This window comes from Pinus tabuliformis, chromosome J, assembly GCF_031772625.1.
Source record: "Pinus tabuliformis cultivar Carrire ecotype Pingquan chromosome J, CPIR1, whole genome shotgun sequence".
Lineage (NCBI taxonomy): Eukaryota > Viridiplantae > Streptophyta > Pinopsida > Pinales > Pinaceae > Pinus > Pinus tabuliformis.
The window spans coordinates 1,016,697,633-1,016,841,811 of NC_142295.1; the positions used below are offsets into that span (position 1 = coordinate 1,016,697,633).

At 38.1% G+C, this 144,179-nt stretch overlaps 1 protein-coding gene across 2 annotated transcripts; it reads right to left on the reverse strand.

Annotated features, from left to right (window-relative positions):
• Window positions 1-30,350: 30,350 nt before the first annotated feature.
• On the reverse strand, window positions 30,351-88,128 carry LOC149230312 (polyadenylate-binding protein RBP47B'-like). 2 transcript variants are annotated; one of them, XM_089378942.1, is made up of 8 exons: window positions 87,697-88,128; window positions 35,243-35,723; window positions 33,612-33,685; window positions 33,414-33,544; window positions 31,493-31,589; window positions 31,255-31,419; window positions 30,865-30,971; window positions 30,351-30,705 (listed from the first exon to the last, which is right to left on the reverse strand). In XM_089378942.1, the coding sequence occupies exons 1-8, from the start codon at window positions 87,859-87,861 to the stop codon at window positions 30,621-30,623; spliced, it is 1,305 nt and encodes a 434-aa protein (XP_089235068.1). In that variant the 5' UTR covers window positions 87,862-88,128; the 3' UTR covers window positions 30,351-30,620. The 2 variants fall into 2 exon arrangements, with proteins under 2 accessions (XP_089235068.1, XP_089235069.1); XM_089378943.1 differs by lacking the exons at window positions 31,493-31,589; window positions 33,414-33,544 and having other exon boundaries at window positions 87,697-88,127.
• Window positions 88,129-144,179: the final 56,051 nt, after the last annotated feature.

A 144,179-nucleotide genomic window follows, 5' to 3' on the forward strand; every position in this document is an offset into this window, starting at 1 on the left:
AGACATAACGGAGGATTGGGTAAGCATCTGGCATCCGATACTCTTTGAGGATGAGGTAGGGAATCCAAGATAATAGTCATGGAATGATATTCTTTGAGGACTAGCTATCTAAGATAATAATAGTCGAAGGAAGGTCATACTCTATGAAGACCCAGGTGGGGTATGTACCTTCAAAGACAATGATGATGGTGTCTATAAATCATTGGTCTTGCCAACATTGTGTTTTGATCTTGTGGAGATATAGAATGGTTAGTCAAGGCCTTTCTATATGAAAATGTTGGTTTATATGATGCTAAATAGATGGGTTACCAATTTGATTCTTCTTATGAGATATATTTTAGATTGAGAATCACTACAACAAAACCCTGTGATTAGCATCCATTTTTTCTTCCTTTTTTGCATCTAGAGCCCATTTTTGGTGCTATTTGTGTCCATTTATCAAATATGGTGCAAAAATTGATGCAAAGTTTGCACCGAGTTTTTCACCAAGTCTTACACCAAGTTTAGCACCAAGTATTGTAATAGGTTTTGCATCAGGTTTTACACTAGGTTTTACGCCAGGTTTTATGCCAAGTTTTATGCCATCCTTTGCACCATGTTTTGCATCAAGTTTGGCACCTAATTTTGTTTCACCAACTTTTGTATCATTTATTGCATCCACTTTTTGCGCCTACACTTGCATCAACTTTTTCATGATCTCTTGCATCCTCTTTTGCATCATTTTTTAAATCATTTTTTGCATCCATTTTTACATCATTTTTTGCATCCCCTTTGCGTCAAGATTTGCATAAGGTTTTGTGTCTCATATTGCATCGAATTTTATTGCATCATATTTTTCATCCATTGTTGCACCCATGTTTACGTCCACTTTTGCATCCCTTTTTGCATCTTATTTTTCATCTTCATTTGCTTCTTTTTTTGCATTTATCATTACATCCACTTTTATTGTGACACTACTTGTACCATGTTTTGTACTTACTGTTGTACCAACGCTTGCTTCCAAATTTGCATCCATCTTCGCATCAACTTTTGCATTAAAATATTGCATCTATTTTTGCATCCACTTTTGTGTTGGGTTTTGCATCTCATTTTGTATCTTCTTTTGCATCTACTTCCATTGCATCCATATTTTTCATCCAATTTTGTTTCTGTTGTTGCACCCATGTTTGCATCCACTTTTGCATCCCTTATTGCATCTTGTCTTGCATCCAAGTTTGCATCTTTTTTTGTGTTTTTTATTACATCCACTTTTGTTATGCCATATCTTGTGCCTATCATTGAAACCCACATTTTCTTCCAATTTTGCATCCACATTTGCGTCCTCTTTTATGTCCAAGTTTGCACCAAATAATTTTTATGTTTTTTGCATTTCATTTTGCATCTACTTTTACATCCACTTCTGATGCATCCAATTTTGAATTTAATTTTGTGTCCACTATTGCACCCATGTTTGTTCCATGTTTACATCCATTTTTTAATCCAATTTTCCCTCCTTTTTTCATCCAAGTTTGTGTCTTTTTTTTTTGTTCATTGTTGTATCCACATTTATTTCACAACAGTTCATGCTAAGTTTTATGCCTACTATTACACCCATGTTTTCTTCCACTTTTTCATCCATGTTTGCATCCTATTTTGTGTCCAATTTTGCATCAACTATTGCATCTACTTTTCCATCCACTTTTGTGTCAATTTTTCTGTCTTGTTTTGCATCTACTTATGTTGTGTCCACTCTTCATCCAATTTTATGTCTATTGTTGCCCCCATTTATTTTTTTACTTTTGCATCCATTTTCCAACAGTCATATATTTTTTGCATTGATGATATTTCTTATGACATTAACAATTATGAACAACTGATGACAATGTCAATAATTATGACGATGATGATAATGAAGATGATGATGATGACATGAATTTTGATTAATATTATGTTAATCAAAATGATAATAAAGATGATGGGGGTTATAATGACAATGATGATGGCGATGCTAATGACCTTGGACAATCTTCCCAATTTTTAAATGTTGTCATGGTCATAATCATAATCATTATCTTTAGAGTCATCTTCCAAGTCATCATCATTTGATCATCATTATCATTATTTTCATCTTGGTCATCATCAACAACAATAATGGCATGAATGATGATTATGATGTTCATGATAAAGTTGACAACAATGATGATAGAAATTACATTAATTATGATGATGGGGATGATGAAAATTATAATGACGATGATAATGGTAGTGATGATGATGATCATCGATCATCTCTAAAAAATAAAGTTGTCATTTATCTTGCATATATCATGTGTCCTAACAACCCTTTTTGAGCACTTGTAATATTTTTTGGGTTGATGATATTTCTTACGACACCTATAATTATGAACAATTGACGACAATTTCCATAATCATGATGATGATGACGACATGAATGGTGATTATGATGATAATGAAATGATGAGATTGATGGTGGTGATGATGATGATGATAATGAAGATAATGACACTCCCTCTAAACTAGGGAGATACTTATAATGAGACAAAAAAGTACTCTCAAGTTGAAATATTCATATAAGAAGGGATCTGGATTGATAAGAATCAACGATGATTTACATCATCGCAACCAACATTGTCAAAATAGAAAGGCCTTTACTAACAAGTTATATATCTCCATTAGATCATAGCACAATGTTGGGAGGCATAAATTTGGACACCACTGCCTCTTTAGGCACTTACCGCACTAGGATGTTCATCAAGCATGTCCTCGCATGATCATTTCCTAATCCACTGTCGTAATATTTGACACCAGGAAATGACGATCCTCATGACTATTCTTATCTTGGATTAATGTACTTGACTTATGGCGGTTAGTCCTAGTCAAAGCACAAATTCTCAATGAATATTGGTCCCACATGTTTATCTAATCCACCATTCTCCCTACTATGTCTTTAGTAGGCTTACAACTATTAGTCTTGGCCATAGTACATGACAAATGGATAATATGGTGTCAATGCTCACTCCCTCTCAACTAGGGAGGAGACATCCACAAGCATAAGCAGGAGACATCCACAAGCATAAGCGTTTCTCAAGAATACCCATCATTTTCATAGGGAATAACATCATTAATTTGTTTTCATCGCATGACGCCTTTATGATTAAGCATTCATAGATTTGTGGCAAAATATTTCCCCTTTTGTAATTTGTGATGAAAGAAAATCAAAAAGTGAAAGCCAAAATCATTAAAGATACAATATAATGATTTATCTAAGTCTAAACTCTAAGGTTAAAGTGAAAATTTATGTAAATATTATATCTATGAGTTGTTCAAAACTTATGAAAACCTTATTCCCTAAGTCCTATATATAAGAAAAATCAAAAGAAAGAAAAATAAGGCCCAATGAATGGTAACTCATGTGTTCACACCCTCTTTGGAAAACATATGAATATATACACTCCTAGTCACACTTGATCACATGTTTGTGATGGTTAAATCATGAAGTCCTCTTTCCCCTTTCATTTTCACTTCATCATTTAAGAACCTAATTGAGGATCTAGGGAATTTTTCTTGCCTAAGGGTTTCATGTCTACTCTTGGTTTACTTATTTCACACTATGGTAAATCATGTGATGGAGTGAAATACTTAAGTTTGTGGAGATATTAGAATAGTGTATTAAGTTAGTCACCACACACACATGTATTACATGTCATTGATCCACATGTGTTGGTTGGAGACTCATTGCTTGAAAACTTTAATGGATACTACTTTAGGGCCTTGATGGTATATCTTACAAAATCTCTTAGTAACATTGTGATTCATTATTTCTATTCCTCGAGACACTTGATAATATTGAAGTCACTCCCAATAATCCACGAAGATGGGGAGTATAAATTACTTGTGCTGGAAATAGAATTGAGAAATAGAGGTTTTCCATTTGCGATATTGGAGTCACAGACATTGGATACATGGTAGTAGTCTTCAATGTCAATTAACTAAAATTATATTGTCATAATGCAAAAAGAGGTAAACATATTGGTAATCTTGATGTCCTGATCATTCCAAATAATAGTCGTTCCACCCAAGTATATCTAATTATCAATCACTACTACTTGGAAATTCCTCCCCCATTTTCTAATTATATGAGGTAGAACCTCACAATATTTTTATTTCTTATATCAACATTATTGATGGGTGCTTTGCAAACCATTTTTCTTTTAGGAGTATTTGTTTTCCTTTACTATTGAGGTCCCTCATGTTCTGTGAGACTATTTTCATGGAGAATTTACACAGAAAGGAAGTATAGTGTGACTAAAAAAAACATGTTCCAAGATTTAAGTTATTGGACAATGCCACTTCATGACTCCTATATTTCCTTAACCTGGGACTGAATGGTGAACTTGATAACCTTAAGGGAAATTAACCAATGAAAATCTCAAAAAGAGGTGACTTTTGACTTTATCACATACAAGTTAATATACTAAAAAAATATCCATAAAAATTTCATCAATCAATGAATCTTTAAAAAAAATATCCAAAACAATTTCATCAAGCAATGAAGCATTACATTATAAATTACAATCTATAAACCTTTTGGGAACTTTTTGCTAAACCATGTTCAAAACCAACATATTTAATATTAATATTTAACAATAATATGGAAAATAACACATTCTCATAAATTAAATAACATGTTATCAATCCTAAGAAATGTCACTAACATAAAACTAAAAAGCATGCAACTAATGGGAGTGACCACTCAAGGCCACCATAAGACAATTAATCTATTAAGACAAGGATTAATGGGGAAAGAAATCTACAAAGGACAAAGGCAAACCTATTTTAACTTTATTGTTTTATTAGGTGCAAGTTGAACATCTCAAGATATAATGAAGAGAAGAATTAATTTTATTGCATTAAGAAAACCTAAGCACATTCTATAACTTAGCAAGGAAGAGATGTATGATACCCATCTCAGCGACACAACGCATGGCATTAAGTTACTTTTTTATATATAATTTAAACTTATATTATAGAATCACAAATTTTGCATGAATGGATGTTTAAAATCCATTTTTATAAAAAAAAAATATAATTTTTGTTATTAAAAAAAAAAAAAGCCACCAGAAACTAAATATATTTTTTTAGAAAATAAAAAAATACTAAACTGAATATATATTAAAAAAAACTAAAATTAAGAATATATATATATATATATATATATATATATATATATATATATATATATATATTTTAAATTTAAAATATTTTTTAGATTTTTTTAAACACTTCCCTCCATTCTAAGAAGCAAAAATAATAATAGAAATAAGGACGGACCAAAAATATTCCTTTCCTTGGTAAGTGTTTCCCACCATTCATTCCACTCACTCAAGTTATTTCATAAAACAGAGATAAGTGTTATTTCACACTCTTTTCACAAAGCCTATTGAGCTTCTCTTATGATATATCTATTCCTTGATGGAGTCCTTGATATATTGATCAAGTTTTGATTCCTTGGAGATTAGTTAGAGCAAAGAAAACATGAGTACTCTTAATTCCAAGTTCAATGCCTCTAATGGTGGACAGAAGGCAAGGGAGGGGTTGCTATCGTGGTCATAACTCCAAGTTCATTGTCTCTGATGGTGGACGAGGCAAGGGAGGGGGCTGCAGTCATGGTCGTGGTCGTGGAGTTTTCTCTTTTACATTATATTTAGGGAGTTCAAAGCAATTTGAATGGAATCATTGTCATCACTAGGTATAATGGATTAAGTGTGATAATGGATAAAATGAAGTAATTATTTGTGAGCATTTGTTCTTGAACAAACATTAGGATCCATCTTATTATAGAGAAAAGTACATGCATTAAAAACAACTCAATATTTCATGTGACATTCATATTTTATGCGACTTATTTTTCATTAAAAACAATTTACTTTTTCATGTGACATTATTTTTTTGTTAAAATTTCTTCTATTTCTAATCTGAATTACAATTGTAATTTCAAATAAAGATTCCAGTAAATATTAATTTACCAATTTTGCATGGAAATCATAAGAAACATTCACAATATAATATGAAGAACAAATGGGTACCTACTTCATATGGATTAAAAAATGCTTCTACTACTTAATGTGAATTACAAGTGTAATCTTAGTTGGATCTCCAATATATCTTAAGCCATATTTTCATTTTATTTTTATTACTATTAAATGTTATTATGTCCTAACTCATTTTATTATTAGCATTGTAATAAAAATATGCATTTTGCTATAGAATTAGTACTAACATGTAATATTGATTTTTTTCCAGAAAGTTATAGGTAATGACCACGAAGATGATGCTATAGACTATGTTTAAATTACATCATATATCAGAGATGATGATGATGAGGATGGCGATGGCATTGGTGATGATTATGTGGATGATATTATCAGGATGGTCAGGATGATGATCATGGAAATGATCATGAGGATGAGCTTGACTATGATTTTTGTGGTGCTAGCTAGTCATGCGTTATTTTTTATATTTAGTTGGATGTCTTAATATGGTAATCATACATTTGAATTTTAGTTTATTTGAATAATGATGATGATACTATCGATACTATCTTTTTACCTTATGAATATGTTGAAAATTGTTTACAATTTTTTTTATGAAGAATTATTGTGTATGATGAGATTCCTATTTTTTTATGGATGTTGTGAATTTACATTAGCATAATGATATCTATGAAACATTTTCATTTGGTAATCTTACATTGAATTTTAGTTGATTTGATTAAATATGATGATGATATTATCATTTTTATCTTGTTATTTTATGTATATATTGAAAATTATCAACATTATTTTGATGGAGAATTATTATGTATGATGATATTACTATCTTTTGATGGGTGTTGTGAATTTACCTTAGAATAATGGTGTTCATGAAATATTTTGATATGATAATCACACATTTGAATCTTAGTTGATTTGATTAAAGATGATGAGGATATTATTAGTATTATCTTGTTACTTTATATATGTGTTGAAACATGTCAATGTTTTTTTATGGGGAATGATTATGTATGATGATAAGACTATTTTTGGATGTAATGTTGTGAATTTACCTTGGAATAATGATATCTGCGATAAATGTTGGTTTAGTAGTAATATATGTATATTGAAAATTGTCAATGATTTTTTGATGGAGAATTGTTTTATATGAGGATATTGCTATATTTTTTTATGAACGTTGTCAATTACTCTTAAATTTATTTACAAATACTAAGTTATGAATTTGAATTGTGATATATTCTTAAATGTGTTATACATGAAAATACCTCCTGATCATCTTGGAGGAGAATACTATGATGTTGGTTGAAATACCCCTTTCTCCTAAACTATATAAGCCTATAATACAAGTTATGTACCATGAGAACCACGGTATCCTAGTCTATAACAAGTTGTCCCTTTCATCTAACTTTTGTTACCATTAGAGGAATTTTCAACTCAAAAAATAACCACGTAAGAAAAAAATAAGAAACTAATAAAATAATGCCATGTAGATAATTTTTTAATATATCATTTTTATTATTCTTTTACCAAAATTACCCAAATAAATGTCACATTTATCAAAATAATTGTATATGTATTTTATATTTAAATTAATATATTAGCACAAGATTTAATAAAATTTAAATTGAAAAAAGCAAATTTAAATTAAAAAGAAAAATTTAAATTAAAAAAGCAAATTCAAAATTTAAAGGAAGTTTAAATTTAAATTTAAATTACCTAGAAAAACGTCACTTTTATCAAAAATAACCGTCTACATGTACTTTATATTGAAATTAATTTATTAACACAAGATTTAGGAAAATTTAAATTTAAAAGGAAAATTTAAAATATAAATTTAAGTTAAGTTTAAATTTAAGTTACCCAAATGAATGCACTTTTATCAAAATAACCATATATTTATATTTTATATTTAAATTAATTTATCAATACAAGATTTAATAAAATAAATTAAGAAAGTAAATTTAAAATTTAAATTAAATTTAGGATTTAGGATTTTATATTTAAATTTATTTATTTAACCCGCCATGATTTACCCTTCATTAAAAATATTCTCGATATTTAACTTTTATAGATTATGATATTAATTATATTTTTTATATTTAATATAGTTTTGGGTCACCTAGGCACCATTCACAGTTAAATTAGGTAAGTTATATTATTAAAAAAAAATTCCACTGCCTAGTCACACATGTATGTCTTTTAAATTTTAAAGGATTTTGATTGGCTTACACATTATGACATGGAAATTCAATGTTAACATTTTAAAATGAAAATTCCTCTAATGCGAGGAAAAAAGCTCGAGTTAACTAGAATTTGACATTCTTGTTCACTTTCGGAAACTCATATGGTGGAATGTGATCTTTTTATCCTCATCTTTAGATTTTTTCTAAAAAATAAAAGCAAAAGCATACAAAAGTGGGAAAGAGCCATAAAGCATGGGGAAGCTTTTTCCTAAGCACAAAAGCATCTAAAAAGTGGAAAATGCCATCTTTATATGAGGAAACATTATTCACCCAAAAGCTTTTGCCAAAATTGAACTAATGAGGAATTTGGGAAATCTTCATAGCCTTCACTTTCCTATATATTGGAGGCTTGGCCATTGAGGAAATGATGGGAATTTGTGTATTTTCATGCTGCTAAGATCTATCTTGAGAGGGAGAGTTTTGGAGCTAGGAGTTGGGGGAGGTGTTGTTGCAACTGCATCTGATGGTTGTAACTTTCCTCCAACTCCTTTATTAATATAGATTATTTGTTCTTCCTTCCATATTCTACTATTCATTTTTTACTTATCCTATTTAACTAATGAATGTATGGGATTTTGGTTTATATTTATTTATTCAGTAATATTTATATGTTTATTATAGTTTCAATTATCAAGATATTATGTTGTGAAGTTTTCTTTGTTTTCTCTCTTGTGTGTAGGACCGAGATTTGGAGCTATCTAGGAGCGCTTCCTAGCTACACTAAAAACACCAACAAGACCTGCATGCAAGGACTCACATGAATTCATTCTTGTTTTCTTAATCTATACTCTACATCTTGATCTACTAAGAATCTTGAGCCTTAGAACAAGCATTATCTTAATCAGTCTATCTTAGGTTTCTGGGATAAATTGAGAGGGTTTTATGTTCATCTAACTGTGCATTAAATCCTACAGCAAAATGATATTTAGAAACTGTAATATATTTCACTATGTAATAAATTTAGTAAAATGGAAGTAAAAGTAAAACTCTAAACAAGAAGCCAAAAGTGGATGTAACCATCGATGAAAAATTGGGAGTAAAATTGGATGTTAAACTAGCCATCAAAACAAGATGCAAACAATGAGACAAAAAGGGTTTTAAAGTAGAATTAAAAAGTGGTGCAAAAATAGACACAAAGAAGGGAACAAAATAGGGCATACAAAAAGATACCAAATTGGGCACAAACAAGGATGCAAAAATGGACACCAAAATGAAGATGAAAAGAATGGTGTAAAATTAGGATGCAAAATTGGGTGCAAAAAGGATGTAAGAAAAGACACAAAACAAGAAGAAAAATGGGACTAAAAAAGGGTGAAACTAAGGATGCCAAAAATTCTGCATAACTAGATGAAAATTCAAACTAAAATCTAGGTGCAGAATGAAATGCAAATGTTGACACAAAATGTGGCAGAAAAAAAGGATGCAAATTTGGATGCCAAAAAGGATGCAAAATTAGACACCAAAAAGGTTGAAAAATTGGACATAAAAAATGGTGCGAAAATGGGCATAAAAATGGCTCAAATTTGGATGCAAAATGAGGTGCAACAAATGATTCAAAAGTTGGTGCAAAAACAAATGCAAAAGTAGACGAAAAAAATGGCTCAAAATTGAACGTAATTTTAGACACAAAATTGGATTCAAAGGTGGATGCAACGCACGGTCCAACATAGGGTGAAAATTTAGATGCTCCAAAGGATGCAAAATTGGATGCAAGAAATGTTGTTAAAAATGATGCTAAATTGAATGCAACAAATTATGCAAAATTAAGTGCAAAATAGGATGCAAAAAAGAGAGACAAATGAAACGAAAAAGTGGATGAAAAAAATGGTTCAAAAATGGATGAAAATTTTGGCACTAAATCAGATTCAACATATGGTGCAAAATTAGATGCAAAAATGGTGTAAAAAAAGGCAGAAAAATTGGTGCAAAAATAGATGTAAAAATAAGTACAAAATTAGAAGCAAAAAATGGCATAAGACTAGATGCAAAAACTGACACAAACTCGATGCAAAAAAAGGCACTAAATCAGATGCAAAAGATGGTGTAAAACTCGATGCAAATATCGACACAAAAATAGAAGAAAAGAATGGTACAAAACAGGAAGCAGAATATGATGCAAAAAATGGCACAAAACTAGAAGCAAAACCTATTGTAAAGCCAAATGCAAATCTTGGTGCAAAATACGATGCAAAATTTGGCGTAAAAAAAGATGCAAAAGTTGGCGCAAAAAAGGACGCTTTAAAAATTGTACAATAGAGCCAGATTTAGCGCCAGGCTGCTCATCCCAATGGAGAGAAAAATACACTAAAATCTGGTGCTAATCTAGCGTAAATTTCTTGTTTTGTTGTAGTGAATGTCCATGTACCATTTATGAATGCCTCCCTAGTTAAGAGGGAATGTTGAAAAATGTGTAACTAGGTTCGGTCTTCATATATATGAAATGTAATTTTGATTCTTGTATATTGTAAAATGAAAGAAAAATATTATTATTATTATTATTATTGGATCATGGGTTTCATGCTCAAGGTATTTTATTTTATAGGTCAAGCACCCATTGAGTGCTTCTAGGGTTTGTTCTAGGTCAAGAAGTCAAAAGAGTCATTTTCATAAGTTTAAGACCCCATCGGGAACATTGTAACTTGCAAAGAAAATTATTTTTGTCATTAAAAATGTAAAAATACCCTTCAAGACCAAGTCGCCCTAGCAGTTGGGCAATCGGCCTATTTTGAGGATCCACGTCCACCTTGAAGAGCCTATATAAAGGAGGGAACTTGACCTCCTTGAGACACATTCATAACTCACTCATTCAAGCAAAGGATAAGAGCTAAAGGCAAGCGAATAAGTAAGAGGACGACGAAAGATTGTTTTTGGGCTAATTCTCTCTCACACGTGCAAAGAAGAGAACCTAGGGTTTGCAGCTCAAGGTCAAAATTCTCTATTTGCTAAAACATGATCAAATATGTTGGAAGAAGTGTTTATTAGGTCTCCTACTAGCCCTAGACAAGGAAGCAAGGCAAGCGAAGTAGTTGGGAGGACTTGGAAGGATAATTTCACTCACCCATGTGGATGCAGTTGTAGTTGTAGGGGGGCCAAAAATTTCAGACCTGCAGTAGAAACCAAAATTCTGAAGTTGGGGGTCGAAGTTGTGTTGTTGGAAGAGATTTGACTAGTTTTGACTTAAACAAGGGAATCATATCATTCAGAAAGTTTGGACTTGATCTTGTAGGGTATTGGTCTTGGTCTAGAAGTCTTGGAATTCGTTAATTGAAAGAAGAGAAGAGATTTTGCGGGTTTTCCTCTCAAGTGGAGAAGTTTTGGCCCTGGATTACAGCCTACATTATGGTTTCCTGTGTATTTTTTTCTTCTTGTGTTGGTAGTTGTTTAATGATATCCGAACATAATAATAAGTGAATAAGATAATAAGTAAGAAAAGGTAAAAAGACATCACAAGAAGTTATCGTAAAAATATAAATCATCTTAACCATTTCATTTTAGATTTCTCAATAGCCTCATCCCCATAATGTGATTAGATGCTCTATTGTCCACTAGCCATAAACTATTGTCCTCATACTAGTAGTATGATTCCCTAAAATATAGGTGAAAAGAGAAAACTCTTTCTCAAATTTTGCCACAAACTCATCACTCCCAATTGATGTTGTTGTAACCACCAGATTCTTTTTCTTCCTCTTGTATGGACACTAGCTCAAGTAGTGACCAGTCTTGTGACATGCAAATCATTTCACTTTTCTCATGTCCTTCAAAAAAGCAAATCCTCCACTTCCCTTTACTTCAAATTTTCCCTTTGCAGTAAGAGCAACATTATGTTCATCATCCCCGCCATCATGTTGGCCTACATTTTTGGAACGTCTCCTTGTCTCTTCCTGTATGAAATCATCCCACAATATATAACAATAGGGAAAATTCTCCTGCGCAACAATCCCACCAACAAAGACATCCCATTTTAAAGGAAAAATCACTCAAGGTTGATCTAATCAACTCTTCATTATCAATAGTTTCCCCCACTACTTCTGAATCATCTATAATTTGAGTGATCTTAGTTAGGTATAATGCAACTGTGTCAGTTTCAGACACCTTGATATTTCTCACTTTCTCTTTTAACACCATCTTTCTGTTTTGATTTGTACTCTAGTATAGCTTGTTTAAGGATGCCCACATCTCAAAGGCTTTCTTCTTCCCTATCACATTAGGTCTAATATAGTCTAGGATTATTCTCTTGGCTTTCACATTCCTTTTATTAAACTCAACCAACTGAGAAGGATCTATAGGAATAGTGACAACCTTCTCTACAATATCCACAACTCATGTTCAACAATCCACTCTTTTCATGGGCTAAAGTTTCCTGCCACATCCAATCTATCATCATAATGCAACCCAGTATCCATCGCTAACCCAACTAACCAACAATCATTTTTCCTTCACTTTTTCCTAACACAACCCCTTGCACTCCCTATAATATGTTCTTAGCAGACCTCTTGACCCCTATGACATTCACCAACTACTCACGGCTAAAAGCTTGTTCAAGCCTTCTCACCTACGTGAAGAGTTGGTTAAGCTCGTTGCTCCACGAATTTCGGTGGCATTTCCATAAACCTACTACATCTTGTGCATAATGTCCTAATAGTTATTCTATCGAACTTCCCAACCATGGTTCGTGGTACTACAACGCAACTCTACAACTTGGCTCCTTACAACTCAATCTATGCAATTTATAAATTTTTTTAATTTAATTCACTAAGCAAGCTCCCAATATATCAGTTGCATGGAATCCTATCAATCGTGCATCCCTATTGGATGCCCCAACTCATGCCTATCACTTGCGTCTCTGCCTTTCAATGGCTAGACCCTTGTCGGCTGATAGCTAGCCTCCTCAATAGTTATCTAACCTCTGGAACCACCCTTGCTGCCATTTGTGTGCTTAGGATTATGGTTTTCTACTAGCAACAAATCCAACCACTCACCATGCACAATTACCCTTGACTGTCACACTACTCACCTATTGTGCTAGTAAACACTCCCTTGTGGATTGTTGTGCAATCTATCAACTTCCTAGCATCATCACGATCTGCATAGCATTCTGCAATTGATATGTTGATCCTAGTTAACTACACCCATTTGCATGACTTTTTAGTTCCTTTGTGACTGTGAGTTGGGATTCAATGAATATTGTAGGTATGTTCTTTGTAACTGACCAACGCTTGAGTGTGCTTGTTGCCTCTTGCGGTGGTTGTTTCTGCTACCCCTACACCCGATCTCCTCTATGATTTCTTATATCCTTTGTAACCCACACGTCCTGGCAGTTGTTAGCTACTCCGACAACTGGTGAGCTCAGATATGTCGGACACCCACGCTTTTCCTTTTTATTTATTTGTTTATTTTTAACTTTTGTGCCTACTAAGAACAATTTCAGCCCCAAAAATAATAATAATAATAATTCTCCACTTTAAAAAAATATATATGGTTCGTATGATCTAGCCAAACTTAGCTCTGATAATCTAGTACAAATGTGGAACCTGTGATTCCAAGATCAATTCAGAGTTGAAATTATGATACCATGTAAGAATTTACCCGAACCCAACACGCAATATTTTATTCCAAACAATTAATTACCAAACAAATACGCAGCTAAGTTCCTAACACATAAAATTTAGTGGAAGGAAATTACTATCAGAATCACATAATCATAAATATATTTTTTCCCAACAAATCAATTCTTCATTAATAAAAACTTGGAACTTACTTGGGCTCTCATCCTAGGATAATGGCCCAACTTAGAAATTACATATTACAATATGTCGTATCTGATCCAACAGATCTTTTGTACCTTGTAGCTCTGTATCTCCAGCCCCTCTGGACTCAGACCTGAAACATGCTCACTAAGATGTTGCTCTCAACCTTTTGCTATTGTTATGTGTCTTCTCCTCACCTTAGCCTTGCTTTTATAACTTTACATTGAGTCAAAACCCTAATCCTAACCCTAACCCGAATCTCAAAGTGATTGACGACTGAGATTAGATCTTACCTCACTTGAGATCAACGGTTAACATTAAAACTTATTCACTAAAGTAAATAATTTAATTTCCATAAGTTTTATTTTGGCTCAATAAGCCAATATATTTATATGTGTTTTTCCTAAGTTAAATGTAGGCTAAGTTACATCAGCAACTTGGTCAACCTAGAACAAGTGTTCTAAAGCAATGCGAGTGACTTTTGCATGCTTAGACATAAGACTTGTGTAGAAGTACATGTATGAGCTACAAACTTCAATAGGAGGCTACATAGCTTTATAACATTAGTGGATTGATTCATACACATAATACCATCCAAGGATATTCACAACTATACAATTACATAGGAAATCAACTATTTTTGTTTTAATGCGTATTTAATTTCAAGTTCTCTAATACAACCGGCAGGCACATTCTTCAACCAATAGAAAGAACCTTCTCTCTTAGTTGTGGCTTTACTTACTTATTTTCTTGTTTTTACAATTATTTATTCTTTGCCTCTTAAATTGTTCATCACCACTAAAGTCATTGAATCTCCTACATTGTGATCTTCATTTGTAAAAGTTGTAACTACTACTATGTGCATACTCATTGCGATATATGCATCAACCTCTTAACATCTCAAAAATATTCTATTGAATATAATTTTGAGGCCTTATAACTTTTAATTCCATTACAACTCAACTATTTTCTCAAAACCAACCATGTATCCATCCAATGGGTGCCTTCCACACGTCAACTCCACTACCATAGTTTAGCGTTTCTTCTAAGGAGAATCATCATTTCGTCAAAGATGCCACTACATCAAACTCCCCAAGGTAATAAGAAAAATTTCATGTTGACAGTGCCTGTTTTATTTCTTTCTTTCTTTCCATTATCTTCCACTACAACTGCGACTCCTCATCGTCTTCTAGTGTTGTGTCTTCATCTCTTGCTATACTTGCAATCATAAAACGACACACATATGAAACCTTGCAATTTCCATTTGCAACTTGACCATCTTATATATGGAAATACACCCTACAGATCTTTCAGATGTGCATATACTACATATTACTCTAGGATCCACTCAAGTCACAAATCATATTCCTATCAAAAAATATGGTTACCACCATCACCATGTCACCGTCTTCTTACTGAGCCATCGCCAATCTCTACCTCTACCATATCATCACTCAACCCCTACCACTGAGTAATTTCTCAGCAATTTTTTCAAGTATTCACTTCATCGAACTCTACCATATCATCACTCAACCCTTTCCACTGAGTTATTTCTCAGCAATTTTGTCAAGTATTCACTTCATCGAAATAAATTAAGCCATACATTTTCTCTTCAACAATTTTCATCTTCAGTTTCTTCAACTTTACTTTTAATTGGCAATTGTTTCACATGTAGATTTCTTCATCTCACTGGAAAATTTATAATGTGATTTCATGTCAACATCTTCATTAGTGACTATCCTTTCAACAACATTTATTCTTCTTCGCTTTCATCTAGAGAAAAAATTTAGGAGCTAATATTTGTAGATGGGCTAATTTTCCATGCTTGTTCCAAACAAAAGGTTCTCGCTAATTTTTTTCTCCAAAAATTGATTAACCTAATTTTATAGGATAAAAATGTTGAACATTGGCAGCTTCGATTGGAATTTTCACTAGCAAAATAGTGGAGAAAAATAAAGAATGAAAAATTATATTTATATTTATATTTTGCCTCCAAAAATTGCTCAAGTTTGCCTCCCTTTTTGTTCAGGTTGGTTGGGGCTACTTAAAGGCACCTGTTTAACCCCTTGTGAAGATTATTTATATGTGAGGTATTTCTCCTCAATTGGGAAATTTGTATCACACATGTTTTGTCTACTCCATCAGGTTCTATGGAAGGAGAGGGGGACGAAAAATCGAGGAAGAAAAGAGGCTTGACATCTGTGAGGTCATTCTTTGGTTATCTATTATCTTTAATATTTTTTTTATCTAGATGTGTTGATGGAAATTCAGCGCTCTCTCTCTCTCTCTCTCTCTCTCTCTCTCATAAGGAAGAATTTTCTAGGAATTCCCCCTTGTGGGTTTTGCCCTAGCCTCAAGCCTAATTTATGTGTCTCTTGTCTCATATTTTCATTGTTATCTTTACTACTCTTCTAATGTGTTAATGGTTAAATTTTCTTCTGTATAATTGCTTTATGATATTGGATAATGTATATAATGCTAATTAATCATTGGTAGTTATTTGTTGATGAAAATGTATATAGTTTTTTGTATGCTAGAAATCAACATGGTATCATAGCTAGGTCAAAGAGAAATTAATATTTGTGCATACAAACTGAGTTATATAGTACCAAGTACCCTTGAACAGAGGCATGAATTTTTTACCCCTTTGTCACTCATAAGGCTAAAGTTTCTGTATTTATCCAAGATTGGAAAATTCTAACTTGTTTCTGTGAAGATCCAAAACAACATCATGGTTAATCATCTTTTGCTCAAGAGATCAAAGTTTTGAATTCGAAGTCTCTCTCCTTGTGACAATTTTTTTTGTGTGGCTACCTCAGAGGTCAACTAGTCTAAAATTATATTCTTGGTGGCTTGACCGAAGATATGTGATCTATGTGGAGGTTTGTAATTAAGTCTTGTAGCTTTCTATTATGGTTCAAATTCCAAGTTTAGTACTGCAAATACTTCACCCCTTAATTGAAGTTATGTGGAAGGAGGTCTGAAATCATTCTAAGGTAGTTCTTGTTGCTTGAGTAATCTCTAGGTTGAGACCTAGAAGAGACTAGGCCAAGGCTTAGTAAAGTAGCTCATTACTTCTGGTGGATATTCTTCAAGGAATACTAATTCGAGAAGATCCACTTTATCCTCTTGTTGGTTAAAGGGATTTCTAGCTCAATTCCTAGACAAGGAAGTTTGTAACTTCTATTGTATTTCTTGATGCAAGTTTGAGACCTGTGGTAAGGTCGAAGTCTAAGAATTGTCTCAAACTTGTTACTTATTAGAGCTATTATCTTGCAATAGGATCGATCTACACTTGTATAGTCGAATCAGTCATGCGAAGGGTTAATAAGGATAATACAAGGGTATAACGAGTATTCATTACATCTCTCTCCAAGTTTGTTCTAGTCCAAATTGGAAGCCAACATTCTATGACTATGGTGAATTTCAATTTAAAGGGATCTAAGTCATCTTTAAAGATACGGTTGATTCACTTCCAAGTCTGTATGGATGATTAGTATTAAAAATCCTAAATGATCATGTCCTAACGAGTACTGGTCACTGTAAAGATAATTAGAGGCCTCTCCATCTGAAATAATCTAAGCCTCATTTCTTTGTAACAAGCCCAAAGAACAAATCTCAAATTCCAAGAGATCTCTAAGATTCTGAGAAAATAAGTTTGAGTTTCTGAGGGAATGAGTCTGAGACTCTGTAACTGTAACAAGTCATAACGGATATATAGTCTAAATTGAAGCACAATCCTATCTCCTATGTAATATATTCCAAGCTTCCTCTGTAATGTAAGGTCCAAGTTTCTTTTGTCATATCTCTATGGAAGAAAAAGGAAATTCTATTCGAAGCATGCCACAAAACTTTGAGAAGCTTCAAGCCCAAAACTATACAAGTATCCAAAAATTCATCACTGAAATATGTGTCCAGTGAAGTTCAAGTTCCATGGTTGAAGTCCTACCTACTGAAGAAGGTTTGCAACATCACTGAGATCTGAGTGTGTTCTGAGTAACAGCATAGTCTATATATATCTTTTATACAAGGACAAATATTGTAATGTAGGTCGACTAGTCTTGTGATCAAGTCTCTCCATATATCCAAACTCATGGGGACAAAATATTAAGGTGTTTTAAGGCTTAATTTTCTCTATGTAGCAATAAAAAAAATTGCATTGAATTCGGGTTACATTATTATTGTCAAGCCTCTTTTCTTCCTCTTTATACAGAGATAATGAGGTATAACGAGGTATGGTCACTTACTACAGAGGTATATAAGTCACTTATTACATTAAGAACCTAATATATATAAAGCAAGCTTGTCACCTTGAATCACTAGTTGTGTATATGCTTCATGATCAAGGGCTTGATTTCTAAGTTTTGGGTTTATCACTCTAGGGAATATGACTCCTGCTTAATCTTAGAATGGCAGTGAGCATGTTTGTCATATTCTTGATGAGAGAAGTAAGTTGAAGCCCAAGGTTGTTAAAACCTTTTGTGTTGGTTGCAATGAGGAATCAAAAAAATCTCCAATAATCCATCTACTAATGATATGATTATTTAGTGGGATGTATCTTCAAAGAGAAGTCCTTTTCCCTAGTTTACCTCATCTCATCTCTTCTAATTTTGTTGATGTTTTCCCTGATGATTTGTATTAAGTCTCTTAATGACACAGTTGTTAACAAGTCCTCTCAAGTTGTTCCTAGTGCATTTGTAATAAAAATTGAGGTTTTTTTCATTGTAAGGCCTAATGTTGGTGATGCTTTATAAGCTTGTAATATTTGAGGATTGTTAGGGTATTTTTTCAAACCTTAGCCCGGATACGCTAATTTGCTAAGCCCTAACGAGATGATTATGGTATGTTGGTAGTAAATGTGTAATTTCTTGGTTAATCTAATACTTGTACAAAAGTATTTGTTGATGTGTAGGTCATTGCCCTGAGAAAAATAAGAAGTGCTATATGGTAGACCAAGAATCTTGATGACGACTAAAGGTGGTATGAAAGTTGAGGGTATTTATTTGTTTTTCCCTTGAGATTTTCTTAATCTAAACTATTGATAAGCAAGAGAGACTCTTGGTTTTTTTATTGTTGACAGGCCTTGATGACCGAGCAAAGTTGCACTTGATTTCATTCACCAAGTATAATGGATGCCTACTAGGGTTAAGAATTGATGCCTTGTATAATTGTTGGTGCTAATGTATGAAGAAAAAATGTTGCAGATGATAGTGTTACTACCAGGTTTGGTGAATGTACTAACATATTGTTGATTGTTCCAGCTAACTAAGGATAGAATATTATAGATGCTAAAACTTTATCAAGTTGAAAGACATGTATGCAGCCAAAACTTATGGACAAACGCTAAGATTAATTACTTCCGCTAACAGAAGAAACCCTAGCTCCTTGATGATGATGTGGACAAGGTTGATGATATGGACTACTTGATGATGATAATTCCTTGATGATGTGGACTTCTCAATAATGATGATATGGACAAGATTAACTCCTTGATGAGTTGAATGAGATCGGTTTAACCTAAGAAGACTAAGGTCAAAAGGGAGTTTACACATTCTCAAGAGATGATTATTTTCTTGATTGTTTCTATTATTATTTCATTGAGTCTCTTGACTTTGTATATCTTGCTTGGTTGTATTTGTTATTCCATGGCCTCCTAGAGAGGATTGTAGACACATAATGAACACTGCCATGGTATGGCAATCTTTGGAATAAATGGAAGAACTTTGTGTTGGAAATAATACTGAGAGGGGGGGTGAATCAGTATTATCTAATTCTTTTAATAAATCTTCCTTATTTGTTCTTTGAATTAGTTTTGCATGTCAGTACCATAAAATAATGAGCATGAACAAAGAAAACAGATAGTCACACCAAAGAACACAAGATGTAAGGTGGAAACCCAATGTGGGTGAAAACCACCTGCTGCAATATGTCTCTATCTTCTTTCAAATTAGAAACTCCTTTTACAATGGTTTTGTACTGGTGCAGTCCTTTACCAGTACGCAGGCTGCAACCTGCAGAGAGCTACAACTCTCTCTCGTTTTCCAGTCTCTCTTGGAAGGGAGCTACAACCCCCTACTTCTTTTCTTACAAGGACCACTTTTCATAAATTTTCAAACTGGATCCATAAGCATCAAATGATCATCAAGTATAAGAGAATCACCCAGTCAACTGTAGTAACCAGATCAACAATAATAGAACCAAACCCAGAACTCAGCAATGATAAACAGAGATTTTAAGAGAAGTAAGCAGCTTCACCCATGTACTGCCTGCTTACAGTAAGCACCCTGCTCAACTGCTCGCCTGCTTACGTATGCACCCTGCTCAACTGTTCGCCTGCTTACGTACGCAGCCTGCTCAACTGCTCGCCTGCTTACATACGCACTGTATCCATTGAACTGCCTGCGGACCTCCGCACCTGCAACCCTTCTGTGCCTGCGTACCGGCGCACCTGAAACGCTTCGTTCCTGCGTATGTACGCACTTTTCTTTCACTGTACCTGCGTACCTTCGGGCATAGATGATTTCAAGACTTCAGAAATAACCCAGACAGTCAGATCTACAGATCTGAACATGCGCCGAAGAGATCTCAATCCATCAGTAGATTCGCCTTATTTAGATCTAGACATTACTCCCAAGAGATCATAATATTTCAGATCTAGCCCACATAAGATATTCAACACAAAACATGCTCAAGCCAAATGATCTCCTTTGCTTTATATAGGAAAGCTCTTCCTTAAATCATGGATCAATACCACGGGCCGACACCATAATAACACAAAACCGTCGGCTAAATACCAAAGGTTAAACATAAGAAACCCCATGTGTGCTTTTCTCTGCCTTGAAATGTGTGCACTGGGGGTACGCACCTCCTGAACGGGATAACTGCGGGTATGTACGCACTTTATGTAACACCGTCATGCGTGTACGCACCTTATGTAAGGTGTACCTGCGTACCCCTTATTTTCTTCAATATTTGATAGATGATCATCAATCTCTGCTGCTGTGATCTATCACCTGAATGGGTTGCCATCAAGGACAACACTTTAGCCATAATGCCAACAATCTCCCCCTTTGGACTTGATGGCAACCTCAAAACTTCAGCTTCATTCTCCCCCTTTGACATCAAGGGCAAAGGGTTATGCTCCCCTAAGAACATGCTCCCCCTGAATATGAACCAGATCTGCAACGAAGAACCATAATCCACCATGAAAGAGATAGAGACATATTGCAGCTACTTCCAAGATCTCCTTTTGCACATCCTCCATAATGCCAACAATGCATTATATGCTCCCCTTGAACCTGTACCATCAATCAGAAGAGGTTCAACAATAAGATGATGCATCAACAACCCCCAGCTTTTGCCTGAGGTATTCAAAAGTGTCCCTGGGCAATGGTTTGGTGAGAATATCAGCGACTTGTTCCTTAGAAGGAACATACTCCAACTTGACCTTCTGTTCAAGCACTTGTTCCCGGAGAAAATGGTACTTGATTGGTATGTGCTTGGTTTTTGAATGCATAACAGGATTCTTTGAGATGCTGATTGCACTTGTGTTATCACATAAGATGGGGATTGGTGGTGTACAAGTGATTTGAAAATCCTGCAAAGTCTGCATCATCCAAAGGAGTTGGGTGCAACAAGATGCAGCAGCAACATATTCCGCTTCAGTTGTAGACAAGGCAATTGAACTCTGTTTCTTGCTGAACCAAGATACCAGTCTGGAACCCATAAAGAACGCACCACCACTTGTGCTTTTCCTGTCATCCACGCTTCCGGCCCAATCTGCATCTGTGTAAGCATGAAGTGTAAGATCTGTATCTCTAGGATACCATAAGCCATAATTTTGAGTCCCTTGAAGATATTTGAAAATTCTCTTCACTGCCTGAAGATGAGTCTCCTTCGGATTTGCCTGAAATCTTCCAACTATTCCAACTGCATGCATGATGTCCGGTCGGGTACCTGTCAAATAAAGTAAACTTCCAATCATAGATCTGTAGGTTGGTTGATGTACTGCTGCAGATTCATCATTTGCACTGAGGCTACATCCTGTGACCATGGGTGTACATACTGGTTTTGCATCTTCCATACCATATTTCTTCAAAATCTGTTTGAGATACTTGGTTTGAGATAAAAAGATTCCTCCTTCTTTTTGTTGGATTTGCAAACCAAGGAAATATGTCAGTTCTCCTAGCAAGGACATTTCAAATTCTTTCTGCATGACCAAGGCAAAGCTTTGACTCAGCTTCTTCATTGCTCCCAAAAATAATGTCATCTACATACACAACAAGTATTAGCAATTTGTCATTTTCAACTTTTATATAAAGATTGCTATCTGTTGATCCTTTTGAAAAACCTTGTTGATGAAGATATTTGTCCAAACGGTAGTACCAAGCCCTTGGAGCTTGTTTGAGACCATAGAGAGCCTTTTTCAATCTGCATACAAGATTTGGATCATTTCCAAGAATGAACCCATCTGGCTGTTCAATGTATACTTCTTCTTCCAAGTCTCCATTCAGAAAGGTTGATTTCACGTCCATTTGAAATACTTTGAAGTTTTGAAAACTTGAGAGAGCAAGGAACATTCGGATGGCCTCAAGTCTTGCAACAGGAGCAAAGGTTTCTTCAAAGTCTATTCCTTCTTGCTGCGCATACCCTTTACAAACAAGTCTGGCTTTGTTTCTAATTACTTCTCCATTTTCATTCAATTTATTTTTGAAGACCCATTTTGTTCCGATAACATTCTTATCCTTTGGTCTAGGAACCAGCTCCCAAGTGTTGTTCTTTTCGATCTGTTCAAGTTCTTCATCCATTGCTTTCACCCAACATTCATCTTTGCATGCCTCTTTCACATTTTGTGGTTCAGTAGAGGAGAGTAATGCCAAATAGCTTGAAGCTTCTGCAACTGTTCTTCTTGTTTGTATCCCTGCTTCTTTCTGCCCCATAATCTGAGATTCTGGATGATTCTTCTGAACATATCTGGATGGAGTCTTTTCTTCTATTCTTGTTTGCTCCTCTGGTTCTTCTTGAGGTTCTTCTTCTTCATCATTCTGTCGTTGGGGGTAGCCTTCATCTTCTTCGATGTCTTCATGATGTACTTGCCTAGGAATGTATCCCTTCTCATCAACCACTACATCAATGCTGTCAACAATTCTGCCAAGTCTTTTATTGTAGCATTTGTATGCTTTGCTATGTGGAGAGTAACCAAGAAGAATGCCTTCATCTGCTCTAGGTTCAAGTTTGCCAAGCTGCTCATCAGTATTCTTGATATAGCATTTGCTCCCAAAGATTTTGAAGTGCTTTACCGAAGGAGTCCTACCACTCCAGAGCTCATGAGGAGTTTGAGTGATGTTCACCCGGACATTTGTTTTGTTGAGAATAACAACCGCAGCATGTGCAGCTTCACCCCAGAAAGTTGCGGGAGTTCCTGACTCATCAAGCATAGCACGAGCCATTTGTTGGACTGTTCTGTTCATTCTTTTCACAACTCCATTTTGCTGAGGGGTTCTTGCTGTAGAGAATTCTCTTCTTATCCCATGTTCTTCACAGAAATCGAAAAATTCATTTGAAGTAAATTCCCCACCTCTGTCGGATCTGAGGCACTTAATTTTGTGACCTGATTCATTTTCAACCAAGGCTTTGAAGGATTTGAATTTTTCGAATGCTTCATCTTTGTGCTTCATAAGTCCTAACCAGACAAACCTGGAGAAATCGTCAATGAATAATATCAAGTATTCTTCTCCTCGAGGTGTTCTTTTCCTGAAAGGACCGCATGTATTTGTATGTACTAGCTCAAGAGGCATGCTAGCTGAACCTTCTTTCTCTGGAAAGTTAGTTCTGGTTTGTTTTCCAAACTGACATGATTTGCATATGGTGTTGTCAGGAATTTTGATATCTGGAAGATCGCGAACTGCCTGATATTTGCATGCTTTCCTTATTTGTGAAAAGCTTAGATGTCCCAACCTCCGATGCCATAACCAGTGCTCATCATCCTTGCTCAGATAGCATTGTTGTTGTCCTTCTTCAAATATGTACATATTATTTGGAGTTCTTTTGCCTTTGATCATTGTTTTACCTGTATCAAGATCACGAACAAGACATCCATTTGATCTGAATATAACCTCGGTTCTTTGATCACACATCTGGCTGACACTTAGAAGATTATGCTTCAATCCATCAACATATAAAACATTTCCAGCCTTGACCTTTTCTTTTAACTAAGCAATGCCTTTTCCTTTTATAGTTGTAGGAGTATCATTTCCAAAAGAGACTTTCTTTCCTTTTTCTAGAGCAGAATATGACTCAAGTTTTTCTTTATCACCTGTTATATGCTTCGAACATCCACTGTCAATGTACCATAGATTTTCCTGTCCCTCTGCATAAAATGCTATCCCACATCTTTCTGTTTGTGGTTCCTTTATTCTCCATGTTTTGGTGCTTGAGGCTTGTTCCTTTTTCTGCTGAAACCTGCTCCTGCATTCAGAGTCTTCATGACCAAAGTTATTGCAAATAGAACATTCAACTTCATTTTCAAGAACCGAAAAGTTGTTATAGGTCCTTTTTGTAATCCCGGTCATACTTCTTTGTTTTTGAGCTTCCCTAGTCATGATTGTTTTATATGCAACACATTGAGCTGCTTTGTGACCAAAGTTATGGCAAGAAAAGCATTGTCCATTGAAGAAACTTCTGCGGTTATCGAATCTACCAGCCAATTGATTGTAATTTCTATTGTCATCTATTCTTGAACCAAATTGAGAAGATTTTACCTGTGGCTGGTTGTAGCTTTTGTTCACCCTTAAGATGGATTGCCCCTGATAGTTTCTGTTTGTAATTCGTCCCTGCTTTACCTGATGATCTTCATTGTGCTTTTGCTCATTTCTTCTTGCTGCATCAAGATAACTTTTTGAGGTGGATGCTTGAGAAGTTTCTCCATTACAGCCCAGCCCTGTCTTGTTTAGTGGAGACCGCTGCACATTGATAATCTCATCCAAAGTTTCAGATCCTTTGACAAACTTGAGATTAATAGCTTTTGTTTTCTCAATCTCTTTTCTAAGACCAACAATTTCACCTTCTAATTTTTCAAGATGTTTTTCCTTTTCATCAATTTGAAATTGTAGAGTATCAATGATCATGTTCTTTTCTTCTATACATCTCTTGAGTCTAGTAATTTCATCATAAAGGTTATCCACATCTATAGCATCCATATAATCATCATCTTCAAATGCCATTAACAACTTATATTCATTACCTTGTTCATCTTCATCACTGTTTGATAGACCATCACTATCTTCATGAGTGTAGTAGCTTTTCTTATTTGCGTTCTGTTTCTTGTTCCATCTAGCAGGTTCCTTTCCTTTATCCTTATAAGAACATTTTGCAGCATAATGACCTACTCTTCCACAAGCAAAGCATTTAAAAGGTAACTTACCTCTGAACCTTCCAGAACCCCTTTGAAGATTTCTGACAAAATTTGATTCTTCTTCCTCTTCTTCTGGGACGTGGCTTGCTTCATAATAATCTCCTTTGCCTAATGCCTTGAAAGCAGCTTCTCTTATGTCTGATGGACCTCCCTTTCTCATTTCATAAGCAGTTAGAATTCCATGTAGCTGAGACATAGTAAGAATTCGTAGATTTTCATTTTCTTCTATTGCAGATACTTTAGATTCAAACTTGGGGGACAATGATCTTAGAACCTTTTCAACCACAATAGCCTCTTTTATTTCTTCACCCAAATTTTTCATACAATTAACAACCTCATCTACCCGAAGAAAATAGTTAGCCACGCTTTCATCATTATACATTTTGAGAGTCTCATACTGAATTCTGAGAGTTTGAAGTTTAGCACGTTTACCTGTTCATCTCCTTCATAGCTCGTGACAATTTTGTCCCATATCTCTTTTGCGGATTTATAGTGCATTACCTTCATGAATTCTGATTGAGATATACATCCTAATAGAGTACTGACTGCTTTCGCATTTGTTTCATACTTCTTTTTCTCAGCTGCATCTGTAGGAGTAGCTGAAGGAAAAGCGTAGCCTGTCTCTACGATGTCCCAAACTTCTGTACCAAGAGATTGAAGATAGGCAGTAACTCTTACCTTCCAATAATTGAAGTTTGTCCCATCAAAAACTGGTGGCCTGATTGATGCTTCTCTCTCGTAGTTGCTCATGATGAACGATCTACCTTCAAGCGATCAAGCTTCTCTGAAGGACCTGCTCTGATACCAATTGTTGGAAATAATACTGAGAGAGGGGGTGAATCAGTATTATCTAATTCTTTTAATAAATCTTCCTTATTTGTTCTTTGAATTAGTTTTGCATGTCAGTACCATAAAATAATGAGCATGAACAAAGAAAACAGATAGTCACACCAAAGAACACAAGATGTAAGGTGGAAACTCAATGTGGGTGAAAACCACCTGCTGCAATATGTCTCTATCTTCTTTCAAATTAGAAACTCCTTTTACAATGGTTTTGCACTGGTGCAGTCCTTTACCAGTATGCAGGCTGCAACCTGCAGAGAGCTACAACTCTCTCTCGTTTTCCAGTCTCTCCTGGAAGGGAGCTACAACCCCCTACTTCTTTTCTTACAAGGACCACTTTTCATAAATTTTCAAACTGGATCCATAAGCATCAAATGATCATCAAGTATAAGAGAATCACCCAGTCAACTGTAGTAACCAGATCAACAATAATAGAACCAAACCCAGAACACAGCAATGATAAACAGAGATTTTAAGAGAAGTAAGCAGCTTCACCCATGTACTGCCTGCTTACAGTAAGCACCCTGCTCAACTGCTCGCCTGCTTACGTACGCACCCTGCTCAACTGTTCGCCTGCTTACGTACGCACCCTGCTCAACTGCTCGCCTGCTTACATACGCACTGTATCCATTGAACTGCCTGCGGACCTCCGCACCTGCAACCCTTCTGTGCCTGCGTACCGGCGCACCTGAAACGCTTCGTTCCTGCGTATGTACGCACTTTTCTTTCACTGTACCTTCGGGCATAGATGATTTCAAGACTTCAGAAATAACCCAGACAGTCAGATCTACAGATCTGAACATGCGCCGAAGAGATCTCAATCCATCAGTAGATTCGCCTTATTTAGATCTAGACATTACTCCCAAGAGATCATAATATTTCAGATCTAGCCCACATAAGATATTCAACACAAAACATGCTCAAGCCAAATGATCTCCTTTGCTTTATATAGGAAAGCTATTCCTTAAATCATGGATCAATACCACGAGCCGACACCATAATAACACAAAACCGTTGGCTAAATACCAAAGGTTAAACATAAGAAACCCCACGTGTGCTTTTCTCTGCCTTGAAATGTGTGCACTGGGGGTACGCACCTCCTGAACGGGATAACTGCGGGTATGTACGCACTTTATGTAACACCGTCCTGCGTGTACGCACCTTATGTAAGGTGTACCTGCGTACCCCTTATTTTCTTCAATATTTGATAGCTGATCATCAATCTCTGCTGTTGTGATCTATCACCTGAATGGGTTGCCATCAAGGACAACACTTTAACCATAATGCCAACACTTTGTGACAAGAAGACTCGTGATTGGGTGAGCTTTGGACTTAGAGGGAGCAGAGAAAATCACCCTGATTGAAGCATCTTCTTATCTATGAAGAAACAAAGTTTGTTGCGACTTCCAAGACAAAGATGGCGAGAAATTTTAAAGAGTGATGATGATCTAAAGCTGTTGATGATATGTTTTTGACAAGAGTTGAGGACCTTTATGCCTAGTGTAAGAGGGAATTGAATGATGAATCATGAAAGTATGATCATCCTTGTTGAAGATTTTGGCATGATTTGAAGAAGTTGGAGTTATTAATTTGTTGACTTGAGAAATGGAACAACACTTATGTGTTGTGCTAACCCCAATGGCATGGATATTCCTATTGCATAGTTGATTTATGAAGCAATTGAAGTTGTTTGTTGGCTTGTGTGATTTGGTACTGAAATCAATTATGGACTGAGGTATGTCTCTGGTGATGATATGACACTACATGGGTATACAAACGCAAATTGGACTGGGAGTGTTATAGGCAAAAAGAGCACATCAATGTGTTGCTTTAGCTTGGGATCTGCTATGATTTTCTAGGTGAGTAAGAAGCAAAGATCTTTTGTTCTCAGTGCAACCGAGGCAAGCTATATTGTAGCTAGTATGACTAGTTGTGAGGCAATGTGGTTGTGAAAGCTCCTTGCAGAGTGAATTAATCATGTGCCAGATATGATCATGATATGCTGAGACAATCAAAGCGAAATAAGGCTTTCAAAGAATCCAGTTTTTCATGACAGGTTGAAGCACATCAAGATCAAGTACCACTACATCAAAGATATGGTACAAAAGGAGCATTAAGGCTCCAACACATTGACAAATGAGTAGGTTGCAGGCATTATCACCAAGCCTTTGCCCAAAGCAAAGTTCTTTTTCTTTAGAGACCAGTTTGGAGTGCAGGAGAATGTATCCCTCTTTGAGAGGGAACACTGCTAATTGAGAACACTAAGTGTATGCTCCTCCCCCAGTCTTTCGACTAGCCATGGACTTGGTGGTGGGCGGGGGGGGATGAGCAGTGAGGGTTTTAGGTGCGAGGGTACTCCTTGGAGCCTTGGACTTGGCCAAGTACATACCCCAACACGCATCCTACTCGCAAGTAACCTTTCATTATTAAGCAAGGGTCATATTGAGACTATTAAACTTGTCAGGATTGTCACCCATCTAGCAAGTGGGTGAGGAGACTTGGGTGTGTGTGACCTTTACCAAGGTCGAACATCTCTGTCATGGATTTGGTTTTGGTCAATTGATCTCCCCTAAGTGTTGGATGCAAGTGTTCTACCACTTGATCACTTAGGATCAAATTGGGTAAGGATCAATTAGTGGACATAAGATGGGTGTGATCATTACCAAGGTCATATATGACAGACATGGACTTGGTTGTGGTAAATCGATCTCCCATGAAATGAGATTTATGGTACAGCCAGAAATTCCTCCCTAAGGTAAGGATCAATTAGTGGACATAAGGTGGGTGTGATCATTACCAAGGTCATATATGACTGCCATGGACTTGGTTGTGGTAAATCGATCTCCCATGAAATGAGATTTATGGTACAGCCAGAAATTCCTCCCTAACTAAGAGGGAATGTTTAAGATTGACCACTTTGGTCAGAATTTTCACTAGCAAAATGATGGATAAAAATAAAGAATGAAAAATTATATTTATATTTATACTTTTCCTCTGGATAAAAATAAAGAATGAAAAATTATATTTATATTTATACTTTTCCTCTAAAAATTGCTTAAGTCAGCCTCCCTTTTTTTTAAGATGGTTGCACCCCTAAGAGACACCTATTTAACCCATGTGAAGATTTTTGACCCATATAAAGATTATTTATATGTGAGGTATGTCTTCTCAATTGGAGGAGCCAAAGGATCAGATATTAAGACCATATAAATATATCACTATGTCCATTTAACCAATCAATGAAACTTGGAAGCAACCTTTTTTATTTTATAAAATAAACTTTGAAATTTATTAATGAACATAACTATCTTGTCTTAAAGTTTTAATCAATTAAAACTTATGTTAAAAATAGGTAAAAACTGTGGTATCTGCTTTATTTCTTTTTTTTAATGTTAGAAGTGGGTAAAAACTGTGGTCAAATATTTGCTTATAACTTCTTTTTATTATTTAAGTTTTTTATTAATTGAAGTTTAAGGTAAATTGTAAAAACTGTAGTCAGTATTTGTTTTAAATTTTATTATTTTGTTGATAGGTCTGCTTCTAAGTTGCAACGGTTCCCAACCAACATTTAATATAAAATGGGGTATTATAATAACCCAACTTGCAAAGACATATTACAAACAACCAAATTTAATGTATATTTAAATTACTTCTCGTCCACAATTTATTTATTTTTTTATTTGTTTCTGATAGGTCTGTTTCTAAGTTACAACGGTTCTTAAAACAGGGTAGTGTACCAACACAACTTCCAAACCATTAATAGAAACTCCCAAATTTAATGTAAATCTAAATTTTAAAACTTATAAAGACAAGCATAGTGTCATGTACATGTGGCTCAAGTGCTTGAAGATAGAAGCTTCAAGCATCACTACCTAAATTTAATATAGTATAAACTAATCTCAGAATTCTTATTTGAAATGCAATTCAAATTTATTAGACTAACATTAACTGCCATAACCTTCCGTTCTTGTTTTAATGAATTATATAATAATAATATTATTGATTATACATCAAAAATGGACCACATAGAAGAAACCTATACCCAAGAAGCTAGTTAAAACATTTTTTTCTGGTTGTTCTCGTAGTCATCTTCTCAAAGACAGCAGATTCCCAACATGGTTTGTGATACAAATATGCAGCTAATAAATTTTCCAAGAAAGAAGTGAATTTACATGACCAAAAAGATAATGCTAAACATTGAATGGCACACACCAATAGCAGCCAGCCATCAACTTTTCCATTTTTACTCCCTCGTAAACCTAATGAATGTTAAGGATCACCTCAATAACCAGTAATACAAATATGTATTGTCTACACCAATTCATCTCGACAGATCAGAGGTCTTCAACCACAAGTTTCGCCCAACCAATGAAGGCTCATGGAGAGCAATATACGCTGCATTCAATCTGCAACCACATAAAGCAGTGAGATTTGAAAACCTCTTATATTAAAAATAAGAACAATCTCCACTCCCATTCAGGGCATAAATAATACAGTTACAAGCCACTAGTTAACGTGCCAAAACCTGTGAATAATAGGTAAATTATGCAGCATTAGGAACTCACTTCTCAACATCAGGAGGAGCCAAAGGATCAAATATGTCCTCTTCCTTGTGCTCCGAAGCCTGAATAGTGTTTGTCGTGCCAGCCGCAGATAATTCCTGAACCTCAGTCTACCAATGATCATTAACAGAGATTTCATAAGTATCTAAAGTACAGTAATTATCCAAGGTGTAAAGATAAAAGCATTCACTACAGAAAACTAGAGGTATTGTAAGGTATTGTTAAAGGCCATCAACGCCAGGAAATATATACTTTTAATATCATCAACAGCATACTACACAACAAATAGCATGCTAAGTTATGCTTCAAAGAACATTTCTGGAGAATCCTACAAAATGTACAAAAAAGTAAAAGAAACTAGCTCTTGAATTTGGAAGCAACAACCATGCTTACCTGCTGCTGATAATTCCCAGAGGCAGGGTATGCCCCATAACCATACATCGATGGATCTTGCGGTGCAGCATAACCATAAGCTTCGTACCCCTGTCCATAACCATAGTAAGCTCCTGTCCACTGATTTGGATCTGCTTGAGGCTGACCCCAGGCTGCAGGCTGGTCCTGCAAAATGAAATGAGCATCAGTTTTAGTAAATATATGAATCACACTAGAAACCTATTCTGCTGACCTGTACCTGCTTAGTTGCAGGACTTCGACCCCAGGAAAGACGAACAGTTTGCTGACCAATGACAGTACCATGTATCCTTTGCAAAGCTTCCTCAGCACAGGCCCTACATAAAAATATCTAATTTCTTAGTGCATTTTACCACAAAGGCACTACTAGTTTGGCAATCAATTATGCATGCCCTGACCATAAGAAGCCTTTTATTGCAACTGGTTTCTGTATAAATCATGGGATACACTATCTATAATTAGTAGTGTTACACGACGACGTGTTCCTGAGGGTGGGGTTCATGCTCCCCACATACCCCATGCTCCCAGGACGTGGGTACTCCCTTCCCCTTTATAGTGGACAAGAAAATGCAATAGGCCTTCCCCTTTATAGTGGACAAGGAAATGCAATAGGAAACGTCCTCCTCAAAAAATCAGATGCTCTCCAGTCTCACACTTCTTTTTTACCAAAGTCCGCTGTTTTGAAACCCAACCACCACCCTCTCTCCCCCACCAGTTGGGTAATTACTGTGAATATTAAATTCTTAAAATAAAAGTTGATATTCTCCTTTATCTTTCCTTTCTAACTTTTTACTTAATTTTTTAACACAACCACTAATTGTTCCAGTATGTCTGAGAAGGCTTCCAACCTCATCAAACTTCATATAGATGCTCTCGAGTCTCACACTTCTTTTTTATCAAAGTCCACTGTTTTGAAACCCAACCACCACCCTCTCTCCCCCACCAGTTGGGTAATTACTGTTAATATTAAATTCTTAAAATAAAAGTTGATATTCTCCTTTATCTTTCCTTTCTAACTTTTTACTTAATTTTTTAACACAACCATTAATTGTTCCAGTATGTCTGAGAAGGCTTGCAACCTCATCAAACTTCAAATAGAGAAAGGAGAATTTCATATCTTATTCAGAATTCCAGTATGTCTGAGAAGGCTTGCAACCTCATCAAACTTCATATAGAGAAAGGAGAATTTCATATCTTATTCAGAATTCAGCAGACTTAACAGTTTTCAGGCTTTCAGGACAGGCAGGATTGCAGAGCTCCCATTGGATTCTATCATGGGGTATGGGTTTGGCATTTAATCAAGCATACCAAGTCCTCTATGTACCCCAATGTTGGTGGTGTTAATTGTTGAACTCACTTGCCATGATTTTAGCAAAAATGTACCCTTCACTGAAGCCAAAATCACTGATTAGGGATGTTAAGCTTTTTCGGTTGGATTAGGCAGTTTCATCAAAATTGGATGGTATTGAGTTTGACTGCTGTCCCTGGAGGATTGAGGTAGAGACAAAGGCTAGATGAGAAGGTCATGGGTGACACTAATGACAAAAGTCCCAATAAAAGTGAAGGTTCTGATAATTGTAGAATGATGTGTTTTGGGCTATAGAAACCATTTAAAGCCTTGATGTTTATGTTTTTTATTTTAGATATGTATCACGATTCACACTCGTGACATTTTGCTATATTCAAGCTTATTACTTGCATCCTATATACATGAGCGATCTTTGCATATTTGGTGTCTAATGGTTCAGATTTACATTGATACATGCATGCATATTACAAAATTTTGCATATTTTATGTACTTTTTAGTAGACCGGTCACCAACAGGTTCCAGTTCCATACTGGTCAAAGCTCAACTGGTTCCGATTCTGATAGCTTTTATTACATGTAATGATAAATGTTATTGCCGCATTGTTATGCATAGAATTTCAATGAACTCTATCTCAGTTTCGATATTTTAATATATATTTCTTAAAATTTTGGGACTTATGTCAGAGACCCCAATAACCCCTATGATGTTCTCTAGAATTTAAGAAGTGCTTCCACATGTTCCCTGGATGCGCTTCTCTGCTCCCGCATCCCCACTTCCCGGAAACTTGGTGGACCATTGATAATTAGACTTCTTAAAGTGCATCATTCATACCTGTTACTAAACTGCACAAATCCACATCCCTTATTAAGAGGTATTTTGACATAAACAAGCTCCCCAAACTGCCCAAAGATTTGCCTTAGATCTTCCTCTGGGACAGTCGGATCCAAACCACCAACAAATATCTGCAAAAGACAAATATTATGAACGTGCATGAAAGAAAACTCAGAGAGTCTAGAGGCAGTTACTTACTGTTGTATTGTTTATATCATCTGATTGAAACACTTGGGCAGGTGGCACACTGTAGGTTGGTGTTTGATAGGCCACTGCATAAGAACATAAATTAATGTGCATCACTTTACTAACACAATCACAGAATAATAAGATGACATTACACAAACAGTTCAAAAAGAAAACCATTTAAATTAATATTACCATCCAAAACATTTAATAGTTAAAACCAGCAACTGCGTATCATGTTGAACGCTAGCTTGTGTCAGCAAACTACAAACCTTGACAAAATAAATGTTCACAAATAAAAGCCAGCACAATATGGATCCAATTTGCATATAAGTTAGCAACCGTTCCAATTCCACCCAACTACAAAAGACAGATATTTAATCACTAATGCTCATAACTGTGGGCAAGACAGGAGGGGCCAGAAAAACATTAACTGAGCTTTTAAAAAGGGGATTTCAACAATAGCCTCTGGATGGTACTGTTATTGTTCGAAGCACCCCCATCATTTTTCTGTTTAAGAAAGAGGATGTCAGTTGTGCACAAAAATCTGTTCCTAAAACTATTAACTACAAACCCAGACGAGCCAGGAAATTTTAATAATAATATAGAGTATAGACAAAATTCACTATGGTGAAAATCTTAAGCTGATATACAAAGTGATGAAACAAAACATGATTCTTACAGCACCAATTCCAGGGAAATCTCAGGCATGTCTTGGTCACCCAAATGTTGAGTGCAGCCTACCCATCATGAAATGTATACCCTTCTATCTCCAACATCTAATAGGACAAATTTTAGAAAAGTAATGAAATCAGCTAGATATCACCATGCAATCGACTTCCAACAGACAACAAAGTAAGCATTCTTTGTTAACAGAACAGCAAAAACTATTCAATAGATTCTTAAGGGGAGAAACAGATAGCTGAAGAAGATGTAAAATGAAACCACAGTAAGTCTGTTCCAAAGTGCATTCATATATTAGAAATGCAAAATCAAGGAGAGCACTGCAGAGTTGAACACAAACAGATCACTGACCTAAATGAGGTCACCCACTACTTAGATATTTTTTGTGCTGAGTTCAGTTCCAGGCCCTATGTGAACAAAGCCTCTTGGCATCCTGCTTTAAGAAAATATCAATTTTAAAATATTGAAATATGTTTTCATGCTAATGGAACTTTCCACTTTTATATAGGAAATTAAACAACAGCATTAATTGAAGTGGTTTTGTAGATCAACTGAAACAACCATGGTACTTTTCTCCAAATAGCTACTTCAGCTGAAGCATATGAAATTTAAATACCAGAAAAGCACTGATGGTCATGTTCCAAAGCACCTCAGACAGAATACTAGATGATTTATTACCTGGTCATGCCCAGGAAGCTCACTGAGAATGATTTGGACAAGGGAATGAGAAAGCAATCAATGCTAAACATAGTGCAAGCTACAAAACAACCATATAAATGGAGCAAGTAGAGACAGACAATTAGGATACAGTAATATTTGGAAAAAGAAAACAAGATCCACAAGCATAGTCAATAAGGTTACCAAAACCATCATATCCCAGTTTCATCATTAAGGCATCTGACATTCAACAGTTCAAACTGTACCATAGCACATGCATTCCATTAAGATTCACAGCATACCTTTAGGTGTGTATTGCTGTTGAACACCCACGGACTTCTTGGGAGTAGCTGCACTAATACGCATAGGCCTCGTAGAACAATAAACACCATTCATTTCAGTCATGGCACGGTTTCTCTCATTCTCATCAGCAAACTTAACAAATCCATAACCTTTTGAACGGCCAGTGGATGGATCTGTTACAACTTTTGCACCTCTCACAGATATGTATCGAGATCGAAACGTCTCTTGTAACAGATAATCCGTGACATCTGGAGCCAAATCTCCTACAAATATAGAATGCTCTGGTCCTGTTAGAATGCGTCTTTCTCCTAAACCAAAAGAGGCCCAATTTAATCTAAAAAGTTGCTCTGTGCCAGGCATCTGTGTGCCATTGTATGTTTGAAGAATCCTCTCAGCTGCCGCATGGGAAACAAACTCCACAAAACCATAACCTTCTGGATAGCCAGTCACCTTGTTCCGAATAACCTTTATGGACACAACCTACAGCATCGAAATAATGCCATTAAAAAACAGTGCTCAAAGAAAGATGCACAAAATATGTGACCACCAATAGTCCATGATCCCAAATTCAAACATTACACAAAGACTAACTAGAGCAATGGACAATGAGCTTTATAGAAAACAAATCAAATTACAAATGCATTGGCCACAAGTATAACATTAGAATTTTGTCTTGAGCAACAAACTAGAAGATACACATTTATTCAGAGACTTTAATACCCTCTGAAGACCTAATGGGCGCTATGTAACCAGATTTTTCCACCCGATCCCTCTAAATATCCCCAGACACATCAGATCCAGATCCTCCTTAGAAGCACAATGAAAGATCCATGAACCCATATCTGGACAGGATAAAAAAATAGATCTCTATGGGGTCTATACAAGATTCATTCACATTTCAGGATACATTTGGTATGGATGCCATGCCATGTCTTCTAAAAAAGAAGCCTTGATTTCTGTGCTTGTGTGTGTATTTTAACAGATACAATGTTCAGCTGTACCATATCCAGATTTTTCTAAAATGTTGGCCCATCAATATCCATATCCATGTTATAATTTGTATACTATTAAATCAGGATGCAATTGCTTTTTCCAATATGACAATAGTTCAAAAGGCAAGACTGATTCAAAAGGAAAGTAAGTGGGGTTTCTCCGACCTTTCTGTAAAAACTATATAGCAAATACTAGTATCAGCGATAACTTTTAAAATAATACAACCTTATAAATTCAGCAGTTTAACAGTACTTCCTCCTAGGCTCCTATTACGTTGATTATACAAGTTATATTATCTCAAGATTGTATTGGCAATAACTATTAAAATAATACAAACTTATAAATTCAGCAGTTTAACAGCACATCCTCCTAGGCTCCTATTAGGGTGATTATACAGGTTATATTATCTCAAGATTGTTCGCTCATTTTCACCTATTGTTTCTTTTCTTTTTAAGATATTTGAATGCAGGAGACTTGAATTCGTCCCATTCATCATCCAAAGAATTGTTCAGTTATATCTTTCATTTTCTCTCATGACATTTTGGATCATGTTTACCAGAAACATGACGTTGAGGCATTTCTGCCTCACAATTCTGCTTTCTTAATATTTAACCTCCTCTCCGAGAAACAACCACCTCTGTTCCTGGCAAAACCTCGCCGTTTCATCAAAAACAGTTTGCTTGTTTCCCAAGAAAGACAAGCCACCTCCAGAGAAACGGCTTTGCATTTTTCCAAAAGATGCAGGCTGGTAAAAAAAATTGCAAAATATTTCAATGAAGTAAAAAATATTGAGAAAAAATATAATTAAAAAAATAAATTTCATCCTGTATCACCAATCTCTACTTTCTGGTAACATAAATTTCCAAATTTATTCATCTGGCAATTTCACTTAAGGTTGTAGAAGTTCATTCCAATAATGAGATTGTTTGCCCATCCCATTAATCCGTACAATTTGAATAATTCAAGCCGTAGAAGACAAGAAACATCATCTCCTAGACCATCCAACCTACAAGATTCACAGCAACAAATATACATATTTTTGCAGCTATAATTCCCTCCAAGGATATTTCATAGTTGAGTTGTTTAACCATAGAAACAAAAGCTTAAAAGCACAGCATGTTTCCAACAGTTGCTTTGTGAAAGAAACACTTAGGTCAGGGGCTGCACAGCATAACACAGACATCCAAAAAATTTAGGTGCGACATCTAGGGATATGCTTTCCACCAAATTTGCTCTAGAGTTTTGCTGAAATTTGGGTAGCATCAGGAGATGTTGAGAAACCAAGTGTAGAATAGATTAGGCTTGATTTCGCTTCTTGATAATTACTTCTGAATTTTATCTTGTTTTCTTACTACTTGTTATGTTCTCTTCATCAAGCAATTATACAAATGTTCAAAACATAAAGATCACAAAGAGACAAGAGACACCAGAAATTAGGCTCCAAGCTAGGGAAAAACCCCAAAGGGGGAAAATCCAACAATCATTCTCTTATAGAATCAGATCAAAATGAGATATCCAAGACCAAGACCAAGACCAGAACTGTCACCAAAAATTCCAAGTCCAGCGTTCCTCCAAGTCACCTCCAAAGTCAAAGTAAACATATAGGTCAAACTGGTCAACTTTCTGAAATTTCGGCACCTGAAATTCTGGGCCTGCAAGAGCACATAATATTCTGCCTGTACAGAATTCTGTCCACATCAAAAATTTCAGTCAACAAAAGACTCTCTATCCTTTGCCTTCTACTCATTCTCCTTCATATCATTCAGATGTACTTATTGTGTGATTGGATGATCTCTCAAATGAATATAGCTGTCCAGGAGGGTCGAATAGTTGGCTCTTGGAGGGGATTTGGGCCGACTTGCTCATTTTGTGGACTTTTGACTCAAACAAAAATTCAAATTCTTTTTCTTTCAAATGTCCAAATGAGACATGACTCAAATACAATTTATTTTGACTCTTTTTGATTCTTTGAACATGAAGAACATGCTTTGACCAAAATAAAATAATACTAATAATGAATATGATAAATATATAAATGATAAAATTATATTACATTATGAAGACCGACACTTAATAAAATTATATTACATTATGAAGACCGACACTAGTTACAATTTCAACATAAGGTACTCTCACATGCCTTTCGTGGTGTATGTGAGAAAAAAACACATATAGAAGTGATTGTGTAAGTGTATGAGCTAAGTGATCGGGCTTTGTACCTATAGACCCATGGTATTGCACACTTCAAGGAAAAGTATAAATTAGACGCCAATGGAAAGGCTTGTGATCAATCATGGAGAGGAGAGTAATGGATGTTTCTTATTCTTTTCTTTAACATGGGGAACTAGCAACCTCCCCACATATATGCAACAACCCACAAACCACTACATATATCAGAAACCCATAGTTCAGCCTCGGACTGAGATGTCCAAAGATCACTGGAAACTAGAGTCGAGATCCCAAAGTCCAACGGGACACGTATCCTTCCAGCCTTACTATGACAGGCCATGGTGTCCCCCGTGGGATTTGAAATCGGGTGGAGGGGATAACATCCCAGTAAGACAACCACCCCATGGGTCGTCGTCCCATGAGGAAACAAAGGATGTTTCTTATTAATAATGGATGTTTCTTCTTGATTGAGGTTTTGATTTACTGAGGAAATCGTAGACCTGCAAATGAGCAGTAGTTGTTGAGAAATCTAGGGCCTTCAAAGTTACAAGATTTCTCTGCTTGATAATTGCTTGTAATATGTTTTTACTTCTTAACTTATAGTCTTCTCATTGTTAGCTTATTAATGTGTTCCTCTCATCAAAACAATTACCAATATGCACAATAAAAGACAAGTGACACAGTATGTAGGCTTGTTAGGGCCAAAACCTCTCACCTCTTGAGAGGAAAACCCGATCAAAATTCTTCTTCTAGATCTTCAATTGATAAGTACCAAGACCATGACACAGACCCTTGACTCTAGTATCCTCCCAAGAACCTTGTCACTAACCTTGATGCTCTGCCTCTTCCCTTCCTCGCCTTTCTTCTTTATCTCGAATTGCTCCCCTTGGCTCCTTCTAGAGAAACTCGGTCTCTATCCTTCACACTGCTTCTTCTTGACTTCCTCTAGAGAATCTCGATCTCTAGGTCTTCACTGGTCTCCTCTAGAGAAACTCGATCTCTAAATTTCTATCTTGGCTTCCCAGAAGAATCCTTCTCCTTTGCTTGCCCAAAAGAAACTTCGCTGCCCCAGAAGAAACCTATCTTCGCACTGCCCAGAGGAAAACCTTCCTTCGCACTGCCCAGAATAAACTTCCTTCGCACTGCCCAGAAGAAATCTCTTTCTCTATTTTCACACTCTTCTTTGTATCCTCTTTTCTTCGCACTTCTCTTGGCCCTCCTTTGCACTTTTGTTTTCCCTTTTCCTTCGTTCTTCTGTTTGTAGAGTTACTTGCTTATAATGGAGGACGAGTGTGTGTATATATACACCTCTCCACATGTCCTTTAGGCCGACATGACTGTTGGAGGTAGGCCGACTTCTTCTAGAGAGTTCCTTCATCGTTGTAGGCCAACTTGAAGAGGATTGATGACAAGTTCTTGGAGGACACTTTGCATAGACAAGATTGACCTTTTACAAAGTGTAACATGACTTCATTACATGAAAATTAACATTTTATGACTAGATGACAAATAAATCCTAAAGACTCCCAATGGGAGTCTTGACTCAAAAACAAAATCCCTTGCGCATGAAACCCATGAAGCAAGTCAATAAAATAATTGTTTTTCTTATTTACATCTCATTACATAAAATCATACTTACATGTCATTATGAAGACCGAACCTAGTTACACTTTTCAACAATAGGACACTCTTGAAGAATGTAAGCAAATTGGTTCATGGGGCAAATCCATTAGGACAAATTTTGAAGGAGGTTGTTACATTGTTCTAAAGGCAAGGAAGCAAAGGCCACAAGCAAGAAAGGAGCAGTTCAAGGCATTATAGGCAGTTTGTGCCCTAGGAAGGGCCAAACCTATGGGAGTATACCATCCAAAGGTTGAAGGACAACATTAAAGGTAGAGGAAGCTAGCCACTAGTTTAAGGGAAAAAACCATAGTCAAGGGAAGAAGGAACTATGCTGTAAGAAGGGCCAATTAACTGATAAGGTAACCACACAGGGCTCGAGACCTACAAACAGGGCAGGGTGTGTCTCTTTGGTAGCTGGCAAGAAGCCTGCAACTTAGAGGAAGCAAATCGTAACTAAAAGGTAAGGGCCAAGGTCTAGTTAGGGCATGTGAAATCATCCACAAGCAGGGAAAAGGAGGGTCGGATCCTATGGAAGGTCATAACCAATGGCTAGGAAAAGGTTGTGTTACCCACCATTTTGTGGGTGATATCCCTAGGAGAAAAAAAATTCTCTAAGATGATCCTCAACCGGCAGCCCCTTGAAGCCACCAACTAGCTCGTTGTGCCACTTCTCCGCCACATGAGCCAACCATGTGGTCCCTCACCCATCTGTCATGATCGTATGTTTGAAGGTGGTCCTCCCGAACCTAAAAGTATGGATTGTCATTTGGTAATTGAATATCGTAGTTTGTTTATCATGGACACTTCTAGGCATGGATTAATGGGGGATTCGGCGGAAAAAAATGGGCTAGGTTTGTGCTCTTGTCCCCTAGCCCCCTTTTGGATATTAACCTTGGATTCTAGTCCCATGGGATCTCTTTTCCTAACCATTTGACTTTAAGGATGGTATTTCATGGGAAACTCTTATTTTAGTTGTGCGGTCCCGATACGGCGCTCTCTTATCTGCGTATATTACCCCCTTTCCATTCATTATTACTCCATTTATCATTTCTCCCACCTAGGTCCACATTCCTCCACTGGGTCCACATAGGGCTAGCTCTCCCCTTCCCCTTGCCCACACCTTGGGTCAGGCCTAGAATGATGCCCCGGAGGTTGATGCAGCTGAAAAATAAAGAAAAAGCATAATTGGTCACATTCAATACGAAAATGTACCACAAAATGCAAAATATGGTCGGGACAAATGCATTTAGCACGTGGGAAAAAGCCAGTACATGAGCTCTACCCTATCATCATGGCCATCACCCTAGTTCTTAGAAGTCCTATGAGCCTCCTTCATCATATAGGAACCCATGATTGTCCCAAGCTTTGGTGGACAATGAACTACCCTACCTTAAAAGGGGGTATCCAATGATATATCTCACACATCATGCTCTTACCCCTTGAGCCCCGAGCAGTTAATTAAAGAAAAATCATAAAAAAACAAAAAGCATATAAAAAAGAGTGTAAAAATCAAGGTCGGGGCATATCATGTATCACAATTGTTCCCTCCTATACATTATATACCCAAGTGAGGGCTTCCCTTCTACTAGCTACCCTTGTACCCCAGTGTGTGGCCTAGAGTTGCCCCTTCTCATCCCCTACTCCATTCGCCTCTTTATCACATGCCACCACCTTTTAAAGGATGTACCTTGGACATATTATCCTCTTTAAAAGTAGAAACTACCTAATGGGATAATTGGTTAACCCCGTTTTGGAGTTTGGAAACAATAACACATGTCAAATCCCATTATGGAAGGGCAGGCCATTATGAAGTCCTCATTTGTGGTCCATGGTTTATAAGCTCTTTTACTCGATTTCCTTGATGACTTGTTGTACGAGAAGGCTAGGGGATGCATTGGATCTTATGTCGGATTGCAGATGGTCTCCATCTTGGATTTGATCTCCCTACACGAAGTCCTAACCCTCCAGAGGGCTACATTAGCACATGTAGGGTGTGTGTTGAGAGCTATGGTTCTCCACAGCATTAGACAACACTCCATGGATCCCCAGAGATGTTCAAAGACTGCTCGAGATTCACCTATTTGACAAGGAAGATGCACCTGATTCACCTTTGCCCAGCCAGCCCCACAGATGTACCATGCACTTGGCAGCTGACACAGGACTTGTAGGATGATGTGGCATCACCTACACCATCATCTGAGCCCTTACAGATGGTCTACAGGCATCTTCAACTTAATTGGAGACCCATGAAATCACTTGTGTGCCCTCACAGCCGGAGCACCGCAAGGTTATTATGTAGAGAACAGGAGGCCAACCCCTTGTCCATTACTTCTGGAAGTCCAACTCATCATTTTGGCACTTATGGACTTCATCAAGCCTCTTAGAGAGCCCAACGACATGCATTATTGATCATTCGACCTCTTGGGAGGCTTATTATTTTATTTGTGAGCTAGATTGATGGGCTTGTCAGTCGTCACTAATAGATAGTTATTTGCACATTAGTTTAGTTGATGGGCTAATGTAAGCTCAAATTAGGTAATTCGAACTCATAAGCGTATAAATAGGAGAGACATGAATTCATTTGGATGATCACTTTGGATTGGATCATTCTTCTCTTTAGAGAATTTTGCACTTTTTCTTATTATTTTATTTGTGAGCTAGATTGGTGGGCTTGTCACCAATAGATAGTTATTTGCACATTAGTTCAGTTGATGGGCTAATGTAGGCTCAAATTAGGTAATTCGAACTCCTGATGAGTGTATAAATAGAAGAAACATGAATTCATTTGGATGATCACTTTGGATTGGATCATTCTTCTCTTTAGAGAATTTTGCACTTTTTCTGGGATGATGAATTGGAGCATAGATGAATTTTGATGTTTGGATTGGAGTATTTTATCTTGAGCTTCTTTATTGTCAAAATGTTGATGGTTGGATATGTTCTATTACATGTAAGTACACACATTTAATGCTATTCTTGTTTTACTTTTGTGATATGCATTAAAAGTGGTATTTCCACTATACTAGGGCTAATTGTTGCATTACATAATTGCGAAATTGTGGAATTATTGTTTCTATATAGCATCTCTCAATGTATGGGCCATGTATGTTGAATGAAATCCCCTAGGGATGATTTTATCAATGAATTTATCTTGAAAAGCCATATCTTTTAGCTAAGCAAAATATAAAAGCTTTGAGGTCTCTTCTCCTTGCCCCAAAGGCCAAGCGAAGTAGTCCTTAAGGCCTCCTTGACTGAAATACGAGTTCCTTTCTCATCATTCTCCTAGACTCCATTCTCACCAAGGGATTAGGCACTAATCCACCAATAGGTGATCACTCTGTTGTCGCACAAAATGTCTAAGCACCGCAACAACGACTTAAATCAGAGGTTGTCACCCTAATCCCCAATCTCTCTGTTTAAGTTGTCCCCCAACAACAAATTAAGAGGGGTAGACCCTATGGAAATGGATGGAAAAAAGACTAGTTGGGAACCAACCAATACGAGAGACACAGTTAAGCGACCAAATACTCGTTTTAGATTAAAGCAAGATTTTACAGGATTAGATTAGATTTAGATGATCGATAATAGTGCCTTATGGAGTCAACTATCTTGCTGAGTAAATTTAGAACAAGTATTGGATGGATAACTGTTAGGATGAATTACTAACCTATGTGACATGCAGTTCCTAAAACTTAAGTGAAATGCAAAAATCTTGGTTGATTTTATTTAAATGCCTATTCTAAGTATGTCATTTAATCTTTGTATGTATTGACCCTAAACTTTATAGTGAATGGCAGAGAAAAGTCAAGGTGAAGCACACAAGGGTGTGATTAACGATCCCTCTCCTTGAAATCTAACGTACCCAGTGCCTCTGGCGCTACAGAAGATGTGGCTCTAATCACTGCAAAGTCACCGTTTTAGACACTAAAAAGACTAGGCTTCTCAATAAAAGACACAAAGTTGTTTCTATCTTTCTTTCAATCAGGCTTATGTTTGGAGGTCGATTATCAATATGCAAAACTATCTTAAGATGTCACTACAAAGTGGAATTAGAAGATGAGTTAAGATCGTTTAAGGTTTAAGTACTTAGTATTAATTAACCTTTATGGCAAGAGTACTTAATAAATAAAGAGACAATCTTACACGAGACAACGTGCCAATTTTTCAAATGCCAAAGATACAAGCTCAAGTAAATAATCACAAAATGTATCTCTTAAAGAAAGATCACTAATATGCCAAAAATCCACAATAACCATAAACTAATAATGATATTAATGGCAAGAGAAAGAACTAGAGCATTTACCCACGGTGTTATTCAAATCTATAATCCAATGACAATAAGATCATCAATGTTCTTTTTTAGACAATTAGGATGCCTTGACTCGGACAATAATAAACTTTTTCTCAAAAGATTTGTTGAATAACAATATTGAACATTCACTTTCCACATGAATTAAAGGCGCTTATTTTTTAGCGATATCAGTTAAATTTTCAGACATAATAAGGGCAGCAAAAAAATTTATTTATGACACATAGATTAGCCCTTTAAACTCTTATGACAGTCACCTCTAGAATTATGTTTCAACGCCTAAGTTTCAGAAATTTAATATTAAGGACAACAGTAGATCAAATTTATTTTCAGCGCTTTAAACTTCAGAAATGCATTTAGGACAACAAGCTTATATGTGTGTAATCCTAATTCAGAACTCAGAAAATATCAAGCATTTAAACTTAAAACCCAATGTCAATAACCAGTAAAACTGGTTGAAGAATGCAAAAAATCACCCAAAAGAACCTAATTTTCAGAGATTTGCATTTAAAACAGCAGTGAGTTCTTTAGGGACAACAATGAACCAAATTAGTGCAAGTATGTAAAACAGTCCCAAAATATTCAATTTGATATGTGCAATCCAAATTTAGAATTTAGAAAATAAGTGTTTAAACTTGACGCTACTAACCATGCCAAACCTTGCTGCAAAAAATATTCACTTTCAGAATGAAGTAACAGTACTATTTTTCAGAAATAATGTTTATGACAACAGCTTATTATTTTGGGACAGTAAGCCTTAGATGCCAAACTAATGAAAAATATGTCAAACAGTTCCCAATCAATTGTTTCTCAGAAAATATTGAATTTAGATGCAAATTTTTGTTATGATTAAACTTAGAAAGCAAGGAGACAGTGATTCAAATTGTAGTTTTTTTACTCAATGATTATCTTTGTCAATGTGCTTAATGTCACTACTTAAATTAATTAGCTTAATGTATTGGACAGTGAAAGAAATAGAGGTTAGAAAATGAAACCTGAGGCCCTAGGCCTTGAAGCTTTTTATCCAAAATTCTACCCATGGTTCTCTTCAACTTCAATTCAGATCTGAATAGCAAAACCCTCATCCAAACTCAGAATTTTTCTTTTTGCAATTTTGTATCTCAGAAACTTATGAAACCCCAAATCTGAAATTTCATTGAATGATCCTTGAATTATTTGGCCCTGCAATCAAAAATGAAACTAGATCTTGCCCTCCAGTGTCTAGATCTAACTTAAAAGCCAAAACTTTCCTCAAATACTCTCAGATCTGGAGCCTTTAATGAAAGATCTTATCGTTTCTTCCCTACAAACAAAAGTTTGAGGCTAGAACTCGCCCTCCAAGGTCTAAATCTAGCTCAGATCATTGTCATAAGAGTTTAAAGGGCTAATCTATCTGTTGTCATAAATCTTTTTTTTTGTTACCCTTATTATCTCTGAAAGCTTAACTGATATCACTGAAAAATAAGCGTCTTTAATTCATGTGGAAAGTGAATGTTTAGTATTGTTTATTCAACAAATCTTTTGAGTAAGAACGTTTATTATTGTCTGAGTTAAGGCATCCTAATTGTCTAAAAAAGAACATTGATGATCTTATTGTCATTGGATAATAGATTTGAATAACACTGTGGGTAAATGCTCTAGTTCTTTCTCTTGCCATTAATATCATTATTAGTTTATGGTTATTGTGGATTTTTGGCATATCAGTGATCTTTCTTTAAGAGATACATTTTGTGATTATTTACTTGAGCAATTGTATCTTTGGCATCTTTTGTATCCTATTGGCATTTGGAAAATTGGCACTTTGTCTCATGTAAGATTGTCTCTTCATTTATTAAGTACTCTTGCCATAAAGGTTAATTAATACTAAGTACTTAAACCTTAAACAATCTTAACTCAAAACTACTCACTCATCTTCTAATTCCACCTTACATTCGCATCCTAAGATAGTTTTGCATATTAATAATCGACCTCGAAGCATAAGCTTGGTTGAAAAAAATATTGGAACACCTTTGTGTCTTCTCTTGAGAAGTCTAGTCTTTTTAGTGTCTAAAACAGTGACCTTGCAGTCGTCAGAGCCACAACACCTTTGTGTCTTCTCTTGAGAAGTCTAGTCTTTTTAGTGTCTAAAACAGTGACCTTGCAGTCGTCAGAGCCACAACTTCTACAGCACCGGAGGCACTGTTACATTAGATTTCGTTAATCACACCCTCGTGTGTTTCGCCTTGGCATCTTTTGTATCCTATTGGCATTTGGAAAATTGGCACTTTGTCTCATGTAAAATTGTCTCTTCATTTATTAAATAATCTTGCCATAAAGGTTAATGAATTCTAAGTACTTAAACCTTAAACGATCTTAACTCAAGACTACTCACTCATCTTCTAATTCCACCTTACATTCGCATCCTAAGATAGTTTTGCATATTAATAATCGACCTCGAAGCATAACCTTGGTTGAAAAAAAGATTGGAACACCTTTGTGTCTTCTCTTGAGAAGTCTAGTCTTTGTAGTGTCTAAAACTGTGACCTTGCAGTCATCAGAGCCATAGCCTTTGCAGTGCCGGAGGCACCAATAAATTAGATTTCAAGGAGAGGGATCGTTAATCACACCCTCGTGTGCTTCACCTTGACTTCGCTCTATCATTTGCTATAAAGTTTAGGCTCAATACAAACAAAAGATCGAAGGATATACTTAGAATAGGCATTTAAATAAAATCAACGAAGATTTTTGCATTTCACTTAAGTTTTAGAAACTGCATGTCATACGGGCTAGTAATTCATCCTAGCAACAATCATCCATCCAGTACTTGTCCTAAATTACTCAACAAGATAGTTGACTCCATAAGGCATTGGTATCAATCATCTAAATCTAATCTAATCCTTTAAAATCTTGCTTAATCTAAAACAAGTATTTGGTCGCTTAACTGTGTCTTCCAAATTGGTTGGTTCCCAACTAGTTTTTCTTCCATCCATTTCCGTAGGGTCTTCCCCCCTTAGTCTGTTGTTGGGAGACAACTTGAACGGAGAGATTGGGAATCACGATGACAGCCCCCGATCTGAGTCGTTGTCACGGTGCCTAGACATTTTGTGCAACAACATTTTTTGGCACCATTGTCGAAGACCCATTTATTGGACCTTGGCTTTACGACATTCATCTTTCCTCTTCATCTTTCATCTTTCTATCTTTCATTTTAGCAGGCAACACCAACATTTTTTGGCGTCGTTGCCAGGGATAGAATTTTTCTGTCCTTGGTCCTCACAACATTTTTCTAATCATCTAATATTTTCCGCCATTCATTAGCCCATCAAGCGCACAACATTTTCTGGCGCCATTTCATCTCTTCATCTTTTCATCGCCTTATCTTTTTCCTCTCACTAATCATTTCATCTTCTCTATCTACACCTTTAACACCTGGACATTTAGATTGGTTTCCTGTTTGGGTGACGACTCCACTTATTTATCCATTATTCATCAAACAAGAAACCCTCCCTGATATCCATTTGCTTCTCCCTGACTAACCTTTCGGTTTTTGCCTTTTGGATCTTGGAGCTAGATTCATGTTCAAGTGGCGACTCCACTTCTTACATTTCTTACAAAAATTTATGTTAAAAGCTCGCTTCTTGTGGATTTTTCGATTTTTCTTGAGCAAGGATATCTCTCTCTAATATTTGTTTGGCCCCTCCTTTTCCCTTTAAGCAAGTCATCATGGAAGACTTGTTTGCTCCTTGTGATTTTACTAACTTTCAGGGAGCTCCACGCAAATTCCCGCCTCTAGTTGGCGAAGCCATCGATGAGGTGCCCCCCTTTTCGAGGTAACAAAACCATTATTATCGAGACTCACATCCAGAATGTCAATCTTTGCATAAGCGAGTGTCGCCCATATACCAACCATGAAGATGTGAAGATGCAGCTTTTCATTCTCACCTTAGATGATGATTCTTTGGATTGGTTCATTAAGTTTCCCAATAACACTTTTGACTCTTTTCAATCAATCATTGATGCCTTTGAAAATAAATATGGAGATAAGGAAAAGGTCAAAGCGAAAGTTGAAGTAACAGAAACTAAAGAAGCTGAAAATGATCTTATCAAGCAGTTAACTCAAATAGTTGAGGATATGCAACTGAATCAAGCGCAAAAACTTGTGAGTTTGGAGGTTAACCAGGCTAAACTCATCAGGAACATGGAACTTAATCAAGCAAAATTAATAGCCAATCATGAGAAAGAATTATAGAAGCTAGATTAACAGTTGATCATGCCAAGGAAATGGGTTCTATACAAAACAAGTTGTTGGCTATAGAAGAAAAACATGTTGAGGAAATGACAATCATGGAATTTAATCAGTACAATTAGGTAGCCACCATGCAAAATCATTTGATCACCATGGAAGCAAATTATGAGAGAGAAATGAGTGTTATTCAAGTAAATCATAACACAATGATAAAGGGCATGGAAGCTAATGAAATATCTTTTCAGAACAAATTGTTGGCCATGGAGGAAAAACAAGTACAATTAATAGAAGCTATGGAATCAAATCATGCAATACCATAGAGGATAAGTATTCAAATCAAATCATTGTTTTTCAGAATAAGTTGGACAAAATGGAAAGATCACATACATAGAAATTCCAACCCAATTCAAATAATAAAGAGCCATCAACAAATCGTAAACCTCCCAGTCTGCCAAAGCAATTCCCATCTCATCGCAAGGAGGTCACTTTTCCCATTAAGGACAAACTGATTATGGTCACAAAAGAAGACCAAGCTTATGTGTCACCATTGACACAGTATATTCAAAATAAGATTGGGCATACTTCAGATTCTTCAAATCTTTCGTCCCAACATCTTCAAGATCAAAACAAGAAATCTCTAGTGGTCTCATTGTTGACATCATAGCCCACCCAGAAGAAAAACAAAAAGTTGAAAAGAAAAAAGAAGCGGTTTGATGCATCTGATGGTTGCAAGCAACTCGATCTTCAAATAAGACAAAGTCCTACAATATGCATGATCGAGCATGGCACATCCAAAAACCAACCCACCAATTTGCCAAAGAGCAAGCAAATGCTCAAGAAAGATTTCATTAAACACATCTGATGCCATGGGGCATCCTTTGTATTGTATTTCTAACCCTCCACCTTGTCATTTCAGCGTTTCATTTTTGTCTTTAGTTTAGATTTATATTTCGTACTAGAGCTTCTATTTCATGGGTTTGTGTGTTGCTTGGGTGGAGATTCTGGATTCTCACATTCTTTCGGTGAAGCGACGTGTCCCCAAGTAGAGCCAAACGTTGACCACTCCGTGCCAACTACCCTATAGTAGTGTACATTTTCGCAAGAAGATTCCATCATGATCGAGCAATGAGATCATCCAGATTTCATCATCATCAGTCATCATTTTGCAGAATTTGTAAACCCATTTTACATGTTTATAATATAAATGATCCTAGTAAGATCGTCTATATATGTAATAACCTAGATAAGCCTACATTTTTTATGACGATTTCTATCCTAAGTGGTTTTTCGTCCCACCAATTCATGTGTGTTTCTAAACACAGATGGTTGGCGAAGTTTTTCCCTCCAACCTCACCCCAAAGCTAGGGTGGATTTTATCGTCGAGACCTTGGGGAAGTCCGAGTGTTTTAGTCGAGTCTTTTGTAAAGTGATTTGGGAATAATTTTAGCTAATTGGCTAAATTATTTTATTATAAATCACTGAGTCTACTAGATCATATTTGAGTTGCAGAATTGGGTAAATCATTGAGAGTCTATAACGAATGGGTGTTCCCGCTTCGTATTAAATTGCAATATCTTGATGTAAAAAATATTTTAGTGCATGGTCCTTCACATTTAAACACCATGGCTAAATTATTTGAGGGTTGAAAAGATTATTAACCTTTCATGTGTCAATTAATTAAATTTTCTAGCAAAAATAAATCATAAACAACCAAGAAGAAGATAAAAAAAAAAACAAAAACAAAAACAAACAAACTTAAGCCAGAAATTTAATTAATTAGAATCAAATTTAAGTTAATTAATTAAATTTTCTAAAAAAAAAATTAAAATCCCAAATTGAATATTTAATTAATTTTGTGTCCTAAGAAAAATTAATTCTCCAAATTAAAAAAATCGTTGGTCCTAGAGAAATTAAATTTTGGAGGTCCCAGCCAAGGGAATATTGACAATTTCAAGAGATTTTGGACCCTTGGGCCTTGGTAGTTAAGTGAAAGTCAATTTTTTAAAATAATCAACTCAAAATAATTAATTCGAGTTGATTAAAATTCAATTAAATGAAAATTTCGAATTTCCTCAAAAATAAAATAATTTCGACGAAGGAGATTAAAAGATAATTAAATATTTTTCAATTGTTGAGATTACTTTGACAGGAATCAAGCCATCTAGCTGTTGACAATTTCAAGAAATTTTGGACCCTTGGGCCTTGGTAGTTAAGTGAAAGTCAATTTTTTGAAAAAATCAACTCAAAATAATTAATTCGAGTTGATTAAAATTCAATTAAATGAAAATTTCGAATTTTGCTCAAAAATAAAATAATTTCGACAAAAGAGATTAAAAGATAATTAAATATTTTTCAATTGTTGAGATTACTTTGACGGGGATCAAGCCATCTAGCCGTTGGAGAATTAATCTATAAATTAGAGGTCATTAGAATCATCCAATCTTTTAGATCGTGTACTAGTTCTCAAAGTTCTCTTGTAATATTTATGGTATAATATAACGCAAAAGATTTTGGGGTTTTCATTGATGGTAGTGTTCCTCTTCTGCGTCTTATGGTAATATTGTTTTTATGTTCTGCTGAATATTATTTATAAATTGCCGATTTATAGCTTTCGTGGAGTAATCTATTGCACAGGTATCTTGCTTAGTTTATTGGATCTAAGGTAGCGATTTTTATTTGATTGAATTAGCAGGTATTTCTAATTCTTGAAGATTATATTGTTATTTTATATCTCTATCGATCTGACAATTTGATCTAGTGTTTGCAGAAATCATTCGTACTTAAAAATTTGGACAATTGGGGAAGTCCCCGATTGGACCAGCTGACTCCCAAAGCATGGAATCCGCTTGATTGAAACCCCAAGATTTATCTAACGAAGCTTCTCCTACGGGTTTTTCAGAGCTAATACCTCTTTTAAAATTATCTCTTAAAAATTGTGATAAATAGCCAGATCTGGCTAGAAAGAGCATTATATCTACAGATCTAGGAGCGGAGTTGGACTCATACTTCTCGGATCTAATAGATCTGTAAAATTATTTGTATAGATCTGTAATTTACTTGTGTAGATCTGAAGATTTGTAACATAATTTTGAATTTTAACACTCGGGTTTTTGGGATTTTCTCTATTTTTGTATATACTGGGTCTTGGGTTTTTCATTTTTCGCTTGTGCAGGTATAGATCTAAAAATTTATCTAAGGAGATCTTCATATCTAAACCAGATCTAGACCCTGGAGGGCACGATCTGAGCTCAAAATTTGTTTGCAGAGAAAAACGATAAAGATCATTCGGCAAAGATTCAGATCTGGACTTCATAGAATAAATTATGAAGATCTATTTAAAACTTCAAAGGCAAGACCCTAAGGTCAAAGTATAAAAAAAAAAAATTTAGGGCCAGAGAACCCCAAGCCCTCTCGACCCAGCTTCCTTCTCTGCATTTTCCTATCCTTCCCCTGCTGGCCGTGAGCATTATCCCTCTCGGCAGGCCCTTCTTCCTCTCCTTGCCTGCGGCCCAACTCTTTCCTTGTTGTGGCCTACCTATCCTCCTACCCACAAGCCCCTCCTTCAGCCCAGCTCTTTCCTTGTTGCGTCCTGCCTTATTTTTCTTTGCCTAAACCTCCTCTCCTAACCCCTCAACATTGCCTTTTCCCTTCCCTGCTGCCTGTAGCAGCTTCTTTGGCCTTAACGCAGCCACTGTTTGCTGCCTCTTGCTGCCTGTAGCAGCCGTTGAGGTTTTACACAAGCCTTTTCTGCCATCTTTCCCTTGAAAGCAAGCCTAAAGGGCTCCTCTCATTTAAACGCAGACCTTGGAGGAAATCAGAATTCTTTGACAGGGGTTTGCTTCAAAATCTGAAATGGGTGACTCAATTTGCTGATCCAGAATTTTCTTCAATCCCTAGGGCTTCCTGGTGCATATTTTCTAACCTTTGCCTTCATATTTCAGTCAAATAAAATTTACACAGCAGTGGCATTAAATTCATATTTCACTGAAGAATTCTTAAGCACACTTGAGCATTTAGTTAATTAATTTCATCACAAATTTTAAGTGACTATCACAAGAGTTTTCAGAGGGCTGATATATCTGATTGCAGTAGGCATTCCCTTTGCTGTCATAAGTTTACTTGTTGCACTTATATTTACTGAACCTAACTACTGCCATAAATTTAATTTCTGAAAATTTAGGTAATTTTGGTTCATTGGTGAAAGAGAATTGTTTGCATCAGCAATAAGTTTGAAGGTAATTTTTGGTTTGAGGATTTGAGAAGTCTGCTCTCTTTTACGGTGGCTAATCACACTTGAAACTAATGATAATAAGAGCTTTAAACACTCTAAAAAATATCACATAATAATCACTAGGACACTTAAAGTGTTTGGGTTCTTGTATCATGCGTTCTTGACCTTAATTCAGGGTGACTGGTTTGACTGTTAGAAGAATAATCCCTTTATTACAGAGGTCTGATCTGAAATTGCTATGATAAATCTAACTAGAACAGTGGCATCTCATAAGGTTTGATGTATTTTCTCTATCTCTGAAGGTTGCTGACAGCTTTCTTGCGCATCATAGTGACATCTCTGAAATTTGGTACAGCGCTCCTAATTGGCTCATTTCCTTTGTGTCTGGTGATTGATCTTGAGGTATTGAGGACTGATATTGCATCGACAGTAGTTGCAGCATCTTGAGCTTTTGTTGAGAGCAATACCTTGAGGTCTGGTGAAATTCTTCTATCACTAAGGTCAATCTTTTTCTGATGCACTGTTGACATTCGATAGCTAGAGGTAGTTGTTGCTCTCATCAATTCTCCTCCACATTAGCTATTAACATTTGATTGTTGTCTTGTCAGAGGTTGCATTGCATTAGCTCTTGTCACATCGCATCATTTGAAATATCTATCATTATGCCTAAGTTTATCTGGATTACAACAGATATAATATAAGCAAAAGACGAACTCTAATAAAACACATCTGGGCAATTAAATCATCATTGCTATCACTGTTACTTCACTAATCGTAAACTTGTGTTTAAAGAGAATGTAGCAAACATACTTTGAAAATTGGCACTTTAGATAATTGCAGATTTGAATCATTCTTTCTTTGGGAGTATTCCCTAAGTGCTCCAAATTTCTATTTGTTGTGGACCGATTAATTCATATTTTCATGAAGTAAATTGATGTGTTCACTTTAAGGTTATTGATTGAAGCTTGAACTTCATTGAAAGTATTTCCTAATTAAACCTTCTAATCATAAGCAATCTTATCTTGATCATCTTGCTCCTCTTAGTTTAGGGTTATATCCCATCCTTACTAACTCTTCATTGCAGCACTTGTTTATCCAGTAGCTTGGTGCACTAATTCTTGTTGTGCAAGTATTTCCTAATTTCAAGGCATTGGTCTCTCACTAAAATCTCATTATGATCTAATTGTTTGTGCCTGTGCTAGTCTTACTTGCCATGTAATTTCGATCAAGTTATTGGGATATTTATTTGTATCTCCTAAACTTGTTGATCCTCAACAAGTTCTTCATCATTTTCCTTTGGGACTACCCCCTTTAGCCTGCTTTAGGAGATCACTAGAACAGAGTGGGCAGGGATCAAAGTGACAGCCCCTGCCTTGAGCATTGTGGCCCTTGGTGTACACTCAAAGAACATTTTTCTCCACCTTTCCCTTTCTCTTCTAGGTTTAGCCAAGTTGGGTCACCTAGGGCATCACTTTCCTGACAAAACAGCAATAGAAAAAGTTCGATCTCCAAGCCTCTACTACGCTAGTGTGTCCTCAAAGGCCTCCTCCAAATTTGAAGTCATTCCAATAGTGGAGTTGTGAGATATCCCAAGCCCTAGCTCTAAGATCAAACTTTGCCCTAGTATTCCCTAAGCTAGCACCTCATAGGATCAATTTGACACCTTTAAGTGGAAATTCTTGCTTTGATCCTTTCTTCTTCCTTGTCTAGGTTAAGAGCATCAATAGTTGCTAGATTCTTTCCCATTGACCTAGGTTGGGTCCACTTGGTCCCATGTGGTCCCATACCTTTGAAAAGTCAAATCTTCAAGAACCACTTGGGATAACAAGTTCAATAAGGACTTTAGAGATTGGGAAAACTCCCTTACAAGGCATATTCCTCTAACCTAGCCCTCAAATCCTCACTTCCTTGTCCTAGAAATCTTTGTACCTTGCTTGGAAAGCAAGTAAGCTCCATTCTTAACCCCCTTCTAGGAAAACGATCATTAAGGTCACTTCACATCCATTTGTTGATTTATCTTCCACAAGTGACTTTCTGTATACCAGGTCTCCTCCCATCGGTGAAAATCCATAAAGAGTGGCGAGTCTTAGTTGAGGTGACAGTGGGCTAAGCCTCCATTATTGCCCTTGACCTAACAGATGTCCCTTTTATGCCCCCTACTAATTTGAGCAGTAAGGGGCTGCAACAAGGAGCAACAAGTTGAGGCCTGTGTAAGGGCAAAGAATGTGTATTTTGGTCAAGCTGCAGTAAAAAGAAGCAGGTCGGGGCTGTGAAAAGCTACAGGATCTAGCTGATGGAAGATATTTATGGGTCTTGAGTTGTTAAGGGCTACAGCGGTCCACGGGAAGGTAATAAGCGCACACTAAGGGACCTGTGTGAGGGTCCTAGGCTACAAGAGATAGTCACGGCAAGATAGACTTGTAAAGAGGGAAGATTGCAGGTTGAACAAGTGTTTAAGGAGCGAAAGGGAGCCCTAAGGTGCTACAACAAGGTGGTTGTGTGGAAATTTCGTTAAAGGAGAAGTTGGACTGAGAGATTTTGGTTTGTGAGGGCTTGAAGGATTTAGCCTCAACACAAGGATTTTGTACTTGTGTTTTTTGGGCATTTTCAAGGATTGTACAGGGCCACTATCCCTACAGGAGCCCTTGGATTTCTTGTTAAAGGACTTATAAGAATGTAATTTTGGCAATTAAATTTCAACATTATGTGCTTGATCTAATTGTTGGTGTAATTTTCGTTGTGCAAGTTGTTTTTGTAAAGTTAGGCATTTCAGTGTGTTTATGTTTTCCAGCTAAAACATAGAACAAACTTGTGGTGCATGAAATTCTAACATGGTACCAAAGCTAGTTTGAAGAGCAATTGGATCAGGGATTACACAAGTGGCAACTATAAGAGGGAAATGCACTGATTGTTTGCACGTCGTAGCAATCTTGAAAGCGTTATTGCATATTTGACAACTAAGCAAGAGGAGTGGTTTGTATGGGGTAAAGGGAAAGCCTATTGACCAAGGAAAGAAGAAAGTTCCAAAAACTCCAAACAATCAAGTTCTAAAGGGAGTTCACCGATTCAGAGGGAGAGTCAACAACCCCATAAGAGTGTGCCTAGAGGAACAAAAGATTCTTCCAAAACCAACAAGGTATCATGGCATGGCTTAAAGGCCATGCAAGATAAGGAGAAGCACAAGGCTTCTAGTAGCAAGGTGTCTTCAAAGAAGGGTTCAAGTCTTGTGGCAAGATTTGCTTCAGTGACGAAAGAAGCTTTGTACAATGTTGTTGTATCTCTGTATAGCACGATTGTACCAGGTTTAGCATTGTTGCAGTAACCTGTATGATGGTATGCACGCAGCGATGACACCCTCGCCTTCACATGTGTGTATGAACTGCAGTATGGACTGTAGCTCCTACATTCCCTCCACCAACTAATAGTGCAACCTATTGTAGTCAATTTTAAAAACCAAAACCAAGCTTTGAACCGGCCACCTATCTAACCAATGTTCAAACCAAAACCAAATCAAACCAAATTCAACGAACCAAATATGAAAAAAAATATTTTTAAAATTCCAAACCATTAGAGACAAAATATGCAAAGTTTGCTCATGTATATACCATGTAATGGTGAATATATCAAAATGGCACAAGTGCAATACATATCAACAACAAAATACATAATCAATGAAGCTCCGAGTGACCTCTAAAGTCCAAAAACAATGCTACAAGTTACTGGGACATCGGCCTACTATAAATCACTGATCAACATTATCACTCATCAAACTCACCATTGATTCACCACTACCAAAAATGAGATTGTCCACAAGAGCTGCATAAACATGATCTAGTTCAAAGTCTTTAGACTTGATTGCTCAACCATATAAGATGGTAGAAATTGATATTTAACATGCCTAACCAATGATTTTGCTTTGAGTGAACGGTTCATCTCCTCGACCTTATAATATGGTAGAAAAAACTTAGCATGCCTAACCAATTATTTTACTTTGAGTGAAAGATACATTTTTGTTAAGACCATGGTAGAGGAATTCAATAATCAATACCACCAACATCAATGAAGTTCAACAATCAAGACCACCCACATCAAGGTACATAAAGGGCTTTATACTCTTGATCAAATGCCAATTCCATATTCTCGTGCATGACAAAATCAAATGGAAACATTGCAACCCCCAAATCTTGAAATCCTGAAAACTATTAAGTTCGTTGGATTTTGAGTAAGATCTAAAATTATAGTTTCTCCATATAAAATCCAATGAGGTTGAACCTTATAATATGGTAGAAAAAACTTAGCATGCCTAACCAATTATTTTACTTTGAGTGAAAGGTACATTTTTGTTAAGGCCATGGTAGAGGAGTTCAATAATCAATACCACCAACATTAATGAAGTTCAACAATCAAGACCACCCACATCAAGGTACATAAAGGGCTTCATACTCTTGATCAAATGCCAATTCCATATTCTCGCGCATGACAAAATCAAATGGAAACACTGCAACCCCCAAATCTTGAAATCCTGAAAACTATAAGTTTGTTGGATTTTGAGTAAGATCTAAAATACTAGTTTCTCCATATAAAATCCAATGAGGTTGAAACCACTCTCAAACATCCTAAGTCAATTCATGGTAATGCTAAAAAATTAAGTAGAAAGATGAAAATGAAAGATAAAGGAAATGTCACTTTTATTTTAAGAAGTTAACATTACCATTGATTGCTAGCATTGCTAAGGTTGACCTAGGTTTTCTATTTAGGTTTAGGGTTTAGGAGGGAGAGGGTTGATTTTATGGCCAATGGGGGTTGTTTTGGAAGGAAAACAACCTCCAATTTCCTCCAAAACCACCTAAAAAATTGCCATCATTGATCCTAGACTCCCCCACAAATGTGAGATCTAACCAAGCTGGTTAAGGTTGGAACCGACCAATTAGGGCCAATTTGTACACATTAGGTACCAAATCGTACCTAACCGATACAAAACAACCCTCTAACCAGGTTTTTCTACTAGTTTGTTACTTGGGCCTATCTAACCAGGTTTTTGTTAAAATTGGCAACTAGGGCCAAACTTCATGTGGGTCACCTTATTCATGGCTGATTATATTTTTCTTGGATTCCTCTCGTCGAGAGGTGTAGAATTGATCTAAAGATCATCCGATTCCGATAAGTATTTATGGAGATATGAATTTATTTAGATTATGGACTAATTGTCAAAGTCGACCAGCAACTTATGTAGGCTCAGAAGCCCAACAGACACATCTATTCAATCATCAACGTTTGCATATAAATACAGGATGTTTCCTCCTCATTTGTACACACACTTCTCATCCATCTCTCTCTCTCTTCTGCGCAGAAAAGAGTCTCTCTCTCTCTCTCTCTCTCTCTCTCTCTCTCTCCTACGCAGATAGGTCTCTCTCTCACACGTGGGAAGGAAGGACGTAGTTTTATTAGGGTTTAAAAACTGCATATTGGAATTTTGACAAGTGTTGACCAGCTTTCTCCCTCTCTTAACTGCACAGTAGGTGAAGCTGACTCTCCTTGGAAAGCCGGAATTTTTGGCACAGGAATCTAGGTGATCTAACAGATATTGACTGATGTCACTGATCTAGGTGATCTGACAAATATTGACTGATGATGCTGATCTAGGTGATCTAAATATATTGATTGATGTCACTGATGCCGCTGATTCCACTGATCTAGGTGATCTGACAGATATTGACTGATAAAGCTGATGACGCTGATCTAGGTGATCTGATAGATATTGATTGATGTCGATGATGCCACTGATCTAGGGTTTGTTGCTGCTAATATAAATCAGATTTTTGTACTATTTCTCTCTGCTAAATTGTTGAAGATAAAAGAAGATTTGATCAAAGGGTTCTCCATATTGGGGTTTTTCCCTGGCTAGCAGCCACATCTTGTGTCTCTTGTCTTGGCTTGTTTTCTGTTGATCATTTAATGTTCTATCTACACTTTACTTATGTACATGTGATTGCTAATCTGTGGATAATAAGAAGAAAGATAAGTAAACTGCTCTAAGCATAGAACATACCATAATTTAACATGGTATCAGAGCTGAGGTGAAGACAAAGCCCAAGCAAGAGCAAGAGCAATCACAGAAGAGAAGATTCGCAAGGCTATCCAAAGAAACCATGGGGTCCTCAACACACTTCCCTGAAGACAAACTCCGAGAGAAGTTTGACTACCGCGGTGGAAGATGTCTCTCGATCTAACATTAGAAGAACAGGAAGTGTTGGACCATGTGGGAGGCGGAATTGTTGAACCTCCACCAAATGCATCTGCCACTGCTAGGAACAAATGGACCAAGGGGGAAGTAAAAGCTAAGAAGATCATCTGGGACTCCATCGACAAACATTTGGTGGCCTACATCTCTGACCTGAACACCTCCAAGGAAATCTACGATAGACTGGTCACTAGACAAGGGAGTGCCCTGATAGAAGGGACTCACACCGGGACGATGATCAAAATCCCTCTCATGGCAATCAAAGGAATGGCAGATCTAATAGCAAAGGCAAGAGAAGTGCCGGAAATCAAGGAAGAGGACAACCATTCAAAAGGGCAAGAAATTCCAGGTATGAATCTAACACCGTTAACAATAAGCAAGATGAATATTATCTACCAGCTGCTCTATCTACCTCTGCTCCTCTGGACTCGTTGGGAAATTGGCTTATTGATAGTGGTGCCTCAAGGCACTTCACTGGTTACAAAGAAGTTCTCCATAATCTGATAGAGAAAGAAACCAACCTGGAAATTGTCCTTGGAGACAATATGAAATATCCCGTGAAAGGTGTAGGAAATGTCTCTCTTAAATTGAATCAAGGTAATACAATCCACCTACAGGATGTATTATATGTACCTGATCTTAAAAAGAACCTGGTGTCCATTTCGACTATGGAAGACAAAGGCTACAAGGTGACCTTCAACGATGGCAAGGTACGTGTATGGAAAAACAATATTAAAGATGCCTTCACTCTTGGGTTTCGAGTTGATTCATTATATCAGGTCGGAGGAAGTCCGCTAGGTGTCATGTCTTGTGACACATCTCTTTAGTCTGAACTATGGCATCAAAGGTTTGCTCATCTTCATTATAAAGCTCTACCCGATGTAAGACAAATGGTGACAGGGATGCCCGAATTTCGAGTAGAGCAAGAAGGTGTATGTCTAGGTTGTGCCGCAGGAAAGCTCAAAAGGGGACCATTCCCCTCTAGCCAAAGCAAGACCTCCGATATATTACAGTTGGTTCACTCAGACATATCTAGTATGATGCCTGTGAACTCCTTGGAGGATATTCATATTACCTCACTTTTACAGATGACTATTCTCGCAAGACTTGGATATACTTCTTGAAAAAAGAGGATGAAGTGTTCTCCTGGTTTCGACACTTCTAAGCCTTGATCAAGAATCAAACTGAGAAGAAGATCAAGATCTTAAGGACTGATAATGGGACTGCATATGAATCTAATGAGTTTCATGATTTTTGTAAAGAGGCTGGCATCAAGAGGGAGACTACTACACCATATACTCCTGAGCAGAATGGTGTAGTGAAAAGGAAGAACCGTACAATCATGGAAGCTGTTCGTGCTATGCTTCATGATCAAAGACTGTCGAAGTTTCTATGGGCCGAAGCTGCAAACACCACTATATATGTACAAAACCGATGCCCTCATCAAGCATTGGGTTCCAAGACTCCTGAATAAATGTTCACCAGTAAGAAACCTGACATCTCTCATTTTAGAATTTTTGGAAGCCCTGTATATTTTCATGTGCCGAAAGAGAAAAGGAATAAATTGGGTGCATCGGGAAAGAAAGGAATCTTCGTGGGTTATAGTGAAAATACTAAGGGCTATAGAATCTATGTAACCGGTCAAAGGGAAGTCGTGATTAGTCATGATGTCACCTTTGACGAAGATATGGCCCTTAGCAAGGTGGACAATCTTCCTACTTTGAGGAGCTCTCAAGAAGCTAACACTAGGGAACCAAAAGAAAAAGAAGATGAGGCAATGCCCGATGTGGAAGAACCCACAGATCCTATTGATCCTCCTCCGCCTGAGCCTTCCTCTTCTAGGAAGAGGCCTTCATGGCTTAGGGGGGCACTTCATGATGCTGAAGGACACATCGCATCCCGAGGAACCTTCCGTGAAAGTAAGAAGCCGAACAAATATCAAGGATACCTGACCATCATGAGCACGATCATCCAAAATGAGCCTTCATCATTCACAGATGTCGTCAAGCATCAAGTATGGAAGGATGTTATGACCGAAGAATATGAGTCTATAATGAAGAACGATGTCTGGGATGTGGTCCCCAGACCCCAGGACAAAACAATTATCACTTCTAAATGGCTTTACAAGATAAAGCATGCAGCTGATGGAAGTATGGAAAAGTATAAGGCTCGTTTTGTCGCTCGTGGCTTCTCCTAGAAGGAAGGTATAGACTATGACGAGATATTTGCACCTGTTGCCCGATATACCACCATCCACTCAATCATAGCCCTTGCTGCTACACAAGGATGGAACCTACATCAGATGGATGTTAAGACCACATTCTTGCATGGTTCAATTAAAGAAGAGGTCTACGTGGAGCAACCCGAAGGATTTGAGATTTATGATCGAAAATCTCATGTGTGCAGGTTGAAGAAGGCCCTCTATGGGCTGAAGCAAGCACCCCGAGCATGGTATGAAAGGATCGATAGCTACTTGATGAAGCTGGGATTCACTAGGAGTGAAGCCGACCCTAACCTTTACTTTAAGGTTGTAGATGACAAACCTCTCATACTGGTGTTGTATGTTGACAACCTCTTTCTAACAGGTGCAGACCCTCTCATTCACAAATGTAAGAGGGAGTTGGCTTCTGAGTTTGAAATGAAGGACCTAGGACTGATGCACTATTTCCTAGGACTTGAAGTCTGGCAGAAGCCAGGGGAGATTTTCCTATCTCAAGGAAAATATGTGGTGAAGATATTGGAAAGATTTGGTATGGTAGACTGCGAGCCCGTAACTACCCCAATAGAGCTTGATGTCAAGAAGTTAAGCGGTAGTGCTGCTGGACCTGTCTTACGAAATGCCACCGAGTATTGTCAACTCGTCAGAGCATTGATGTTCTTAGTGAACTCCCGTCCAGATATATGCTTTGCAGTCAACACGTTAAGTCAACATATGGTTGAATCTCACCACATACATTGGATTGGTGCCAAGAATCTGTTGAGATACCTTCGTGGCAAAATCACTCATGGTTAAGATACACTGTCGAAGATGTGAGACTACTTGGATATACTAATGTTGATTGGGCAGGCAGTGTTGTGGACCATAAAAGCACTTACAAGTGTTGTTTCTCCTTGTGATCTGCTTCAATATCCTGGATCAGCAGGAAGCAAAAGTCGGTGGCTTTGCGCACCGCTGAGGCAGAGTACATTGCTACCAGCATGGCCACCTTGCTACCAGCATGGCCACCTGTGAGGCAGTATGGTTACGAAAGCTCTTCAGTGAGCTGTTTCGATTTACACTGGATACCACCGTGATCCTGTGTGAGAACCAGAGCGGGATTCGTTTATTAGAGAATCCCGTATTTCATGATCGCTCCAAGCATATCGATATCAAGTACCAATATATTCGAGATATGGTGCAACAGGGAGCTATAAGGCTCCAACATATCGGTACAAATGAACAAGTCGCCGACATTTTGACAAAGCCCCTAGGAAAGGTCAAATTCCTGACTTGCCGAGAACAACTTGGTGTCGTTCAGAGACCCTCTAACGAGGGTCAAGTATGATGTACTGAGCTCTGGGAGCTCCAGGGGGGCGTGGGGTACTTCTTGGAGCGACATATGACCACAGGGTGACTCACCATCCCCTGTGGGTGCACTTTGTACAGGGTAAAAGGTTCAACCTTCCCCTGTGACACCCCATGGCAACAATGGAACAGGATGATTAGTTCTCCTGTGGGCCTGAATGATGTGTTCTCCATGGCAGTTGTGGAAAAGGATGATTAGTTCTCCTATGGGCCTAGATGATGTGTTCTCCATGGTGGTTGTGGAACAGGATGATTCGTTCTCCTGTAGGCCAAGATGATTAGTTCTCTGTGGCATCCACTAGACAGGATGATTCGCTCTCCTGTGGACAGGATGATTAGTTCTCCTGTCGAAGCATCCTACCCATGCAATTTGGGACTCATGGGAAGTACCTCTCATCTGATCAATGAGCAGGGTAATGAGGATAGGGACCATAGTAGTATCGATGGATGCATCGTTGTATCTACTGTACTACCATTAGCACTCCCTTTTAGCAAGGAAGGTACTTGCTAAAAGGCCACCTAGAACTAGCTTTCTCTCTAGTCCTAGCATAATGTCCCATGCATCGTCCTTCATCATGGATTTCCTCCAAACCTCCTAGTTTTCTACCTCTTCAATGACACTACTCATCAGTTCCATGTAGTTTAAAAACTTCTCTAAAGGCTTGCTCTACCTGAATGTGCTCCTAGGAGCCTCCACATGCTCCTCAACATCCCTCAATGCTCAAACCACCTGAAGTTTGACTCCTTGAACTAGAAGTCTTCGCATGTTACTCTCAATTTGGAGCCTCTTCCTCGTCGTCCTCAGACACTGGTGGTGTTAATTCATGAGGCTACATAGATGCCAAATTCTCCTTGAACTTAACATCTATGCTCACAATTATCTTCCTCTGCACTGGTATGAAGATCTTGTAATATTTTGAGGTCTTACTATATTAGACAAATATTTCCTTCTCTCATGAAGGCTATGTTACCCACCATTTTGTGGATGATATCCCTAGGAGAAAAAATTTCTCCATGATGGTCCTCAGCCGATAACCTACAGCCCCTTGAAGCCACCAACTAGCTCGATGCGCCATTTCTCTGCCACCTGAACTAGCCATGTGGTCCCTCACCCATCTGTCATGATCATATGTTTGAAGGTGGGCCTGCCAAACCTAAAGGTATGTCTTGTTATTAATTGAGTATTCTAGTTTATATATCATAGAAGCTTTCAGCATGGCTTAATGGGGGGATTTGGCGGAAAGAGTGGTCTAGGTCTGTGCTCTTGTCCCCTAAGTCTCTTTTGGAATATTAACCTTGCACCCTAGTCTCGTGGGATCTCTTTTACAGACCTATTGGTTTTAGGGATGGTACTACATGTGAAACCCCAAATTTTGGTTGTGTAGTCCCACTCCCTGATTCGCATATATTACTCCCCTTCCACTCGTTACATCCACAATCATCTCTCCTTCAACCTGGGTCCACATTCCTCCACTGGGTCCACATAGGGTCAACAACCCCCTACCCTTGCCCCATACCTAGGGTCAAGCCTGGAATGATGCCCGGAGGTCGATGCAGCTAAAAGAAAAAGGAGAAGCATAATTGGCCTCATTCAACAGGAAATTGTACCACAAAATGCAAAAGATGGTTGGGACAAAAACATTTAGCACGTGGGCAAAAGCCATGACATGAGCTCTACCCCATTCCATTGCCAACACCCTAGTTCCTATATGGCCCTTGATGAGCCTCCTTTATCATTTAGGAACACATGATTGTCCCAACCCTCGAAGGGCGATGAACTGCCCCACCTTATAAGGGGGTATCCACTGCTATACTTTACGCATAGAGCCCCGAGAAGTTAACCAAAGAAAATCATAAAAAGGCAAAAGGCATATGAAAAAAGATGGGAAAATCAAGGTCGGGGTAACTCATGCACCACGATTGCTCCCTCTTATACATTATTTACCCAAGTCTGGGCTCCCCTTTTATTAGCTACCCTTGTACAATGGCATGTGATCTAGGTTGCCCCTTTCATTCCCTTCTCCATTCCATCATTGTGCCACATGCCACCACCATTTGAGGGATGTACCACAGACATACCACCCCTTTTAAAAGTAGAAACCACCTAATAGGATGCTTGGTTAACCCTCTTTGGAGCTTGGAGACATTAGCACATGCCAAAGCCCACTATGGAAGGGCATGCCATTGTGAAGCGCCCACTTGTCCATGGTTTATAAACTCTTTTACTTGATTTATTTAATGACTTGGTATGCTGAAAGGCACGTGGACGCATTAGATCTTATGCAAGATTGCAGACAGTTTCCATTTGGGTTTGGTTTCACTATACGGGGTCCTAACCCCCAATGAGCTACATTGGCACATATAGGGTGTGTGTAGAGAACCATGGGCCTCCATAGCAGCAGATAGTACTCCATGGATCCCCACAGCCATTCAGAGATTACTCGTGGTTCACTTATTGGACGAGGAAGATGCACCCAATCCATCATGCCCAGCCGGCCCCACAGTTGGCAGATGATCCAAGACTTGCACAACAATGTGGCATCACGTACACCATCATCCTAGCCCTTACAAGCGATCTATAGGCATCTTCGATTTGTTTGGAGGCCCATGAGAACACTTGTGAGCCCCCACTTATCATTTGGAGCACCACAGGTTATTACAAGGGGCCAACCCCTTGTCCATTGCTTTGGGATTTCATATACATATTTATGGCACATATGGACTCCATTAAGCCTCCTCCAAGGCCCAACGACATGCACTATTCATTATTCGACCTCTTAAGGGGCTTATTATTTTGTTTATGAGCTAATTTAGTGGGCTTGTCACCAAAAGTTAGTTATTTTGCACATTCTTTTATTGTAGGGGCTAATGTAGGCCTAATTAGCTAAATCAAACTCCTTAGAAGTGTATAAATAGAAGTGATGTGAATTCATTTTGAATCATCACTTGGATTTGGAACTAGTATCTCTTTAGATATTTTCACTATCCTTCTTGGAGGACGGATTTTTGGAGCATGGAATGAATTTTGATGTTTGGATAATTTTCATATGTCTTGAAGCTTCTTGATGGCAAGTTTTTGGATGGTTGGATATATTCTTATACATGTAAGTATATTTTAATGCTATTTTTTCTTTCTAATTTTGTCACATACATTGTTGTTGGGATTTTGCTATACTAGGGCTTATTTGATGCATCTATTATGCAAAGTTGTGGAAATTTTGTTTCTGGATATAATGAATAAATGTTCCTAGGGATGTTTCATTACTAAAATTCATCTTGACAAGTGATTTATCTTGCAAAACGAAGTTTAAAGCTTTTGAGTTTCTTTTGATGCTACCCTAGTGCCAAGAGAAATAATCTTTGAGGCATTCTTGACCTAGAAAATTCAAAGGTCCATTGTCATAATTCTACCTGACTCCAATCTCTCCAAAGGATTAGACACTAGTCCACCCAAAGGTGATCACCTTAAACCTATTTTTCTTCTCCCCCTTCCTCTTCTCTAGGTCTAGTCCTCTAAGTCACCTAGGGCATCAATTATCTCACAATCTAGCCATCCAAATACTTCAATTTTTGGTCCACAACTTCGCTAGTGTGTCCACAAGAAGCCATCCAAATTTCATGAAATTCCAACAGTGGGATCTTGAGATATCGCAAGCCCTAGCTCGAAGACCAATTCTTGTCCTTGGTTTCCCTTAGACTAGAAACCTCACTGGTATCCTTACATTTCCTTTCATTGAAAATTCATTCTTTGATCCCTTTCCTCTCCCTAATTAGGTCAAGCATATCATTGGTTGCTAAATCTTATCCCCTACCGAACCTCGGGTCCACTTAGTCCTGTGTGGTCTCAAGCACTATCAAAGTTAATTCTTCAAAGATCACCTGGAACCCAATTTTCCACAAGAATTTTGAGGCTTAAGGGTTTCCTTTATAAGACACATACTCAAAGCCTAACCCTAGAAATTTTCCCCATGCCCTTCTTAGAGTGACTTCCATCTTGTCTTCCAAGACAAGCAAGCCACATATTTGAGCCTCTTGTGAATAGGCTTCCAAGATCACCCCTCGTCCTATCATTGGTCCATCCATTTCGTGATCCTTGACATAACAAGTCTCCTCCCATCGGTGAAAATCTGTAAAGAGTAGGAAGCCTTAGTCAAGGTGACAGTGGGCTATCGCTCCATTGTTTCCCTTAGCCTAGTAGTAACCCTTCAAGGATTCCCTTTTAGGGTTCCTGTTAGTTTGAGCGCTAACATTTTCGCGTCATTGTCGAGGACATAAAACGTGTGTTTTGTTTCCCATACCACATATTGACGTATCATTATTAGCGACTTCGTTGGAAGAACGAAACACTAGTTTTTCATTAAGCTTTAAAGTTAATTCTTGTAGGGTGAAGCAAGCATCTATCATTAATTCACCCTGGCGACTCCATTTCAATCCTAATATGCAAGATCTTGGTTCTACATTTGCAAAACTCACCGACCAAGATATTCAAGAACTGCAAAAGAATGGGAATAAATATGCAGAATCTTATCAAAATGTATTGGAAGGTATGAATATAGAACTCATGCTCAAGTTTTATAGATCACAACAAGTGCAACTCGACATAATGAGGAATTTCTATGAGGGGAATCCTAGTCACCTCTTTGACCTTGCTCGCTTAACCTATGCTTCGAATATTCTGACTGACCTAATCAATAATAAATGTTACAATCAACCGCAAAATCCCACAATGGGTAGTCAATTGGATGACATTGAAAGCTCAAGTGTGAGAGGGGATGATGAAAAATGTCAGTTATAGAATTGAAAAACAATGGCGATGAGGATGTAATATTCCAAATGCAAAAAATTTGTGGTTTTCTTGAAAATTTAACTCAAAAATACTTCAGATAAAATTTCCATTCATAAACAGGAGACTGCCATGTAAAATTTAACATAAAACTGCAAATAACAATAATGAGCAGAAGGAATCTCAGCTTTATTTATAATATATAAATTGGGGTTTTACATGCCACTAATATAGCTAAATATCGAATTGGCCTAAAGAATATGCTCCAATGCTACCCTGGCACTCCACCAAGATTGAACTGAACTGCCACTGCTAAGTTCTCCTGTGAATTCTGGATGAATTCACCAAGGGGAGATGGGTGCTCGCCCAATCTCTCTAAATCACCTGACGATTTTCGTCCTGGGGCTACTATTGAAGTAGAGAACAAGGTTCTCAAACCTCTCCACAAGAAGAAAACATAAATCCAAGATGTCCTCTAATGGTCTCCTCATCTTTTTTATAGATCTGATGGACCCCTCTAGAAGCTCCTATTTTATTATTGTTTTAATCACTGAACACATTTCCCTTAATTAAAATATTCTTTTTAGTGTGGGAAAATGGTAAATTGGCGACAATGCCTCCTTAGGCCACTAAAAATCACTTCTAACTATCCCATCTTGTAGATCTTCTCGTTTTGGTTCCAACGAGCTATTACACTAAGGTGTTCTGCTAAGTATTCCTCCTGAAATGCCACCTTAAGTGTAACTAATTGAGTCAAGCCCATTTATAACTTTGTTTTTTGAAAGTTGTCGAAATGCAACGAAATGAAAGGCAAACTGTGAGGATGGTTGAATATACCAAGTGAATGTCATCGGACCTCATAAAAACACCTCAAAACCCCTCCAAAGGCCCTTGAGCCCGCTTATGACGCCAACCTATTCCGAAAGTCCATCTCAACCATGCCATAAGGAACATCACAAATCCTCCACCCCAAGATTGCTTGCCCTCAAGCAATCCATATCTATCGGCAAATCTAGCAATCCCGTGCAACTAAGAATCAATACCTAGATCCCATACAAACCACTACGTGATGCCATACCTCTATGCCACCCAACCAAGAACAGATCCCTCAATGCCCGGATCCTAGACCAAATTCTGACTCGACCTGCCATCAGCAGATCCTCCCAGATCCTAATGCCACCACGGCCACTCATAAGCACCCCTATCCCATGGCTCTAGTTGTGCTCTGTCTCCAGCTATGGTCACTTCTCCCTCAACTGAATACCAACTCATCACCTCTCTCCAATCCAACCCTTAGCATAGACGAAGGTCAATCTCACCATGTTGATGCCATGCTGAAATACTGATGAGCAACCAACCTACATCCTGCTGCCAACTGGAGCATATAGTACCCCTCACATCTAAGGGCTCCTGTAGTACAATGCTCCTGACTAAAAATGATACTCCATTAATAGGATACCAACTCATGATCTCCTGCCAACCTAATGTATGGACACCTATGCAAGGAATACATCTACTAGGTTGATACCAACTCATGATCTCTTGCCAATCTAATGTATGGACACCTGTGCAAGGAATACATCTACTAGGTTGATACCAACTCATGATCTCTTGCCAATCTAATGTATGGACACCTGTGCAAGGAATACATCTACTAGGTCCATGCTCAACTCCTAATGCTCTACCTAGTCAACCAACAAAATCTGTCCAAGGAAACCTGCCCCTCTCTCCATAATAGGCAAAAGTGGGCAAGATGTGCTACAAGCCCTGTCTATGTACTCCTGGAGAGGGATGCAACCTGGAAATACCGCAACTCTATTGGTTGCCACTGCACCTCATCAATGGGCGGGCCCAAAGATGGATGCACCACCATCTCCAGAAAATCCTCTCATCTGTCTAAAAACTCCATGACCCTCCAGTCAACTAACCTCCTGCAAAACTATCCTGTCAGCCTCCAGCACCTCCTGAGGACAAGTGTCTGCAAATACTGCCACCCTGTTGGTTGTTTGTACATTTGTCTGCTCCTCATCAATGGTTGACCCCAAGGGTGGTTGCCCATCCATCACAACCTCAATATGAACCTCCAACTGACTCTCCCCAAAAGGCTCATCATGCATATTGTGCACATCATCCTCCTCAACTGACTCATGCTCCACCCTATGTTGTTCATGTTGAATCATCACTAGTGACTCATCATCTTGAACGTCTCCCATAGGGTCCACTGGTTGCTCACCATCCACGTCGGAATATAAATTTGCCCTGCTGTCAACAACTCCACATGACTACTCATGCTCCCTAGAGGCATCCTCGTATGACCCCATGGACTCATCCAAAGAAGAGTCCTCATCCTGAAAGACAGAAGGAATATCCTCCTACTCTACCTCTGCCATCTCCTCTGCATCTCTCAAGCATGAGTGGTCAGGTCCCCAAGGTTCCTTGCAAATGAAGCAAAGACCCTTCCTCCTCAACTCATTCTTGTTGCATGGTTGGTCACCATAAATCCACTGCAACTCCTCCTGGGTCAACCATCTCCTAAACAGTTCAATGTTTTGCTCAACTAACCTTTCGGCTAGTTCATAAGCAGCAGGTGAAACGCACTGTTCCTCCCTCCAAATGGCCAACAACTTACACTGCAACCTCCTGCAAATGGCATCATGGACTCCCATACATGAGGACAAGATGGACTGCATGTGTGTTATGATTGTATCAGGTTGATGTTTCCTAATGCTGAAGAAGCATTAAAACATCTGCAGGATCAAATCATCACACTCTAGCTCAAACATGAGGTCATAAGATCTAACCAAGGCCATGCATTCTAGAATCTCTGGCCTCTACCCAAATGTAGGGCCCTCACTGTTATCCAAATCCTAAAAGGTCTCCACGATCAACTAAAATACTCTACTCATAATGTCATCACTATAAGGAGGTATAGGTGCAGTCAGCATCATGATACCACTGAGACAAGAGGCAACTGGAAGTTTGACCCCTACACAAGGATGCTTCAAAAATTTGTGTTGTATGACAGCAAGCATGGCTGGTTTTAGAGCCCAAATCAAGCTCTTCCCATCTGACTGATGCACCTTGGATAGGAGTGAAGCAAGTTCTTCCAGCTTGAAAAGGGCTTTTACTGTAACCCCCATGTATCTCAAATTTGTTCCAAGTGCAAAAATGTTGGGTCCCAACTTATGTTCTTCTTGTGGCTGCTTTGTTGTAGCAAAGTGAGTATCCCTTTGGAAAAAAAATTGTTAATGGTTGCTACTAGTTTATTAAGGGAGTTTATGAAGGTTTCATCCATATTTTAGCTAAGGAATGCCAAGTACATCAAGCAAGGCTTTGATTGTCAGCTCAACAAAAGTACATAGTAACTGACTCAAAACAGAGACCTCTCACAGCATGAGCATTCTTTTTAAGATGCATGCAACTAGCCTACTCAGTATACAAGACACCTTACTAGCTACAACAATCATAAGCAACTCCCAATACCTTGACAGACTCTAGAATTAACAAGCTATGCTTAGCAGTTATGACTCTAAGACATCAATTAGGCTCCATGTTCTAACAGCTATAGTACTGATATAATTATTTCCAAACAATTTCAGAGATGATATAATTATTTCCAATCAATTACAGAGATGAGTAAGCTCAAGATGGTACAAAAGAAACTGGGAATCATGTCATTTGTGTGTAGCAGTTAGTCCACATTGTTCCAGGGATCAACTCAGCTGGTTCCAGGAATCTATGGTGTGAAAATAAGGCATCAACTCCCCTCCTGAAGAAATACAGCAGACCAGAAGTGGATCTTGCCTCAACTCTGGTTCAACAGAAATTCTTGGTAACCACCCACCATAATAAGCCCTTCATATTAGCTCAAGGTAACACACTGCCCATAAATGGAGTAACTTGACGTTGTGCGCCACCACCAACTCTTGGCTCCAATGTGCAGCCCCAGAATAGACACTTTAGGGATGTATGGTTTTGCACTTGATGTAAAAAGGATCCCCTACTATTCTTGATGTTTTGCTCTCCTATGCAAGTCCAAAGATCTCGACCCAAGAAATGATACACCAGCGTGTGGGTGAAACTAACTTGGCCAGCCTATGAAAGAGGAATTGCGGCCTTCACCAACTTAGGAAATTTATCTCCCACCCCAAATCGACCTCAGCAAGTGGCTCGCAGCCTCTACACGTAATACCTCCTCAACACAGATGTGATTAATCTCAGACACATCCAGCAAGAAGACTACAGTCTCTTCACGCTCACAGAATGCATAATAATCAGTGAATCTAATCTACACATACAGGAAATTTTACTGGCCACCAAACAACAGTGAATCTCACCCTTTTTGTCATGCACCAAATCTCAAGAATATCAATTTGCAATGACCGGTCTCATGAAGAACGACCATATGTTTTGTTAGTCAAACAATCCATCACCAAACTCTCCAGTGTGTCATTACACAGGTGTATGCTCGAATCATCTTTTAATTGGACTGGGCAACACGCAAATTGATACCACGAACCCAGTAGTTTCCCTTTATTCGTTAGCAAACAGATTCCACAGCTGCAAATTTTGGCGTAGATCAGCCCTCTGATGATACAATATTTCAGTATCGCCCCAGATTTGGCTTCAGTAATATAATAAAGGCCCAATTTGGTCTCAAAGATGTTTCGACCTCACTCCCACGAAAAGAGTGGCCCGGCTCCTGCTAATGAGAGACTCATTCTCCTCCTGTGACTGAGCAGTAGCTCGCATTTGATGGCAACCACCAGCTCTTCAATCGTTGCATGGTGCCACGATATCTGCTGGCACAAATCCCCACTGAACTATTCGACCACAGTCCCTTAGTCTCTGCGTGCAATCCACTGAGATTTGCATAGTAAGAAGCCACATTCAAACATTACGTACTTAGTGCAGCCACTATAATATTCAATCCTTCCATCATGCACATGTACACAGCAACAACACAGACAATACACTTGCACTCAGTCTACTTCATGCCCAGCTACGGCTACTTCAACGCATGCAGCCTCAGTGCGTGTGGCTACAGTTGGAATCGCCCATATGTTTTGCCATCAAATTCAGGCAACCGTTCGGTCGTCCCCATGCGCTCTCACAATTGCGGCCCACCAAGTGCTTACGTGTAATTGTTGCCCCCATAAACAGACTCCTACACGCATGCAACCAGTTGATTTGGCAGGTTGATGATAACCTTATGTCTAAGGTTCTCAGCCAACCACAACTGCGATCTTCCTCCGCTTATGATTGGCCTCCAAGATTTTTTTTTTAAATTTGGTCGCTTACAAAATTAATTACAATGCCCAGAAATAATGTGATAACACAGTGAGTGCGGCATCCTTCAATATAATCATATCTGTAGCAGAGAAAATTCGCCCTAAACTTGGCAATTGCGACTCCCAGTATACAGGGGTAACTCTGGCGTATTGATGAATTTGGCCTCCTTGAATGAATACTATGGGGACTTTGATTTGACAAATGACAAACCTTGACCCTTGCGGTCAGAGGATATTCGACTTCTTTGGGAATAATTCAATCCCTAGCAACTCCAACACCGACACCCACAAATATTGACTTTGCAATAAACCCTCAGGCTGGCAGGAAAACCAGCTCTAATACCACTGTAATATTCCAAATGCAATAATTTGCGCTTTTGTTGAAAATTTAACTCAGACATACTTCAAATAAAATTTTCATTCATAAATAGAAGATTGCCATATAAATTTAACAACATAAAACTGCAAATAACAATAATGAGCAGAAAGAAATCTCAGCTTTATTTATAATATATAAACTGGGTTTTACATGCCAAAACCACTGATATAGCTGAGATCGAACTGGCCTCAAGAATCTGTGCCAATGTTGCCCTGGCCCTCCACCAAAACTGAACTGAACTGCCACTGCTAAGCTCTCCTATGAATTTTGGATGAATTCACGAAGGGGAGATGGGTGCTCGCCCATCTATCTAAATCACCTGAGGGTTTTCGTACTAGGGCTACTACTGAAGTAGAGAACTGGGTTATCAAACCTCTCCACAAGAAGAAAACATAAATCCAACATGTCCTCTAATGGTCTCCTCCTCATCCTTTTTATAGATCTGATGGGCCCCTCCAGAAACTCCTATTTTATTATTATTTTAATCATTGAACACATTTCCCTTAATTAAAATATTCTTTTTAATATGGGAAAACGGCCACCATGCCTCCTCAGGGCAATGAAAATCACTTCTAACTATCCCATCCTGTAGATTTTCTCGTTTTGGTTCCAACAAGCTATTACACTAAAGTGTTCTGCCAAGTATTCCTCTCAAAATGCCACCTTAAGCGTAACTAATTGAGTCAAGCCCATTAATAACTCTGTTTTTTGAAAGTTGTCAGAATGCAACAGAACAAAAGGCAAAATATGTGGATGATGGAATATACCAGCGAATGTTATCGAACCTCATAAAAACTCCTCAAAACCCCTCCAAAGGCCCCTGGGCCCACTAATGACACTAACCTGCACCTGTGACCTGTCTGCTGCCAACTCTGGAAGTCCATCCGAGCCAAGCCATAAGGAACACCAGAAAAAGGAACATCACAAAGGAGAGGAACATCTCCCCTGATGATGAAAAGTTGGATCCTCTAAGCCTCAAAATCAATCAAGAAAGAATGGATGAATATGGTAGGTCATGCAGGGGATTAGTAAGGGAATGTAATTCTAATGAAGTATTATTTGGTTTGCACAAAGAAGAGGTGAAGCTTCATAAGATGAAATGTGAATATAAAGAAAACCCCACTAATGCTCTCCTCTTAGAAGCATATTACCAAAATCATGTAACAAATACCTTAGCATTTGTTCTTCAAGAGAAGAGAGAAGAAGAGATGTCTCACTCGTCAACCAACCAAGATGAAGATAACCTTGAGGATCTGTTTCATGAGTTGGGTCCACATAATGAACGGGCTGATTTTGAGAACACATGTATTGGGATGATGAGGCTATGGAAAGTGAAGTTGAGACTAACCTTACCTTTCTCAAGGATATTACTCCTGATGAATCTCCTTTTGAAAACCTTGAGGAAGGTGATCCCATTAGCCCCTTGGAAGATGACATTGAAGACTACTTCCACATTGAAAAGGGGAAATGGGAAATTTTTGGTCCTCAATTTGATTGTGCTCCCATTTATGACACTAACAAGGAAGATGAGGTTGAGAGTGGTCTCCCCTTTCTCTTAGGCATTATTTATGATGACATATCCATCGATACCCTTGAAAAGAAGGATCATTATTTTCCCTAGCACAAAAAGGACGATTTTGAGGAGGAAAAACTCGTAGAATATAATACTTCACCCTACCCTTTGCCTTATCCTCTTGTTCATCACCTCAAGTCTTCCACAAGTGAATCCCTTGCCCCTTTTCAAATGATCCCGAGTGACCGTCAGCCCTTTCCCCTTTCTAAGTATGATGTCAAGAAAGAACCCCTCATTGAATATTCTTCATCTCCTTGGGCACCCCCTCAGGATCATGACCAATCTATAGTCCCCCCTTTCCACTATGATCATCATGGGCAACCTACTTGTGTTTCTCCATCTGATCAGTCTCCTTTGCCTACTAATCATGACCCTGTAGAAACAATAAAATATGACATAAATGATAAGGGCCATAATGGAAATAATATGGCCGAGGTTGCCATACATCAAAGGTTTATGAGCCTAATCATTAACATCTCTATATTTTGGTTAGAAGAGAGGACCTCATGGACTAGATTACATCCTTTTCTTACCTCTTCTCACGTGATCATCCATGTGTGGGCATTCCATTTTCCTACCTCTCACCGACCTTATCATCCATGTGATTTTGTCCACATTCATTTTGGCGTTTGCTACATGAGTGATCACATAGGTCGACATATGTATATTCATTTGATGATATGTTGGTTGCACTGGCTTTATGATTACACTTAATATTAGCTTTATTCTATGCATGTTAGGGTAGGATGCATTGCATGCTAATTTTTTGCATTAGAACTAAGGACATATGATATTTCTCAGGATAGATTAACCGCATTTAGATTTGCATAGTTTATTTTGTTGTTGATTTTAAGGCCTAACACTAAGCATGAGTGATCATAAGACATCATAAAAACATGTTGCCACGTGGATTTAGTTTTTGACATGTACAGGTAACAGGTCTGCGGTGACCAAGAGATTGTTGGTGTCCTCATGACCTCCCGTTTGAGTAGCTTCGCCCACTTTCTTCGAGAGATCATGTCCCAGTTCGAGCAAGATGTTACCCGCCATATTGTGGGTGATATCCCTAGGAGAAAAAAATTCTCCATGATGGTCCTCAATCGACAACCAGCAGCCCCTTGAAGCCACCAACTAGCTTGATGTGCCATTTCTCCGCCACCTGAACTAGCCATGTGGTCCCTCACCCATATGTCATGATCATATGTTTGAAGGTTGGCCTCCCAAACCTGAAGGTATGTCTTGTTATTTGGAAATTGAGTATTCTAATTTATTTATCACGGAAGCTTTGGGCATGGATTAATGGGGGGATTCGATGGAAAGAGTGGTCTAGGTCTGTGCTCTTATCCCCTAGGTCTCTTTTGGGATATTAACCATCCACCCTAGTCCCATGAGATCTTTTTTACTGACATATTGGTTTTAGGGATTGTACTACATGGGAAACCCCAAATTTTGGTTACATGGCCCCACTCCCTGATTTACGTATATTACTCGCCTTTCACACATTACACCACCAATCATCTCTCCTCCCACCTGGGTCCACATAAGATCAGCCACCCCCTCCCCTTGCCCCATACCTTGGGTCGAGCCTGGAATGATGCCCATAGGTTAATGCAGCTAAAACAAGAAGAAAAAAAAAAAAAAAAAAAGCATAATTGGCTACATTCAACAGGAAATTGTACCACAAAATGCAAAAGATGGTCGAGACAAAAACATTTAGCACGTGGGCAAAAGCCATAACATGAGCTCTACCCCATTCCATGGCCATCTGCCATCACCTTAGTTCCTATATGGCCCTTGATGAGCCTCCTTTATCATTCAAGAACCCATGATTGTCCCCACCCCCAGTGGGTGATGAACTACCCCACCTTATAAAGGGGTATCCATTGCTATACTTTACGCGTCATGCTCTCATTACCTAGAGCCCCAAGTAGTTAATCAAAAAAAATCATAAAAAAGCAAAGGCATATGAAGAAGGGTGAAAAATCAAGGTTGGGGTAACTCATTCACCACGATTGCTCCCTCCTATACATTATTTACCCAAGTGTGGGCTCCCCTTTTATTAGCTACCCTTGTACCATGGCATGTGATCTAGGTTGCCCCTTTCATTCCCTTCTCCATTCCATCATTGTGCCACATGCCACCACCATTTGAGGGATGTACTACAGACATACCACACCCTTTAGAAGTAGATACCACCTAATAGGATGCTTGGTTAACCCTCCTTGGAGCTTGGAGACATTAGCACATGCCAAAGCCCAATATGGAAGGGCATGCTATTGCGAAGTGCCCACTTGTTGTCCACGGTTTATAGACTCTTTTACTTGATTTCTTTAAGGAATTGGTATGCTGGAAGGCAAGGGTACGCATTGGATCTTATGCAAGATTTCCATTTGGGTTTGGTCTCCCTATACAGAGTCCTAACCCCCAGAGAGCTACATTGGCACATGTAGGGTGTGTGTAGAGAGCCATGGGCCTCCAAAGCAACAGATAGCACTCCATGGATCCCCACAACCGTTCAAAGATTGCTCGTGGTTCACTTATTGGATGAGGAAGATGCATCGATCCATCATGCCCAATCGGCCCAACAGTTGCACCATACACTTGGCAAATGATCCAGGACTTGCATAACAATATGGCATCACCTACACCATCATCCTAGCCCTTACAAGCGATCTACGGGCATCTTCGATTTGTTAGGAGACACATGAGGACACTTGTGTGCCCCCACTTGTCATTTGGAGCACCACAAGTTATTACAAGGGGCCAACCCCTTGTCCACTGCTGGGGGAGTTCATCTACACATGTATGGCACATATGGACTCCAGTAGGCACTATTCACTATTCGACCTCTTGAGGGGCTTATTATTTTGTTTATGAGCTAGTTTGGTGGGCTTGTCACCAAAAGTTAGTTATTTTGCACATTATTTTATTGTAGGAGCTAATGTAGGCCTAATTAACTAAATCAAACTCCTTAGAAGTGTATAAATAAAAGTGATGTGAATTCGTTTTCAATCATCACTTGGATTTGGAACCAATATCCCTTTAGAGATTTTCGCTATCCTTCTTGGAGGACGAATTTTTGGAGTATGGAATGAATTTTGATATTTGGATAATTTTCATGTGTCTTGGAGCTTCTTAATGGCAACTTTTTGGATGGTTGGATATATTCTTATACATGTACGTACATTTTAATGTTATTCAATCTTTCTAATTTTGTCACATACATTGTTGTTGGGATTTCAATATACTAGGCTTATTTGTTGCATCTCTTATGTGAAGTTGTGGAAATTTTGTTTCTAGATAGTGAATGCTTCATTTATGGGCCATGTATAATGAATGAATGTTCCTAGAGATGTTTCATTACTGAAATTCATCTTAGAAATCCATTTATCTTGCAAAACAAAGTATAAAGTCTTTGAAGTTGCTTTTGTTGTTGCCCTAGTGCCAAGCAAAGTTGTCTTAGAGGACTCCTTGACCTCGAACATTCGAAGGTCCATAATCATAATTCTACCTAACACCAATCTCCCCAAAGGATTAGGCACTAGTCCACCCAAAGGTGATCACCTTAAACCTATTTTTCTTCTCCCCTTTCCTCTTCTATAGGTCTGGTCCTCTAATTCACCTAGGGCACTTATCTCACAATCTAGCCATCCAAATAATTCAATTTTTGGTCCACAATTGCATTGGTGTGTCCACAAGAAGCCCTCCAAATTTCATGAGATTCCGAAAGTGGGATCTTGAGATATCGCAAGCCCTAGCTCAAAGACCAATTCTTCCCTTGGTTTCCCTTAGGCTAGAAACCTCACTAGGATCCTTGCATTTCCTTTCATTGAAAATTCATTCTTTGATCCCTTTCCCCTCCCTAATTAGATCAAGCATATCATTGGTTGCTAAATCCTATCCCCTTGGCCAAAACTCGGGTCCACTTGGTCTCGTGTGGTCCCATGCACTATCAAGATTAATTCTTCAAAGATCACCTAGAAACCAAGTTTCCACAAAAAATTTAGGGCTTAGGGGTCTCCTTTATAAGACACATAATCAAAGCCTAACCCTAGAAATTTTCCCCATGCCCTTCTTAGAGAGCCTTCCACCTTGTCTTCCAAGACAAGCAAGCCACATATTTGAGCCTCTCTTGTGAATAGGCTTCCAGGATCACCCTTCGCTCTATCATTGGTCCATCCATTTTGTGATCCTTATTATAACAGGTCTCCTCCCATCGGTGAAAGTCCATAAATAGTATGTAGCCTTAGCCGAGGTGACAATGGGCTATCACTCCATTGTTGCCTTTAACCTAGTAGTAACCCTTCAAGGGTCCCCTTTTAGGACCCCTGTTAGTTTGAGCGGTAACATTTTGGCGTCGTTATCGAAAACACAAAACATGTGTTTTGTTCCCCATACGACATATTGACATATCATTATTGGTCACTCAGTTGGAAGAACGAAGCCCTAGTTCTTCATTAAGCTTTAAATTGTACCCAAATGAAAACTGTTTAAGACATTCATTAAGGATTTTATCCTCCCGCTTTAGGTGATTAGGGCTTGTCTCCCACACACCACAAGGGGTATTCCTTGCTTATACCTAGCATGTTTTCAATGAGCAAAATGATAAAGACCAGCTATTGATAGTATCCAAGATTTTATAATAATAAAGTACCATAAACAGAAGGAATTGTAGTATATTTGAATAAACTGTATCATCAACCAAATGACACTATTTATACGACCCAAACAAGTACCCAGGGAGGAATAATAACTAAAGGAGGAAGAAAGGTATATGAAAAGGAAAGAACAAAAACATACAAAAAGTGTACTTAAGATTCAAGTAAATAATCTTTGCATAAAGTAATTGCAGAAAACGCTACAGCAGTGCAATTGCTCCTACAATAATAAAAGCAAAATTAGGTGATAAACACTTGCGTCTATAATATGAATATTGAAACAAAGGTATCCTTGGCATATTGTCGCGAGTTATATTGGGAGAGTCAAAAATAATCTGATACAGATATCGAACCTATGTTGCAGGAAACGTGGTATAGAGGTCCGTTTCCATATGGAAACGGGTACGAAACGCGGAAACGCGTTTGGTACGGCCGTGAAATGTGTTTCCAGCCGTATTGCCACGTTTCCTGAAACGGAAACATGGCCATTACGGCCGGAAACACGTTTCAGGGCCATACGACCCACGTTTCCTCATTAACTTGTGTTTTTTTTTTTTTTTTTTTTTTTTTTTTTTTTTTTTTTTTTTAATTTACTTTTAGGGTATGTTAGTGACTTATTGTTGCTTCTAGATGCGTGTCTAAAGTTATAAAAGTGAATTTTTGCCCTAGTGTTGATATGCAGTTCATCAGGAAGTTTGAGGGATATGTAATTCATGGTAATGTTAAATTCTTAAAGTAAAAGTGATATTCTCCTTTATTTTTCATTTTCATCCTTTTACTTAAATTTTTAACATTACCATGAAATGACTCAGGATGTTTGAGAGTGGTTTCGCCGTCATTGGATTTCATATGGAGAAAGTATAATTTTAGATCTCACTCAAAATCCAACAGACTTATTTGTTTTTCAGGATTTCAGGATTGGAGGGATTGCAATGTTTCCATTGGATTTTATCATGTACTAGGGTATGGAACTTGTATTTAATCAAGAGAACCAAGCCCTCTATGCAGGGGAAACTCCCAATAATCAAGATCATGTAGGGTACTAGGGTATGAAACATGTATTTAATCAAGAGCACTAAGGTCGTTCGACTATGTAGGAGGAGATTCCCAATACAACAGTGGTCATTCTAAAGAATGGGATGTGGATGCAGAAAATCCTGATTTGGATCTCTCTCTTGCATCCTTATAGTCTTTATTGTACTTGTAGCCTCATATATTAATATCTATGTTGCCAGGAAACGTGGGTTCGGGGACGGGGACGAGAACGGGGACGACATTTTTGGAAACAGGGTGCGTGGGTTCGTCGGGTAATATAATAATATTAAATTTTAATAATTATATTTTATAAATTATAAATTTATAAATTATAATTAATAATATATATGAAATTTGAATTTGTATATTTTTTCAACTTTAAACAAGAGAACTTTAATCATTTAAACATGCACATCATTGAACATTCAACATTGGCATTGAAATTTCAAAATTTATCACCAAAAAACTGTTCATTGTTTACATATTAATAAGAATCATGAATCATGATATATGTCCATTGTCATACTACATTCAAAATTTGCCTTAAGGCATCTTCAAACATGAACTAGGAAATTTTAAAATACTAAAATAAAAATACTAAATAGCTAAAGCCTAAGGAACAATGGCTTCCTCAAAGACCAAAAAACTGGAAAATACACGTTATTTGACCTCCAATATTATTGCATCCCTTTTTATTAAAAAAGAACTAATAGGTGTAAGAACCAAGGCTACTTGGAAGTGGGAGCCAGAGTGGGGAACACAATTTTTAGAAGCTTCCAAATCGAGAGCGTTTTTTATACTATATATATTTTGAATCATTACATATAAATTTTGTGGTTTTTTTTTAGGCTTGTGGCTACATTAAAGTACAAATTATGGCTGCTGGCAGCGTATATTTCACTGTTGTCCCACCAAACACACAAGGCAGCCCAATAAAATAAAGTTTAAAATGTTGAGTCTTTGAGAACTCAGAATACTTTAGGATTTTTGAGCGTACTCCTGAGTTTGTAGGAAACTTGGCTAGTGTATCTCAGTCAGCTGTGTGTGACAAAATCTGTCCCAAGTTTCACCAAAATAACTGAGTCTAGCATTTACTTAAGTCAAGTAAATGTTGGACTCGCTGCTTTGGCATTAGACATCTTAGTATCTTACAATGTTACATGTAAATTCTTATTTTATGTTTGAATTTTTGAAATAACTTATAAAGTTATAAGTAGCATAAACATGTCATTCATGCACGTCGTATCCTAGTATGTATTTTCAAAATATAGTTTTTTTAATATAGTTTTTTTTTTGAAGAACCCAAAGAACCCAACCCGAAGAACCCAAAGAACCCAACCCGAAGAACCCATTAAAGGAAAAGAACCCAAATTTTTTTTTTGAAGAACACGGTAACCGGTTCTTCATGTAAGAACCCGGTTCTTCTGGGTTCTTCTGGGAAGAACCCGTACCCGAATCCGGTACTTAGGTGCAGGAACCCGGGACGGGTTCGAGAACCCCACCCCCCAATGCGAGAACCCGTGCAACATAGATTAATATAAATAAAGGCTGATTTTGAGATTTGGATATATAATAAAGGTTGCTTTTGGATATTCCGATATTTTTATTTTCATTATGTGATCATTCATGAGTAAATGTGATGTAAATTAAATCTTAAGGTTTAAGTGTAATAAATTATAATGTATCATTTACGCTTTATGATTGCACATATATATATATATATATATTGAAAATATTTAAATATATATATAGATATATTGAAAATATTTAAATATATATATATATATATATTTGAAAATATTTAAATACATATATATTTAAATATATATTTAAACATATATATATATATTCACGTTTCCCCGTTTCCAAAATTTGGGGAGGTCGCGTTTCGTATCGCTTCCCGTTTCGAAAACTCGTACCCGTTTCCCTGTTTCGTGCAACTTAGTATTGAACCATAAGCACAAAAATTAACACAACTATAACAAATAACCATCATTCAACAGGTAAAAATTAATCCAATTAATGATCGAGATGAGATCACAGAGTCTAGCTCAAGAAGCCTCAGCCTGTGAATCGCAAACCAAACACCTTAAATACCTAACCATTAATATGATACTAAAGAGCAAGACAATTAAGTAAACTAGAAGTTATCTCAATCATGAATCAAATTCACAATTCATAGCACCACATTTTGCAAATACACACACAGTGTTGAAAAAAGAACAAGACATTCATTTTAAGTCACATAAGAGAGTTATTCAGTCAAAATGATAAATCTGTGTAACAAGTACATTCAGATAGTTAAACCTCCAAAATTCAATCCTTTTGTTACCAACCCCCCCCCCAAAATGAGAAACAAGGTCTTATATACAAAGTTTAATAAACTACTTGTCTTTAACTGCCTTGCAATAACGTTCAACAACCTTTGGAAATAAAAATAATTAAAAGAAAACTAACTAGTATTATTCTTTTAAACAAATTTTTTGACTTGCTTCGGATTCTGTGGCAGACTAGCGACCGGAATCCAAATTTCAAGGATAAGCGTAGTCCTTGTTGGAACAATGGTTGGAGAGTCTTCATCTAAGAACTTGACCTATTGACTCATCGAATGAAGAGGAGGCACTAAAGAAGTAGCCTGCATAATAGAGGCCGAGATATTTGTTCTTCCAAGGCCTTTCTTTAGCTTCAAGGACTTTTCCCATTTAAAGTCTGCTAACAAGTGAATTGACTTCAGCTTATCTCTAACAAATACCAAGTTTGATTAATCTTGTATTTGACCTTAGAGACTACTTGTACCATCTTATCTAACAAGGTTAGAATGTTGAATTCTCAAAGAAAGGAGTCGAGTATAGCTTGGCTTGTAATAGCTCCCACTTCGTCGTACGAAAAGGTTTTGAGACTGCATCTTAACTTGTCCAAGGATTTATGAAACATCTATTCTGATATCCAACCTTCATTGGTCCATAAGGATGGGAAACCAAATCTCTGAATATAGTCCCATTCAACCTTAAATCCTTCAATGACTCTCATAGCCTTGGCAACTTCATCGCTTGTTTCTAGCAACAACTTCCTATACTCTCTGATGAATGCAAGTGCAATGATGCCCTCTTCCCTATTAGAAAAATTTAAACATTGCAATTCTTCATCAGTCAAAGAATCATAAAGATTAGCAATAGAATTAATATCCCTAAATCTTTCCTCTACTTGAGGCATCATCTTTTTAACTTCGTTCTTTAAATTATGAACTATATTCTTTTCGCTGTCTGCTAGGATCTGAGCATAAGGCTTCAACAGAACAATTTTTGCACTAATCAGTGGCCAGATTTTGTCTTTGACTTCTAATAGCATTTCTTTCCCCAAAGTGGACTCTGTCAAACATTTCTGCAAGGACTTAACTTCTTCGTGCTTTTGGTTCAATAAGGCCTATAAGCCTTTGATATTTTGGTTTCGAGTTTCAATAAACCCTTCGAGCTCCACTTTTTTAGCCTTGCATTGGCATTCAAATTCATTTACTTTAACTTTGAGGAGTTTCATTCTACCTGAATTTGCATCCCCTGACTGATTCTTTAGCAAAGCCTCATCCAGGGTACTCCTGAAGTTATTGACCTCCTGAGAGTGTTATTCTTCTTTATTCTTAAGTTCTTCAATAGCTTTGTTAAGCCTTTCTTCTATCTCCTTGCATTGAGCTTGGCTAAAATCCAACAATTTCTTTAATTCCTACATTTGATTTTCCTGAATTCCCTTCTATTGAACAGTCTCCACGAGAATAGTCATATAACAATCTTGAAGTTTGGTACCAGTGTTCATATTCTTTATTTCTTTATCTTTCATTTGCAATGGTTCTTTAGTTACAGTACCGTCCTTAGGCATCCCCGATTGTTTGATTATTTTATCTTCCAATTCTTTGATCTGGTTGACTCTGGTCCTTACAGCGATCCTTGCATACTTCGGTTGTCCTTGTACCTTCATAACTACCATTTGATACTACTTATTGTTAGCAGAGGATTCTAACAGCCTTCTTGCTACCACCTCCCCTGTCTGTCTGTGTCAATCGATCATATTAGTATCATTTATTCTAAACAAGTTGATATCAATGGTAGCGGCCCTTGAACCAAGTCCCTGCATACCTACATCAAACTCTGGTTGTAGTATTGTCAGGTTGAACATATTTCTTTCAAAATCAGTTGTTGATAGGAATATAGGACCCATCTGGTGGATGTCCTTTTCAACTACTACCATCAGTTGTTTTCCTTTAGTCTTGAACAGTCATTTTGTTGTAACAGATTCTATAAGGCTTGCTCCTGAATCTTTTACTGCAACTTCCTCCAAAGCTTGTTCTATTTGTTTCACCGTCTAATCGTTTGCTTCATGGAAAGCAATGGCTTCTTTGTTGTTCTCCTCCGGGCTCCTTATTACTTTAAAGGTCAGTAATTCTTCTTCAACATCAATCTGTGAAAGTTTCCTCTTGAACTAATTCTCTTGCACACTAATGATTGCATTATTTGTGTTTATCTGAGAAACTATAAATGAAGATTGTTCATTTGACCCATGCTCAAAAAGGAGTCACACTAACCATAATTTCTTCAGGTATCTTCATAGCATCAAGATTTACTTCCTCTACAACAGTACATTCGACATTAGCAAGTTTCTCCATTTCTGGTCTCAACACATGAGCATACGCCGGTAAATCGGCTAATCTTCTTGCCTCAGAGATAATCTAGAAAGGGTCAAAATGCCAAGATACATTCTTTTCTAATTTGAAAGTGACTAATTCCTTCTCCATCACAGATAATGCATTTTTGTGTTTGATTATCAAACAACCAATGGCAAAAGGTGTAACAATCAATGCCTTCTTGTTCTTTGACACAAAATGAAAATCATTTAACAGTATCCTTTGTCTACTAATTCCAATGTCAATTAACTTCTCTTTGCCCAAATTACTTTTATAATGCTTGATCAATTTGGTGAAAGAGAAGAAGTTGGGATAATTTAATAAGATGAGGTCCACCAAATAAGTACAATGTCTAAAGATACACCATTGAGAAGTCGCATTCAGGACAACAAAGATAGTCCTAGCCAAATAAGTGGAAAAGTTTGTGGAAATCTCATTAGCGTTTTTAGGACTTCTTTCATAAACACAAACATAACTTCATCTAGCTTCTGGTCATCAGGATACCCCTGGATGACGACTAAGAGTGAAGCTAGGTTTTGGTACAATAAATTCATGAGGGTTTTTTAACAGACTCCGTAAAAAGGCAAGCTTTCCCTCATTTTCCCAGCCTTCAAACTTTAGGGTTAGATCTCTATCAGTAAATACCTTACCAGTTGCAGGCAACTGGAGCATCTTAGCTAACAATGCTTGGTACACTTCAAGGAAAAGTTGCTCAGTTCCCAGAAAGAGAATTCTACTAGTTTCATGTTGTTCACTCCTTATGAGTAGCATTATAAAATCAGGATGATAATGCACTGTCGATAGAGCCGCCTGCAAGATTCCAGTTTCATTGGTTTCAATTGAACATTGGTCAGCTTCATGGCTAACTTCCTTTCTAATTTTCTCCTCGGAGTGTAAATATCAGTGTTGGTAACTAAAGTATCCCCAACATGAGTCCAAGGATCCAAGTAATTATCTTCTATCGAGCTTTCAGCCATGGCGTAACTAAATTTCCAAAGGATAGACCAAAGTTGTATACAAAACCAAGTCTGAGCTAGAGTACTTACCTGAATTTTCTGGTTTTTGTTCAAATTTCGTAGGGATCTTCGGAGAAGTCGAGAGCGAACCAACAACAGCATAACCAGCATAACCGAACCAACAACAGCATAACCGAGAAATGAATGAAATTAAACATTAAAAGTTCTAAAAACAAAATCCTTGAACGAAATTAAAAAAAATTGTACGCCACCTACCATTTAATAAATGTCATGACAATAAATAAATGAGCGGGGACGAGAGTATCAAGGGTTGCTATGTGGCAAAAGGACTGTTATGTCATGATTTTTATCATAAGTTCATAGGTAGTGGGATGAATTAACGAGGGGACTAGTTCTTGGGTTGCCACTTGTGAAAAAAAAAAAAAAATGCATACATAAACTTCAAGCTTAGAGAGAAAAGCATTCATGCGCGTTCATTCTTCCCATCCTTGTTTTGGGTGTGTTGTGTGTGAGCTCAGGAGCCATTGTAACCTTATTAACTTATCATAACTTATGATAGGTGGATTTGGGTGGAAAAATCTCCTTGGGTTTCCTTGAAGTGTGTTGGAGCCTTGGAGAGGGGATTGCTCAGGATAGGTTTCCCTTACGCGAGGCCTGCAAGGTGTTTGGAGACCCTGTAATAACAACTAGAGTTCTTGGAGCCACAGAGCTCTAAGACTTTCTAGCTGGCCTGTGTTGGGGCCTTGGGAAGGAAGTGGGGCAGCCTGAGAGACTCCAAAGCACAAAAGGAGGTACACTTCCTTAGGTTGTGCGGGATGATGTGGAATAAAAGGTTGTAGATTAGAATTGATACTAGAGTTTGGCACCTTCTCCTAGCCACTGCGTGTGTTGATTGTGAGACCTAGTAGCTTGAATGTCTTTGCCTTGGCGGAGTCATTGCCCCAAACTTGGGGGTAACCTGCTGCTACTAGAGAGAGTTAGAACAGCAGTGTCTATGGCTGAGTGGAACATCTGAGGTCTGAAATTAGTTCGTGCTTTTATAAAAGAAAAGTGCTCTGTTTAGCACCTTCTCATAGCCACTGTTTGTATCGATTGTGAAACCTAGGGGGCTTGGGTGGCCTTTGCCCATGGTGGAGTCTTTGGCTCAACTTGGCCGTAACCTGCTGCTAGGAAAGTTAGAACAGCAGTGTCTATGGCTGAGTGGGACGTCTGAGGTCGCCAATTAGTTGGTGCTTTTATAAAAAGATAAGTTCTCTGTATTATATGTTTTTATCTGATGGGTACAATGTGTTTTTTCATGCTTAAATATATTATGTTGTGCATGTAATTATTTTGGTGTGTATGTTCTGATACATTGATTTGTATACAACTATTATATACAGAGCATATTATAGCAGAATTGGTATGAGAACAAATGAAAGTGTTCTGGTTGGTAGCAGAGCCCTATTGAGCATAATTAATCATTGTAACGGAGTTTTAATGAACGAGGTGAAAGAAATATTTAGTGAATCTGAGGTGTGTTACTCCAATACAAATTAGCCAAGGCTCGTTCACATAAAAACACCTGACAATTTATCAAATTACAATGAACTTTGGTTTTTTCTTTTTCTCCAAAGGGCAGGGTCTGGTTGGGGCCGGGGCCAAGTGCAAATGACAGGCGTTAATTGATATCTCGAAAGAGTAGTAAAACCCTGCAAATTCAAACTAGGAACATGAAATTTAAGCATACCTCTCCAGTATGCGAAAAGCAGGTGTGAAGATAATTTTCATCAACCCAATACTGCAAATCCCCTATCCACAGCGTCCTGATTTCGTCGTTGGAATACTGCGTTTGCTGCTGATATTGCTGTTGGGTCTGCTGTTGCATCAACCATTGCTGCTGCTGTTGGTCCATGGCACCTGATCGTATGAACACACCACGACCCTGAAATTCACCCAAAAAAATCTGGAATTGAGAGAAATTTAAACCCGACGAATTCACGAAAATCGCAGCGGCTACCCGTTGGATGTATAAAAGGAGAACCGAACTTATCAGGGCCTAAAAAATTGTGGGTGAAAGAGTCGGTTAAAGGCTACTGCAGAGATTTAGGGTTTTTATGAAGAAAAAGCAAGAAATGGGAAATCGGTTTCCGGGTCTGTTTCGTGGATTGGGATTCTAGGCGGGTAGTTACTTCTGATTATGAATTTAATCTTACAAATTATTGATATTATTAACATTTTGAAATCGCTTATTAATCCTAAAATATTGGTGTTTTAGAGGTCAATATTAGTTGTTTTTGTTTTATTTTTTCCTGCTAAATGTAATTTGTATGTATATTTGGAAAAGGATTTCCAAAATTTTAATTGAAGAGATGTCTTACAACTTATTAGGAAGGGCAGGTTGTAATGTTGTGAATAGTTGTAAGTATTTTAGTATTAGTTTTATGAGAGATGTTATAGTATCTATAAATGAATATTCACATTTAATTGTTGGTTCAATAGGAAAGAAATGTTATAATGTGTATAAATTAATATTCACATTTAATTGTTGGTTTAATATGAAAGAAATGTTATAATGTGTGGAAATGAGTGTAACGATTTCAAGGTCTACACAAAGGTCTGTAATATAAAGCACTAGATTAAGTAATAATAATAAAACATAATATCATCTCAATTAAAAAAAATGGATTTAATTAAATCAGTTATATTGTAATTTAGTTTTTATTAATGAAATTACTAACCAAAAGTTTTCTAGTCCTTGGCGATCAGTGGAGTGTTCACCCAAAACATTTGAAAAGTTAAATTCATAACACAGTTTTAGTATGACAATAAAGTAGTCCCCCCCCAATTTCCAATTGTTTCTTTCTCACCTCTATCATCTCCTCAGATTATTCCTTTTATTTCTAAGTATTTGGTTTCATATCGTTGTCTGATATTCGATAGTTATACCTTTTAAAATGTATCAAGATCTTTATCATAAAGTTTTATAGTTCCTGCACAACCCTCGTATGCATTGTTGAGCTTTTGCGACTCTTCGCTAGCACCCTTGCTCATGATGGATTCAGGCACGGGGGGGCTTTGTAACAGGCCTGGTCAAAATTCCATGTAAAAGTTAATAAAGGCAAAAATAAGACCAAGGTCATGGGACACATATTCCAAGTTGAATGGTGGGCAAAACATCCTACTGGGTCTCACTTCAGTTTATTGTGGCTAAGGAAATTGTCAACAAAAGGAAAAGTGGCATTTTGGCACATTTATTTATGAAAATAATGGAAATTAGAAGAAAAGGAAGGTGAAAGGTCACAAGTTGCATGTGAGGAGGAAATGAAAGAAAATAATGGAAATTGAAGAAAATAGAGGCCTCATTGATAAAAAGGCTTTTGAGGATCAGTGGACAAGGTTTGGTCAGTGCAATTTTTTGTCAGTTCATTTTTGGAGCTCTTGTTCTATTCTCTCTCTCTCTCTCATACTCTTGAACACTTAGAGTTTTCTTGGGGCAATCTTGGAGAGTGTGGCATACTTGGATACTTGGAGCAAGAAGGCAAAGGAAGAGTAGGAAAGCGCAAGAGGACATCGGGATCAGCAGCTACAACGGGTTTTGCTTGCAGGTACCGAGTTGCAGGTATGTTTTTCTCACTAGTTTTGGCATGCATTACATATGCATGTGGTTTATTGGTCATGATCTGTCATTAGCATAGAGGATTGCCTAGATTGACAATGGATTTTCCTAGCCTTGCCATTTCCGGGAACGCCATGGTGTTGTGGGTTCATTTCTTTATTTTTTTTCGGTTGGCTTTCATGTTTCCTTTAGCTTGGGTTGAGTTACTAGTCCTAGAAGCCTTAGTTAGACAAACACTCTGGAAGCCCTGTAACAGCTTGGGTTGGGTTACTAGTCCTGGAAGCCTTATAACAACTTAGGTTGAGTTACTAGTCCTCAAAGCCTTGGTTAGACAAACACTCTGGAAGCCCTATAACAGCTTGGGTTGAGTTACTAATCTTGGAAGCCTTGGTTGGACAAAGGCTCTGGAAGCCCGGCAGCAGTTATGGGTTGAGTTACTAGTCCTGGAAACCTTGGTTGGACAAATGCTCTAGAAGCTCGGCGGCAGCTGTGGGTTGAGTTACTAGTCCTGGAAGCCTTGGTTGGACAAACATTCTAAAAGCCCGACAACAGTTGTGGGTTCAGTTACTAGTCCTGGAAGTCGGGTTGGAACAAACGCTCTCGAGCCCTAGACAACTTAGGTAGAGGCTGATTTGGTGATAGTTAGTGATGTCCGACCATGAGGTGGAATCATTGGTTAGGGGTTGAGGTGGTTTGGCTTCTGGGAGCCCTGGTTCAGTTTTGATGGATTTGTTTCATGATATCCCATATTCATGCTTGGAATATGGAACGAGGTTGACTGGCCGAAGAGAGATTTGGCTCAGCCATGTCTACGGTCGGGTGGTTCATGGAAGTCCCACACCTGGTTGGCCTTTGCATTATTAATATGAGGTTATTTCTCCTTGTTAATTCATGAGTATTATACTGGTTTATATGTGGATTATATGGTTGTTGTTTCCTTGGTATTTATGTTGTTATTATGTTGGTTATGAACATGTATTATGATAGTGGCTATGTATGGATCTCATCATGTTTTTACTTGTAAATGAATGAACAATGTATCTATGGCCTAATAGATGAAATTGCAACTAATGTGTTGAGGCATCAATGCTTCTTAGTGATTCTCAGATAAGTATGAGACCCATATGCTCAGTTATGTTGTTAAGACCTGTAGCTTTCATGTTTGTGACATGTTTGACGAAATGCTTATCATGGCTAGTAGGGGTCCAGTCTAGTCCTTATTGACGTATTTGCAAATGTATCTTTGTTCCGCTATGAAATTTCATGTCTGAAGCTGTCATTGAGTTCTGGGCAATGACCTAGGCTTTGGTCCTAAAAAAGTGGCACAAATCCCCGAGTTGCGGGCAAAGCGCTGGGGAAAAAGTCCCCGTATGCTCGCTTGCCCTTACAATGGGAGCATCTGGAGCCTCCTAAATGCACCCTAGTCCATATCAAGGGAGCGTCCAAGGGTTTGATGTACTAAAACTTTAGTTGGACTCAAGGGTTGGTTACTTGAGTGGTTGGGATGGCTCTTGGGAGTTTTGTTGATTATGTGGAAGGTCTGTGTGATGTGTTCTGTCAGTTCCACTTCCTCAACTGACACATAGGGAGTCGAATCATATCATAGTAACTTCTCATCACATGTTTACCCTGGTTAGTCGGTTACTTGGGTAGACGTGGAAGGAGGGTGTGATAGGCTTTCCTCCCCTCCCCCACAAGACATAGTTTCCTTTAATGCCCTAGTCACTGGAGGATCGTGCTTTTAGAAGGCAAAATCCTCAATGTTTGTGACAAAGACTAAATGACATCCCAAAGGTGGAGGTTAATGTTATGCAGTCAAGACCTATGCCCATGAAGCTCACGGATTAGGGGTTAACTGGCTAGCTCATGGGCTTCTGCCATCTTTTAGATCTTTGTGTGACTGGATTTACAAGCACTAGAAGCCCATGATTAAAAACATGGTTTTTGTGTTTTTCCGTGGACGAGGGTTTTACACTTTTTTGTTTGAAGATAAAGTAGATTGGGATCTCATTTTCAAGAGCGCCCCTACTTCATGGAGACACAAGGGTTATATCTAGATCGATTGAGCCAAGATTTCAACCTATAATGTGACGTCTCGTCTGCAGTCTTGGGTTGGGTCAATCTTTCTTTTTTTCCTCTTCATTGTTGGAATGAAGAAACCTTTCAAAGTATTGGAAATTCCTTTGACAAAATATTGACATAGCAAAACCCTAAGAATATCTTCAAGCCCATGCCCATATTTGTGTGGAGGTGGACCTTGATAATGGTCTTTTGAAAGTAACGAATCTTAATCTAGATAATTGGCCTCGCATTTAGGAAGTTGATTGCGATCAACTTCCCTTTAAGTGCAAGTATTGCCATGAATATGGCCACTTTGCACGCAACTACAAGAAGAAGACAGAGTAACAACAAAAGCAATCTTATGAATGAGAGAAATGGCACCAATAAAAAAGGAGGAGATGTATTTTAACAGGCTCCTCCCACATTTACCCAAATTCACAAGCTTGTTAGTGTAAACATGAGATGAGTTTCACTATGACAAGACCCGACCTCCGAGTTCCAGTTAAGGAAGTGGGGCCTATAAATTGAACACTTATTGACATCCAACAAGGAATACATATCACTTAGGAGTTTGACAACCGCCCTAGGTGATCAATCCCTGAGCTGGAAGCCGTTTTCTCTGACCCAGCTCCATAATCACACCCTTGATATTGCATCCATGCAATTGAAAGCCTATAACTACACTCACAAGCTTGTCTCCATACGAGTATGAACCAAATCCTCTAGTTTGTGCATGCGGTTCCGGGATCTAAGCCATTTTTTCAGGCTAGCCTCCAGACCACTACCCAAAATTGCCTATAACTTTCTGAAAGCATAGAAAAGACAATAACAATGCTAACCATTCAAACTCAAGCAAGAGCTTGACCGAGACATGCCTAATCCATGATAAACATTTCGTCAAACATATGGTAAATGTGTGAGCTACAAGTCATGAATGCATATATGGTCATAAACTTATGATTTTCATCTAAGAATCACCAAGGACCTAAACCCTCTCTAGCCAGTTGCAATAACACTTGTTAGCCCATGCATTCATTAGCTTATCAAAACATGACAAGAGCCATAAATAGCATACACCATATAACGAGCATATAACTGGCAAATAACCAACATAGAAACCATGGCAAATTAATCATAATGTCAACATGATAACCAATATAAGTGCTCATAGATCACAATAGGAAAATAACTTGTATTAACATATGCAAAAGCCAACCAAGTCAGGAACTTCCACGTACCACCCGACCATAGATTGGGTTGAACCAAATCTCTCTTTCAGCCAATCACCCACGCACCATAATCCAATAATGAATGTTGGATCTCATGAGATAAACCAAGACAAAACCAACCAGGGCTTCTAGAGGCCAAACCACCTCAACCCTCAACCATAGTGATCTCACCTATACGGTCCAGAAATCACTAGCATCAACCAGATCAGTCTCTACCCAAGTTGCTTAGGGCTTCAGGAACTAGTAACTCAACCCATATCCTTCCAAGGATCCAAAGCATTTGTTTCAACAAAGACTCCATGAACTAGTAACTCAACCCACCAAGGGCTCCAGAGCATTTGTTCCAACTGTGACTCTAGGAACTAGTAACTCAAACCACCAAGGGATCCAAAGTGTTTGTCCCAACCTACGACTCCAAGGAACTAGTAACTCAACCCAAACTATTCCAAGGCTTCCAAAGCATTTATTCCAACCCACAGCCATAGGGAAACTGAGAACCAATCTGAAAACGAGTGAGAAACCCACAACACCATGGCTATCTAGAAAATGGCAAGGCAAGGCTGAAACCATTATTAATCCAAGCAAATCTCCATGTTAATGACAACACACAACCAAGGAACCTCATGCATATACCATGCATCCAAAAATCAGCAAGGAAATCACACATACAACCTATTACCTGCAAAGTATCCCTGTTATTGATGTTGATCTGACTTTTCCCTTGTGCTCCCTTGTTTTCCCCTGCTTTCTTTCTCCAATCCAAGTGAATGCTAGAGTGCTCCAAGAATGCTCTAAGTGTGCAAGAGTGTGAGAGAATGAACTAGAGCTCCATCCCAAAATTGTAAAAAAATCTAGCAACTATTTCTCTGAAGCCTTTTTATTATTGAGGCCTCTGTTTTCTTCATTTTCCTTCATTGTTCCTCTAATTTCCCTTGCATGCAAATATGCGTGTCTTCACCTTAATTTTCTCCTATTTTCATTTATTTTCATAATTAAATGTCAATTAGCCTCTTTGCCTTTGCCAATTTCTGTAGCCATTATTAATCCACAAGTGATGCCCATTATGATATTTTTCCCAACATTCAGCTTGGAATACTGTCCCATGACCTTGGTCTTATTTTTTTTACAAGGAAAGTCAACCAGAGGTTGTTATAGGTTCAACAAGGGATAATAATCAAGGCCCCTCACAAGAAAATGCAGGAGCAAAGGGGAAAGGCCCCATGCCAACCAAAAATAATGGGCTTGTGCTGGAGAGTGTACCTCTGTCAGTAATAATAAGCACTCTCCATACCCAAATAATACCTTTGCTATTTTGAGTCAATTACCAAAAGAAGGAGAAATTCTAGTTAATAAAGAAGCAATGGGGAATCCTCCCAGCTATGCCAAGCCCACTTCGCTTGTTGCGCAACATGGAATGCCTCCCTTCGAGGATGCCCCTGTGGAAAATACAAGAGAAGGTTCAAATTCAAAAGTGGAGGAATTTCACTTCCCAAGGGCTCTCAAGGCTAAGGGAGGTGGACTTCTGGAAAGCTCTATGAATGAAAAATAGAATGTGCATGGAGAAGAGGAAATATATCGCTCGCAAAACAAAGCAGGAAGGAAGACAAATAAACAGCTTTGAAATGTTCTTTAGAAAAAAGGAAAAAAAGAAAAAAGAAAAAAGGTAGTTTCAAAGTGAGAAAATAAAAAAGGATAAGGAGATGGGGACCAAAATGATAATCAATCCATCCAAAATTGTCGCTAGGAACGTCAAGAAGAATGGATCAGGCCTCCAATATTAAGGCAATAAATCTCATGGTAAATAATGAATTTTATCTCTTGAAGTTACAGGGGATTGGGCACTAACAAAGGGTGCCCAAAGTTTGATATTTATTAAAAAAAGAAATGTCAACCATTCAAGCAACTTCTAGAAGAACTGAAGGTAACTCTTATAAAACATATTTTTGCTCCACATAATCAGAGTAATGGGAATTCTAGTATGTTGATTTGAATGTTCCTCTGTTAGAGGAGAAGAATCATGATGTGTAAACCAAATATCACAGTTAATTTTAGATGTGCAATATAATTTTTTTTCGGCTGATACAGGTTTTTTGGAGAGCCTACACCTCCATAGACCCAAGGTTTCTTAGGCCAGTAAGTATGTGAATAGATAAGAACAATAAAGACCATCATGAGGTTATAGTTATTGCTAGCCTCGAAGCAATTGTAACGTATTCTCTTGATGTACAAGATGTGAGTTGGGCGAATATTTTTTATTAATGAAAAATTCTCATCATGGTTAAAAAAAATAAGTACCAATAATTTTGATTATGTTCGTAACCATGATATTTTAAAACATATAAATAATAAAGAAATAAAATTTAATAAGTTCAATTAACACCCAGATGGTGTGACAAGAGAGGAACAGGGGGTGGGCAAGTTGCCACGGCCCCATCTAGCCAACAGGCAAGGGGACGTGGCAACACGCCCCCTGCAAATGGAAAATCCTAATCACATGAATCATACCAATTATGTATGCCACCTTTATACTCCAAACCAAGGTGCTAAGGCAGTCTCACATGGGAAGGCATGTTTTTTATAGTGCGGAGGTTGTAGAGAGTTAAGACGAGGGGTGATTCTAACACTAGTTGTATTGTCTTGGCTCCAAGTACTAGTCGCAAACCAATTATGATTTAGACGAGGGAACGTAGGCCAAAGAACCAAGGTGATGGCCATGCAAATGGGAGAGTGATAGTAACAATGTAGAGTAGGTCATCCATTATTTTGGCATGGGAATTAGCATATTGGAGCCCAAGGGTGATGGGATATGAAGTGACTCAAAATAAGCAAGGGCAGAACCTATAAGGAATGCAAAGGAGAAACCTAATTGTAAGACTCTCCAGTCTGCAACGAGACTCTACACAAGGGCCAACAGAGCACTGGGAGAACAAGTTGCGTACAAAAGGAGAATAAAAGGTGGATGTATTAATTATCCCATCAAACGAGGTGATTTTAGGCGGTAAGGACAGTTGTAGTGAGAGGGGTTGCATCTTACCACACAACAAAGAATAGAAATCCTCAATTGGTTTCAGCCTAAACATTGCAAGCCCACCAGTCGACTTGAGTGCATGTCTAACCCAGGTAAAAAATATCTTAGAGATCCACACTCCTCTATTTATTGAGTTTGTAGCCCATGTATTATTTGGATATTAAACTCCATTCTCATTACAATTATGGGAGAATTGAGCCATCATGGTCCAATCTCCCTACTTTGAAACTAGACACATCATAGAGAAGGGGAGGTGAAAGGAAATTGGGTAAAGTTTCAATTGATGGAAGGAAGTATTATTATCCAAAATAGTCTATGTGGAATGTGGGAGGAGTGGTGGTCTCAATCCTTTGTAGTGGTCCAATTTTTCCACTCAAGAAGCATGCAATAAGGTTTAACTGCTTAGATTATACAATAAGGTGACAAAGTAACCATGAGCTGCCTTAAGACAACAACAATAACCAATGAGGGGTACCCAGTCTTGAATGGACAGATATACAATAAGACTCTAAAGGTCTGTATGACTTTGTTGCCTTCAAGATAGGTTATTGCTCTAATAACCATCATGTCAAGGCAAAGCGGTCAACCAAGAAGAGGGGCAGTGTATTATGAAGCTCATAGTTGTAGAGGGAACTCTCACCTCCAAGATAGGACAATGGATTCAACAACACGATATCGTGAGCAAACGCCATAACAAAGACAAGCATAATTGACTCAGGCAGAAATAAAAGCATCTACCCAGGGAGTTAGTTTCTCTAATGCAGCAGTACATGCAATGTGGGAAGCCTAGATCCCCGACATAGGACAAACTCACAACAATACAAGTCAATACATGCATATTATTGACCTATTATGGTAGATGTAATTAATTTTAGGTAGAGCACTAATGGACAACCAAGAAGCAAGGAGAGAGATGTAGTGGACCCTGGATCATATGCACAACCATCTCAAGTACTATGATGGTCACCTGAACTTGTTGTACCATCAATTGGCCAAAATCGAGCAACACCTCAAGATTCCTCCAGCAACACCTCGTCCCCCAGCGAACCAAGCAAGCCTAATCGCCATAGCGAGACCAAATTTTGATCCCCTCCCATGGTTGGATGATGGTGAATGTTTTTGATCTTTTGTATGGTTATGGTTGGATAGGAAGGCAACCTTGTATAGGTTTGTCTTAATCTTATTGTGTTTTGTTTTGTTTTTCAATGTGACTATACGTTAGATTCAATTTTGGGTATGATTCAGTCTCCTTATTGAGAGACCAGTTTGAATGATGTATCTTTCATATGTAATCTCCAGTTCTCGAAGTAATAGAAGTTCACTTTACGCAGAAAAATGTGAATCTTGAGATGAATGACACGCCTAACCTATGACTTAAGTAGTCACGACCCAAGGGCATCTAAGTCGTCAAAATCACCTGGGAATTGCACTAGGCCTGGGCCACGACTGGATAAACTTAAGAAACAGAATAAACAACTGCACAATCGACATAATCGACTGACTCAACTGTTGGATCGACTGTTGCGGTTGTAGGCTATGTCTCTGTAGGATCTACTGTTGCTGGTGTTGGTACTGGATTGACCGGTTCGCAGAGATTATTGGATGCCTGTCATCAGTGAGATTGTACTGAGAGGATCCATATTCAATTGGGCAGCTATACTTTCATCCAACATAGAGAAAGTTGTTCAATACTTCAAATAATCCAAGGCAAAAGGCTTCAGTAAAGAGAAAATCTACTTTTAGTGCCCGGATGATTGATGCCATATAAACCTGGCATGATCTATTCATGTTTGTGCTATGTGGGACCTGCCCTGTCTGTCTTGACTGATATAACTACCTGATCTTTAAGCCCTTAACCAGTGAGTGGTTGCCCGCCATTCTTCAGTTTACCCCACCCCGTCAAAGTGGAAAATTCACTACTGAAAGGCCACCTTTCATAATTGAAATTACCACAAAACTCTTAGCATGGTTGGATTTTTGTCATTAAGTTTTGAACTAGTGACCTTCACACCACGAAGATCCGTAATTGAATAACCTATCATCGTCTGCTCTATGCCCCATGAGAAATTATTGTTAGCATTTAAAACTATATATCATTAATATGTTAACATTTGGAAATATTAATAATAATAATACATATTTATTATATTAAAACAATTTTACAAAGTTGGCTTATTTTTCGAAAATTACTAATGGTTAGATTTTTTTCAATCTTATTGAAACTTTCAAAGGAATAATAAATTATTAAATGACTTATTTCTACTTTTAACTCAAAGTTTTTATGTCCCTAATGATGGGTAGAGTGTCCACCCAAAATGTATAAACAAAATAAATTTGCAAACATAGTTTGTTTACAAAAATTCATCTGACAATATGAATAACTCTCAAAATCTTTATAAGATTATGTACAACAAATATATCAAGATAATTTTAACACCATTGCCCCCCCACGCGCACACACACGTATTATTAAGTAGAGTTAATATATAAAGACTTTAAAAAAGGGGTTATACATAATTATTATATATTATAATTAATTTATATATAATTATATATAATTCGAATATCATCAAATTTATAATGATGATAATGATTAATGCCTACTGAGACCTATATTATTTATTAGACCTTAATAAGATAAGAAATTAATTATAATTTTTCAACATTTTATTTCTATGCTAAAAAAGAAATAGTATAGATGGAGTGGGAAGCGTAGATCCTCGACATAAGACAAACTTGTAGTAGGACAAGTCAATACATGCAAACTATTGACCTATTATGGCAGATGGAATTAATTTTAGGCAGAGCACTGATGGATGACCAAGAAGCAAGGAGGGACAAATATGTATATATATATATATATATATATATATATATATATATATATATATATATATATATATATATATATATATATATATATGTATGTATGTATATATGTATATAGTACAAGAACAACATGAATTGTAATAATAATGATGATTAATGTCCACTAAAATTGACATGGTCTATCTGACCTTAAAAAGGTAATAGGTTACTTAGAATTCTTTAGCATTTTATTTCTATGCTTGAAAAGCATTAAGAGAACTGTTTAAAGTTCACCATAGTTTTGTTGACTTAAAGGGTCGAGAAGGTTGGTAACGCGACAAATATTTTGAAATTTAAATTTAATGTGATTATAAGTTGGATGATCTAAGAGAAAATGTTTTTCATCTTCAACCCTTTTAATGTCCCAAAGGTGATATAATATTTCATCCCATGGTGTTTTAGGAATTGGTCAATGCCTAGTTTCACTATAAAACTCATGAGAAATCGTTCTTATTTTAGCAATGTTTATTTTCTTCTTTACACTACTCAAGACAAGGATAATTTTGAGGATAATTTTGATTTTTGAGCTTTGGGTTAATCACCTCTTTATAATATCTTAGTTTCCCTTTTTCCCTCCAATTCTTTATCCCCCACAATTTCTCCTTGAATTTTGATGTTAATATTTCTAATATTATCCTTATTTTCCACAATTATCTCCTCCTTTACCCCCCAATAATCTAGCCAACACCAAGCATACTTATGCCATCCTCGCTTGAGTCGAAGGTGATAGTTTTAGCTAGAGTTAGAAGCATTTTTAAGAAACCGATTGTCACCCATGTTGTTTAATTTCTTCTTATACACAAGATACCTAGTCATATGCATGCTTTCAATTAGGAAGGGTTGCTTTGATCATGGGGATAGGATAGGGTGTATTTCTTTTAATGTCGAGATGGCAGGTTATAAATTGCTTTTGGATATTTTATATCTTTCGTTGTGACTCCTTAGAAATACTACTACCCTAAAGCTCACATCCATATAAAATAATAGGAGTGACAAGAGCCTCAGAGAGGAGTTTATTTTTATCACATATCTAAAGGTTCATTGGTTTACAATTGTTTTCAAGCCCATAATAAGCTTTCCATCCTCTATTTTTTTTCAACCATAATTAGAAATTTTATATTAATTCAAAATGTTAATTTGGAGCACAACTATTACATCAAAACACATAAAGGTAGTGTAGATCCTAGTTAGACAAACTAAGCAAAATAGATCCTCCAAGCTACCCATATCCCCAAGATGTGAAGTTATTACTACATCGAAACTAGGATACTGAGAAGTAAATACTTTCCAAAATACCCCCATAATTTTACATATTTTAAAACACATATTACTTGGTATGTTGAGGAGGAGTAAGATGATTGTAGGCTATACCCATTTCCATAGCAGGGACTAGTTCATTTAAGTCAAGGACAACAAACTTGATAGAGCTGATGGAGTTATTAGAAGATGAAGGACCAAAGTGACTTTAACTAATAAAAATGTGCAATTCTTCCAGTTATGGCCACATATAAGAGAGCTCATCCTCTCATCTCTATATTAGACTTCAATGATCAATAATAATTTCCATGGTTGTTGTAATACTAGAGACCAGTTGATTATGTTTTAACTAAAGGACATGGATCTCTTCTTGCATATTTTGCACATGGTCCAACAATTGTTATTGTGGATCTTTTGAGTTGCTTGACATCTAAGCGAATAGTTATCCAATGCCTGTTAAATTCTTCTGAGTCACCAAACTCAAGTCGGTCACCAGAGGCTGAACACAAATTACTTGGCCAACAAATCTTCTATATAGTAAGTGCTAGGGGCATTGAGAGAAAGGCCTATGATGTCCTGGAACCTCAAGGATTTTGGTGTTTTTCCATGAACAAGCACAACACCATAGCTACATTCTTGATTCAAACATATTACAACTAGTAGCATAGGGGGACAGAGGGAAGTTACCCCCTTTGGCTTGAATTTCCATATATAAATAAAAACTTGCTTCCATTACATACAAAGAACCCCCCCCCCCAGCCACAAACTTCTAATAATTGACAAAAAAAAAACTAAATCTACCTCAATACATCGACACCCAAAGATACCCAAATTTTACAGACCCTATGATGTAAGAAAACCATGTTGATGCATTTCATTATCTGGAAATACACAAACTAGGAATGCCATGCTACAAGGCTAACATGCTCTAGAGGTCAATGTTTTGGCTACCTGTAAAAAAGAGGTTAGCCATTGTGGATAACATGCATTGACCCTTTCTTATCTTGAAAAAGCATACTTGAACAACACAATAGAGCCACCAATTCAATCCATGACATTAATAATTTCCAATTTCACCTAGATTCACCTAACGCAAGACTAGTTGAATATGAGACTATATAGAAGCCATATTATTCAAATACTCAAACATGGATGGTCTATGGTGATACTGATGATACAGGCATGAGAATGATTGAAGTTTGTCTTCCTTCCACATGCTACCCAACTATATAGCATGTCAAAATCTATATAGCATATTACACCAAGAACAAAATGAGGTAGGGTTATAACTAACTACCAATTCTCCCATCGTACCTTTTATAAATTTCATTGCATGCAATGGACTTTGAGAGTGAGCCACATCTCATGAGGATCTTTGTGACATGTGGTCAATATTTAGAGTGAGCATTCTCTTATTTGAATTCATGGAATTAAAAATTATGGAATTAGGCAAAAAGATACTTGTCCATTAACCTTTAGTTCACTTGGTTCTAAACTAGCTCCTTTTTTGACCATGTTATATGCTTCTTGATTGTTTATGAAAAGAACATGCTACATTTTGTAGGATTGGAACAGGGTAGAATAATTTTTATTCTTTTCTTAATATTCTTCAACCTATTGTCATGAGGAAGGGAATCGGTAACCAGATGGTGGTTGAGGAGCTTTCAATCACCAAGGATTATCAGTGAAGATATCTTATTAGCATGTTTTAGAATCAATCCTTGTAACAACGCATAAGCTTATGCTTGATTACTGGAGGTTGATCCCAGACCCCATGAATAGGAAATTTTAATATTTCCTCCAGTGAAAAAAATAACACCCCCCCAACCCGACACTTGCCATCACTGGATTACTCTTTGAAGCACCATCAAGCAAAGAGTATAATGGGCCTTAACATCAAGCCAATGATCAAAGTCTTTCTTAGAGAGTCATTGCAACCTAGCTTCCTTATGAGAATAATTCCTTGAAGAGGAAGAGAGCATACAAGAAACTTGAGCTAGGAATTGCGCTAACTAAGACTTTTTCCATATCATCCATCATTTGAGTAAATGACTTTACTTGGGATTTATGGGACCATAACTCAAAATACAATGAATGATATTTTGAAGCCATGGAAACGGGTTGAAGTGCCTTGTAATGGAATATGACTTTGTTACTGGCTAAACATATTTCCCAACATATGAATTTCGACAAATCTAGCCTAACTTTCTTTAAGGATGGCTTACCAATCAACATCCCCACGTAATTTTTATCAAATTCCACATTTGTTTAATTTTTTTGCAATAAGAATTTTGTGATGAGCTAAAGATCAGGAAAAAAATATTTATTCAAGGACATTATTTGAGGTCCACACATTTAAACATGTAAAATATTTAGGAGGAACACCTTGATGAAAAAGTAAAGACAAGTAACCCTCCTTTACAAAATATTATGCAATCTACGAACCATAAGCCTCCTTCTCTTCTTTGTGACTAGGGGCACAACTAGGTAAATGATCTTCAATGGAGAAAGAAAATATCCTTAAGTGCATTGGTGCAATTTGGAGGTCCTAGGCAATCGAGTGACCATCATTTGCTCAAAGAGAAATATCCTAGAGAGAGTGCTTTCCTTGAGCCTATATCCATTCACGAAGAGGGAGAAGGGATGCAAGGTGGGAAGCCCAAGATTCCACAAGTCCAAATCAATATGTTTCCCATTATCTAGGATCCAAGTTATATGATCCTTAAAGGGAAGAAACTATTAACAAAAGCTTCTAGATAGGTGAGCCACCCTGAACATAGGATGGGAAATCCAAACAGCTTAATCGATCTCCAGAGAAATGTTTAAGTCATTTTACACTTTTTGGTCATTCATCTTCATGAGAGATGAATGTGATACCAACACCATGCCAATGGAGAGATTCATTAAGGAGGTATCTATTATGCCTAATCCATGATGAATTTTTTGGAGTGTGAATGGTTGCCCACTTCACCAGATGGAATTTTGTAGAATTGGATTTTCCTCCTTGCACCAATTTTTTTTTAAATTTCTCTTTCCCTCTACACATGAATCCTTGAAGGAGAAAGTAATGATGATAATTGGTATAAAAGAAGAGATGACAAGACTAATTTAATAAGAATTACTCCTTCGACTGCATTTAACTAATGGGCACCCCATTGGCCAAATTTCAATCTAAATTTAGATACAATTGGAGCCCAATGTTGGTGGGAATGAGACTTTGGTTGATTGGTGTTCTCAGGTATTTAAATTCCTTCCACGCATCCACAATATGGAATCTTAGAGTGGGAAGTAGCTATCCCTGGATTAGTTTGTTGACATTCCAAGTGTAAACATGGATTTTTTTCTCTATCTATCGTTCCTTCTTGTTGTCACTGCTACAACACCCTCCAAACTTTTGGCCTGCACCAAATTTCAAATCCCACCTTGGTCTTTTGTATAGTTGTCGCAAGCATTGAAATCCATTCCATATGTTTTCTTTGAGTGTTTTGGTCGCTTTTGCAAGAAAGGTAAAATGTCATATTTTCACATGTTAGTTGTCGCACAATGTATATAAGCTTGTTTTGGGGGTCTCAAGGGGATATCTTTGTGCAAATGAGTTGTTATAACCATGTAAACATTCATCATACTCATTCCCAAAGTTTTAAGCAATGTCGCATAAGTGTCGTCACGGTTGTCGCAAAGTGTATCTTTGGTGTCACACTTGTCGTAAGTCATCACGAAGTTGTCGCACTGAGGGAAATGTGTGGTTCATGTGTCATGGGTAATTTATGTTGTTGTGTCATCAAGTTCTCCTAAGTGTGTGGTCATAGTCAAGTCATCTCACTGATCAAATCAAATCACTAACCCCACACTTAGCCAAATTTCAGAAATTTCCCAGCAACTTAGCTTCATCTGACCTTCCCCAACTGCGCATTGTGTAGTTCTAACCCTCAAGCTACAAAATTTTCCCTTGACACTATGCAATGCGTAGTTCCTTCCTCCTAGGACTATGCACTGTGCAATTCCAGTGCTCAAGCCTAGACCTTGGCCCCCATAATTGCACAATCCATCCCTCCATCCTCACCTCAACTGCACATTGTGCAGTCTTTGAGCTAAAGATCAGCCCTTGAGCTCTTGAGCTATGCAATTGCATAGTTACCCAAACTCCTTTACCTTTTGGGATTGCGCAATAGGCTGAACCAGTACCCATCTGCTCAGCCTATCACACTGACCTCCCAGACTCTGCAGTTTCCTACCTCGGTCCAGCATGAATTGCATATTGTGCAGTCTCAATGCTCAATCTTCACCCCTGATTGCCTAAGTTGCGCAATTGCGCAGTTACTAAGCCTATTCTTAAGCTTGCAACCCAATTCTAGCTTTGTCAGTTGATCAATATGTAGCATCTTAGACTGGGGGTTTATCGAACTGGAGTTATCTCGTCATGAGTGAATTGCAGATGCAAGTACTCTATCATACCATGACAGGATGATGAAGAAGGAGATGGAGTAGGGAAACATGCTGAAAAGACACCTCGGTAGTTGATTATGCAAGCTGATCAATCAAGCGAAAGAAAAGGGACACTAGTTTGCGACCACAACTCAAGACTTGATACCATTGAAGACTTCCTACCTCTAAGCCATAAGGAGGTGGACAAAAGAACATCCTCAAGGAGACATATACCAAGGAGCAGTAGTAGTGGCTTGACATTTCCCTGTCATCAAGTAGTCTAAGTTAGCAGTTTCATGTCATGTCATGAGTTGTCATATGCCACATAATTATTGTGGATCATGTAAATTCTTATTCAAAATGTATTGTGAAGTGGAAGTCCAAAGGACACCTATAGAATATGAAGAGTCATGTAAAGTCAACAAATTCATGGGAAGTCAAACAGTCATAGGGTAGTCAAAGAGTCATAAGGGAGGTGAAGCATCACCTCGTTCATTATATATACACCCTCATTGTATGAGCAAACGACTTTTCACCTTGGCTCCTTCTGCAAGGCATTAGAGAGATAGACTAGTTTTTTTGGGGAGAAAGGAGTGGCTCCAACGCTCCACTATTGGAGCTAGTGGTGTTCATTATATTATCCAAGAACTTTTACTTAATATATAAATCTTGATGGCCAACACATTCTTCATATATGGATTATGAATATTTGTAAGATTATTTTGTGAATGTTCGTAACTCATGTTTGCTTTCACTTGTACTAAGGTAGTTGAACTATTTTGGTTATTTTAGTGCTTATCATATTGAGAATGTGTTGTAATGGTTGCTAAGACTGCCACATCTCTGTGGACTATTCTACTAGATGTTAGACAAACATTTCTTGATTAAGTTGGTAGCATGACTGTCACATCTTTGTGGACAATTCCACTAGATGTTAGACGAATTCTTCCTATTTGTGTGTGTTTCTACTAGAGTGGTACTATTACCTCTCTCTTAGAGGCTCACCTTTTCTTCCCCTCCGCAGTAGAAGAACCTTGACACAGCTACAATTGAACATTCACCAGGCACACTCACTTGTTTTTCGAAAGTACATGTGCATCCCTCTCCCTTTTTGACAGTTAGAGCCAGGGAAAATCTTTAAGAAATCGAAAATCGTGCCATATTCTGGATGGGGCTGTTATCCCAAATGATGTGAGGTCTAATTGGGACCACATATCGGGGATACCCCTTGAATGTTGGTGGGTCTAACATCGACAACAATTATGGCGCTAGAAGTAGGGCAGCTAGATTTTTATGGCTGATAACCTTACCCAGCCAAATCTTACTTCTTTTGGTCAAGGCATCAATATTCCCAACACCTCCCCTGCTCATATTCCTAAAGTTGGTGATTCTTCTCAGCCTCGTATTGGAAAAACTTGTGAAATCTCATACAAGCATAACCAGGCCATCCAACCCATAACCTACAAGTTTGCAAAGGCTATTGGATTGATTCCTAGAGTACACAATCTTCCTTATTTTCCCAAGAAGCACGCAACCACTCCTACTAGGATAATGGTTTCAACAGTGGAAGATCTGGTTCTCTCTGCCCTCAAAGAGTTAGTAGAGACTGTAGAAAGTGCAGAGAAACTAGAACAACCTCCATATTTTGATGGCGGTGACACGGATAATGTTGTACACTCGAGCAATACTTTTCACGGGTTATGAGGTGAAGAAGAAGAAGAGGATCCTTCATATTCCAAAGGAGAATAAGATCCATTAGATTCTGACGAAGAGGAGGAGAACAATGACGAAGACATAGTAGACCAAGATTTGGGCTGGATGACTCAGGGCCCACTTGCATTGTCAGGTGTGTTACACAAGAAGTCGAGGCACCTGCAAAAGCTATGAACAAAGTATGACCCTAACAAAGCAGTGAAGGCGAAGGATCACCTAGACAACTTCTACCTGCATTTGCAAATGCTTGAGGTACGTTACGATGATGTTGCTTGTAGACTTTTTCCATGTACCTTATATGGTAGAGTAACTGTATGGTATCACAACCTTCCTTCAAACTCAATCCATAATTGGATGGGTTTTAAGAAAATATTTCTTGAGAAATCTATTGATGATAAAACCCCCGCCATGATTTTAAGCGAGCTAGGTAGTCTTAAGATGGAGCAGAAAGAGAACGTAAAAGATTCCAATCAGAGGTTTAACCATATCTTGAATAGATTTATGGCAAACATAAAACCTCAAGACTCCATCACTATTGATTATTACACATTTGCCTTACCAACGGGCATTATGCAGTTCGTGAAAATCACTGTGAAGCCAACATTAGCTGAAAATTACAAAGAAGCGATCACAATTGAAAAGGACTTGCACGCGATTGGAATCATTGCAGATGATGAACCAACAAAGGACTCCAAAGACATGGGTAAAAGGTCTCAGGCCTCTATAAGTAAGGCCAAGGAGAAAGAAGCAATTGATCTTGAGAGCTTGAAATGCACCATCAAGTCTCTATTCAATGAATTGGCAGAGTTAAAACAAAGGTCAAGCAAGACCACCACAAGCAACATGCCTCCTAAATTCAACTTTCCGGGAAGGGTTTCCAACTCTGACAGTAGTTGCAATCAGTCAACCAAGTCTGCACACAACTCGAATGTTGTGCTAAATGTTGAGAGTATGGGTATGGATCAATATTCTTCGTTCCATCAAGAGTATCATTCAGAAAAAAAACATGCCTGCAATGGAACCACAACATGAACTCTCTTGCTGCACATTTTATTGATACAATACTTTCAGATGACCAGACTAAGCCAACGAAAGAGAAGGAAGAGAATGTTGTTGCCAAAGAAACTACACGTAGTGAATACACGCAATTGTGTTTTTGCAACTGAGAAGAAGTGATCCGGATTTAAACAGGAACGCAACAAATTACAAAGATAACCATAAATACAAAGATACAACAAAAGTAATACTTCATTTCATTAATGTAAAATACTAAAATATGCTTACAAACATAAATGAAAATAAACTAGCTCGGGCGATGGTAGCTTATCTTTGAGGAGAGATGTGGCGGCTACATGCCTTTGAACTGTCTTGCAATGAGACTCGAAGGCCTCTTTATTATTGAGAAACAATGGAAAACCCTAAACATCCAAAACCCTAACCCTAGGAGATGAAGTGCCAAACTATGGGCCCCTTTTTGGGTAAATTGGTACATCAACTTCTCGAGGTCGTAACTTTGGCATACGATCTCCGTTTGATGCGCACAATACCTCGTTAGAAAGATCTATCTAAGGACTACAACTTCGGGATGAGAAACATGGGGTCCATGAACCCATGTTGCTCCTAGTTTTCCAAAAAAAATGTCGTTTAGGGCCTCAAAACAGCTCTGGAAGTTCAGGACCCGAAAAACTGCAAAAAATAGTAAATTGTGCTACAAATAAGGACACTGAAAAACTGAAAGAAACAATGGTGGGGGTCCAAGTGGAATTGGTAGGTGACCACCAATATCCACCTAGATCATTCTTCCCCCCTTAGGAAGCAGTGGTCCCCATTACGTTAAGTTCCTCCATGAGATGAGGAAACTTCCGCTGAACTTGGTCCCTCGTGAGCCACTTGCCCTAGTGAAGGAGTTGGCCTACTTTGACAACTCGATACAGTTGGATCTTCTGCTGGAGAGTGTACTTGATCTGCGTGTCCATTATCTGATTAGTTGTAGCTTGTTCCATGCAATCTGGATTTAACTCTATTGGTGTGAGCTATTATGCAATATTAGATGTGTCTAGTAATGGTGGAAAGTATCGTTGAAGGTGGTCCACATTGAACACTGGGTGCAGGCCAAGGAATGGGGGAATGTTGAGCTCAAACGCATTGTCTCCCATAACCTTGGTAATGGTATAAGGACCATATCGGAGTGGTATGAGTTTCCGATAGGCTCCAATAAGGCGTTCCTTTTGCAAATGCAACTGGACTTTGTCGCCCACCTGAAACTTGTGTGGCACCCGATGTTGATCATGTCGTTGCTTGTACTTGGCATTTGATTTCTCTAGAATGTTGTGGACCTACTGGCGGATATGTTGGATGTGCTCAATGAAGTTGTTTTCCTTATCTGTTTCGGACTGGATATGAGCCAAATTTGCTTGAGTAGCTGCAAATGGCATGGCCACATCAATGGGACATAGTGGTTAGAATCCCAAGCCCACCTGAAAAGGGTTGTGGCCAGTTGAGTTGTGGAGAGCCTAGTTATAGTTGTGTTGAACATAGGGGAGGCTCTCATCCCATGTGCGTGGATTCTTTGAGTTGTACATGCGCATAATGTGTACAATCATCATGTTGAAAACCTCTGTCTGGCCATTAGTTTGGGGATGGAAGGTTGTGGACTTAGTGAGTTTGGTGTCCAGCATCGACTAGAGACTGGACCAAAATGTACTAAGGAACCTGTTGTCTTGATCCGAGATGATAGACTGTGGGATCCCAAAGTGTACCCACACTCGTTCAAAGAAGAGTTTAGCAGTGGCTTCTGCTGTGATATTCTTCTTGCAAGCCGCCATAATGGTCATCTTTGAGAACTTGTCGACGACCACAAAAACACAGTCGTTTCCATGATTAGTAGAAGGAAGGCTCGACATGTAATCAGATATGGATTCCCAAGGTCGACTAGGGGTAGGCAGCGGAGTATAGAGGCCTTGCTTCTTGATGGTCGGTTTGGAAATGGCGCAGGCAGTGCAGGATCTGATGTACTTTTCGACATCCTGTTGAAGATTCGACCAATAGAAATACTTCTGCAGTACTGCCACTGCTTTCTCGACCCCGAAATTCGCAGCAACCTGACTTTAGTGTGCTTCACAAATCATCTTGGCACACTCACTTGAAGGAACACAAAGGTGACCCAGGTGGCATAACAGGGCATCTTGGAGGTGAAAATTTGGAACATGCTGACCCTCCAAGAGTGTCTGGTATGTGTGGCCAAATTCTGGGTCGCTTTTGTATAGAAGTGGCCAATCAGAAGTCTTGTGCCCACAAGAGTTGAGCACGGTGGTTGATGCCATGATCGGTTGATCCAAATGGATCCTAGAAAACCCTCTAAGTCTCTTAAATATCAAAACTATCGCATGAGAAGAATTTTTAGAAAAGTCAGATAACATTATCGAGAGGCAAAAACATAAAGAAAACAATGAAATGAAGCCTATCGGAGGGCAACAGAGCAATGCACAGGAGTTGTTGGATCTGGCCAATCAATAGTCCAGATCCGATCGACAAATCACCATCGGCAATGGCAAAGGGAGGCTATTGGCAGAGACCACATGGAATATGCGACAACGATTAGCGGGGTCAATGAGGACCGTCGATCAAGTACGCAGATCAACGGCCCAAGTCTAATCGCGATATCGCGATCGACGATTACATAGGAGTGCTTACAAGCGCCCTGGGGTCTATGTGATATGTGAGTGCAATCACATCGCAAGATCGCATTGGAGCAACACCACGGAGCGGGGGGGCCGATACCTACACGACTTGGGATATATATCCGGAGCCTACAGGGTTATGAATGCCATTTCATAAATATTTCAAGTCTGCCATAAAGCCGTTTTGCGATATTTTAAGTGTTTTAATGTATTTTTTAATACAAAGGGAAACCAGACCCAAAAGGGTTGATACATGTAGGTGTATATATTTTGATATCCGAAACAAGCGGGATTTCAGGCAGGCCTTAGGCAATAAGTGGTTTTGGCCAGGCTCCACCCGAGCCCATACACTGGCTACCACGTGTCTAAGCCCTGGAGAGAGAAAACCACCCTTTTCAGGCGGTTAACCCCCGTACGCATGAGCCGCCCGAAATGAACCTCAGCCGTTGGATCTAGATCTCTCAGATCAATGGTAGAGATGCGATAAGCGATATAAAGATGGAATGCGAAGGGAATAAAGGGCGGAATTAATGATTTTTGAAGTCCGATAGACACATTTGGGCGGATTTTCACAATTTTTAGTATGTTTCTTTGTGTAAACAGAGAACGCTGTTTCTCGGAATTTCAAAGGCCCAATGACCCATTCCGTTATAGAACAGGTGGCCACCATCCCTGAAGGCGTTTAGCAATGATTACTAATGCTCAGAAGGGGATCTGAGCGAACAGAGGCTGGGAAGCCAGAGAACCGAGAAAGAGAAATGAATAGACGATGTTAATTGGCTTTAAAGCCACAGAAGGCAGAAGATAGAGACAAGTAGTGCTGAGACAGAGAGAAAACAGAGACAGAGAGTCAGTGAGGAGAGTCTGTGTACTCGGAAAGACTTGGGGGATCCAAGTAAAGCCTTGTTGTTTTGTATCTGTTGTGTGAGACTCAGATTGAGCTCACTTTTGTAAGAACTCTTATTCTAAAGACATAATAGAGAGGTCACCATTGAAGGTCGGACTAGGAGACATAGCCTAGGAGTGTTGGGTGAACTCCTTATTAAACTTGTTGTGTTTATGTGTGTTTGTCTATTATGTTCTTTAACTGCTTCATTGTCTATGTATTTCGCAATCTTATCGATCCATTGCAAAAAGAAACATAGGAAAATCCATGCATATGAGTCTGTAATACCTTAATAATTGTCTAAGATCTCATTTTCAGATCATCGGTGATTGATTGAGGCAATATGTAACATTATTGGTGCTGCACTTCTTATACTTGATATTCAAATGGAACTGTTGCAGGTATGTGGACTACTTCTAATGGCGATCATTCTGCAACTTCCCTTGCGTCTGTATGAACTGCAGGGGCCAGTGGTCTGTGTGGATGACCGTTTCCTTTCCCAAAATGTAATGCTTCCATTATCGCTAGGCCTGCACAATGGAATACATATCTTTTTCATAAGTGGGATACTTCCGGGCTGTGTCTGAAAGTGTCTCACTATGATATGCCACTGGATGTCCGTGTTGAGTAAGGACTGCCCCAATAGCATAGTCAGAGGCATTTGTCTTGATCTCAAATGGTTGTTGCAAGTCTGGTAATGCGAGCACTGGTGCTGAGCAGAGGCGATTTTTCAACTCTGTGAATGCCTTTTTTTGGGATTCAGACCAATTTTTTTTTGCTTTCGCTCCTTCGTTGGTGACTTGACCCAAGGGCCAAGTGATATGAGAAAATCCCAACACGAACCTGCGGTAGAAGTTAGCAAGACCCAGAAAGCTGCGGAGCTCTGTCATAGTGGTTGGATATGGACAATCTCGAATGACTTGGATCTTGGCTGGATCCACATTCACCCCCTGTTCATCAATAATGTATCCCAGATACTGAACTTGGGTCATTCTAAAAGCGCATTTCTCTAAATTGGCACATAACTTGTGTTGCCGCAGTGTTTGGAGAACCTATCAGATGTGGTGGAGGTGCTCTTCCCAACTTTGGCTGAAGATCAGGATGGCATCCAAGTATACCACTACAAATGAGTTGGTGAATGGTTGCAGTATGTCATCTATTAGCCTCATGAAGGTTGCAGGAGCATTTGTCAACTCGAAAGGCATAACCAACCATTCAAAAAGGCCCTCCTTGGCTTTGAAGGCAGTCTTCCACACATTAGAGGGTTCGATTGGTACCTAGTGATATCCTGACTTCAAATCGATCTTGCTGAAATATTTTGCCCCCTTTAGTTGGTCCAGAAGGTCATCAATCCGTGAGATCGGGTACCTATTTCGGACAGTGATCTTGTTCAGCTCCCGATAGTCAATACAGAGTCTCCAAGTCTCATCCTTCTTCTGTACCAGCACAATCGGGCTACCACAGGGCGATGAACTTGGTCGGATGTGACCTTTCTACAACATCTCCTGAATCTGCCTCTTGGTTTCATCGTTCTCCAGAACGGAGCACAGATAGATTGGTCCATTGGGCAGTGATGCACCTGAGGTCAAATCGATGGAGTGCTTGACCTAACAGTGTAGAGGAACCCCTGCGGGGGAGGTGAAGATGTCCTCGTACTCCTCCACGACCTTGTCCATCTGTAGTTGTCATGCGGAGGGGCCCTGTCTGGAGGTCGTGGTCATCGTCTTCTTCTTTCCTTGAGGGCGTATCATCAGGAAATTTTTTTTCCTGGTTTTTGAAATGAGCTTACTGCATTCTTTTGTAGTAACCAAAGAGATGGTGGTAGGCGGTGCTACCTGCGATATCCTGTACAACTTATTTCCAAAAGTAACAATAACAACACAAGGCCTTGACTCATATACAACATGTCGCTTCCACAAGTATGGTCGGTCTAATAATACATCACAAACAACAAGGGGAGCAACGTCACAGAATACCTCATCCATGAAGGGCTTGATGTTGTATGGAAGGCGACACTGCTGGCTGACGCGAAGATCCCGTCCTTGGTGAAGCCACCCGATGGTATACGGTTGTGGATGTGTTGTGGTCGGTAAGCCCAACCGCTTCATGACCTCTACCGAAATGAGGTTCTTTTGGCTCCCGCTGTCGACAATGAACTGTAGTGGGGAGCCTTTTACCCACATATGGGAGTGGAAGAGGCGCTCCTCCTCCTCTAGATCTTCAGGTTCCTCTTCATGGATCTTCGTGGTGGCAACGGTAACGTTGGGCTCCGCATTGATAATTTGCTTCCCTTTATCATTCCCCTTATCGGGTTCTGACTCAGAGTCTGAACATGCATATGATTTCGAAGACTTTAGCTCGGCCACCAATGACTGCTTGGCTGGACACTCACTTGTGTTGTGAGTGGAGATCTTATGGAAATCACACCACTTTCCCGTGTCCTTCTTCGTCTTCGCGGTGTTGTTCTTTGCTTGCTGCTTTGGCGGATTGTCCTGGGCCACCCTGCCTTGTCTTTGTCCTTTGTTCAGCGGTTTGGGGGCGTCTGTCCCTTGCTTTGGATTTGCAAATCCAAAGTCTCACTTCTTCTGTTTAAACTTTTGCTCGATCTTGATAGTGTATCAGTACGTCGTGTCGAGTGAGGAGATGTCCAGGAACTCCATCTTGTCCTGGATGTATCTGTGTAGGCAGCCGCGGTATTTGAGTACCGAATGCGGCTTAGAACCCTTGATATCCAACTTTGTGCGAAGGGTATGAAAAATATTGGTAAACTCCGACACGTCTTGGTCCCTTCCCTGCCGCAGCGTGGTCCACTTTATGTATCTAACTTCATAGCTTCTGAAAGGGTAGTACTGCTCCTTGATGTCATTCCACAATGAATTCCAAGTGGGTATGGCTGAAAACAGTGAGGTCGTACTTTCATCCTTTTGCTCGTAGTAGGTTTCCCACCAGTCCTTGATGTGGGGGGCAGCTTTGAGAAGAGCGAAAGTAATCTTTTCCTGGACGGAAAAATCATGAACAGAAAAATACCCTTCTAGCAAATTTAACCATTTATCTACAACGTCTGCATCTATTTGACCCTCAAATATGGGAATGTCAAAGTTAACTTATACCTTAAAAGGTGTGGTGCTTCCATAGTAGCTGTTGGAAGTAGATGTGTCGCCCCTGGGTAGCCGCTAAAGGATCTGGGCAAAGTTGTCCATCATTGCGTTCCTTTGTCACTCGAGGGCCTCTTCGAGCAAGATTTTGATAGGATCTCTTGCCCCTTCGTCTTTCTTTTCATTCGCCATGGGAGGTCGTCGGGTTGCGAGGCTGGTATTGCAAAGGTTCGACCAGTTCAAGCCCTAACTCCTTATATCACGACCTCGTTAGGGACATGCAAAGAAAAACAGAGAAAGAGTAGACCGCTTTGATACCACTGACCCAGATTTAAACAGGAACATAACAAATTACAAAGATAACCATAAATACAGAGATACAACAGAAATAATACTTCATTTCATTAATGTAAAATACTGAAATATGCTTACAATCAGAAATGGAAATAAACTAGCTTGGGCAATGGTAGCTTATCTATGAGGAGAGATGTGGTGGCTACATGACTCTGAACTGTCTTACAATGAGGCTCGAAGGCCTATTTATTGTTGAGAAACAATGGAAAACCCTAAACATCCAAAACCCTAACCCTAGGAGATGAAGCACCAAATTATGGGCCCCGTTTTGGGTAAATTGGTACATCAACTTCCGGGGTTGTAACTTTGGCATACGATCTCTGTTTGATGCGCACAATACCTCGCTAGAAATATTTATCCGAGGAATACAACTTTGAGATGAACAACATGGGTCCATGGACCGATGTTGCTCCAAGTTTTCCCAAAAAAAGTCGTTTAGGGCCTCAAAACAGCTCCGGAAGTTCAAGACCCGAAAACTTTCAAAAATAGTAAATTGTGCTACAAATAAGGACACTGAAAAACTGAAAGAAACAAATGGTGGGGGTCCAAGTGGAATTGGCGGGTGGCCACCAATATCCACCTGGATCAAGAAGAGTGTCAAAGAATGGTCATTGAGTGAGTTCCTGACCCAACAACAAAACAGTCGATACAAGTTAAGAAGCCAAGGGTCGGTATCTAAACCAGAGTTGACGAGGCAGAAGTTTAAAGATCACTTGTTGAGAAAGCTTACACGGCCCGTCAACTCATCCTAAAATGCTTAGAGCAAGCTTGGAAATGCGACTACAATGAAAAGTTCTTCTGCAAAAAACAAAAGCAAGTCTACCATTTCGGAAGTAGTAGATCAAGTTACTCCTCCAGACACTTTGGCAACGTCTCCCACATTGGATTATAACATAGTTTATGAGATGAAGAAAGCTCGCGCGAATATTTCACTCTTCAAACTGTCAAAGATCGTGAGCCAACGGGAACTGCTTGTCCACACACTCGAATAGTCCACCTCAGGTAATGATGCTTCTTCGTAGAAGCGATCTGGTAAGTCCTATGGTTCCCTGGAATGTGTACTTAACACTTTAACATTGGATGCTAATACGCTCTGGCCTCCATTGTTTTGTTAACATTTGAAATTTTCAATTATAATGTGCATAATTTCTTAGTCAATTCTGGTGCATATGTAACACAATGCCTTTATTTGTAGCAAATAAAATCAAAGAAAAATGGGATAAAACAAATGCACATATCATTCAGCTGGACAGGACTCTTGTCCACGCTATTGATGAACTCATAAATGTGCTTATACGTTTATCATCCAACCAACGAGTTCACTAATGTATAAATATAGTAATTGTGGACATTTCATAAGTATACAATGTATTGTTGAGCAGAGATTGGTCCAACAAATTACAAGGGTATTTTGCTATGGACTAGTCACACTTATGGCTTCCATACAAGGGAAAAAACAATCAAATCTGGGTGAACTCAGAGCCATACACGAAACACACGATTAATCCCTTCGAAGGCAAAAATTAGCCAGTTGCTTTCGCGAATCTTATCTTTGGAAATTGCTTTCTTGAAACCGATATGTGGTCCTATCTTGATCAGCCATCCCCAGTCCCACCTGACACACAGTTGGATCTCCTTCCTAGTCCAACTGCCAAAAATGACATTTGTACAGTTCATAGTAGTAGTAATAGTAGTACTAGTGCAGTACATAGTCCTTGTACATACGATGTTTGGACACTATATTTTGATGGATCTAAAACGCAGGAGGGATCTAGAGCTGGTTGTGTTTTAATAGACCCACGACAGAGGAAACATATGATCTCCAGTCACTTGGAATTTGAGTGCACCAATAACACCACGGAATACAAAGCACTCATATTGGGTTTTCAAAGAGCCATTGACCTCAATGTTGCAGTCCTCAAAGTAGTAGGTGACTCAGAAATTGTAGTACGACAGCAGATATTGTCCTTTATGGTGAAAGTTGATGTATTAAAGGACGCATCTATCGATGAACACAAGCACAAGAAAGTGTTGCAGGATGCAGTCTGCAAAAACAAGGAAATCCCCATGCCAAAAGGCGTGGTATCACTTGAGAAGTTGTATGACTTGCAAAATCGCTTTCGTGGGCTAGTTAACGCAAAAACCCATAGTTCAACGTTGTCACATGAGAAAATAAATCCTTAAATAGAAAAAAGATATGAAATTTGTCAATCTCGGTACTTGTTGCACACCACATGAGGGACAAGATTTCATCTGCTTATTCAAAAAGTAACGAGATGTTTTGGCATGGACATATGATGAGCTTAAAACTTATGACACACAAATAATCCAACATGTTATTCCAATCAAAGAAGGGGTCAAGCCTTTCCAACAGAAGTTGTGAAAGGTACACCCAACGCTTGAGCCTCTGATTCAAAAGGATTTAAGGGAGTTTCCATATGCTCAGATCATATATAAAGTGCAACATTCTACCTGGGTATCAAATCTAGTCCCAATAAGAAAGAAGTATGAGGAAATCCTCTCGTGTGTAGATTTCTGCAACTTGAATCATGCCTCAGACAAGGATAACTACCTCTTGTCGTCTATGGAGTAGATATTGCAGATAATATCGGGGTCATAAATGTTTTCTTTGTTAGAAATATATTCAGGTTACAACCAGGTGCTGGTCTTAGAGTCTAATAGACTCAAAACAACATTTCGCACGAAGTGGGGCACATTCGCATTTAGAAGAATGCCATTTGGGCTAGTCAATGCTGGTGTGGCATTTTAATGTGCCATGGACATCACATTTTGTGGACTCATCAAGCATAGTGTAGTGGTTTATTTGGACCATGATACAGTGTTTTCTGAAAGGATATCTAACCACCTACGCCATCTGAATTTTTTTTTTGAGTGATGTCGTAAATACAGGATATCCCTTAATCCCAAAAAGAGCATTTTCGTAGTGTCTGAGAGAAATATCTTGGGCCATATTATCGTAAAGAGTGGGATTGGGGTAGACCCTAAGAGGGTCAGAACCATCACGCGGATTCCCTTCCCAGTCAATAAGAAATCTATGCAGTCCTTTATGGGGAATATTAACTTCATCCGCAAGTTTATCTCTGATTATGCTCAAATTGTTAAACCCATGCATGAGATGGTGAAGAAGGATGCGATACATAAATGGGCTAAAAGGGAAAAGGACACATTTTCCTGTATCAAGTAAGCTATTATAGAAGCACCTGCTTTGTATAGCCCAAAATTCAACAAAGGTTTTATGCTCTACACCTTCACTTATGATACTTCTCTTACCATAGTACTTACTCTGAAGGATGATCAAAATAATGAGCGACCAATATCTTTCATAAGCGCTAGCTTTCAAGGACCCGAACTCAACTACCTCGCCATTGATAAGCAAACATACGCAGTTTATGAGGTGGTGAACTGCTTTCGACCCTATTTGTTAAAGAACCATTGCATTATCTTTGTGATGCACCCAACAGTTAGATCATTGTTTTTTTTAGCAAGATCTGGGTGAGAGAAGAGCGAACTAGATGACTGGTTTACAAGAGTATGACTTAGAGTTCAAGCCAGTTCATACAATCAAGGGCCATGGTCTATGTCGGCTAGCAACATAAGCAGTATATGCAAAATAAGAAGATCCGTTCGGTTGGGAGCATGAAATCGAAATGTATAATGTTGAGCGAGCTCTCCCCACTACCACCACAAACTCTTGGTACACATGTGTGCCAGTATATTGAGCATGGAACCTTGCCATCTCACTTATCTGCATGGCATAAGAAGGCATTAAGACTTAAATCATTATGTTATCAATTGGTGCAAGGGGTGCTTTTAAAAAAGCACCATAACAGATTTTTTCTCAGGTGATTAGAAGCACATGTTCAGAAAAGGTATTGCGTGATCTCCACGACAGACCAACCAGGGGACACTTTGTGGGTAACGCAAATGTGCACAAGGTTACGCAGGTCGGTTTTATTGGCCCACATTATTCAAATATGCTCATGCCTATGCTTGCAAGTGTCTGGTGTGTCAAAGGTGTGCCGACAGAGGAAAGAGGTTAGCCACCCCATTGCAACCTATTGTAGTGGAAGAACCATTTCAATAATGGGGCTTAGATGTGATTGATGATTTTTTTCCCACTCGTCAAAGCAACACCACTGTATCCTTACCATTGTAGACTATTTCATGTGGTGGAGAGAAGAAATTCCACTCAAACAGGTGAATGATCAGGAAGTCATCAACTTCCTTAAGCAGAATATCATCTCTAGGTTTGACATTCTGACTTCACTTGTTTTTGACAATGCAATGTATTTTTCATCATTAAAATTATATGATTTTGCATTGGAAAATGGAATCATATTGAAACATTCATCTAACTATTATCCATAGGGAAATGGTCTTGTTGAGTCTACAAATAAGAACCTCATCTGCATTATCAAGAAGACCATTTTCTCTGAACAGAGGAACTGAAACTCCACTTTGGTGAATGCTTTATGGGCTGACCGATTCATGCCAAAACCTTCTCTGAACATGTCTCCTTACTTTTTGGTGTATGTAAAAGAAGCCATCCCACCCTTGAACATCTACTTGCATGCCCTTCAACTTTCACAAGAATCCCAGGGCAGGCCATGTTTATTGGTTCAACGTAGGATAAACACCCTTCACAAGCTGTAGGAAGAAAGGCAAAAAGCAAAAGAAACTTTTTCACTTCACCAGAGTCATATCAAGAGGTGGTTCAACAAAAATTCTACCAGTAAGAATTTATTCAGTGTGGATGACTTAGCCTTGAAGTGGGACAAAGGCCACAAGGACAAAGGCAAACACACTAAGTTACAAAACCTGTGGATCAGACCATTCACCATACATAAAAATCTTGGCCAACACACATATCATCTACAATCAATAGATGGGAGGATTGGCTCTCTTCCTGTTAATGGCCAAGGCTTAAAACATTATTTTCAATGACAATCTGGGGTTGTGCCTTGCCCTATGTACATAGTTTCTTTTCTTGCTTGTTTGTTTTTTTGTCTTGTTTTGTTCTTGTTTGTGTAAATAAGCATCATGTGTGTTATCACTCAGATTTTCCCCAAAGTTGTAAGAAAGGGAAGGATGCCGAGGTAACCACAGACCAATCTTTTAGATACAGAATCTAGCCAATCTGTATCCAGAGAGGGCTCTCTCTTTATGATTTAGCTTTGTTTTTAAAGGTATTAGGCTAGTTATGAAGTTCAAGGGTTTTGTTTGAGTTTGGGTGGTGAGATTCAATAGAACAGAGAGGTAAGACATAATAGTTCAGTCCATTAGGCATGATGGAGTCAAAGAAGATGACTTTCTGGATTTGGTTTCTTAACAGAGGATGGCTTCACAGAGCAAGGTAGTCAAACAAGGAACAAAATAAAGAGTTGAAAACAGATGGAATGGGCTCAAATGGGTGAAGGGCAGTTAAGAATCCTTCAACCTATTGAAAGAGGGAAAATGGATGATTACTGATAAGGAGCAGTTAAGAATTTTTTAGCAAATAATCAACATGAGAGAATCAGGAAACATGAGCAATAAAGATTTCACTGCTTATTCTAATTCTGAAGAAAACACAGAGAACAATAAACACTGAAAACAGAGTGCAATCAAGCATATTTTGAAATTAACCATTTTCTTTGTCACTCAGATTATGAAACATAGATGATATAGTAAACAAGAAAACTGTAAAACACAAGATTTAGAGGACTTGTTGATCCGGAGGTTGATTCAAGAATTCTGTGACAAGTCCTATGCTTCAATTCTTCATCCAGTAGGCCAAACAAGAGTTGATTCCAACAGTTCTTTATTCCAAAATATCAGTGTTACAGCAGAGTCTAAGAAATCTCCTCACCCCACAATACTCTAATGGAGGGGGTATGTATACAACAAAATATGTACAACCTATATCTCATAACAGCTGTGAGATAATATCTAGGTTTAACTAATAAGAGTTTACAAGTAAAATAGAAACAACTATCTGATGTTGTGCTGGAGGCAAGCCTTTAGGGTTCGGCTTGCAGCTGTCTTTTGTAGTAGCTCTGCGCCGACTGCCTGTCTTAACTAATGCATTAATTCTGATCTGCTTTCTTTAATTCTGATCTACCGCTTTTAATTTTTTCTTGCTCCTTTTAATTCTGCTGACACCTTTAATGCTGAACTGATACTCTTTAATTGCTGAATTGATACTCTTTGACTTGTTTTGATGCTTTTTAATTCTGATATGATCTTCTTTAATGTTGATGTTGATCTTCGTTCATCTTCGTCTGATATTTAGCCCAAAATTTCCCTTTTCCCAAGGGTAACAGTGCGGTTATGGATAAACACCTGTTGGTGGGACGCTGGAGGTTGTTCTGCGCCTTCCAATTCCTTTCCTTTAGACTTTCTGCAGCTGGTATGCTAATTTCCTGCGGAGATTGCTGAGAAGTCCTGGTAAGTGATGCACTGTTAACTGATTGTTGAAGATAGCTGAAAAAGGTACCTGTGTTTACAGAGGAAAATTGCATGCTGCAGTTTGAATGGCTGCGAGCTCGTCGATGTAGCCTTTCTGGTCATAAAACATGGAAATGCAGACTCGGTCGCTTTTATGCCTGGAGTGCGACACACATAGAAATACAACGAAAATGACCTTTTATCCCTTTTATTTGACAAAAATGAAGTTTTGGCGAGAATTTTGATTTGAAGCGGAAGTACGGGGCAGGTGACGTGGAGGGTGATGTGTTGGTGACATCAGCAAAGGACAGCTGACGTCAGCAGAGGATGGCGGTAAGTGGTTTTACCCCGCACCGTTTTTGGGGCTGGGCGGTTTCGGGCGGAGGGCGAGCAATCAAGCTGGATGAGTGACGCGTGTCCTTGGTATGGTGGAAAAACCACCCACCGATCGAGCGTTAACGCTCGGCGACTATGGTGAGTGCGAAATGGTTAACAACCGTTGGATGAATGGGCGGAGATCTGACGACAGACGGGCTTTGAACTTGGCGGAGGGTTATGCTGCGGGGCTGAAACAAATAAATAATGTTTTTAAATGTTTCAGGGTTGTTTTCATTGGTTTCGCGGGATTGGTTTTAATTAACCTAGGTGGTTAATTAACCCATTTATGCGCGCAGTGAAGGTTATGGTTCTTAATAAACTTCAATTAAGTTTATCAATTCCATTTTTTTTTATATACAACGAATACGGTTATAGTTAACCAGGGGCGGGATATATATTATATCAGTGTTTTTTAATGTTTTTACATATTACTGGTAAGGGTATGTAGCAAAGGATTTATATAATAAGTGTTAAAGTTAATATGACTCATGAAATGATAATAAGCGCTAAGTTCAAAAAACAATTTTGACTTTTGTAGTTTAAACTTAGGCTTATGATGAACAAAAATGGGTTTTGAGGTGATATTATGCATTTTCCCAAGTAAAGTAGGGATTTACTTAAGGAAATGAGTTTATGAAATGAGATGAGTGATTTGTGAGTGATATTAAGTAGATCTTAATAGTTGAGGGGGGAAATTAATAAGTGATTAGAGAAAAGTATGAAGGGGAGTTAGTTATGAAATCTGCCTCGCTTGAGCTACATCAAAAATATCTGCCTTACACTTGCGATGGGAGTGAAAGTTAACACATTTTTAGAAACATAATCCATCACAAGTATCATTCTACAACACCAATCTACCTACCCTGCCTACTTTGCCTAGCATTTTTTCCTTCTTTCTTTGGGTGCACTTAGACTAGCAAACCCTCATCAACTTTTCTTTTCTTTTGCATGGGAAGCCTACCTAAGTCTGCACTTATTACTTCCAAGGGCTCAGATTAAACTGTTGAACTCCTTTGTTTCTCTACCTATCTACTTATCTACCAAGATTAAACAATTTGGCCAGATTTTTATTCTCTATTCAAATATGAACTAGCCAAGATTGAGCTGTTTGGCCATTCATTAATTGTGGCAAAAGTTAGCAAGTTGCACACAATGCTTTATTTGCAGAAAATGAAAAAGTAGTGGCATTTTGGACTTGCACACTTTCCTGGTCTTTCTTTGTTTGGGGTTCATTTCTTTCACTTTTTTGACCATTTTATTCTTTTTACCCTTTGATTTTTCTTTTAGAGTATACCCTCTTTACATTTTATTTTTATTTTTATTTTTGATAATATGAAAAACCTTTGCAACAAGAAAAGGGATAAACATATTACAGAGTTCATCAAGTCAATCATGAAATATGACACCTATTGGTATAGGAGTATAACAGTGGCTCCACTTGGGGATGGCTTTCCCTGGTGGAAAGTCAAGAACAGTAGGGCAGATGGCCTTCTGAATAACTTAGACTTTGCTCTGAAATTTCCCTTTTGCTGGTTGCTTTATTGTATATATGACAGCATACTTGTGAAGCTTAGGGCCTTCTCTTCGGGCTTCAACTGCAGCAAGTTACTATCCAATCTAAACTGTGACATTATCAAGGATATAGTATGTACATGTTAGAGTCAAAATTCATCAAAAAACTGGATCAAAGTAATGTTTCAGCATTCGACCATTCACTGGTCCTTCTTCTGTTTCTGTGCCATCCAGGCTCTTCAGAAAGTAAGTATTGTTCCCTTGCAATGCCTGGATGATAAATGGCCCTTTCCACAGGAAGTCAAACTTCCCATGTTTTCCTTTGTCTTCTCTCTTGGAATCCCACCTTAGAACTTTGTCTCCAAGGTAGAAGTCTTCTGCTTTGGTCCTTTTATCAAATATTTTCTTGAGTTTTTCTTGTAACACTTGGGATCTTTGGTGCACTTCTTCTCTGGTCTGCTACAAATGGATGGTCTGATTTATTCTTCTTTGAATGTCATTGGGTTCCACCTGAGCTTCTTGCAGCAATTTCATTACAGGAACTCCTAAAGATGAAGGGAACACAACCTCCATGCCATAGACTAACTGATAAGGGCTAGTTCCAATAGATCTCTTTTTAGGAAGTCTGTCTGCCCATAGTGCATTTGTGAGTTTCTTGTGCCAGTTTTTCTTGTTCTCTTCCAAAAATTTCTTAATAATATTAATCAGGCTTTTATTGGAAGATTCAGCTAGACCATTACCTTGAGGGTAATAGGCTGTGGAATGGCCTAAAGCGATATGGTATTTGTTACATAAATTTATCATTTTCTTGGACTTGAAGACAGTAGCATTGTCGGTTATGATCTTTTCAGGACAGCCAAACCTAGACAATATGTTGGTTTCTAAGAATCCTATAATCACTGTATCATTAGCTTGCCTAGAAGGAATGGCTTCTACCCATTTGGTGAAATAGTCTGTGGCAGTAAGAATCCATTTATGTTGGCCAGAAGAGGGAGGGTGTATATCTCCAATGAAGTCCAAACCCCATTATTGAAAGGGCTTTTCAGTGGTAATTGGTCTCAAGGGTAGGGGTAACAGTTTCCTTTTGCCTTCAAAAATTTGGCATTTGTGGCAAGCAGTGACAAACTTCTTTACATCAGTGAACAAGGTTGGCCAGTAAAATCCAGCCCTTAGAATTTTGTCTGCAGTTGATTTCCAGTACAGGTGTCCACCGCAGTCCCCTGCATGAAATTCTTTGAGAACTTTGTCAGCTTCTTCTTTTATTAAACAATTCAATAGAACACATTCATGATTTTTCCAAAAAAGAGTACCATCTAAAATACAGAATTTTGAAGCTTTCATATTTAAAAACCTTTTCTTTGTTCTGGATAACCCTGAAAGAGCATGTAGGTTTAATAATACATGAGTTATATCAACATACCAAGGTGATTCTAAGAAGGCCTGACTGATTTGTGGAGTCGCCATCTCCTGTTCATTATTTAGTTCATTGATTTCCAGGGCTTGAAAGTTTGTTTCAGTCATGAGTTTAGCCAATCCCTGTCATTTTATAAGCTTTGTAAGTTTTATCTCAATATCATACTCCAATATTTTAGCTATCCATTTACCCCGTTTGCCTTTAATTCCATCTTGGGTCAGGATGTCTTTGACAACAGCATTTGGTACATAAGCTACCACATGGGAGTACAATATATAGACTCTAAAGTCTTGAATAGCTTTCACAAGTGTAAAATCATGTTTTTCCATGATTTTGTAATTCAGAGGTGCATCCCTAAGTGTTTTACTGAAAAAGGCTATGGGTTTTTCACATCCTTGATCATCTTTCTGCAGTAAAACAACCGCTATAGTGTGTTTTGATGCAAATGAGAAAATTATGAAGTCTCTATCGAAATTTGGACTTGTAAGGACTGGTGTTCTGGTCAAAGCCATTTTAATTTCTTCAAATGCTTGTTTTGGCTTCTACTGTCCATTTAACCTTTGAATCCCTTTTTAACATATTGTTCAGCAATCTGATTAATTCAGCAAAATTAGATATGAATCTTCTCAGAAAGTTAATCTTCCCTAGGAAAGCTTGAAGTTCTTTGACATTTCTGGGGTGGAGTATTTGCAGAATAGCTTCTATTCTAGCAGGATCAATTCCGATGCCATCTTTGGAGATGATATGGCCTAACAGTTTGCCTTCTTCTAGACCAAACAAAGACTTTTTAGGATTTAATGAAATACCATACTTTCTGTACTTTAAAAACACTTGTCTGAGATGATCTAAATGTTGCTGATCTAATCTAGAAAACACAGTGAGGTCATCTAGATATACAACCAGAAAATCGTGAATTTCTTTTGCAAAAGCTATGTCCATTTCTCGTTGAAAGGTTGCCCCTGCATTCTTAAGTCCGAATGGCATTTTAACATATTTGTGGTGTTGTAAATGCAGTCTTTTCTTGGTCATCAGGATGAACCAGAATCTGGTTAAAACCTGAAAACCCATCCAAAAGTGAAATCCTAGAAGCACCTACAACCCTTTGTAAAATGTGATCCATCTTAGGTAAAGGGTAATTGTCCTTCAAAGAAACCTTGTTTACATTTCTTAAGTCAACACATAATCTAATTTCTCCTATTTTTTGCCTGGTAGGCACTAAATTAGATACCCACTCTGAAAATCTGATTGGAGCGATTATCCCTGCATCATGCATTCGTTTGATTTCTTTTTCGATTAAAGGTAGCAGTACAGGGTTGATTCTTCTGAGCATTTGTTTGAATGGTTTTTGATTTTCCTTGAGGGGTATTGTATGTTGAATTATAGAGGTGTCATAAGACTTCAGCCCTTCATAACTCCAGGCAAAAATATCCTGGAATTCTTTGATCAGTTCAACATACTTAAGTTTTTGATCATGGGGCAAAGATTTGGACAATTTTACCATTTTTGGATTCTCTTTAGTTCCTATGTTGTAGTCTTCAATGTCTGCTTTTAGAGGTTCCATCTGGGGTTTCTTTGGAATATCGTTGAAATCAAAGAGATCTTCCAAAGGAGTTAATCCTTTGGGCAAATGATTGTCTTTCAAATTGATAATTTCAGTTTCTCCTTCAATAATCTCATCAACATCTGTTTCTTTAAGATCTTGTATTTCCTCTTTGGTAAATTTTGTTGGATGAAGCATTTGAGTTGCATTTTCTGCTAAAATGTTTGTTTCTATCTGATTTGTTGGATCAAATTCACTAACTGTATCTCCATCTACGTTAGTGCTGGAAAATTCCTCTTCTAGGGTTAAAAAACTGTTGATCTGATTATCACTGTCAAACACTTGCCAATTCTTCACATTATCAGGTATGGCTGGCCTGTGTCTAATTTCAGCTGTGAATTGATGATTTGGTTCAAATGGTAATTTACAGGTGCTGGTAAACATTGCTAGGCTATGAGCTTACAAGTTATGTTTCCTTGGGATTTTGGCAAGCTGAGTTTTTAGAAATGTATTAAGGATCTCTACAGTTGTCCCTCTGTACTCTCTCAATCTGGGATCATTCGTTAAGAACTTCCCTTTTATATGTTGAATGATTAGATCAGAATCTCCCAGGATTGACACTCTAGTTGCTCTCAATTTCTTAACCAGTTTAAGACCTAGCAATAGAACTTCATATTTAGCCATATTATTAGTGCACCTAAAGTTTAACCTGTAGGCATGGCCTTCAGCATGATTGTTTTCAAGATTGTGCACCCAGACTCCTGCTCCTGCTCCTAATTTGTTCACAGAACCATCAAATTCTAAGTACCACAGGATTTCATGTTCATAATTAGTATCTGGAGTTTCAAGGATCTGTTTAATAGGGAGATCTGGTTTTTGAGTTTCTTTTGGTTCATCTGATGTTTCATGATTTTCAACAATTTATTGGATTCGGACCCTAGAACTTTCATTTGCAATTTTTTCTATTTCATTTGCTCAAACTTTTATTTCATGTGGGGGATCAATTTCAGCATTGTAAACGATAAAAGAATCCATATCCAAATGTATTGAGTAGATAGGGAAATTTTGAGGTTTCTCTTGACTACTTACTACATACTTCATTAAGGTTTCTCTGTATAGTCTCTTGGGTTGACCAAACACTGAAATAGTAGCGGGTTGACCAAACACTGAAATAGTAGCGTAAGACATTTCTAGCTGTAGAGATCCTTGAAGCTTTGCACCCCAAGATCTAGAAAATAACATACCATACTTTGGAGGAATATCGGCTACTACTATGTCCATTAAGATGGTTTTGGCAGGATATTGGACTAGTGACACACATAAGTCTTTGATTAAACCTGGACATTTGACCTGACTTGAATCAAAAGAGAAAAGGTCTTCATATGGCTTGGTGATGTCAAGATCAAGTCTCTCCATTACAGATTTAGGCATTAAGTTATGGGAAGCACCAGAATCAAACATGGCGTTATGAAGTATTTTATCATGTATGTTTAAACCCACATAAAAAGGAGGAACTTCTCGCTCTGCTGTTTTTCCATTTACTTTAGGGCCAAATATCAATTCAGGCTGGTCATCAAAAACATTTATTGAATCTTCGTTCATAGTTTTTTTTAGTGATCTACTGATTTGACTGATGTAGACATCATGTTTAGCTAATTCTGATAATGGAACAATTATCTTTAGTTTGCCTACTTCTGTCTCAAGATTGAAAGATTTTTCGGTCTGACTTTTTGTATTTCGGACAACTGAATTTTCTGCGTTTCTCTCCTCTTTAGGAGGGGGATTTATGGGCTGAAGTTTTTTTCAAATCAAGTTCTAGAGGCTCTCCTACTTTTCCTTTAGTGGGAATGGAAGTGGAAGGTTGTCTATTATGTGGTTGATTATCTGATACATCTTCAACAATTGGATTATCAGGGTTAGGACCTGCTTTAGAAAGAATATGTACATGGGAGGTACTAATCTTACCTTTGTTAGGCTGCTTGGTATCTGTCTGTTTACTGGTTTCAGGGACATCTATTCTTCTGCTCCTCAGATTGTATTGTTTGTGGACTTCATAAATGGCTGTATCATATCCCTCCCTAAAGTCAAATGATTCACCTGACTGAGTTTGGAATTGTTCAAGAATGTGAGCTTCTTGATCCTCTTGGGTCAAGAAAACTTGTTGTTCATTGTTGAGTCCCATCAGATTAATTTGAGTGTCTTCTGTTGGTTCATCAGAAGTTGAGGCTTTAGCATAATTTTCTTGAAATGGGGGCCTAATATTTTGGTCAGGCCCTGTCTTTCTAGTGTTAGGAATTTGGTTCTTCCTGAAATTTGGATTTCTCCCAGTATTGCTTGGTTGACCATCCCAAGGAGATTTTCTCTCAATTGTTTATACTCTATCTCCAAGTCTATCCATTTCTTTGATAATAGCATCTAATTTCTGTTCAAAGGCAGAAGGTTCTTCTTTGAAAGGTGTCCTCCTTTCATCTCTGGCTCTAGATCGTTTAGATATCAGGTTGGCCTCAACACTGACAGCTATACTCTACATCTCTTCTAAGTTTTGAGGAGCTCTTTCCCTAAGATGGTATTCCATATCAGAATCAAATGCATCAGGGAATTTGATCAAGGCCAAATCTGGAGGAGGTCTGAGATTTTGAGGAATATCATTGCAGACATTATTGAATCTGGTATAGTAATCTTGGACAGTTTCTTGTGTGCCTCTTCTTAGGTTTTCATACTCTGATAAAATGTGGAGAGTATCTCTCTTCTTTTCCCATTTGTTCAAGAAGGTCTAATAAAGAGCTTGTGGGTCATTGATATTGTTTGCAGGGAGGGCTCTAAACCAGGTTCTAACATCTCCAGTTAAACTTTGAACAAATACTTTCATTCTAACATCATCATCATCAATCTCATAACTTTCAAAATAGTTGGTCATTTTATTGGTATGTTGTTGAGCTGTGTAAGTGCCAGTACCTTCAAAAGAAGGGATTTTACTTTGATAGTCTTGGGGCATAGCCCCTGGATTGGCAGGTAAGTTTAGGGGAGTATATCGGTTTGCCATGGTTGCAAAAATAGATGTGACAACTAGAGGAGTAGGGATAACAATGGGAATGTGTGTTGTAGATGGATGAGTGGAAAAGGTAGTTTGAGGTGCTGATGGTGAACTTGGAGAAGCTGTAGTAATCACAAAAAGGTTTGGTGTTCTTTCAAAGGTAAGCTCAGATTGAATGGAGTTCTGCAAATGTCTGTCAAGGTGTGAACTAGCAGAATTTCCTTGGCTCTCTTGTCTTCTAAGAATCCTAGGAATCAAATTAGGATTTTCAAACACAGGTGGGGGATTAGGATCAGGATTTGATCTAGTGTAATGAATCCTTTCTGAGGCCAGGTTTCTAGGTGTTTTTTTTCCTTGAAATAGTTTTGACAATACAACTTTTAACAGTCTTTTCTAGGAGGTTTTAGATGTAGGAGTTTTGAACTTTCCTAAAGACTTTTTTGAAAAGAGGAACTGATCAAGTATTTGGAACCAACTGTTCAATCCATAAACTAGACCGGAGATAGACTGAAGCAGCATTCATTTACTTCTGCAATTGCAAAGTAAGAGCATTTCAAAGGCTACCTAGCTAACTTCAGGCTTTGTCTGTAGTTTATGCAGTAAACAATAGTAACAAACAATTATTCAGGTCCCCAGCGGAGTCGCCAATGATGTTATCACTCAGGTTTTCCCCAAAGTTGTAAGAAAGGGAAGGATGCTGAGGTAACCACAGACCAATCTTTTAGATACAAAATCTAGCCAATCTGTATCCAGAGAGGGCTCTCTCTTTATGATTTAGCTTTGTTTTTTAAAGGTATTAGGCTAGTTATGAAGTTCAAGGGTTTTGTTTGAGTTTGGGTGGTGAGATTCAATAGAACATAGAGGTAAGACAGAATAGTTCAGTCCATTGGGCATGATGGAGTCAAAGAAGATGACTTTCTGGATTTTGTTTCTTAACAGAGGATGGCTTCACAGAGCAAGGTAGTCAAACAGGGAACAAAATAAAGAGTTGAAAACAGATGGAATGGGCTCAAATGGGTGAAGGGCAGTTAAGAATCCTTCAACCTATTGAAAGAGGGAAAATGGATGATCACTGATAAGGAGCAGTTAAGAATTCTTTAACAAATAATCAACATGAGAGAATCAGGAAACAGGAGCAATTAAGATTTCACTGCTTATTCTAATTCTGAAGAAAACACAGAGAACAATAAAGATTGAAAACAGAGTGCGATCAAGCATATTATGAAATTAACCATTTTCTTTATCACTCAGATTATGAAACACAGATGATATAGTAAACAAGAAAAGTGTAAAACACAAGATATAGAGGACTTATTGATCTGGAGGTTGATTCAAAAATTCTGTGACAAGTCCTATGCTTCAATTCCTCATCCAGTAGGCCAAACAAGAGTTGATTCCAACAGTTCTTTATTCCAAAATATCAGTGTTACAGCAGAGTCTAAGAAATCTCCTCACACCCCAATACTCTAATGGAGGGGGTATTTATACAAGAAAATATGTACAACCTATATCTCATAACAGCTGTGAGATAATATCTAGGTTTAACTAATAAGAGTTTACAAGTAAAATAGAAACAACTAACTGATGTTGTGCTGGAGGTAGGCCTTTAGGGTTCGGCTTGCAGCTGTCTTCTGTAGTAGCTCTGCGCCGACTGCCTGTCTTAACTGATGCATTAATTCTGATCTGCTTTCTTTAATTTTGATCTGTCGCTTTTAATTTTTTCTTGCTGCTTTTAATTCTGCTCTGACACTTTTAATGCTGAACTGATACTCTTTAATTGTTGAACTGATACTCTTTGACTTGTTTTGATGCTTTTTAATTCTGATATGATCTTCTTTAATGCTGATGTTGATCTCTGTTCATCTCCGTCTGATATTTAGCCCAAAATTTCCCTTTTCCCAAGGGTAACAACGCAACTATGGATAAACACCTGTTGGTGGGACGCTGGAGGTTGTTCTGCGCCTTCCAATTCCTTTCCTTTAGACTTTCTGTGGCTGGTATGCTAATTTCCTGCGGAGATTGCTGAGAAGTCCTGGTAAGTGATGCACTGATAGCCGATTGTTGAAGATAGCTTAAAAAGGTACCTGTGTTTATAGAGGAAAACTGCATGCTGCAGTTTGAATGGCCACGAGCTCGTCGATGTAGCCTTTCTGGTCGGAAAACATGGAAATGCAGACTCAGTCGCTTTTATGCCTGGAGCGCGGCACGCAGAGAAATACAACAAAAATGACCTTTTTATCCCTTTTATTTGACAAAAATGAAGTTTTGGCAGGAATTTTGATTTGAAGCGGAAGTACGAGGCAGGTGACGTGGAGGGTGATGTGGTGGTGACATCAACAAAGGATAACTGACATCAACGGAGGATGGTCGTAAGTGGTTTTGCCCCGCACCGCTTTTGGGGTTGGGCAGTTTTGGGCGGAGGGCGAGCGGTCAGGCTGGATGAGTGACGCGTGTCCTTGGTACAGTGGCAAAACCACCAGCCGATCGCGCGTTAACGCTCGGCAGCTATGGTGAGTGCGAAATGGTTAACAACCATTGGATGAAGGGGTGGAGATCTGACGACGGATGGGCTTTGAACTTGGCCGAGGGTTATGCTGTGGGGCCGAAACAAATAATAATGTTTTTAAATGTTTCGGGGCTATTTTCATTGGTTTCGCGGGATTGGTTTTAATTAACCTAGGTGGTTGATTAACCCATTTATGTGCACGGTGAAGGCTATGGTTCTTAATAAACTTCAAATAAGTTTATCAATTCCATTTTTTATATACAACGAATACGGTTATAGTTAACCAGGGGCGAGATATATATTATATCAAGGTTTGTTAATGTTTTAACATATTACGGGAAATGGTATATAGCAAAGGATTTATATAATAAGTGTTAAAGTTAATATGACTCATGAAATGATAATAAGCGCTAAGTTCAAAAAACAATTTTGACTTTTGTAGTTTAAACTTAGGCTTAGGATAAACAAAAAGGGGTTTTAAGGTGATATTATGCATTTTCCCAAGTAAAGTAGGGATTTACTTAAGGAAATGAGTTTATGAAATGAGATGAGTTATTTGTGAGTGATATTAAGCAGATCTTAATAGTTGAGGGGGGAATTTAGTAAGTGATTATGGAAAAGTATGAAGGGGAGTTAGTTATGAAATCTGTCTCGTTTGAGTTGCATAAAAAATATCTGTCTTGCACTTGTGATGGGAGTGAAAGTTAACACACATTTTTAGAAACATAATCCATCACAAATATCATTATGCAACACCAATCTTCCTACCCTGCCTACTTTGCCTAGCATTTTTTCCTTCTTTCTTTGGGTGCACTTAGACTAGCAAACCCTCATCAACTTTTCTTTTCTTTTACATGGGAAGCCTACCTAAGTCTGCACTTATTACTTCCAAGGGCTCAAATTAAACTATTGAGCTCCTTTGTTTCTCTACCTATCTACTTATCTGCCAAGATTAAACAGTTTGGCCAGATTTTTATTCTCTATCTCTAAAACAGGAAATTCAAACATGAACTAGCCAAGATTGAGCTGTTTGGCCTTTCATCAATTGTGGCAAAAGTTAGCAAGCTGCCCACAATGCTTTATTTGCAGAAAATGAAAAAGTAGTGGCATTTTGGACTTGCACACTTTCCTGGTCTTTCTTTGTTTGGGGTTCATTTCTTACACTTTTTTGACCATTTTATTCTTTTTACCCTTTGATTTTTGTTTTAGGGTATACCCTCTTTACATTTTTTAATTTTTAATTTTTATTTTTGATAATATGGAAAACCTTTGCAACAAGGAAATGGATGAACATATTACAGAGCTCATCAAGTCAATCATGAAATATGACATCTATTGGTATAGGAGTATAACAATGTGAACATGTTTTCCAGCTTCTTTGTATGTGGATAAATTGAAAAGAGTCTTGTGACACTACAACATTTAGATAATTTGCGTCCCCCGTCTTTGTTTTGGCTCACATATTTTGGTCGATGAAGTTCGACGGAAAATACCATCCGTCTATAAGGATATTTTTTATCAAACCATGATCCTTGTGTCTATTCTGGAAACCTTATGTCACACTTGGTTCTTATGCTTTGGTGTTTTCATTTTTATCCAATTAGTAGATGAGGAAAAGGGGAAAAATCTAAATGAGTAAACTTAAATTAGAGGTCTCTATATGCTTTTCTAAAGGAACAACCTCTCTTTCTTTCAATAAGTAGGGATCCCTCTTCCACCCATAAAATGAATAAGTGTCGATGCACAATCCTCTTTAAATAAATAAATAAAGGCGAAAGAAGAGAAAGGCTTCTTGCAAAGAGAGGTGAAGCAAGCAACTCCATTGAGGTACTATCCAAGCTCGCATGCAGTGGAGCAACACCGGAGATGAAAAACTATACTCTGAAAATCTAAAGCTTGTGAACTTCACTACCCTTTCCAATTCGAAACATTGCGATAATGTTGAATACTATGCTTGTGTTCGACTGAGAAAGGCACAAAAGGGGCCATGTTTATTCATAGGGTAAGTGGGGAAGCCAAAGTGATATGCATGATGAATCAATACTCCTTGAAGAACTGAGACCCTGCACAAAAGAGTTAACCAAGATAAAGAAGTTGGAATTCCATTAGTGTGTCACCAAGCGTTGTCGCTACTACAACACCCTCCAAAATTTTGGCCTGCACCAAATTTTGGAGCCTACCTTGGCCTTGTATATTGTCATCGCAAGCATTGAAATCCATTCCATATGTTTTCTTAGAGTGTTTTGGTCCCTTTTACAAGAAAGGAAAAATGTCGTCTTTGCACATGTTAGTTGTCGCACAATGTATATAAGATTGTTTTGGTGGTATCAATGGGTTATCTTTGTGCGAATGAGTTAATCTAACCATGTAAACATCTGCTGTACTCATTCCCAAAGTTTTAAGCGTTGTCACACAAGTGTCATCATGGTCATTGCAAAGTGTATCTTTGTTGTCGCACTTGTCGTAAGTCATCACAAAATTGTTGCACTGAGGGAAATGTGTAGTTCATGTGTCGTGAATGATCTATGTTGTTGTGTCGTCAAGTGATCTAAGTGTGTGATCACAGTCCAGTCATGTAACTGATAACATCTATTTACTAACCCTACACTTAGCGAAATTTTGGAAATTTCCCAGCAACTTAGCTTCATCCAGCCTTCTCTAACTGTGCATTGTGCAGTTCCAACCCTCGACCTGCAACCTTGTCCCTTGACACTATGTAAACCACAGTTCCTGCCTCCCAAGACTGCGGACTGCGCAGTTCTAGTACTCAAGCCCAGACCTTGGCCCCTAGAATTGCACAATCGAGCCCTCCAACCTAGCCTCAATTATGAATTGTGTAGTCTTTGAGCTCAAGCTCAGCCCTTGAGCTCCTGAGCTGTGCAATTACCCAATCTCCTTTGCCTTCCATAATTGCGCAATAGGTTGAACCAGTGCCCATCCCCTCTAGTTGTCACACTGACCTCCCAGACTGCATAGTTTCCTTCCTAAGTCCAACCTCAACTATGCATTGTGAAGTCTCAAGGCTCAATCTTCACCCCTTACTATCTAAGCTGCGTAATTACGCAATTAATGAGTCTCTCCTTCAGCCTGCAACTTGGTTCTGACTTAATCAGTGGATCAACATGTACCATCTTAGACTAGGGGTTTATCGGACTAATGTTGTCTCGTCATGAGTGAATTTCAGATGCAGGTACTCTATCATACCATGACAGGATGATGAAGAAGGATATGGAGAAGGGAAACATGTTGGAAGACACTTGTGTAGCTGATTATGCAAGTTGATCAATCAAGCGAAAACAAAGGGACACCAGTTTGCAACCATAACTCAAGACTTGATACCATTGAAGACTTCTTACCTCTAATCCATAAGGAGGTGGATAGAAGAGCATCCTCAATAAGACATATACCAAGGAACAACGATAGTGGCATGAAAATGCCATGTCATCAAGCAGTGTATGTTAACAGTGCCATGTCATGTCAAGTCATGAGTTTTCATATGCCACATCATTATTGTAGATCATGTAAATTCTTATTCAAAATGTATTGTAAAGTGGAAGTCCAAAGGACACATAGAATATGAAGAGTCATGTAAAGTCAAAAAGTCATGGGAATTTAAACAGGCATAAGGGTAGTCAAAGAGTCACAAGGGAGGTGAAGCATCACCCATTGGTTATATGTACACCCTCATTGTATGAGCAAAGGACTTTTCACCTTGGCTCCTCCCAAAAGGCATTAGAGAGATAGACTAGTTATTTTGGGGAACAAGGAGTGGCTCCAACACTCCACTGTTGGAGCTAGTGATGTTCATTGTATACATGTGTCCAAGAAATTTTACTTAACATATAAAGCCTGATGGCCAACATGTTCTTCATGCATGGATTATGCATTTTTGTAAAACTGTTATGTGAATGTTCGTAGCTCATGTTTGCTTTCACCTGTACTAAAGTAGTTGAAATATTTTGTTTATTTTAGTCCTTATCATATTGGGAATGTGCTGTAATGATTGCTATGACTGCCGCATCTCTATGGACTATTCTGCTAGATGTTAGACAAACCTTTATTGACTAAGTTGGTTGCATGACCGTTGCATCTTTGTGGACTATTCCGCTAGATGTTAAATGGATTCTTCCTATTTGTGTGTGTTTCTACTAGAGTGGTACTATTACCTCTCTCTTAGAGGATAACCTTTTCTTCCCCTTCACAGTAGAATAACCTTGACAAACCTACAATTGAACATTCACTGGCACACTCACTTGTTTTTCAAAAGTACATGTGTATCCTTCTCTCTTGCTGATAGTTAGAGCCAAGGCAAATCTTTAAGAAATCGACAACCATGCCATATTCCGGATGAAGCTCCTATCCCAAACGGTGTGAGGTTTAATTGGGACCACATATCAGGGAGACCCCTTGAATGTTGGCGGGTCCAACACCGTTAACACTTATGTAACCACCCTTTCCAAATTTACCCAATTTCACTTGCCTTGCAGGGTAAACATGAGATGGAGAGTTACTATGACATGACCCAACCTCCAAGCTTTAGTTATGAAAGTGGGGCCGAAAACTGACAACTCACCTCATCCCTCAGGGTATAGAACACTCAGGGGCCAAAGAACCACCCCAGGTGACCAAACCCTAAATTAGGGTTGTAGCTCACACACTTTAACCCCCAACCACATGCATGACAAGGCCTCCATGAGGTTATAGGCCTCCAACCACATGCACAAGCCCTACTTTGTGCGGCTACGACCCAAATTGTTCAGTTCAGAGGGTGCGGTCCCGAGATCTAAGTCTAGATTCTAGGTCAACCTCCAGACCACTGCCTAGAACTCATTGAGACTTTCTAGAATGATAAATAACATTAGGACAAAGCCATTCATACAAAACTTGATGAAGGACTTGACCTGACCAGGCCTAACCATAACAATCATTTTGACATACATATCGTGAGCAAGTAATCTACAGGTCATGGATGAATATTTGAACATAGGGGTCTGAAACCTATCTAAGAATCACCAAGAATGTCTAATTCCCTTTAATAATAGTTGCAATAACATTTGTTAGCTCATGCATTCATTAACCATTCATCAAATAATCAAAACATATTAAGAGCCATAACTAGAACTTGTTATGGAACCATGCTTATAACCAACATATAATCAGAATAACAACCATGATAGAGCAACCATCATAGCCACATAATCTCAAGTACAAGTAATCATAAAATACACTAGGAAAAGAGCTCTTATTAACATATGCAAAAACCAACCAAGTCAGGGACTTCCACGTACCACCTGACCATAGATTGAGCAGAACCAAATATTTCTTTCATCCAATCACCCTTGTGCCATATTCCAAGCATGAATGTGGAATCTCATGGAATAAACCAAACCAGGGCTTCCAGAGGCCAAACCACCTTAACCAGTGATTCCACCTCACTGTTTGACATCATTCACCAACCAAATCGGTCTCTACCCAAGTTGTCCAGGGCTCCAAGAACTAGTAACTCAACCCATAACTTTGCAAGGATCCAGAATGTTTGTCCAGCCTGGATCTAGGGACTAGTAACTCAACCCACCAAGGGCTCCAAAGTGTTTGTCCCAACCTAGGATCTAGGACTAGTAACTCAAACCCAAGCTATTATAGGGCTTCCAGAGCATTTGTTCCAACCCACAACCTTAGGGAATTATGATCACCAACCATATGAAAAATCAAATGGGAAAACCCACAACACCATGGCTATCTCTAAAACGACAAGGCAAGGCTAAAACCATTGTCACTCTAGGCAAATCTTCATGCTAATGACAACACATAACCAAAAAATCACATGCATGTACCATGCATCCAAAAATCGACAAGGAATCACACATGCAACCTGTTACCTTCCAAGCAATCCTACTATAGTTGTTGATCCACATGTTCCCTTATGCTTTCTTGTATTCCTCTACCTTCTCTCTCCAAATCCAAGTGAATGCTAAATTGCTCCAAGAATGCTCTAAGTGTGCAAGAGTATGAGAGAATGGGTGAATAGAAGATAGCTCCACCCAAAAATTGTCAAAAGGCTATGAACTGATCCTCATAAGCCTTTTTATTATCGAGGCTTCTTTTTTCTTCATTTTACTTCATTTTTCCTTCAATTTCCTCCTCATGTAAATTTGTTACGTTTCATCTCCCTTTTCTCCTATTTCCCTTTATTTACATAAATAAAATGTCAATTAATGTCTCTTTGCCTTTGTCAATTTCCATAGCCATAAATAAACTAAAAGTGACACCCACTAATATGTTTTTCTCATCATTCATATTGGAATATGTGTCCCATGACCTTGGTCTTATATTTTTTTAAATGGAAAATCAACCAGTGGTTGTTACAAATCCCTCCCCCATGTGGGAACACAGTCCTTGGTGTTCTATGACACCTATGGCCAACAAACCACTGAAAACATGACATATTTCCCATGGAGCTTTATAACACAACTCGTTGCAGTATTTACAATGATATTATGTTGAAAACATGATAATCACACCATTTAATGGAGCTTTATAACACAACTCATTACGTTATTTACGATCACAACCACATATACTTATGCACATTTGCTTTGACCAACAAATAATCATACATGTCTATGGATCTTTATAACCACAACTCGATACAATATTTACAATATCATACACATATGCATATACACATTTTCTCTAACCAACAAATAAAGGATATAATGCTCATATCAATCAACAAGGGAATCCAAAGGCTCACACCTCCACCCTCAAAAGTAGTACCATGATTCACCTTCTTCCTAAGAAGTCCATAATCCACTGCCAAAATCAAATCCTACATCCAATGTCTAGTGCTATGATCCTCCCAGTGAACATTTACTGACTCATTGTTCTAGGGCACACTCCCAATGTGTTTTTGATTCCATCTGGCAATGTGAATGACCAAAACAAATTCATTCCCTGACCTTCCCTTCTCTGCTACACAGTCTCTTGGGCAATCCTGTTACCCCCTTTCGTGCAGTCATACACCTTCCAAGTTTCGTTGGCGTCCCCTTCTCTGCTACACAGTCCCTTGGGAAATCCATCCATTAGCAAGGTTTCCTTACATCAGAAGGCCCAAAAATCAAGGCATATCCCTCCCTCAAAACCATAATACCGGTTATAACATGCTCATGGAAATTAGTGGACACTATTGGGTACCAGTGTTCGGCGAGGGCCCTGTTCTTGAATGCTTTACCATCATACTGTTACCTGTCCCAATTCCTTTTTGTTGTTCCTACTAATTCCCGCAGTAACCACCCAGATCGAGCATTTTCCATGCTTTCCTGCACCAAGCACATAATTTCCATTAGATTCAAAAGAAAATAAATAAATTCAAATCATACCTCATCATTTTCCCATTAATAAGGTACACCTGCAATTATATTTACTTCTTGTCACAACAAGTCAAACTAGCTCTTTGATCAAATCATCATGAATAAACATATCACATTCAATTAGCTCAAAATGCAACCATCATAAATTAGAACCATAGATCACATGCATAATTAAAATTGAAATAAAAAACTTATCTTTCAATCGGTTATTTGCTTCTACCTTTGTCCTTTATGTACTGGCACCGAATCAATTACCACACCCGATAATCACTCAGTGCCTTCTCTTCAACCATGTACACATACACACAATGTACATCACACGCATACACCCACACACAGTGTACCACACAGCACATACACCTACACACGGTGTACGACATAAAACATATATGTACATAGAGTACAACACAACAAATACACATTTCATGATACAATGATTACATAATACACATAACACAAAACCATATGTACACAACACAACATATACGATGTGTGCACAATACCACATGTACATAACATCACCTGCACAACATGTACACAACACCACCTGCACAACGTGTGCACAACACCACATGTACACAACACTACATGTACAACATGTACACAACACCACATGTACAACATGTACACAACACCATATGTACAACGTGTACACCGCACCACACATGTACACAACACTGCATATACAACATGTACACAACACTGCATATACGACATGTACATAACACCATTTGTATACAACACCGCATATACAACATGTACAACATATACACAACAATAGTACTAGAAATCTAGAGACCACACTATCTCTACTAGGAAACCTTGCCTCTAGTGTCTTTACACTATCCATGCTTGTTCTAACATGCCATATATCGCACTGCTTTCATTCAGCGGATGTGTCCCTCAACATACTTTGTCTATAACATAAACTTAGACATAATATAAACACATAATATCAATTCATATCCACATGATACTAACCTCATAGATCTATCAAGGCTACTCTCCCACTTGATTCCTCTTGAACCAAAAAATTATTCATACCATTCACTTGCATAAGCAATCATTCTTCTACAAAAATATCCCTGAAAACCCTATCAGACAATGACATACATATGTACATGCATGCATATAAACATTAGCACAAAACAATCATAATCTCTGACGACCCTATTAGACAACAACATACATACATACATGTATACATATATCGACATCAACATAATCATGATCATAACATAATTACCATATATTATAAGGTCAAGGTTAAGATAACTCCCTTTATCTGTGCAATGCATGCACAACATTGAGAACAACAATTTCCAACATAGCCAAAGCGTCTGACGCCTCAAATCCATTCACTTTACCTTTCTTGTTACCTTTCTCACGACTATCTTGCCTTTTTCCATTTCCATCAATGGACCCAACCAATCAAACTAGTTGTCATATTATTTCCTTCAGCTTCCCTTATACATGCATCAGGCTTCATCCGAGTCTTACATTACCTGTTGGGTTTCATTGAGATCCCCTCCTCCCCCCCGGACCCCCTGAGCTCCATTAAATTCCTCTTGTCCAACCAATTACCAATACCCTCAAAACATAAAAGGCAAGAGCACTAAACAAACAAGAAGCATGAAAAACCAATAGCAATACGACACCACAAACAAAGTGGTATGACCATGCACTAGACATAATCAAAACCACAAATCAAGCACAAAACTAGCAACAAACACCATGACTCAACCCCATGGTTCCCAATGCTTCCAAGGGAAATATCAACCTAAGCTTTCTTCAAGATTTCATGGCCGTCTCTTTTGCTAGGAAATTCCCTGCATCATACTGCCATTAACACATAACTTCTAGTGCATAAATAAACATAACAATATACCAATTAATTTACCTTGTTGTGCCAAGCACACTTCCTTATAACTGAACACGTACATATATCATCTCTCAAGGGACTCCAATTCTCTTTATGAATCCAACTATCACTGGAAATCAACTGTTATACATGTCAAGTACATGTTCATAAATATAACACATATCCACATAATGTCAGACAAAATCAAGGTTGAGAAGACTTCATGTATTCATGCAAGGCCCTCAGTAATTTGGAAATTGTGGTTTCCAAACATAGCCAAAATAATTCTTACCTAATTCCTTTCATTTAACTTTTCCTTGCCTCAATAGAGTCTTACCATGTATTGTTGCCTCACCGAGATGTTAGTTATATAAACGAATCAACTATTACCTTGTCATGTTAATACCAAGCATGTTTCCCTGCAACTGTTCACACATGTTCCAAAGATCAAGACATCATATCTATTAGCTGAAATCAACCTTTACTAAGACTAAAAACAATGTCGCAATCAACTCACAGTCATTAGTCCTAATACTACAACTAACACCCACTTACACTCAAGTACATATTAGTTGTCTTAGCACATAATGTGTTAGTATGACTATCCTAAAACAAGATCATTCCTTCATGCAATATTATAGACACACATACTCATATTACGCAATTAATCAAACATTCAAACAACTTGTAAACATATCATGTTAGATAAACCAAATAGATGACATAATCAAACTCATACCTTAGTGTATCTCAAGGGAGGCTATCGCATCTGCACAAGTCAATCTGAATTAGCATGATACATATAACATCAAGATCTTAGCTGCAATGATCATAATCATCATGCATATGACCACAATGCATATAACAACAAGTTAACTACCATGCATGACTATTCGACACATGTGCATATGATCACATTGATCAACTAGCATCTATCATGCATGTAACCACAACAACAATAGAATGATAGGCATGTACATAACCATAAAGCTTATAACAGTGATTAACCATCATACCTGCATGCCCAACATACAAACCTATATGACGATCTGCTCTTATGCCGAGGTCTAGTGTTGCAGCCTCGCTCTAATAAGCTGCATCTCCTTCTCCATATTAGCCAACACATCACCATCACAACATACCAACAACATCATGATGACATAAACTACATAATGACCACCACGATACATGTCTGACCTACTATGCATTCATAACCATATACATTTAGCTAGATGGGCTAAATGGGCTAATCACAACAATATCTAGTCCAAGTATTTGAACCATGCTCTGATACCACCCCGTGGTATCAGATATCACCCAAAAAGAATGGAAACCCGCTCTGGTACCACCCTGTAACCACCCCTCCCACATTTACCCAGTTTCACTGGCCTTCTAGGGTAAACATGAGACAAAGTGTTACTATGACATGTCTCGACCTCATAATAGTTGCAATGACATTTGTTAGCTCATGCATTCATTAACCATTCATCAACTAATCAAAACATATCAAGAGCCATATCTAGAACCTGTTATGGAACCATGCTTATAATTAGAATATAAACATAATAATAACGATGATCGAATAACCATCAAAGCCACATAATATCAAGTACAAGTACTCATAAAATACAATAGGAAAAGAGATCTTATTAACTTATGCAAAAGCCAACCAGGTCAGGTACTTCCATGTACCACCCGACCATAGATTGAGATGAACCAAATCCTTCTTTTAGCCAATCACTCACGTGCCATATTCCAAGCGTGAATGTGGGATCTCATGGAATAAACCAAACAAAACCAAACCAAGGCTTCCAGAAGCCAAACCACCTCAACCCTCAACTAGTGATTCCACCTCACGGCCAGACATCACTAACACCAACCAGATTGGTCTCTACCCAAGTTGTCCGGGGCTCTAAGAACTAGTAACTCAACCCACAATCTTCTAGGGCTCCAGAGTATTTTTCCAACCCGTCTCCAGGGACTAGTAACTCAACCCACCAAGGGCTTTGAAGCGTTTATCCCAACCTAAGCTCTAGGAATAGTAACTCAACCTAAGTTGTTCTAGGGCTTCCAGAGCATTTGTTCCAACCCACAACCATAAGGAATTATGAGCACCGACAAGATGATCAATCAAATGGAAAAACCCGCAACACCATGGCTATCCAATAAATGGAAACGCAAGGCTAAAACCACTGTCACTCCAGGAAAATCTCCATGCCAATGACAACACATAACCAAAAACTCACATTCATGTACCATGCATCCAGAAATCGACAAAGAATCACACATGCAACCTGTTGCCTGCCAAGCAATCCATATGTAATTGTTGATCCACTTGTTCCCTTGCGCTTTCCCACTTTCCTTTGCCTTCTTTCTCCAAATCCAAGTGAATGCTAAAGTGCTCCAAGAATGCTCTAAGTGTGTAAGAGTATGAGAGAATGGGTGAATAGAAGAGAGCTCCATCCAAAAAGGCTATGAACTGATCCTCATAAGCCTTTTTATTATTGAGGCCTCTATTTTTTTCATTTTCCTTCATTTTCCCTTCAATGTCTTCCTCATGCAAATTTGTGACCTTTCATCTCCCTTTTCTTCTATTTTCCTTTATTTTCATAAATAAGATGCCAATTAATGCTTCTTTTTTGTTTCCATTTCCATAGCCATAAGTAAACTAAAAGTGACACCCATTAGGATGTTTTTTTGCACCATTCAACTTGGAATACGTGTCCCATGACCTTAGTCTTATATTTTTTTACATGGAAAATCAACCAGGGGTTGTTACACCTTCAGAGGCTTGCACAATTTTTCTTAGGGTAGTTTGGAATCCTACTACAACAATATTTGTGGCATCTCCCAAGAGAAAAGTGTGAGCAATAAATTGAGTGATTTATATATATTTTTTTTCTCTTGCAAATTTGATACTTGGAAGCAAATTTTTTCTTGGTTCAGAATCTAATCTTCTACTAAGAGAGTTTTCCATCAAATATAAATAATGAGAGATAACAGGTGGCCCTGCCTTAATCCCCTCTAATATTTGAAGAACCTAGTCAATCTCCCATTGATCTAAGGGGAAACCTAGAAGGAGGAGATATAAGAGGAGATTTAATGAATCACTTTTTCCTCAAAACCAAATTTCCCCGTGACATGAAAAGGAAACAAGTGGAAAACCCTATCAAAGGCATCACCCATCTCTAATTTAATGATCATTCCTTTATCCCCTTTATATTTGCTAAAGTGAATCACTTCTTGAACAAGAATGACATTACCTACAATCTACGTATGAATCACAAACCTTCCTTGATTTTTAGATATTGATCTAGGGAACAAAGGTTTGATTATGAGGGAAATAATTTTGGATAACAACTGATAAGACATATTACATAGAGAGATTGGTTTGGATCTAGTAATGGAAGAAGGACTCACCTCTTTTGGAACTAGAGCCAACAAGGAGGAATTGATCGCACCTCCAATATAATTATGTTTAAAAGCACAAGAAATCATTCATCAGAGATCAAGTTTGAGGATATCCCAACATTGTTGATAAAATGTGTTGAAAATCCATCTAGACCAGATTGTTTGAATTAAAGGAATTTAACACTTTCTAGATTCCATCCTACGTGATGGGGTGGATAATATAATCATTATCTTTCTGAGTTACCAAGCGAGGGATGTTCTGCAACATATATCGGACAGATTCCTGATCATGTTTACTCAGATCTTTGTAAATACCATTGTTTTCCGACCTCCATTTATCCTTTTCTCAATGCTATAATTCTAGTTGAAATTGTGATGCATATCAATTCTAACATATTTGTGTGAAGGAACTTCCTCCAAGTTGTTGTTTCCATATACGAAAGTATCACATGAGACATTTATGGATTTAATTATCATGACTTTTGTTTTTTCAATATTAACAATAATACAAGAGACCATATTAAATTGTTTTGTGACTTGTGAAC

What these genes read in the sequence shown, in the direction of transcription:
- LOC149230312 (XM_089378942.1), bottom strand. Translation starts at nt 87,861, where the DNA reads ATGGACCAACAGCAGCAGCAATGGTTGATGCAACAGCAGACCCAACAG. An exon ending in ATGATATAAACAATACAACA is followed by an intron (nt 33,545 to 33,611) that starts GTAAGTAACTGC and finishes TGTCTTTTGCAG; the next exon opens with ATATTTGTTGGTGGTTTGGA. An exon ending in TTTGTGCAGTTTAGTAACAG is followed by an intron (nt 31,590 to 33,413) that starts GTATGAATGATG and finishes ATTTTTATGTAG; the next exon opens with GGCCTGTGCTGAGGAAGCTT.